The following is a 144,179-nucleotide window of genomic DNA, read 5'->3' as shown; positions in this document are numbered from 1 at the left end:
CAGTGTAACTATTCTCAATAGTTATATAAAAAGCATGCTAACAATCTTCAGGTGATCACAATCAAACAATCAAGCAATCAGTCCACTGACTCCAGTTTAACTCCATCTGGAACAACAATAAATTAAAATTAAAATAATGAAGGGAACAATAACACATCAGGCAAGCATGCCATTCATAACAAGAAAAAGAAACATTACAAAAAAATTAAAGATCAAAATCTTCTTTTAAACCCAAAGAAGGCATAGTCTGTAAATGAAGCATCCAGAACGCCTCTCTTTTTTTATCAGTCTCTCAACCACAGCAGGAATTCATTACTTTCTCAATGCCTTTACACTTAAGTTGTTCGATACTGTGATCATACTCAGTGAAGTGTCTAGCAATCAGAGAGGTAATGTCATGTCTGCGAGTGGCTGATTTGTGTTCACTCACTCTAATCCTCAAATGTGTCAATGTTTTTCCAAAGTATAACAATAGACACGGACATTGGAGTAGATTGATCACATTCTTTCTCAAGCATGTTATACAAGATTTAAATGATAAGTTCACCTCAGAATAAAAATTTCCTGATAATTTACTCATCCCCACGTCATCCAAGATGTTCATGTCTTTCTTTCTTCAGTTGAAGAAAGCTGCTTTGAAACTGCAACTTCAAACCGTTGTACCCCATTAAAGTCCGCTATTTGGAGAAAAATCCTGGAAAAAATCCTTTTCCTCAAAAACCTTCATTTCTTTTCGACTGAAGAAAGAAAGACATGAGCATCTTGGATGATGTGGGGGTGAGTAAAATAAAATTTAATTCTGAAGTGAACTAATCCTTTAATGTGGGTATGTTCTTTATGTGAAAGAACACATTACATTTTTTAATTGTAATATAGAAGAACACGATGTGCATTTCCAATATGGAAAACAACATTGTATGTGTGCTTTTTTGTCATCACACACGAAATCTGATCTGACCAGCATATTCGCCAGCATATTATGTAAGTCTTAATACAAAAAAAAAGTATGTGAAAACCCCTTTTTGGAACCTTTATTTTGAAGAGTGTAACTTTATGTGACAAACAAACCGATGAAAGAAAGTTGTATGGGTTTGGTGGTGGTGATTTTAATTTTAGGCTGAACTATCTCTTTAAATGTTAAATTTGTGATTTTTCTCATTTGATCTCCCTCACTCTCGCTCTGCGTTTTTTAAATGCCGTCCTTCTGATATCTCACTCTCCCAGCTTGACTTTCTCAACATTGTGTTCTATCACTCTCAGGCCCCCCACCCTTTCCTGATGCGGCCGCTCTGTCTATCTCTAAACTGAACTGAAGGTCAGCACAATCATCGGTCCATTAGGGACCATGCAGGGCCCTCCCTCCCTGCCAAGCCGGAGAGAGAAAAACGTGGAAAAAAAAGACTGTAAAGGCTCGGAGTAGGCCGTCCCCCAAAGACACGGCACCAGTTGCACTTTTCCCTCATGTAATGCGTGTGTGTGCACATGCACATTTGTGTTTGTTGCTTCGCAATTTTCTGTCTGTCTCCCAACGTAAGTGCCTCGCAGACTGCCGTAACCTTTTGAAATGGCACAGTCTGTCTGTCGCTGGCAAGCAGCCCCCCCGCCCGGTGCCAGCTTGCTCGCTTTTTACGCTTTTGTTTCGGTCAACACTCGCGTTCTATTTCACTGCGAGCTCAATTGGCTGCAACCTACTGGAGCTTTAGTTAAAGCATTTAAAAATCGTTGATTAAGTGCTTCAGCTGTTACTGTCAGCTAGGCAGAGGAAAGAAAATAGGTTAGCAATCTGGATTTCTTTCTCCCTTTGAAGGAGTTGAGTGGGGAATAGAAGAAGAAAAAGTTATTGTTCAAAGATTGCTCCTCATAGTTCAGGAGACTTCAAAGTGTTCTCACTTATGAATTATTTAAGTTACAATTTGGTCTAAAATCAATTATGAGAAAAAAAAAATAGAACAAAATAAGACTGTTGGTTCCGCAAAGAACCGTTCTGCGAGCAATTTTCTTAATGTGAAGAGAATGTGTATATATATATATATATATATATATATATATATATATATTAGGGGTGGAGCCGAACCCGAATACGGTATTCGGAAAGGCACAAATAACGTGTTTTTTACGAATACTTATTGCGAACAAATACTTTTTAAAATATTTGTAGTCGGGAACAAGAAAAACTTTATATCAAAAAGCTGCGTTTCCTCATGAGACCGCAGTGCAGAGTGAGTGAGTGAGTGAGTGAGTAAAAGAGGTGACTGACACCTCTCAAACCCGGTAGTTGATGCGCGTGCATGCCCGAGCCACGAAGCGCGTGCCGTTGCGTCCTCTTCATAGTTCATAAGCGCTGAGACATAGCGACTGGCGGTGCTGCTGATGTGGTGGCTGTAAATCCACTTGTTGATAAGAAAGGAGGAAAGAGCCACATATGGAAATATTTTGGATTAGGCTAATATCACGTTGTCATAAGGGGCCGTTCACATAGCGCGGTTTTTGCGCGTGCAGATTTCAAATGTAGGCGCGCTCGTTTTTCCAGGCGCGCCTATGGTTGCATAGCAACGACAGACGCAGGTTTAAAAAGCCCTTTTAAAATTAAATATGAATGCAGTTTTGGATCAAATAAAAGTACAGTCAAGTCAAATAAAACACGTTTTATCTCCTGTATAGTTTGGTAACAAAGATACCATTCATTAACATTACTTAATGCTTTATTAAACATCAACACATTGAGCGAACAATATATTTTTACAACATTAATTAATGTTTGTGAATGTTATTTATTACAAACATTCGATTGGTCATGTTTGTTCACTTCATTCATTGTGCATTAAATAATGTTAACAGAAATAATGTTAACTTTTGATTTTAAAAATGTATTTTTAAATTAACCCAAGGAGAATAATTGCGACAGTATAATTGTTTATTGTTAGGTCACTTTATCTTATGTTATCTAACAAATGGAATCTTATTGTAAAGTGTTTTTAATACTACAGTTTCCATCTTTTGTAATCTAAATTAAGCTTTGGTACCAAAATAGGTACAGAGAACCGTGGATTTTCACTGGTAGCCTATACCGAATACTGAAATTTTGGTATCGTGACAACACTAGTAGCTCTGTTAGCTCGGTAATTTAGACAATAGGCTGTTGACAGAGTAACGTTAACGTAGGTAATGGCTGTTATGTTTTTTTTCTTTTCAATGACGTTCCTTGTTACATGTTCATTGCTTGATTTATGGAAAAACATCAACCAATATTGCATATCCATAATTATTATAATGGATATAATTAAAGAATACTTACACTATAACGTAAATTAGAAGTGTAACGCAAAAAAAAATAGATTTTTACGCCTATTTTGAATTTTACTCGAATACAAATACAAATACAAATACTTTCCCCCCCTCAACAAATACAAATACAGATACAAATACCGGCTGCTTTGCACACCCCTAATATATATATATATATATATATATATATATATATATATATATATATATATATATATATATGTATACAGTATATATATATATATACTGGGGGAAATAAGGACAACTTGAAAAGAGAAGGACAACTCTTCTGATTATTCTTTTTACTCCTCTATCAGAAATCTTGCGAGGAGCACTGGTCGAGGCAAATTTATGGTGAAATTATTGTCTTTCCACTTCCATATTATGGCCCCAAAAGTGCTCACTGGACCATTCAGAAGCTTAGAATGGCGCCTATAACCAATGCCATCATTATGTTTTGCAACAATTAGGTTGCGAAGGTCTTGAGACAGCTCTTTGCTTTTACCCATCATGAGATGTGTCTTGTGTGACACCTTGGCAATGAGACCTTTTTGTAGGCCATCATTTGGGACTGAACCAGCTGTTATTAATTTCCACTGACAGGGGGCTGGATTGCTTTTTAATTACTGTAAGTTTTCAGCAGTTGTCTTGGCTTTCCATGCCTTTTTGCACCTCCCTTTCTTCATGTGTTCAATACTTTTTCCCTGTGTCATTTCACATTATTACACATAACTTAATTTCTGAACTTATTTTTGTTTGTTTCTTTGTATGTATGGATTACTTGGGTTGTTACCAACATCTGGTGAAAATTTCATGTCAATAGCACCTTTGGAAATATATTTACTGAGAAAAATGATGACGTGTTCAATACTTATTTCCCCCGCTGTATATATGTATGTATAAATATATATCAATAATCTAAATAATCTTTTTCCAATAAAGAACCTTCTATGCAGTGGTAAGTTTCCATGGATGTTAAGGTTCTTCATGGAGCCATCAATGCCAATAAATAACCTTTATTTTCAAAAGTGTATATCGATTAAATAATGCTGAGAGATTTGATGAGTTCATATTGAAATCTTGTTCTGACAGATAAATCTCAGCCTAGTTTGAGACATCATGGAGAGGAACTAGAAAACGTGAGTAGCTAAGTAAAAGTCTATTTAATCTCATTGCTGTCGAGGAGAAACTATTGAGATATTAAAGAGATCTCAATTGTGATTGTTCTTTCTTATAGGAAAGGCTGACATTACGTTCTCTAGTCAACATAAATCATACATAACAATGTATCTGAAGCACAACTGGTTGTGTTAAGGGATGTCATGGTGCAAGGACACTCTGATATGAATGTGATGCCAGCTTATTTTCTTATAAACAGAGCAGAAATAAAAGATTTGTCAGGAATAATTGTGAAAAATGTCTTATTGAAACATTCTATACATCTTATTTATTTGCTTAAAGTATTTGTGTCATTTTTGCTATTTCAGTAATACCACATGAACTGTTGTATTGAAGATCAGTGCTGCTGTGATTTGTCTCTATGAGGCTGCAGGCTTTTATACAACAGTTCAATAAGCAAGTTAAAATCGAGTAACTTGCATTTTAGAAACAGTGTGGGCAGTTATTTTTCCTCTGGCAAAGAAAATAGTTCCAAAAGAAGCCAAAGTAGAATCAACTATTGTGTTGTAGAGCATCGCATAGACTGTTAGCCTGTCTGGAACACATAAAACTAGAGTGATACAAACAGTGAAATGTGCCAGTGGAATCAAAATTCAGAATTGATGAATTGGCTCCCTTCTAGTCATGAATTTGAATTGCCCATAGCACACAGGAGGTAACTAATTGCGTTATATAGTTACTTTTTATGGAAAGTAACGATCATGTTACTTTAACGTTAGTTTTTCTCACCTGGACTGGACTTGTATGTTTTTTAATAACACATTTTTAACAATACGTTTTTTGGCAAATGTAAAAGCCCTTTCACACCAAAGGTGAAATGAATAAGCCTCAGGCTGAAGGAAATGCTAAATTCACGTCTGTACAGAGGGAACAGCTCAAATAAACCAAACACAAATGTGGTTTATTTAAAGTCATTTTGCTTTATTAGTATGGTTGAATTGAATCATCGAAGGTCAGCAGTGAAGATTGTTGGTTTATAAAGTGAGATTAAATTCATAAAGTATATTTGTGTTATTTAACATTCAATTATTGCAAATTTGCATAATAATCTGAGTTTGTATTTTCCTGTTTTTATATTTATTTTGAGGAATACTGAATCTGTATTCCTCCTTCTTCCTTCCTACTGGTTACTTGAAAAAGTAATCTCATGTTACTTATTATGTGTTACCCCCACTGTTTATGACAATGATGAATTTGTGCTTTTAATGAAAAAGGCTGAAGAATGAAGTTCTCGCACACATCACTGAGAAACAAACAAGAACGTGTCTGAAGCTCCACTGGTTGTGTTATTTCAGCGTTTCACACTCTCCACTAGCCTGTAGCTAAGTACCTGTCTTCTGTGCGATTGTGTGTAATCACTGCTGCTTTGTGAGGATACTTGTGGGCATTTTTCAACATGAAATACAATGAGAGATTATTTCTCTGTCCTGTCGTTCCCTCCCCCTCTGTATTTGTGTATTAGTATCTCATCTCTCTTCCCATCTGTCTCTGTCTCTCTATCTCTCACTGTCTGGCCTCGGTCCTGCTCCTCAATTGGCTTAGAGGTGTGTAATCATCCCCTGACGCTCCTGCTGTCACAGTCTCTGACTGATCCAGCCAGACTGATCCCGGGTTCGGTAAATACCCCCCGCTGAACATAAACCTTTTGTCTTCCTTAAATGCAGGCCGATTCTCTGCTCCATACGCCCACCAGGTCCCGCTCTCGAACGGGGAGTGGGCGTGAGAAGCCATGCCTTATGAAGAGTATCCACTCGAACTGGCTGTCTGCATCTCACTGAATCATTTACAGATCACACTAATTCAGTGCTTGATGAACACTAATTTCAGCACGGTCATGTGCGTATATGTGCGCACAGCCATTTGGCATTGAGCTAATCCAGGACTAGATATGTGCACCCACTCATTAAACACCCACTATATTCTGACGAAGCTAGACTTTTGACTGTCAGCGTAACGTCTGGTCCATGTTGTTTCTTATTTTTGACAACAACCACCCCCATTAGACAGGAAAAAGCTGTGTGACTGACATGTAAACTGCAGTTTGCATGTCAGTTTTTTTATGTGACGTTTAGGGGCGGGTAAATACGGTATAAAGGATAATGACTGTCTGACATTATATTATCCTTCTTAACCCTCTGGGGTCTGGGCTGTTTTTGGGGCCCTTGAGATGTTCTGACATGCCCTGACATTTGTGCTTTTTTCAGTTGCTTATAAACATATTAATGGCAAAGGTGTAAATTCACTCTATAAAGCACAAACAGGGCTACCATAATATGTGAGCCACGTGTATTTACGTTTTCATTTTTGAGAGAATAATGTTTATGCATGGTTATTGAAAAAACTAAAAACTAAAATTTCTGAAATAAGGCCACAAAACACATAGTAAATATGTGTCAATAAGACTTTTGACTAATGGATGTCCTCGCCTAGAGTTTTTTCTTCAAAATTATGTGAAAATCGTCTTGCTTTATCGTTCACATAAAACCATACATTGATTTAAATTGATGTAAAACAGGTTTTGCTTGGAAAGCCAATATGCGAGGGGGGCGTGAACGAGGAGTGGTTTACACCTTAGAATACAATGTCCCACCCACTCTGCATAATTAGCCATTCATTCAGGTGTGAAACTGACTGAGCCACAATGCAAGGACAAAAGATATATTTAGAAGAAGACTTATATTGACCATTTAAGATTTTGCTTACATCTATCTTGTAAATATGTTTTGCTATTATATGTTGTCTTTCATATTTCGCCTGACTGTAACGTTGTTTTCATGAAATATTAGGGCATATTGTTAATTTGCAGTTTAATACGTTGCTTATACAAATAGCCTACATTTTATTTCAACATATTTCCGTCGATTTTTACTCATCTCAGTATAGTAATACAGTTTGCTAAAACATCATCATTCATTCACACACGCGATTTAAATTTAAACTGTCTTTGCCAGCTGTGGTAAACAGCGTGCATCTCTGCCGTTTATTTATTCATAAACAGAAACCCACGTGAAGAAATTCACGTGAGAAGGAAAAAACTTAGTAGTATTCTTCAGTTCGCTCCTCGATATACCCGCACTTCTGAGGGACATTTTCCATTATTATTATTCCTCACAGCGCTGCAAGACGGTGTAAACAAATAATGATCTGAATAAACTTGTGTGTTTTCTCGAGCTGATATGTGGGCATCACAGGATTGCGCTTGGATTGCCTCAGCCATTTGCGTTTGAATAGCGTACGCTCTCCATGGGCGTGGTCACATTACATCTGAATCAGCTGTAATTAGCTCGACTGGAATCGCTCTCTTTTAATACAGATTTCACAAGATGAGAATATTTGTTTTTTATATAAATTACTTCATTTAAAAGAAGAGAATTCAAGCTTCATGCCTGTGTGTCTGTATGCCTGTTTGACTGAGTATTCGCTGAGTTACAGTTCATTTTCGGACGCGTTTCAGAATTGACTTCACTGACGGAGAGTAGGCAGAACTCGCATCGTGTTTATTTTTCTTTATTTGGCAAAAAGCACTTTGTTTTTATTATGAGCATACACAAAAAAATACACACTAAACAGGATCGATTTATGTATAACACAAGCATATAAGCTAACAATTATTTTATTTTTATTTTATTTTTTTTGCACTCATACGGAAAAAAACGAGCCTATCGCGCCGGCGCGATAGCCGACCTCAGGGGGTTAAGAGTGAATAAATAAATGGGCATGAAATTGATTTGAGTTGACAGTAAAAATATTACATGAAAAATGTATGAAACCTTGATTTGACCAAAGAAAGGTGTGATTGGTCAGTCAGAATCAAGCATTATGATAGGCTATATAACACTCTGTAGACTACAGCTCAAAAGTTTGTGGTTGGTAAGATGATAGAGTCATCACAGTCTCTTATGCTCACTCATATAAGTCATCAATCAGTATTTGATACTGCAGTATTTGAAGTTCAAAAGAACAGAATTTAATTGGAATGGAAATCTTGTAAGTACAATGTATTTTCAAGTTTGCATCCTTACTGAATAATAAGTAATTTCTTTTAAAAAATCTAGCCGACCCCAAATGTTAGTGTACTTCATATTTTGTGATGACTTTACATTGATAAGCATATGTTATTAAAACTATCTTGAATTCAGAACCACCTCTAAACTGATCTGGTCTTTAATTCTCTTGATCACCTCTTCTAATGGTCTGTTGTGTTCCACAGAATGAAGAGAGTCATACAAGCTTGAAATGACATGAGCGTATCCATTAGACAATCAATCAGTAAAGCTTATTGAAAAATAAGTATGCTTAATAATCTTAATGTGCTCAATAATCTTAAAAATACTTAGGCCTAAAATAATCCAAGAAATAATTTTTGCTGGTTAATGATAATTGCAAGATATTTTATTGTTTTGTCTTTGATGATACATATTTATGCTAAAATGTCCAAAACCTGGGGCATGTCCAAAGTTTCAAAAGGCACTGTATATACATATATAAATATATAAACATATATATATATATATATATATATATATAAACAACAACAACAAAATGGGAAGTCCAATGACAGTCTTACTTCTGGGAACTGAGATGACTTATTTTCCCTTACTATTAAAATCCTTTCCACTATGACTCCCGAACCTGTTAAGTCAGCCAATCTGATTGGAGCTTGCTGTTTAGTGAAATCTTTTTCCATTTTTGTTTGCAGTATGCATGAGAGATCGTGTGAATGGTTCATGGGCGTGTCGTCTGAGCTTGAGAGTACTTCTCAGAAGTCTGCACGATGTAAAACTGACAGAGGAACATAAAAGTGCACCGATGCTCTAATTCACAATTTCCACTTTAAAAGCTGAAAACACAAGTTCACCATTCCTAGCGAGACGAGAGATTACTTGAAAAGCAACTCTGCCATTTGACTGCACCAAATGACTGCACAAGCAAAAAAACTACAATCCATGAATAGACATTACAGAGCGAAAGTGCTGCTTTTCCCGAACGTTATCCTGACACTTCAAAGGAACCAATCAGAGGCCAATCCGTTCAATTTCACCGTGAGATTGCCTCGCTTCCCAGCTGTCATCACGACACACATGCGATGACAGGAATGGAGAGTCTGGATCGTCATGAAAGACATTTCCGGATTTCTAGGTAACGTTGAGATATTAGCATAAAAAGAAAAAGATCTCCAGATGAAATCCCACATATCTTATTAACATGAAAACAGCAGAGATGTTTTTGAACTCAGAAGAGCCTTCGGCTATCAATCATGTATCTGTGAAATCCATCAAATCTTCTGTAACTTTTACTAGGAGTTCTACTATGCAGAGTTTGTAGTATCTTTTGAATGGCTTGAGGGCCAAATCCTTGAGTTGATCTTGAGAATGAGAAACGTGCGAATCTTCATTCTAGGTCAATCGACAATGATATTCCTGGAGCACATTTGGGCTGCAGCCTCTCATGATGATACACACAGAATCGCACTCAAATACACACGCTAACACACACACACACAAATGATCACGCGCTCACACGTTGATGTACTACTTCATACTTGTTGCAATGCATTTAAATCTGACCTAGTCATTACCTCTGAGATAATGGTGCGAAGGGCAGCATACATGATGTAGAAAAATGGTTTGGTAATGATTAGGCCATCAAGTGGGGAAGCTTTTGTATGCATGCGCACGCCTGTACACACACTATCAAACACAGATACGTGTAGGCAAATAGGCACACTGCTCTCCTTCTCTGGCTTCTGGCTACTGTTGTGCCGTATGTTTTCTCTCTCTCTCTCTCTCTCTCTCTCTCTCTCTCTCTCTCTCTCTCTCTCTCTCTCTCTCTCTCTCTCTCTCTCTCTTCTTCTGCTTTCCCTTAACATGTTTCCTGTCTCCCTTTCAGTTCTTTTCTATCATTCTATCTCTCATCCAAACCACTCCCTCGCTCTCCCCCCACCCTCTTCTTGATCTGCTTCTCAAGGGCCCTGTTCTAATTCAGCCCTTTTCCTTCAACCTACTTTGCTGTGTTCTAATCCCTCTCTTCACTGGATACATGAGTAGGACACTTTAAGGCCTCTCGGCCCTCTACTCTCCTCCCACTGATCTCCTCACATATCCTCTCATCTCCCTTGATCTCCTCTCCTCTATGTTGATCTCTTCTTCTCTCCCTTGATTTCATCACTTCGTCCCCTCCTACAGTATGTTGATCTCATGTCCCCGTTGATCTCCTTTGTGTTGCTCTCCTCTCCATGTTGATCTCCTCTCCATGTTGATCTCTTCACTTGTTTTCCTTTATCATCTCTTTCTATTCATCACCTTTCATTTATCTTTATATCCTTTTATCTCCCTTAGGTCGTGTGTCCACCAAAGCGATTTTTCACGCAGCACCGCGTTTTTAAAACGCCATGAGTGTAACGAGGCACTGAGTGTTTTTTTTCACGCTGAAGCGCTGAGCGCTCTGCGTTTTTACAGGTCGCCAAGAGTTGAAGAATGTTCATCTTTGGGTAAAACGCAGCGCTCAACACTAGCCGCATTTCCATTACCCTTCAAATTGCGAAAACTGAAATTGCGAATATGTTCAGTGGAAACACGTCAATTTCGCAAAAAAATCCCATTTATCGTAAAAAAGTTTTTACGCTCGCATGAGGTGGTTTTTCAGGCAATTCGAAAAAGGAATATTTTCCAAAACAGCAATGGAAACAGTTTTTGTGCATTTACAGGTCACCTGACTTAGAAGGTGCAGTGTGTTTGGACAGAATACTAGACAGAGTTCTTTATTAAATTCATAAAAGACAAAATAATTACAGGAATACTGGATTCTAAACCTCATAGAGGTGCCACAATCAAGACCTCGAAGCAGATATGAGGGAGAAACAGCCGGAAACACCTCATATGTGCTGTAAGTAAGGGTCTTTCCTTGCCATTAATGCTTGAATAACAAGCCTACGTTTCCTTCCATTAATAATAATAATGTCTAGTGCGGTACGTGGCTGTGATATATATAAACCTACCAACGTCCGTTGCCATGATTTTTGGAATGATTTATGGCGAGAGGAAAAAATTATGCTGTAGTCGCATAACATCTGTTAATGGAAACGCCGTCATTTCGCAATAGTTTTTTATCGATATTAAAAAAAAATCGCAAAAGTTTTGCGCAAATCTGTAATGGAAACGCGCCTAGTGTCACTTTTTAACCAACAGTCCAATCACAACAGTCCAATCACAGTGGAGGAGGGGCGGGACTAATACCACACCGACCATCCGCCACATTCTGCTTGTACAACGTCAACAGATGACAACAACAAGCATAATGACGGAACAAAATAATTTAAAACAAGAGCCAGAGAAAATATGTTACATTGTATTGACATTTTAGAATCAGCACAGAAACAAAATATGTGTGAAATGAGATACTAGTAACACTTTCGCGGAAAAAAAAACTCAAGCGCCCATAGCTAGGCATTTTCAGCAGAGCGCCTAGCGTTTTCAGCTGGCTAAAAACGCTTTGGTGGACACACGGCCTTAAACTCTTCTTTGCTCCGTTGTTAATTTCCCAACAGAGCAATTCTCTTGGCAATTTATAACTGTTTTTCATTCATGTGTTTTTGTACAATCTGCTTTCGCTCTATTGAGGGTTAGGTTTAGGATAGGGTTGGGGTGGACCTTCATGCACTGTTTTTTGTCTAAAACATTTACTAATCAAAGTGAATGTTTTTATCCGAAATCTCTTAGATTATGCAGGCTGTGATTTCCTACCCCTTAATCTCTTTACATCATGTCTCATCTCTTCTCCCCAGATCTCTTCTTACAGTATATGTTGACTTTCTTTTATTCCCATCTATGTTGATCTCTTCATCTCTCCCATCATTTCCTTTGCAGTGTTGGGAAAGCTACTTTGAAAGTGCTCCTCGTTAACAATCTAATCATAATTTGAAGTAGTTAAACTACAGTTAAGATAGTTAGCTACACTACAAACTACCAACATTCCAACATTAAGTTACTTAAAGGGATAGTTCACCCAAAAATGAAAATTCTGTCATTAATTACTCACCCTCATGTCATTCCAAACCTGTAAGATTTTTGTTCATCTTCGGGAACACAAGTGAAGTACACATCTTTTTGATGAAATCTGAGAGCATTCTGTCCCTCCATTGACAGCTATGCAACGGACACTTTAATCAATGCTTCAAAAAGTTCATAAAGAGATCTTAAAACTAATCCAAATGAACTGAGCGTAGTCCAGATTTTATGAAAAGACTTGCTTTATATGACGAATAGATTTAATTTAGTCTTTTATTCACATATAAACATTGATCAGTGAACATAAACAGAAGCTCAACCGAACCTGCTTGAGACGTGGGAACAAACGTTATTGGGTTCTTGAGGAAGCTCAAACATGCTGCACAACACGAGAATGAACCTCATTGGTTTCCATTTTACACAACTGATGGGTGAGTTGTTGAATGTTTATATGTAAATAAAAGACTAAATTCAGTTTTTTAATCATATAAAACAATCGTGTCTCTTCAGAAAATTTTGACTAAACCGCTTTATTCATATGGATTAGTTTTACAATCTCTCTGAACTTTTTGAAGCGTTAAAGTAGTAGTTGCGTAGCTGTCAATGGGGGGACAGAAAGCTCTCAGATTTCATCAAAAAGATCTTCATTTGTGTTCCGAAGAGGAACAAAAGTCTTACGGGTTTGGAACGACATGAGGGTGAGTAATGACAGAGTTTTCATTTTTGGGTGAACTAACCCTTCAAGGCGATTGTATGGTTTATCGCCATTTAAAAAATATCAAATAATATAATTTAATCAAAGACATATTTTTTACTTTATTCAAAAACAATGAGATTTTTGAATGAATCTGAATTATGGTGACCGTATCAAAATTTAACAGGTAAATGTATACCAAATACAACGAAACTACCAGTCAAAAGTTTGGGGTCAGCAAGCAATAATGGATGCTGAAAATTTAGCTTTCCCATCACAAAAAATAAATTGCATTTTAAAATATATTAGAATAGAAAACAATTATTTTAAATAGTGATAATAATTCTAAATATTGCTGATTTTACTGTATTTTGATCAAATAAATGCAGTGAGCATTAAAATCTGTAAAAAAAAAAAGAAAACCGATCTCCGATCTGCTACCGATCCCAAACTTTTTAGCAGTGCTGTAAACTATTATGAAAATAGCTAAACTATTGTGAGAAAAATGAGGTTATTAAATAGTAACATTGCTGCTTTTAGTTAGTTACTTCTCAACACTGCTTCTTTGATCTCCTCTTCTCTACTATATGTTGATCTCCTATCTTCTCTTCTCGCTTCTTTTCGTCTCATTTACCTTGAACTTCTCTCTTTGTTGATCTCCTCTGCTTTCCAGTGCTGTGACACAGGGAACGAGAGTGTGGATTCCTCACAGAATTATGCAAACACATGCTGATCCTCCCTCAAACCTTTCAGTCTTTTCTTTCTTCTGTGCAAACACACCTCACTCTCCTGCTGCATTGACCGCCTGCAGTTTGACAAGACACACAAGCAGTTTTGTCAGTCGTTCTCATGCTTTTTAAAATGTGTGAGACATCCTTCTTTTCCCCTCTCATTTCTGTAAGCTCTCAGTTCCAAACAAGCACATCGCACAACAAAAACACTTACATGTAGGCTAGTGTATGCATTACACACACTCTTACAGAACAGAGGACACGTTTAAAAATGGATGTGAGAAAATCATGGCTTGTGTGCCACAAACAGGCTTGTGTGCCATTTAGAATTGAATGGAGAATGCTTTTTTTAAATTCCAGAACAATCTCTGAATTTGAATTGAGGTGGCAAACGAGATGCAGAATTGAAATTGAAATTTTAATGTATGGAAGTAGAATATATTCATGTGACAAAGTTTGATAAAGTGATTGTTCACCCAAAAATGAAAATCAGCCCATGATTTACTCACCCTTAAGTCATCCTAGGTGTATATGACATTCTTCTTTCAGACAAATACAATCAGAGTTACATTAAAACATTTCCTGGCTCTTCCAAGCTGTATGATGGCAGTGAATGGTTGTATATTTTTTGAAGTCCATCAAAGTGCATCCATCCATGATAAAGTGCTCCACACAGCTCTGGGGGTTAATAAAGGCCTTCTGAAGTGAAGCGATGCGTTTGTGTAAGAAAAATATCCATATTTAAAACTTTATCGACTAAAATAACTAGCTCCCGGCAGACGCCCTACGCAAGTCGACTTACGCCAAAAGAGTAACACTTGACGATGTATCGTAGTAGCGTAAACTTTGACGCCTCTCTCGGTTCAAACAAACAGGGCTGGGCAACAAACTCAAGCTTCTCCGACATTTCTCTTTAAAAATTGTCGTTTTAGACTTCTAATTCATGACTGGTGTTTTGTTTTGCTCTATCCTCTGCGATTCCGTGTTCGTCATTACATTGTGCGTCAAGGTCAAGGGTTACTCTTCTACCGTAAATCGATGCGTTAGGCTGTGTGCCGGAAGCTAGTTATTTTAGTTGATAAAGTTTTAAATATGGATATTTTTCTTACACCAATGCATCACTTCACTACAGAAGGCCTTAATTAACCCCCAGAACTGTGTGGAGCACTTTTATCATGGATGGATGCACTTTGATGGACTTCAATAATATAAAGCCATTCACTGCCATTATAAAGCTTAGAAGAGCCCAGATATTTTTTTTGTATAACTCCAATTGTATTTGTCTGAAAGAAGAATGTCTTATACACCTAGGATGACTTGAGGTTGAGTAAAATCATGGGCCAATTTTCATTTTTGGGTGAACTATCCCTTTAAGATTGACTTTTAATGTTCTTTGAAAAAGTTTTGAAAGAATAATTGGATGGATGAACGAATGAATAGATGGGCTTAATGAATGTTAAGTTAATGTTGAATGTTAGATGGACAGACAGACAGACAGACAGACAGACGGATGGACGAATAGATTTGAATTTATTGAAAGGATAGCCCCTTGAGATGTAACATAAGGAGATAGTAGATAGATAGATAGATAGATAGATAGATAGATAGATAGATAGATAGATAGATAGATAGATAGATAGATAGATAGATAGATAGATAGATAGATAGATAGATAGATAGATAGATAGATAGATAGATAGATAGATAGATAGATAGATAGATAGATCTACCTTTTCACACCTTTAGTAATGGGGGAAGCTGGAATTATCTGATTGGTCAGTTTGAACGTCTCACGTTTGGGTTAAAGTCACATGGTCAGGGAAAGGATAAAAGAAGATTGTAACTCTTGCTCGGTCTCTTTTTATGCTCTGGCTCTCTTCTTCTCTGGGTCCCTTTCTTGGGGCTCTCTTCCTTTACCTCCTCTTTTCCTTCTCTCTCTCTCTCTCTCTCTCTCTCTCTCTCTCTCTATCAATCTCTCAGGTAACATTTTACATGCTGGGTAAGATAAATGGTATATGTTATCATCATCTCATACATCTTTTTTGTAACTATTTTTAGTGTAACCATAACCATATTTTGTCATTAAACCTTTTCAATTACAACTAATGTGCTAAATAGTTTTGATTTGGTATTGACTTTGAAGTGCTACCTATTGCAATACAATAATGTCACTCTCTATAGCAACGCTCTCTCACATATTAAGCTATTGTAACTGCGCTTATTTCCGTCGTTGGTAAAGTGGCAGTGGGTGGAATAGACAAGAAATGTACAGTTTTCTACCATCTTGCTGACAACTTTTCAGCAGTCTTGCAGACTGAACCCCTGCAGGAAATCCACCCTTACAATAGATGCTCTCAGTGCAACTTTTGTCTGCTGTGAAGACTTTTTTCCCTGCTACCCAACAGTCTATGCGGCATTACATAGTTCATATTCAGAAAAGGATTGCAACAGCTGAACATCATTTGGGACAGAGACTTTTGGTTTAATTCTCATCTCAAACTTACATGCAACAAAAAATCTGCATTGCATGACTTTCGCATCTGTGTGTATGTGTGTGTGGGCCGGTAGACATTCTGTCCTCTTTAGTTTCTCCTTCACTGCTATGTGTTGGTCACCTGAGGCAGTTTATACACTCACACATCAGCCTTTCCCTGATGCCTTTGGATCTGAGACTACCAGACATGAGAGCAAATTGTGTGCATGAGTGTGCACACAAAGGAATACTGTTTTGATAAAAGTGTGAATGGAAAATTAGCAACTGTGTGTGTGTGTGTGTGTGTGTGTGTGTGTGTGTGTGTGTGTGTGTGTGTGTGTGTGTGTGTGTGTGTGTGTGTGTGTGTGTGTGTGTGTGTGTGTGTGTGTGTGTGTGTGTGTGTGTGTGTGTGTGTGTGTGTGTGTGTGTGTGTCCGTCCGTGTCCGCTCCAGCCAGTGGGCCGTACCTCTGCTCCGCTCGAGTGGCTGCTGAGAGTGACCGGGCGCTCCCTGGAGAGGTGAGGTGTTTAAAACAGGGGACTTGTGACTGGAGCCCTGCCCTGCCTGATCTCCAAATGGCACAACATCAGCGCCTCCAGTAGTTCCACTCAAGCTAAACACACACACAGAAAATAGAAGGAAAAAATTAAGGATGGACAGGGAGAAGAGGCGGGCTGGCGACAGTGCTGGGACTTGAATGCTGATACACAAGTTATTTTCTTCCTACAGAACTCAAGTAGCTGTGAATCAGAGCTGTGTGTTTGAATGGCGCGTGAGAGCCGCTGAGATTCCAGTGCAAAGTGAGCTGAAAATCTAGAGGTCAGAGTGTGGGATTGTGTGAGTTTGCATGCATCTGTGTGAGTTTGAATCTTGGATGTCTTTGGCTACGTCTTAGCCTGGATACATTTTAAAAAGGCGTTTTTGTTTCAGAATGCTTTCCATCCATGCTAGCATTTTCCACAAGATTCTCACCTACACTGAAACACTGCAAAACGCTAAATCATTACTGCACATCCGTACAATTTATGAAAGCTCACTAAGATGATAAAGAGAGACTAGATGTAATAAAGTATATTCTATTCAAAGTATATTAAAGCTATTCTTCTGGCAGGATCATTTTATTAAGAAAATATCCCTCCGCTTACTTGTGCCTCCTGATCGAACTCAATCGCCATTCCATGTGGTCTAAAACACAGTTGCACTCACTATTGTGAGTAAATTACCTGTCATCTTTGTAGGAATCCAATATGAAGATTGTACAATGTAACGTGTTTCTTCAGCAACACTGTGAAAAGCATATAGCAGGCGCATACCAGTATAAACATCGATATCTAGCGGTACAATTTGCGTCACATGACTAAACAAGCATCAACGTGTTCACAGTTCACTCTACAATGCGGAAACGGCACTTTCAATTTCGAATCTTCAAAAAGGTCAGTTTACGCAGGATAAAAACGCTGTCTCAGTGTGGACAGAAGGCCAAAACATGATGCGTGTTCAAATGTATCCAGTAGACAAAGCCTTAGACTGATTCTCCTAGAGATTCTCCTACAGTTTATTCAGTATAAAAACCATTATGCCTATGGATTGACCCCATTTAGATAGCTAAGTAAACGTGTGTGTGTGTGTGTTAGTCTCAGACAGAAATTAGCCTCTTTCTCGGTGTGAGTAGTTTTGATGCAAACATTGTTGGCAATTAGAGTCGTTTTGTCATGTAGAATGCTCACATGCATTAAGTGGTTCATGAGGTTATTTACTGTACCTGATGAACATTAAAAAATCTGACTACATGGCAGAAAACACACTTTGATGTAAAGTTCATTCATGCACGTAGGACTTCCTGTTGTCGAATGCGCATGCGTCGCGTCTGAACGCGTTGTTGTCTTTGGAGCTCTATCGATTTGATTTATAATTCTTGATTTTACTCTTTAAACTTACTTACAACAAAAATTTTCTACTTTTCCTCACTGAGAAGCACTACTGCTCAAACCTCATAGTTACAACGCGGACTGTTGAGCAGACGTGTCTCAAGCCTGTTAGTGATTCAACGCTGGATACTCTTATAGGTTACTCCCGGGGATCACGGCTGAACGCGTCTTCTCAACACTCACTTACAAACATTTTTCACCTATCGTGCGTCTACTCTACACCCGTACCACTTAAAAGACGGATTATATCTAAGACGCTTGTCAGAAATTAGTATTAATTGATAGCATCACTGGTAGTGTCGTTGCTAACTTACTGTCCATCTGTTAAAATGGCGAATATATCAGATGCAAGTAGTCTACCTTTTGGTGCAGGTGAGGACACATTTGAGCTGCACGCGGTACAGTCTGAGCTGGAAGCTGTTGAGAAACAGATCCACGACCTTTTAGTGAGACAGGCCGAGCTGAGAGACCGGCGTTTGGCTCTTGAAACATCACGCGCTGATGCTCACAAATCAGAGATTAATGTTACTAACCCGCTGACTCCGACCTCGTCTACTCCGTGCGTTACTCGGCATCGGTCCCGAGCGCCAAGGTCGCGATCAGCCATGGTCTCATTCACTCCGGCTCCAACACGCCACCACGAAGCCTGGATATTTCCGCAGCGGAAGACGCGAGTCAGGTCTAGACCAAGACCCTCTCCGACCCTCCCGGTTTTCGAGTTATCCACACAAAACCGCTTCTCCCCTCTTCGCGAAACAGAACGCGATGCTGTGATCATCGGTGATTCCATTGTTCGGCACGTCCATGCTACATCAGGTAAAAATAAGGTGCACAGTCACTGCTTTCCTGGTGCTCGTGTTTCTGAAATCGCTGCTCGCGTTCCCGAGATTCTGAACGATAACGAGCGCGTCGGAACTTTGGTATTGCACGCGGGAGTGAACGACATCAGGCTGCGCCAGACGGAAGTTCTGAAGAAAGACTTCAGGAATCTGATCGATACGGTACGCAGCACATCGCCTGATATAACGATCATTGTGTCAGGACCGCTTCCCACGTATCGTCTAGGACATGACAAGTTTAGTAGATTATTCGCGCTAAATGAATGGTTAACGTCATGGTGCAATGAGCAGAAACTGCTCTTTGTAAATAATTGGAATCTGTTTTGGGAGCGTCCTAGGCTATACCGTGCTGATGGCTTACACCCAAACAGATTCGGATCGGATCTTCTGTCAGATAACATCTCCAAAATGTTAAATACCTTTTGACTAGTAACCAAAAGTCCAAATCATAGTCTCTGCTGCACCAAATTAACTGATATAAATACTAGTGTAGAACATTGCATAGAAACTGTGTCTATTCCTCGTTTAGTGCGATCAAATAATAAATCTACTGCAGGATCTAGGAAAAATCTAATTGTTATTAAAACAGAAAATGTTGCTATTAGTAAACAAAAACAATTTCTAAAGCTAGGTCTTTTAAACATTAGATCACTCACACCTAAGGCAGTTATTGTAAATGAAATAGTCACAGATAATAGCATAGATGTACTTTGCCTTACTGAAACTTGGCTTAAACCAAATGATTATTTCGGTCTAAATGAGTCTACTCCATCAGGATACTCCTATAAGCACGAGCCCCGTCTGATTGGTCGTGGCGGCGGTATTGCAACTATCTATAGAGATATTCTCAATGTTACTCAGAAAACGGGTTATAAGTTTATTTCATTTGAAGTACTTGTACTAAATGTTACGCTCTTAGATGATAGAAAAACATCCCTATTATCTTTAGCCTTGGCTACCGTATATAGACCACCAGGGCCTTACGCTGATTTCCTAAAAGAATTTGCAAATTTTCTCTCAGATCTATTGGTCAATGTCGATAAAATATTAATTGTTGGAGATTTTAACATACACGTAGATAATCAAAATGATACGTTAGGGGCTGCGTTTATAGACTTATTAAACTCCTTTGGGGTTAAGCAAAACGTTACCGGACCAACTCATCGTTTTAATCATACACTCGATTTAATTATATCACATGGAACCGATCCAACCGATATAGATATCATTCCGCAAAGTGATGATGTAACTGACCATTACATGGTAACTTGCATATTACGTACCCCGGTAATATATCATGCTGCGCCGCGTTCTCGATTAGGCAGAACAATCCTTCCATCCACCATAGATAATTTTTCAAATTGCTTATCGGATCTGTCTCAGCTGCTGCCTGAACCTAAACAAACAGATGAACTAGACGAACTAAACAGCACTATGAGCACCGTTCTCTCTGGAAAATGGGATATTGTTGCACCTATGAGACTAAAAAAGGTCAGAGAGAAAATTAAAGCACCATGGTACAACAATACTACTCGTGTTCTAAAGAGAGAAACCCGTAATTTAGAGCGTAAATGGAAACAAACTAATTTAGAGGTTTTTAGAATCGCTTGGAAAGACAGTACGTCACGCTATAAAAAGGCCCTAAAAGCGGCCAGGGCTGAGCATCTCCGCAAACTAATAGAAAATAACCAAAACAATCCTAGGTTCTTATTTAACACCGTGGCTAGACTAACAAATAAACAAGCGTCACCTGAACAAAATATTCCGTTACAGTTTAGTAGTAATGATTTCATGAATTTTTTCACTGAGAAAATAGAAAACATCAGATCCACAATTGTAAACGTTCAATCTTCAATCGCGCCTTATAATTCAGCCTCGATTATCACCCCGCAAGAACAATTACAGTGCTTTACAACTATAGAACAAAAAGAGTTAAATAAATGTATCATTTCCTCTAAAACAACAACATGTTTATTAGATCCCATACCAACTAAACTATTGAAAGAAGTGTTACCTATAGTGGAAGAGCCTCTCCTCAATATTATTAACTCGTCTTTATCTTTAGGTCATGTTCCAAGAACATTTAAATTGGCAGTTATAAAACCTCTCATTAAGAAACTGTGCTCGTTAAAATCACAAATGATTTACTCTTAGCTTCTGACCAAGGCTGTATCTCAATACTAGTTTTACTTGATCTTAGTGCTGCGTTCGATACTATAGATCACACAATACTCTTAGATCGGCTACAAAACTATACCGGTGTTCAAGGACAAGCATTAAGCTGGTTCAGATCATACCTATCTGACCGCTACCATTTTGTCTATTTAAACGGAGAAAAATCGATCATAACTCCAGTAAACTATGGAGTGCCGCAAGGATCTGTGTTAGGCCCTCTATTATTCTCAATATATATGCTGCCACTTGGAAATATTATAAGGAAACATGGAATTAGTTTCCATTGTTATGCTGATGACACTCAACTATATATTTCATCACGGCCGGATGAAAACGCTAAATTATCCAAATTGACAGAGTGTGTTAAAGATATAAAAGATTGGATGACGCACAATTTTCTTTTATTAAATCCAGATAAGACAGAGGTAATACTTATCGGTTCAAAAAACCGCCCACAAAACCTCTTACAATACAACTTTAACATAGTAGGGTGTCCTGTTACTTTATCCTCTACAGTAAAAGACCTGGGTGTTATATTAGATTGTAACTTGTCTTTTGAAAATCATATTTCATATGTTACAAAAACAGCATTTTTTCACCTTAGAAATATTGCTAAATTACGTAACATGCTATCTGTTTCTGATGCAGAAAAGCTAGTTCATGCATTCATGACCTCGAGACTAGATTACTGTAATGCTTTATTAGCTGGTTGTCCTGCATCCTCAATAAACAAGCTACAGTTAGTCCAAAATACCGCCGCTAGAGTTCTTACTAGATCAAGAAAGTTTGACCATATAACACCAATTTTATCATCACTACATTGGTTACCTATAAAGTTCTGTATTAATTACAAGGTATTGCTACTGACTTATAAAGCCCTAAACGGCTTAGCTCCAGTTTATTTAACGGATCTTCTATCGCCCTATAATCCATCGCGCTCTTTAAGATCACTAAATTCGAGGCTTCTGGTCATACCTAGGATATCCAGATCCACCAAAGGAGGGAGAGCATTTTCACATTTAGCACCAAAACTCTGGAATAGCCTTCCTGATACTGTTCGTTGCTCAGATTCGCTCTCCCAGTTTAAAACTAGATTAAAGACGCATCTCTTCAGCCAGGCATTCATATAATATTTTAATCTTACAGTTAAATCCGGTCTCTACTTCATAAACGCCAGAGGAGAACTGGCCCCCGACTGAGCCTGGGTTCTCCCAAGGTTTTTTTTTCTCCATTAGGTCACCTAATGGAGTTTTTCGGTTCCTTGCCACTGTTGCCTTTGGCTTGCTCAGTTGGGGATGCTTAAATAGATTAATCGATTCACCAGTGCTATTGATCTGCATTACCAAACGTGGATGTTTTACACCAGAAACAAACACTGATGTACTATTTTATTTAATACTGTGAAGCTGCTTTGATACAATCTGTATTGTGAAAAGCGCTATATAAATAAAGTTGACCTGACCTGACCTGACGTAGTGTAATGGGGACAATTTGTGAGAAAAAGGTTAAATGAGCCTTCAGAATGGTGCTTTCAAATATAAGTATCTCTCCAATCTTTGTATTTGTATTAAGTAACCCTAAAAAACACAACCTAATCTATCTGCCTTTTTTGTTCGTTTGTTTTTCATGGAATTTTTAGGGTTTAGAATTTCATCATTTAACTTTAAATGGGTTTTAAGGTCAAAGAAATAGATTTTTTTTCTTCTTTTTCTGAGAAGTATGACCCAAAAATAGGTCAGTGACTTCTTTTGCTGAGTGAACAGATAGTTCAACATACACAGCAAAATAAATGTCGCTTCATCACAGGAAGTATGAATGGGTTCATAGTGATGCATTGTTTCGATTTTAAAGGCTTGTTGCTGTAAAATATGAGTGCTGTAAATGCAGGCTTGGTGTGAATAGGCCTTTAAACTGTGTGTAAGTGTACTGGCATGTTGGAGAACAGCAGTGGGCATCAGGCGTGGGAGAAACAGAGGTAGAGAGCAGGAGGGGGGAACTGGACAACAGCTTTTACAAAACAGAGACTCATTCACCCGCCGTCCCACCGCTGAGGCCGCAGGGGCACAGGAAGTCATGTTAGATTTGCATCCACATCAGTTTGGCTTCTCTCTCCATAAATGTCCGTCCATTCATTTGTGCGATATTGTGAGTGGACGCAGCAGATGTTACTGGAGCCTGGTTGGGGTAGAAAAAAAATAAGAGGGGTTTATTGGTTTGTTGGGGGGGCGCAGTGGACAGCTGGCCCTTGTCTGTCCACGACAATGAACGACAGACAGAGAGAGAGAAAGACAGAGACAGAAAAGAAACAAGGGTGGGGGAAAAGAAAAGAGAGAGAGATGGATTGTGCCAGGGTCTGCTCAGGGCTTAAACAAGGATTGACGGGATGGATGATGCTGCAACTGGTGGTAACAAGATCTCAGTTCCTTCACCACACATGACGTGCATCTACTCCCAAAGTTTTCCTCATTCCTTCATACTTCTTTCCCATAGGAAAGAAGCATCAAAAATGCACTCTTTGATATTTAATATTTTAATAATTGTTTTTCTCAGACAGCATTGAGATTAATGGAGAGCAAATATTTTCTCAGATTGTTTCTCCTAATAAAAAGGCTGCCATTTTTGTGTATCAAACTTTTTTGTCGTAGGTAGCCTATACCCCGGCATTCTTGAAGACTCAAATACTTATTTTAATCTGAAATGCGGTAAAAATACAGTAAAAAACAGAAATATTTAGAACTGTTATTATAAATTAAAATAACTGTTTTCTATTTTAAAAAGTAATTTATTCCTGTGATGCATAGCTGAATTTTCAGCATCATTACTCCAGTCTTCAGTGTCACAAGATTCTTCAGAAATCATTCTAATATGCTGCTTTGGTGCTCAAGAAACATTTCTTATTATTATCACTGTTGAAAAGTTGTCCTGCTTAATATTTTTTGAATAAATTTCAGGACTCTTGATAAACAAAGTTCAAAAGAGCAGCGTTTATTTGAAGTAGAAATATTTTGTAACATTATAAATGGCTCTAATGTGATTTTTGATCAAGTTAATGTGTCCTTGCTGAATAAAAGTATATTTATTTTTTCTCAAGTCTTGCTGTACCAAAATTTTCAAGTTTAAGTGCACTAGTTTGAGAAATTGTGGAATCTGTTATTGAATTTAGAATTTAGACTTAATTGGATGAAAATTGAAAGTGGTGTGTTGTTGTGGAGGAGTGTGTATCCTAAGTGAAATGAGTAAAGAGCACTGTTCTGTTCTGTTCTGCCTCATTATAATTCCGTTTGCTTTCTTTAGTAACTCAATATGTTAAGCCAATAAAAAAAATAATAATAATAATCAATTTGACTTACTGTAATCTTCTTAATACTGTGTGAGTGTGCGTGTCCAATACCAAAGCATATGAGCTCTATACTCTTATTATATGTCAACAGTTGTCTCATTTGTGCCTGTTTTTATTTCTTCTGAGGACATTTAAGAGAAACATCTGAGACAAAGTTTATACTTCAATATAACAGAGAACTCCATTAAGTATATTAATACTCTGAGCAACATTTTTCTCTTTTCCACTACATATATATAATGTATGTTTGCATCTGAGGAAAAATGCAACCTTATCCAACCTTAATAGTAACTGCAGAGGTTTTACCCCCATTTTATGTAGGACACTGATGCAGCAATAAGCCCATTAAATATTTACATCCTTCTTCCCTTTGTGTCGGCTTTGTTGTCTGGCTTTCTCTCGTTCCATTGTTTGAGCCGTTTTCCTTTCTTCCCCCTATGTTAGGGTGTATTATTTAAAAAAAAAAAAAAAAAAAAACCTGGGCAGGCTGCCCTACTGAGTGGAGCGTTTTATCTGTTAAACCGCGAGGCATATCACAATCTGAATGCTGGCTGAGGTCCTATCAGACTGAGCTGAGAGCAGACGAGATGAGATGGTGAGGATGTGAGCCTCTGGCCATCTTAAGAGAAACTTAAGCTTGCACACGCTCGCGCACACACACCTCCTGAGAATTAATCTGTGTTCAGCTGTCCTATCAGACTTGGCACGGAGACAGTAATAGTTGTTAAAGTTATCTCAGCACCTCTTCCCCTGGCTCCTATTTCATGTCAGCCTCTCAGATCTCTTCTTTTTCACATCAGAAGTTAGCTTTTAGTGGGCGTTTTACTGGTATTTTGTATCAGGAATTGTTTTAAGTGCCTACAGATGCTAATTATGCCAAAGTCACGGCCTAGCGGTTAGTGCACATCCTCCAAATTGCAAACAACGTGAGTCTGGCTGTTTTCGGAATGGAATACTAGTGTAATGGTTCTCAACTGGTGGGTCACGACCCAAAAATTGTATGAAAGTCTATATTGAGTGTTGTGGGACAGCAGGGAGAAAATGCTAAACGCAAATAATAAAGTGCAAATACCCATATAATCGTGCATCGTTAGGCTTATTAGCTTTTTAAAGCATCCCATATCTTTTGTTGTTAGCATCAAAGGCCCTACTTCCTCTTTAAACTGTTTGATATTTTGCTGCAAATGATTGGGTCTCCATTCGATGTGCAGTGCAAAATCTTGGTCTCAATTAAGGCAAAACCAATTGAGAACTGCTCTACTAGCATACCGCTCATTGCATACTGCAGTTTACATTAAATACTTTTTAAAATGGTATGTGAAGCAGTGCACTTAAAGGTAGGGTAGGTAGGATTTTTATAAAAAACTTTTTTTCAAATTTGTTTAAACTGTCTTTATATACCAATACATAATTAAAATGTAAGTGCTCTGAAAAAGAGAGTATAAAAATCGAGTGACCGTTGACCTTTTAATCTGCAATAAACACAGCTCATTATTTCCATTCGGGACGAAACAATTGATTGGTTTGGGCGACTGTCACTCACTCTCGCAGCCATGGCTACCACCCCTGTTGCTAGATCTGCCCATATGCGCGCGCACCCGTTTGATTTGAGAGGCGCGGAACCTACGAAGAGTAAAATTATGACAGAGAAAGAGCATTCAAAATTCAAAGCACCTGAATATTGATAGTGATAAAGTTATCACTATACTTTATAGTGATAAAGTTAGGTATTTTATTACATGTGATTCTGACATGATGTCACTGCATGCACTGCGCTGCTTCCTCTCCACTCATCTCAGGTAAATAAATGCGTCTTCCAGCTGAGCCTGAGCGTTTGGCGTCGCGCGTTCATGTGTTTTGGGGGCGTGGCTTTGGAAGGAGCTCAGAAGGGAGGGGGTGGAGTGAATGGAAATAATTAGCTGTGTTTACAACAGTCGTGAGAGGTCTACAGACACTCGATTTTTATACTCTCTTTTTCAGAGTACTTACATTTTAATTATGTATTGGTATATAAAGACAGTTTAAACAAATTTGGAATGTTTTTTTTTTTTTAGAAAAATCCTACCTACCCTGCCTTTAATGCAGCAGCATGCAGTAATATTCTACATTGACTTTATGTTGCATGTTTTATTCAGTAAGCATTCAGTTATTATCAGAAATATAATTAAAATGTTTTCATTGCATGTAAATACTAGTTTCTGTAAAGATGTCTTAAATCATGACAAATGAAATCTATCTATCCATCCATCCATCCATCCATATATTCCCCATACAATGGAAGTCAATGTTGTCAAACATTCCATTATCTTCATTTATGATGCACAGAAGAAAGAAAGTCATTCAGGTTTGGAACGACATGAGTGTGAGTAAATGATGACAGAATGAAAACATTTGTTGAACTATCCCTTTAATATTTTTACATTTTCATAAAAGCAATTAGCCTATCTTGTTGTTAAAAAAAAATAAAAACTTTATTTGTGTTGCATACAGCATGGAATACAGCAAATTCACATACTGCACACACAGTATACGTATCGCATATACTTTGAAAAAATACTACTAGTATGGATGTTTGCTAATTGCAACATAGCCTGCAAGTTATTTTGATCTTTGTGATTTTTGTAAATTCTTCCTCCTGTAATTCAGTATCACTTAAAAAATAATTCCAAACAAATTACAAAGCGTTCAACATAATAAAACATCTCTCTCTCACTCAGACAAACACGCACATACACATTTTCCAGGCTTTCGTCGCATGCGTCCTGTGATCGGTCATACGAGTTTTCACATGATCTTCCGAACAACAACAACTGTATTAAGAAAGAGGGCATGTGAGGGAAAATGAAAGCAGAGTGCATGCATAAAACCCTAATCACCCTGAAGTCATCTAGAAGCTATTAGATAACACATCTCTGTGTTTCTCATTTGGATTTGTTTTTAGTGCTGTGATGTTTCAGAGGGCTGCCAGGCCCAGATGTGCTCAGTCTAAATGAAAACACAGTTAAGCCTCAGTCACAGGTCTGCTACTGCAAGACTGCAACAATTAGCCCAGTGTTTCTTCCTCCGCAATGCCTGCAGACCAGCAGCCAGCACAGCAGTCTCTCTCTCTCTCTCTCTCTCTCTCTCTCTCTCTCTCTCTCTCTCTCTCTCTCTCTCTCTCTCTCCTCTTTTCCTCACCACTCTTTCTCAAACTCTGTGCCTTTGCCTCAGTACCCTGAAACTACCTTTTTACACATCCCTCTAAACACACTTTTGAACATGTGCTCTTCCTCCAGGCTATCGCTGTCACTTCGTTTAAAAAAAATAGTGTGGAAAGTAAAAACATGGTGAGGGGGAGTGATTTTCTTCTTATTTGACTGTTTTAACAGTCAATGGGGTGAATAAAATAGGGCCCCATGATTTCCTTAATGCGGAAAATGAAGACAGAATTGCAGAATCCAGTCATAAAAATCTACTATATAATGCGGAATGTTACAGAATTTGGCAAATTCCTGGTGTCTCTGTTTGAATAAGATAATGAAAGTAATAATAATAAAATTTAAACTTTGTTTTTTAAGGATTATCACACAATTTTTATTCCATGTTTTAATTTTTACATTTTTTTTGTATTTGATTACATTAATTTGTTAATGATTTATGCCTTTTATTTGATTACCAACAATATATTTTTTTTAATAAATCATAAATCCAGAAAAAAATAAACAGAAAACAGAATGTTTGAGAAAATGTTTTTTAAAGCATTTATTATTGTAGAAATGTTAATTAATTATTAAGTTGCTAAAGTTTTATGAATTCAATTGATTAGACATGCTTTTTGATGACCAAATTTAATTTAATTATTAAAATGCAATTCAGAAAAATGAACAAAAAAAAAATGAATCCAGAAAAATTCAAATGGCATTTGGTAAAGTAATAAAATAAAATAAAAATACAACTGATTTCAATAGGGCCCTGTAATAAATGATGACAGATTTTTCATTTTTTGGGTGCACTGTCTCTTTAAGGTTAGAACACCCATATTTATAATTGTGAGGGAATTATCATTCAGTGTTTTCTTAACTTCAGGGGTTTATTACAGCTGGCTCGGAGTAGCGGTATGATAAAGTTCCAGATCTAACACAGCGGCACTCCTTCACATACACACTGTTAACAAATTTACCTTCAGACTTTTTTCCCTGTGAAAAACAGAGCATGACTATTTGAAGGAAAGGAACAGAACTGGTTTAAGGCGATAAAGTGGGGTGGCTCTGATCTGATTGGTCCTCGTTTGCTCTCATATTGCATTGAGGAAAATACAATGTATGTCACATGAACACTGATTCTGTCCCATATGGAATAGATTAGATCATACACCTCCCTCTTTCCCCCTCTTCCCACAGAGACGGATGAAAACAGTTTGTTTTGTTGTGTGTTTGTGACATTTGAGCCTTTACTGGAGCCTGAGCCGAACTACATCTGATCTGCCATGTTCATTGTTAACATCTACAGTTTATCCTTACTTGTTTCATTAATGTGACTCCTTTAATTCCCTAATTTTGTTGTGACATTTGTGACCTTTTATTTGATTATTTTTGTATTAAGTTTGCACAGTTACAATTTTATTTGTTAATATTTCTTGTTTACTTTTGATAATCCTTTCAACTTAACAAGTTAATTTAGTGCTATTGTTTATATAAAAAGAAAAGAAATACAAAAATAATGCTATATTTTTATTTTTTATGTATTGTTTGCACATTTGTTATTTTATTATTAATATTACTGGCATACTCCATTTGCACCATTTTTAGGGATTTTAACTTAAAGGGTTAGTTCACCCAAAAATGAAAATTCTGTCAGTAATTACTCACCCTCATGTTGTTCCAACCCCGTAAGACCTTCGTTCATCTTCGGAACACAAATTAAGATATTTAGTTTATTATTTATTATATAATAGTGAGCCTACGTTCTGACGTACAACCCAGACGCGCTGCGCTGTTACACTACGTAATCTCACTCAGAGGCCCACACAGAAGAAAATTAATTATTGAATAAAGTCGTTATTTTAGGGGGTTTTTTGCGCACAAAAAGTATTATCATCGCTTGATAAAGGTTGAGCCACTGTAGTCACTTTTTTAACAATGCCTTTACTTTTCTGGGCCGGCAGATCTAAATTCCCTAGCAGCCTATGGAGGACTGATCCAGCTCTCAGATATCATCAAAAATATCTTAATTTGTGTTCCGAAGATGAACGAAGGTCTTACGGGGTTGGAACAACATGAGGGTGAGTAATTACTGACAGAATTTTCATTTTTGGGTGAACTAACCCTTTAACATGTTAATTACGTGCAAATAATTGAAAAAAAATATATATACAAAAATTAATGCACTTAATTTTATTGTGTTTGTTAATATTGCTTGCTACTGTTATTTTTAGGGCTTTCAACATAACATAATAGTGTGATCAATATTATCCGTCTTAATTACAGTACTTGTTTAATTAATGCAAGGCCAGCCCAGTGCCAGTGCTAGGCTTATGTTCAGTGGAATGGAAATAAAACAACTGATTTACTGACTTTTTGCTACTTTTTATAACCGTAAAGTCAGTGCTTTCACCTGCCCAGTGTGAAAGCATCTCCAGTCTTTTATACAGCCGAGGCCCAGTTCCCTAAAAACATGTGGGACGCTGCCAGTTCAAACAAATCTGGAGTGAAGCTGAATCTTTTCAGTGAATACTTTGCCAGCACTCTCCCCTCACCTCTGTAGTCGGGACCGGGTTTAGGTCAGGTTTAGTGTGGTAATTACTACAGAGCTGCGTCCAGCCCCCCGGGGACCAGATTTGGGAGTGTTTGAGCAGTCGTGTTTTCTTTTGTGTGGCGGAGTCCTGCTATCACATTACTGCACACATGCTGATGCAGCAGTGCCACATAACCCCCCACCCCAACCTACCATCCCCCTCTTTCCCTCAGGACCCCGATTTTCAGACAGCCACAAAACGCCCGCTACACCTCGTTACAGTTCGGTTCCAGAGCGGACTGTTTGTTCTAACTCAAAGAACAAACGCTTTTTGTTTTCTCTTCCTTTCTATCGGCATAATTAGCATTAGGATTTCCTTTTTTACATATCGTAATGGACCAGATTTGCCACAGATCAAACGGTCTGACTGCAACTCTCTCACGCTTGTGATGAATTTTTGATCAGTAGGCATAACCTGCGTGAGGCCCTTAAATCGGCCGAGGCACATGAGATATGAAGTCGGAGGCATTGGAAAAGTCTAAAAAAGAACTGTTGAAAACAGGAAATATTTCTGTGGGCTTCTTTTATTTTCCTCCCTGTAGAAATACGCTCATTGACGCTTTAGGAAATTGCTCCTCTGAGGTACGAGAAAATGTATTATGTGAGTATTTCAAGGGGGAGCCTGTAAAGTCAACTGCCGCTGCCGTTGTACATGATGATTTTTGTAATAATCCTGCTTTTATTAGTGGGAGTAGCGAGGGGCGGGTGCTCTGTAGTCATAAATGCACAATTCATGTTCACACAAAAGCTGAACTGTACTCGCTGATACCGTACTGTCTGTTTCTGACTGCCAGACACACATGCTGCTGGAAAAGTGGCTGTGGTTGTGTAATGTACACAGTACAAGGCATATGAGAGGGCGCGTGTGTGTGTTTTCAGTCAGCAGAACGGTATATGTGAATATATGAGTGGGGGGTCTTTCATGACCTGCTGGTGTTTGAATAACTTATTCACAGTTGATCTGGAGTTTCTGTTCGGATTTTTCAACAAATAATAAAAATAAAATAAAAACATAATGTGGTTTAGCCAAGTAGGTCATGTTCATGGACCAAGATCCGGCATGGATCAACCAATCAGCTTTTAGGGTGAGGTTGGTACTTGGACAATCTGTTATTTTCTTCTAATTTTAATGGTAGTTAATGGTAATTTTCTTTCCTTTTATGCAATTGATATTTTAATGAATAAATGTATTGGTTTGTTTTATGTTTTATATAATTTGAATATATTGATATAATACGTTTAATATAATGATTTTATTTTAGTGCCTTAATTCATTGTACTTGATCATAATAAAATAATGAGATATTATAAATTTATTTATAATATTATATTATAAATAAATTATATTCTTATTTATTTCTTTTCTTGGGTAAACCAATCAGATTTTAGGCTGCACATTTAACAACAGTTGTGTCAATTTATTATTATAGGCATAGTTATTGGTTATTTATTTTATTTTATTTTATTTTGTACTAATAATATTTTATTTAATATTTGTAATATGTTATTTTTTAATATTACATGTTTGCTCTTTTTTGGAGCCATCGGTTTAACATATTAATTTATTGTGATTGATCACAAGATAAAAATAATTATATTATTATACATTTTTATGGATTTTAGATTTTAGCATTAAGGTTAGAAGGTTAAGTTCTTGAGCAACATTTGTATCATCCTATTGTTTCAACAATAGGTTTTCATGGGCTAATGTGAATAAATCTAGGCTTAAATTCAAAGAGACAAGATAGTCTATGCATGACCTGATGTTTTATTCTTATTCAAAACGAGGTCATATGAGCATTATGGCGCTAAACACTCTCATGTAATGTATGTTCAGTTTCATTCATACTCGAAGCCGGAGGGAAAATCCAAGAAATCCCTTATATGGAAAAGCCATCTCTGGGTATTTTTATAACAATAAAGTTAATGAATAATGCAATTCTAATTGACAGTCTTAATTACAGTACAGAGGCTATTAAAAAAATATTATTTTTTTTTACATAAAATCCATAATGCACATATGTTTGCAGTACATAAACCTAATCATAAAATTGTCATAATGACAATATAGAGAAAAAAAGCAAGAGAAGAACAAATAAAAACCTGTCCATTAGACAAAGAAAATAAAATTGGTATTACACTTGACATTTCTGTCCCCCTCACTTCTGAAATCATGGCTATGCCTCTGACAATAAATAATAACTTCTTAGCATTGGTTTGCTAGGAATGTTGTTCCAGAAGAACCGAAAAAAAAAATGTTGAGCCAGGATCATGTCTGGCTAAATCACATCATTCAAGCACTCAAAATGCTCAAAGAGCAGCCAGGTTCTAATCCATCTAGTTAACCAGTGAGGTTTATTGCAAATAGCCTGGCTGATTTTGAAGATGGAGGACCATTCCGCCATATGAATATCAATATTGCTTTTAATTCCAACAGGTCAGCAGAGATTCCTTTGACCTGCCGAGGTGGATATTTAAAGACCACACAAATCTGAAGCTAAAACACACACGGGGGAGGATTAATAAAATGAAAATGAATCTTTAAGAAGAACACCACATGATGAAATTAAAATAAATGTTTGCCTCCTTTCTCAGATGAAATGAAAGGCCCGCTGCAAAACCATCACATCTCTGAGTGACGTTTGGAGGCCAGAAATGACACTCAGGCCAATGGGTGTTTAGCAGACATAGATGAATTCTGGCTGAACTTTCCAGAAATGAATAATTTGCCCTTTAGGACTATGTGCATGCCAATGGATTCCAGTGGACCCTGAATGTACAGCAGAACAGTGTGGTATTAATATGAAAGTGCAGTGATGGGCATTGACATTCCTGGACAGGACTATGCCAACAACAAAAAAAAAAAGCTCTTTCAAGAAGTGGCATGTCTGTTTTTGAACAACTGGTGCCATATGAACGCCTGGCATCTGCTGGCATCCTTTAAGCACATTTGCTTGCATATTGTGTTTGCTCTGAGCACATGATATCAGTTGCCTTAAAAGCCACAAGTGTGTCTGGGGCAACAGATATGAGGCGGGTAATTGATTAAATCACATTAAAGCAGATGCATTATGGGAATGGACATTAGATTAGCTGATTCTGAACACTGGGTGGGGTGGCAGTTTATTATGGTGCTTGTTGCAAGGTGATCACAGCTGTCACAGGGCAATTGTGCAAAGACAGCATCTGTAAGATCTCAGACTGGAAATATATACAGTAAGACTGAAGACTAGACTGAAATATATAATCCTCAAATGTACTTTAAAGAAATTCTAGGATATATAAAGCCCATTTCTAAATGTGCACCTGTTTCTGCAGATCAAGAGTGTTTGTTTTATCATCTCTAAAAATGTTCTGGAAAATGTCAGTTGCTTGGGCTTTTGCACCTACACAATATATGCATTTCTCAGATCTAACTTTAGAGATGAGAGTAATTGGTTCATATCAGCCTGGTTACTAAGCAATGTGCAATGAAGCCAGACCTCTGTACATTTCACAGTGGGGACCAGAGGCATAATGTCAGCTTCAGAATAATTTGGATGTCTGACCAGGCCAGCGTTTGATCAGCTTAAGTAAAAAAAAAAAAAAGTTTAAGAAAAAACTGTTTAAGATCAGTTTACCCAAAAATGAAAACTCTGTCATCCCCCTTATGTTATTTTCAAAACCTGTGTGACTTCTGAGTTGAGCACAAATGCTGAAATGTTCAATAATATACTAGTCGCTCATTTCAATGGAATTATAATGAATGGTGCCTGGACATTTCAAGCTTAAAAAAAAAAAAAAAAAGAAAGTATCCTAGAATCAGTCCAAATGACTTGTGCACTATATTCCAAGTCTGAAGATATAAAATAGCTTTGTATTATCAACAAACTGCTATTGTTAATCTATCCCTCCAATGAGCTTTCGGATCATTGAATTAGTGAGTCAATTTTGATTCATGAATGAATCATTCAGACCAGTTTGATTCACTGAAAAGTTCTGACTCCAAAGAATAATTTGTTCGGTTTCACTTTATTTTGATGATCCCTTTAACACATTCTGTTGACTATAAGTAACATTGTACCTATGTCTAATACCTTTTATTAGAGTGTTAGTAGAGTATTAGATTGGTAGGTTATAGGGTTAGAATATGTTGACGTACTTTCAAAGTTACTTACAGTATAGTCAGTGGAATGTCTGTTGAAGGAGCATCACAATAAAATGTTTGCAGATATTAAGCAGACAGTCTACTAATACTCTAATGAGAGTTATTTGACATGTATAGCAAATTGACTTATAATCAACAGAATGCTCAAAAGAGGCCATCAAAATAAAGTGTTATAATTTGAGCTGAACTAGAGATCCGAAACATGTTGATTTATGAATGAATCATTCAGACCAGTTTTGTGAACTGGATAAATTGATTTATTTAAAAGATCTGACTCTAAAGAGCAATTCGTTCTCTCTGCTAAGGAAAACTAAGAAAGATTTTTTAGTGAAATGTCAAATTAATTTCAGTCTGTTGTATGGTTTCACAAGTCACATGGACTGCTTTTTCAGAACTCGACAGCCCCAGTCCTCATTTATGTGCATTTATGTTGAAACAACTGACTGGGATATTGTTTAGAAAAATGTCCTTTTATGTTCCAGGGTAAAGAGTAAATGATGAGTGAATTAGCATTTTCATTTCCTTTAACATTACCACCCAGGTTCACAGGTGAAATTTCGTCTGGCTTGACATCAATGGTCCCCCTCTATCACGGGGAGAGTTCTGGAATTAGAACATTTTCTCTTTGAACTACCATTGAAGTTCTAATAGAACTTGTGGGCTTAGCTGAATTTTAATGGATTGTGCTATCATCAGAGTGCTCTGTGATGTGAAGCAACTGTTCGTGTGTGTGTGTGTGTGTGTGTGTGTGTGTCTGCTCATTAAAGTGAGCAGACAGCCAGAGACAGGCTGGCTAGGGAGGAACAGAGAGCCGGTATAGTCCCCTGAGTCTACCCTACATGCCTCCCTCAGCACTTTTCACTGTGCTGCACAATGGAGCAGCCAAAGGGGATTCAACCCTGTTAGTCTCGAACACAGTCCAAATGTGCTCGCAACTTTTCTAGTTGTGTCCCACAAGACATTTGCATAGCACAACGTGGTACCATGACTTCAGCTGAGCACTGGCCTTGGTTGGAGTCAAAAACACGAATTCTCAGTTGCGAATCTGTGATACGTCTCATCATCTTCTGTGATGAGCGAATAATCCATCCCAGGCGACTCCATCCGAGCTGCTCCGAAGAATGAGAAATGGCACATGGTGCGGATTTATGTTTTTATCTGTGAATGACTGACTGCACCCTCGCACAATATTTAACTGCGTCTCTGCATATTCAAATCTAATTAAACATTATCAGATGGAATTAACATGCTGTCATCAATTTGTAATTGTGCAAATGAATTCTAAACACAATCTTCTCCTTTGAGCCTCATAATTCTAGGCTTACTTCTCAGAATCATCCCGGAGCGGCCACCCAGCTGAGTGTTTGTACGTTTATTTAAAAATTCTGCTGCGAAAATGGCTTTAAAGTTAAATGTGCCTTTAAAAAAATGGATGTGCCACTCACGAGAAATCGTGTAGCATGGGCATGTAATTTCCTGCTGGAGCCACAGAGAAGCGTGTAACTCATCTCCTTCCGACGTCTTTTAATGCCTTTCTCAGATGTTAATGAGTTTCGGTACTTTATGCCAATATTGAAAAATACCACCCACATCTCAAATACATCAGGCCCCTTCCTGCGTACCCGCATGAAAAAATCACTATACACTTCAACCGGTTATGTAACGCCGAGTGACAGCTCGTCATTTTAGGAGACCTGGGTTCCTGTCAGACAGCCAATGTAGCGATAAAAACTCGCAGACGATCGGGGAGATGTATCTGTACACAGCCTCAAACTTCACAATTCCATTTCACTGCTCATAACTTCTCATATGGTTCATCGACGACGCTATAACTGTTAATTGTATAGTCGAAACTTACTGTAGATGGAACATTTCTCTTGTGTTTTATTAATTGCGAGCGCTGATGGAGTGTGAGTCTGGTGTTTTGGTGCATGAATGAGTGATGAACTAATCCAAAATGACACTTCAAAATGCTGCTGCAAAAACAGAGAGTAAATTGGGCACCTGTGAAACGCTACAGAGCCATTCATCAAGATGTCTCGCAGGGTTAATGAGAGAGGGCAGGAAGGAACAAAATAAATAAATAAACCGTTTATTTATCTCCTTGTTACATCTCTTCAAAGATTCGCCTCGTGTGGCAGATGACCTATTCACAGGTGCTGTATGTCAAGATGACAGGAGAGAGTTTCGGTCTGTTAGATCGGCTGCACAAAACCATCACAAAGTCGGATGGGGTTCAATATTTCCCTAAAGACTTAAATAACCCTAAAACCTATGGGTGCCGTGTGTGACCTGACTAATTTTGTGGACTGACATGAATTGTAGTGTTTATTGACAGAATGCTGTTTTATTGCAGTTTGTACACAGAAAAACAAAAGCCAGTTGGATATGTCAACGGAAATGTAAAGTCAGCACTATGATCTCCAAAGAACGTGTATTTGGTCAAAGAAATGCATACATAAAATGAAGTGCTGATCGTACATTTTTGTTAACAAAATGCTCCTGGCTTTTCTTGCTTTTTATGAAATAAATTGATATTATAACTGCATTTTGTTTTGAAATTATGCGTTTTGCACACTGTCGTTACAAAGTTTGGGATCATTTATTAATACTTTTATTCGTCAAGGATACATTAAATTGATCAAAAGGGACATTTATATTGTTAAACAAAACATTTCTATTTCAAATGAATGCTGTTCTTTTGAACTTTCTATTCATCAAAGAATTCTTAAAAAATGGTTTTCACAAAATAATTAAGCAGCACAAATGTTTTTAGCATTGATTATAATCAGAAAATCAGCATATTAGAATGATTTCTGAAGTATCATGTGACTGGAGTAATGATGCTGAAAATTCAGCTTTGCATCACAGGAATCAATTATTTTTTGAAAATAAATTCAAATACAAAACAGTTATTTAAAATTGGAATAATATGATCAGATAAATGCAGCCTTGGTGAGTAAAAGATACTTTTTTCTGAAACAAAACCCAATGTTTTTAATGGTAATGCATGTTTTGGGGGGTTTCTTTTTATTTAGATTGGACCGTTCAAGAAGGGACAAGAAAATATTGAAGAGTAGAGAGGGTAATGGGATCAGGACAGAACCATGAGATGGGATGCTGTTACAGTACATCATTTTGCTCAAGAATATGGCCCTCAAAAGTCCCAAATACACAGTCTATATTGCTGTCTGATCGACTCAAAGTTGATGTGTGCTTTTGGATGTTAAAATCCTTGTCCAGGAAACCTGTGTGAAAATAGTCACTATTTCTGATGCGTGTGCCAAAAAATGAGTCGTTTCACCTTTAAGAGCTAAGATTGAGTAGTTCGCCCTTACTTGATCCAAGGACCTCATTAAAGGGTTTCATTGCTCTGACATGATTAGATGCTGTTGGCCGGCGTCTCGCAACTGTAGATGCTTTGCAATCCATCATGTTATTTTTCTGCACTTCTAACATCACAGTGCACAAATACCAATTCACAGGGAAAGATAAAGAGAGGAGGAGAAGCAAAGAAAACCACATATCGGATGTTTTAACATGGCATCATGGGACATTGGTCCTTAGTTTCAGCTTTCACTGAAAAGGGCATCTGTTTCTTTTCAGGTGTTTATAAGGTGTTAACTCAAATGAGAACAAGCTGTTGTTGTGAAAGAGAATCCATCTTCTCACTTCTGTTGTCAAAGTTTGAGGTTATTTGAACTCTCTGTACTGTGAGCGCTACAACGCCTTTAGCAAAGATGCTATCATGCTTAATTTTAAATTACCCTTCTGGTTGGCCGTATCTTTAGATGGGATGTGGAGGGAACAGATTTCACTTTCTTGGAAAGCCCTCACAGCGCTCTCCGTTCCGAGATTATGGACGACATGGTGCCAGTGCAACTTTGTGCATGAATCTTCAAAAAGTTGGGCAGGGCTCCATATGTGATCTGAAAGATCTGAGCTAGTTTTTGGTGCAGGATGAAAAGTTGCCAGAACATCTCAGGCGGTTCTTTCATATCTGAACTTATTCAAGCATTCAATGAATTCATCACCGCTTTGGCAGCAAGTGCAGTGCCAGACAGAAGGAATTACCACAGCTGTCCAAAGTATCCGTATCCTGTGAAACCTCCCAGCTTTCAGATGATGCACTAGTGATAGCAAAATTCTCTTTGCAACACGCTCTTTCTTGCATGCGAAATTAGTGGCTTGGTGATTTCAGCATTGGCCAAAGAGTTGTGTGAATAAGCAAGGCTTAATTAGGCCTGTACATGCTGTGCCAGATACTCGCTGTTTACCTAAACCCGATGACTAAAACAAGTTCTCATCAGCATTCATTCCGTTTGAAAGTGTGTCTCTGCATCAGTATGATGCCAAAAATCTGCAGCAACCATTCAACATATTAAAGCCACGATAGGATTTAGCTTCCTTATATCCTGCAGTGGTATGCAGTTCTTGATCTTGTTTTCTTCCCAATTTCCATCTAATTCTGCAGCGCTGAGCATCCCCCCACCCCCCACCCTTAAAACCATATATTCAAGCTTTCTTGCGCTATTTTCTTGTTTTCATTTAATTGCTCTAGATTAGCTTATAGCAACGCTTGCAATAGCTCTGCTATCATCTTCCTGCTGTGCTCTAGTGCAAGTCAATTCCAGGCCTGTCATCCAGAACTGAGCGTGTTGGCTCTCTCCATGAACTGTAGCTGAACCTGGCAGCGTTTCTCTTTCGGCTGCAGGTAAATAGAGTTAGACTACAGACACGGCTAGCCTATCCACATCACTCCTGGGAGTCAGGCTGCAATGGAAATGCTCTAGTCGCTCTAGATTTATTTAGCTGTTGGGACAAAGTTAAGACTTGAAGTTAAATCTACGCTTTTAAGATCATGTGCGCCCATGATAAATGATGCATTTGATGAAATGCATGCATTTATGATGAATGCAGCCATATGGGATTTTGGTAGATGCCAATAGATGATAATTAATTGATTTTAGTGTTATGGTCGGAAAAAAAAACAATATGAGGTTCATACTATAAATTGAAATAGATAATATATAATCCTTTATATCGTCAAGAATCTGGAGTGTAATTTAAGTTTTTAGAGGGCAATTTTGCCGCTTCTTATCTTTCTAGTATGCTGACATTTTATAATCCATCTAGATCTTTGAGATCCGAAAATCAAAATCTACTTTGTGTCATCAGAACAAAATACAAACATAAGGGTGACCCAAACTTCGGAATGATCTCCCTCTTTCTGTAAGGTTAGTAAAGTCACTACCGAAATTTAAGGCCATGTTAAAAGCACATTTTTTAAAGACTTCCTGGGCATCTTCATGATTGGTGTTTGATCATTACCTTGTCTATGTTTTGTGCATTTGGGTTTTTTCTTTCTTTCTTTCTCTGTACTTCTCTTATTTTTTGGGATTTTTTTAGTGATTGTTAAGGACTTTGGGCAACAGTTGTTGCTTTAAATGTGCTATATAAAATAAAATGAAATGTACCAGTTAATAATAGAATAATAATTTTAAGTGGGATGACATTATTTGAAAACATATTTTTACTAAATTATATTGATCAGCTGATGCATTAAACCCTTGATTAGATACATTGAATAATGTTCATTACAAAATTTAATTTAAGTTTAAATTTTGATACAGTTACCCCCAACATGATAGCAAGATACAATTGGTGTAGTTTGGGCCAAACGGTTTCTAACAACGGTGAGGAACGGGTCCAGTTATGTGTCCGCTTGAACCTGGTTTTGGCACGGCACGTTTATAAACCATTCTCGGCCCAGAATGCGCGTAGTGACGTCACAACTCTGTCACTTGTCTGTTGCCTGGCTACCAGTTTCTCTGTAGTTGGGAGCTCTGTAATCGAATGCTTATCAGTATATCAGATCTGTGCTTTTGTGTCTTAAAGTGACAGTAGCCTAATAAACCTGATGCTGTATGTTTTAATAACATTTAATGTTAATCAAGCAAAAAAATAAAAAGAGAGAATCGTTTACTGCTCTTCACTGAATAACTTTAGTAACTTTAATAAGAATCAATGTAATATGTAATTTATTTAATTCATGCGGTGAAGACCACACAGTTTTATTTTTATTTGATTTCTGTATGAGCGGCTAAGTGCTTATGTTTGGCAGAATCGTTCAGTTTATGATACAAGCGTGAAAATTGGCATGAGCAGTCTCCATGGGTCACTTGAAAAGAAAATTGTCCGAGCCACTTGAAATTTCAAGATGGCACCTTAGTGGAGCAGTTAAGTGATATAGTGGTTTATTTGGTGATACAAGCATGAAAATTGGCATGAGCAGTCTCTGTGGGTCACTTGACAATAAGCCACCTACAGCTACTTGAAATTTAAAGATGGCGGCCATTTTTCAACTGCTCTACTAAGGTGTCGGCCATCTTGAAAAATGGCCGCCATCTTGAAATTTCAAGTGGCTCGGACAATTTTCTTGTCAAGTGACCCATGGAGACTGCTCATGCCAATTTTAACGCTTGTATCATAAACTGAACGATTATATCACTTAGCCGCTCCACTAATAGGCTAAATTTTTTATTTTATTTGTATCTTTTTTTCTATTGTATTTATCCCATTGTTTGTCATTTTATTTACTGACTGTTTCAACTCACTGTTGGTTGACAGTGAAACTGCTCTGAAAGAACATAATGATGATCATAATCTTTTTTTCTCTTTCTCTCTCTAAAGCAGAGAAAGAACTTTAATGTAGTGAACATCACTTTAGCTTATTTGTGATTAGAGACATTTAGTGCATTACTATTGCCCAAATGTCAACAATATACAGTATTGTGCATCGCAAGGTTCTTCACTGATTCACAGTTCTGAGTACTGTCTTCTCGTATGTACATTTCTCTACATTCACCTAAAGAATGAGTAAATCTAACCTTGTTAGTGAAGTTGTGTGGTCATATACTGTATTTTCACTATCATGACTGTGCATGCTTTCAGCACTGTGGTTTGGGCTTAAATTAGAACATATGAACAGTAGTAAGATATATATATAGCTGTAGCTTTGGGGATGGGACCTCTGCACCCCATCCTAATGAGTGTACACCTTACCTCTTTGTCCTGGCCTAGTTTCCACATTTGTCTGCTTCCTGTGCTATATTCCAAGCTGTGCTTGTTCCACATGACTAATACAACCTTGCTGAAGCAGGAACTGTGAATAGATACAAAGTCGGCTCTCGCTCAAAAAGTGATTCTGCATTTCAGTGGAGTGCTGAAAGGGTTTTTTTTTTTTTTTTTTTTTTTTACTCAAAAGGCAGCATCTCCTCAAGATTCAGCGTGTATCTATAAGACTCACCCTTGTCCATATCTTGATCTGAATTGAGAATAACCCCTGATAATCCTTCCATCAAGGGCAGAACCTTCACAAAAATAAAGCCAGGTATAGGGTTTGCATGTAAATCCTTTGCAGTGATGCAAGCGACAGGGTTGTTTCACTATGTATTGATTAATGCTATTTATTTAATGATATTCCATAAGAAGCATATAACATTGCAGCACTAAGAAGGCAAAGGGTAATTGCAATTAAACATCTGCACTTTGCATTCAGTTTATCTACAATATCTAAGAAATGGCATTAATTGTGGTCAGAGGAACAACTTTATGGTCATAGCAGCAGTGTTTATTACTGGTACGCCGTGTCTTATCAACATAAATATTCCCAGCAGATAATCTATTGAAACATCTCACGATGCAGAAATACTAATCAAAACCTTTTTCTCATATCAAATTAACCTTTATAGGTTCTCCAAATACCGTGGCAATTGTACATTTCACCATGTGACTTGGCATTGATGGAGATTGTTTTTGTTATAATATGAAGGGTTTTCTGTGTGGTCTCCTGGGTCCCGCTGTGGACCGGTGTCCATTATCCATTAGATTCGCCTCCCAGAGTAAATCCTCATCCAAACAGATTCTAAATGATATCTATGCCTCCTCCGTTCCCAGCACCTGCACTCAAGGCTTTTATTCGTGAATCTGAGGGGCCTCTGGGGCAGGACGCTTTTATTTAAGTAGACTCAGAACTCAGAAATATAATGAAGATTTCCATTATGATTACACTAGAGGAAGCACTGCCCATAATTGAGTGTCTCAACTGCAGTTATACACATTTAGTTTGTGAGGTATAAAAGGCTTCGTCTACTCAAATGAAGCCAGTCCAAATGTTCTAGAAAGACCCCTCCTCATTCAGGTCTGCTGCAGTCCCTTGACTCTCATGCAGGGTCCACTAGTACAGTTTAAGATGAAGTATAATTGGTTATGTGCTTTTCTAAAGAAATATAGAAAAGAGACACACAAGGTTGAGAGACATTTGAAAACGCTTTTCTTTCAGTGCGATGTCTAGATTCACATAATTTAGGTTAATCTTTTGGAGATATTTACTTTGGCTTTGGCAAAGGCAAGATGCTTATCTCTAAGTATAGTGTATATTACGTGGGAGGTTTATTAAAGTGTTAAAATGCAGGCCATAATCCATTGAATCTACTAAAATGAGAATATACTGGATTATCCTAGGGCTGTTGTTTTGCTTCCTGTTGCTGCATCTCTAATGTTTTAAACATAACCCCAGACATGCATATCTATCTATCTATCTATCTATCTATCTATCTATCTATCTATCTATCTATCTATCTATCTATCTATCTATCTATCTATCTATCTATCTATCTATCTATCTATCTATCTATCTATCTATCTATCTATCTATCTATCTATCTATCTGTCTGTCTGTCTGTCTGTCTGTCTGTCTGTCTGTCTGTCTGTCTGTATGCCTGTCTATCTATCTATCTATCCGTCCGTCCGGCCGTCCATATTTTAATTCATAACTGTATTTACATCAAACTATATATTGAACCATATCATTTAAACTGATATAAAAAAGAATAGCAAATTTAATATTATTATTATAGAATATTATCAGATGTGAAGCACAAATTATGTGATTCACACACACACACACACACACACACACACACACACACACACACACACACACACACATATATATATATGAAGTGCCATCTGAAATTTCCTTCTAGAATGATCATTTTTATCAAGCTCGTATATTTAAGTTCAATAATTTCACTTAAATGGCAATGCAAATTACATATTAATTGTCATTTAAGTGAAATTACTTAACTTAAATATATAAGTTTTATAAAAATGATCATTCTAGAAGAAAATTTCAGATGGCACTTAGAGGCTTTTGCATCTAAACTCTTCATATATATATATATATATTACAATAATTTACTTATTTTAAATGTAAATTATTCCAAAACTTTAAACATTGTATTGTAAGATTTCATGTTTTATCATGTTAAATCGAATATTTTCACTGTAATGGTAAGGTAACTTAAGACTGTAGCATTTTGAAAAAAAAAAAAACATTTTTTTTTTTTCTGTTAGAATTTATAGCAGTTTTACTGTGCATCTCTATTTCTGGTTAAAAGGAGTTTGTATTACAGTGCTCATGTTAAAATATAAATAAGTACTTATGTATAGGCCTACTTAATTCGTATTTTTTACATTTACTATATAACAGCTTGTATGAAAGGTAACTGTAAAGTGCTAGAAAAAGTCATTAAAATAATGTAGTAGGCTACAGCACAGAAGCCCACTAGAGAATGACAAATACTTCACTTCGCCTGATTATGATGATATTCCGGGCCCGTTCCCGTACAGGACAGGGCGATTGGGGCGGAGACCTGTTTGTACTGCTTTTGTGAGCCACCGGTCCGCCTCATCGCTTTCCCGATACCCATCAGGAGGCAGTATATCCTCCAGTGCAGTGTGTGTGAGTGTGTGTGTGTGTGTGCGTGTGTGGCGTACTGGAGCTGCGCTTCCCATCCGCTACCTTTGTCTCTCTCACAGAGCTTCACTTTAGCAGGGCGCGGGGTTTAAGTTGCTGAGACGGAGGGGAACCGCTTTGAAGAAGTGGATCTGGACGGGTTTAATACACCCTCCCTCTCTAGAACTACTACAAAGGGAGTGAACGGAGAGAGTTGCGCTGCGTAAACCGACACCGACCATCGCGCCGCTCGCTCGCTCCCCTAGACGTCAAGAAAGCAAGCATGCGGGAAAACACAAGGAGCTGAATCTTTCTTGTGGAAATGTGGATTTTGTTGGGCTCGTTTTGAAATGCTGGTTCTCTGAGACCAAGCGTTGTGTGCGTTTTCATGCGTTTTTGGACGCGCTGACAGTCCGTGAGCGTTACGCACTGACTCGCCAGAGGTAAGTTTGACGCCTCCAATACAAATACAACTGGATTATTGCAGTGTTCTATTATTGCAGCGTTCCGTTGTGTTATAAATTGACGTCACAACGTCACGTAATTAGTGCTTTTTGTAAATGTCGTTTATTGTTAAAAGCGATGGGGGTGGAAAGGATATTTGATACCGTCATTAAGTCAGCCAGTCGTTCAGTCGGCGGAGCTCCAACTGTTGCCATATTGTTTAGATAAGTTTTAAACCCTAACTAAAGATGATTGTAATACATGTAGATGTCAGTTTGTGTCACTTTGGCGAAAACGCAGTGCGGTTTTGTTTGGACACGCATTTCAACGTAAAAACAACTAAGATACTAACATCTTTATGTGCCAGATTTAAGTGAGTGAACAAACGCTGATTGTTTATTGCATATGTGATGGGATTGTATATATTTAAAGCCCAACATCAGCACTTTTTTCTTAATGCAATTACAACGTTCCTGCCACGTTCACAGCACAATAAAACGCTTCTCTCTGAGGTTGACCATTATTTAGTGACAGGTTTAAGCGATGATGGTATTTTCTGGAAATTATATATAGCCTTAAAGTGATGTTGGATATTGACCACCACCAGCTGTGACACATCTTACAGAGTGCGTTTTCCTTCATTTCAAATACTGGTCGTCTGTAATGAAATAAGTGCGCGCTGCATACTGGAGATTACAGTAATTACATCATGAAGTGGACACTGGTGTTTTCATATGGCTGGGTGCTCATTCAGGCAAAGAAATGGTCAAAGTAAGACCATTCTAAAAATAAAAAATACTGTCATTATTTACTCACCTTTATGTCGCTCCAAGAACTTATGACTTTCTTTCCACTGTGGAACACAAAGGAGACATTTTGGAGAAACCCTGGTTTTCCATGCATTGGCAAATTTGGCAATAAAACGTGACTGAAGATGTCAAGTCTAAAATAAGATGTAAAATCGCCATAAAAGTTGTGCACATCCCAAGTCTTCCGAAGATTTACAGTAGCAGTCGTGTGAGTCGACGCAGAAATGTAAGTCATTATTCAGTGATCTTCCCCTCTATTGAGCTGTTAACAGCAAGTTGATCACTTGAACTCCAGAATCAGATCCGTCTGATTTGTAAACAAATCATTTAGATCAACTTTGTAAATGGAATTAAACTTTTTTTTTTTTTACAAGATCTGATTACAATAAATTATTTATTCATGAATCTGACATAGGTAGTTCCCTTGTGTACACTTATGAATTCATCAAGAAGTGTGAGGATGAATGTGAGGACTTCATTTTTTGCCTGTTTGTCACATAAACCTATTGGTATTGTCTGAGTCTTTGAAATGATGACTCTTATGATACTTTGTGGTGACCCTTATTTGTCATTTATTTCTACTGCATGGAAAAGATCAATCAGTCATGGGGGTTTGGATTGATGGTGAGTTAATGATTACAGAATATTCTTTTTGTTTTTGGGTGAACAATACCTTTTTTCAGGGAGAAGTGTGTGTTTGTGTGTGCGCACATTTTGTGAGGGGTCCTCTTATGAGGTTCAAATGATCATGTCTTGAAGGTATGGTTCACCCAAAAATGTACTCATGTTGCTCCAAACCAAACCTGTATGACATTTTAACAAAGATATTTTAAAGAATGTTGGTAACCAAACCGTTTTGACCAAAAAGTCATACAGGTTTGAAATGTCATGAGGGTGAGTAAATGATAGAATTTTTATTTTTGGGTGGACCCCCCAAAAGATTTAAATGACAAAAGGTGTATACAGGTTGAGAGCAATGGATGTCAATAGGATTTTATAGATTGTGGTTTTGTATATGTGAAATAGTGAGGTCAGTGTGTATCATCACATCCAAGAACAATTGATTGTTTATTATAATGGTTCACACAGTTCTTGTAAGCAGAGGATACTGGAAGCCTCGAACAAAGCTCTTTATTATTGTGACGTAGGGCTGTCATACGCTCTCGTCATTGTCTGTTAATGGACAGTGGAAGGAGAGGAGAGCAGTAACTGTATAAATGTGCTCCATTCATGTTTGTTTCCAGCCTGTCCTGGACAGTGTTCCGGCATTAAATGCAACTGGCAGGGAATAGCTTGCTGGGGGCCCATACACTGTCACCCCTTCAGCCCAGATGTTCCTCAAATCCATTGAGAGTCAAATTGGGCTCCTGGAGGGAAGATCTTCTCATTGTTGTGCCACAATAGACTCGCATCCTTCCTTAGTCAATAGTACCTAAAACTGAATCACACACACACACACACACACACATTGACATGAGGGATTCACAAGGACAGGAAAAGCTATTAGTATTCTGATCATCCAGTTTGGAATCTGGAATGTTGAATTCCAACTCCTAAAATTCAGACTTTGATCTCCGACTCTTTAAAGAGAGGTCAGTTAATGTAAAAATGTTCTTCATGGAGTAACATCTAAATTAACCGGTTTGATCCAGTTCAAAGAAATGATTTATAATGACTGAATAATAGCGGTTTCTCCAATGTAAGAATTTGAAAGGCTCAGATCAGGTAGAAATATCTACTAGTCTTTTTTTTAGCTACATGTTCACGTTTACAGTGCTATCCTTGAGCTTAAAAAGCTGTTTGACTAGATCCAAACCACAATTTGACATTTTATGCAACTGTAAAGATGCATTCATGGTAAAATGCCAGGAATAAACCATCCATATTAATTGGATCATCACAAATGCGGTCACAACTCTCAGTTGAAGTGCATCAAAAACGCATTATAATGTCAACAACATGCAGATTGCACAGAGCCATCACAAGTACCTGTATGGAATTCAAAAGCCTCTTTTCTAAGTCGTCCTGAGTGCTTGCTATCTGCCCCTGCAGGAACTCACATCACATGAATGAATTATTGGATTACATCCCTGACATCTTGAAACAAATGTTCTGGCCTTGGGTCTTGTTAAAATAGTGCGGTTTTGCGGACACTGTTGTTCAATTAGCGTATGCAGCGCACCATCATAACCAACGTGACTGTGTCCCTAAACCACCTCTACGCCGAATGAATAGAAATCAATTGGCAAGCACGAAACCTCGCCTTGCGTGACACCTTCCGTCCTCTGGCTTATTGTGAAGTGTGTTCCGTATATAAGCCCGTACAAGGGTCATTTGTCCCCCTCTCTCTCTTCTGGGAGTTCATGTGTGGTGGTGGTTCGTATTGACGGCGACCCCTTCGACTAGAACCCTCATTATTCTCTATCAGTGTGCGCTTCTATATGCCATTTCCTCTCTGCCTCTAGTTAGTCTCTCTGTTTTCTGGCCTTCACCTGTATTTGTAATGAGTGCAATGGTACTGTGGGAGTCTCAGGAGTGATGTGTAAAAGTGGAGAGAGGTCATGCATTCAAGGCGAGTCCGTGATCCTGAGTGGACGCAGGCGGATGGTGAGACGGGAGAGTGAAAACAGCAGGGGCTGGGGATGGACATGTGTGATGTTTAGATAAGAGGATGGGGAAGAGTGTTTTAAGAGCAGCACTGCAAATATAGAAGAAATTGCGTGTGTTTGGATGGAAGGGCCGCTTGTGTGCATTTGTGTTAAGGGTAGTGCATTTGTCCACCATCCCCCAGTGTGTTTACACATTTTGGAACGATGTTTGTGTGTGTGTGTGTGTGTGTGTGTGTGTGTGTGTGTGTGTGTGTGTGTGTGTGTGTGTGTGTGTGTGTGTGTGTGTGTGTGTGCGCAGCTGTGGGCCAGAGGTGGAGAAACACATCCGCACAGAGCTGTGAGAGTGATTGACTGTTTTAGAAAAGTCAAGTTTCGATAGACAAACATTTGAACATTTGTCATCATTTACTCTCTTGTGTCATTCTATACCGCTGTAACTTTCTTTCTTCTGCAAGCCAGTGTTATTTTAGTATTATACCTCACCGGCCCGTGAATTCCGTTTTCGGTAGGGTTCCTTCACCATGTTTTTCCTTCTTCCACCCATGGGCTTGTTTTCCTGGTGCTGAGATGGATCCATCAGGCCAGTTGTGCATGTCTTTTATGAGCTGCATATGGAGGCCGCGCAGAGGGGAAAGGTGGAGAGCGTAGGCCCTCTCGTTTGCTAGCAAATGACCGGTATCGACCATCTGCTATTTTAGTGTCCTTCCCCACAGGCTCTTCTAGTGATTTTTTCAAGCTGTGCATTTGTTGTATATGCATGAGAGTGACTGTATGCGTTTGTGTTTGCAGGGCTTTTCTTCCAATCCATCCTAAAATTAGGGTCGTATTTTTGTTTTTCGCCATTCAAATCCTGGCAGCCACAGGTAGGAGCTGAACTGCATTAAAACAACCCGGTCAATGGTTTCCTTGAGTGTGAGCCAGTTCCAAATGTCCTTTTGGAAATTGTGTTTATAGAAATGTAATTTAGAGGCGCAATCACATGTCTGTGCTTTTGCTTTGAGCAAGTGCAGCTTTTCTCCTCCCTCGCTGCTCTTTTCTGTCTCTCGCTCTCTTCTACTCGTGCGTTCATAACAGATGTTTGCCCTAATGCATCTCGGGCTCAGGTTGTTTACTGAGCTTACATCTGGTTTGGGTGCTTCATATCCCCCTTTGCCTGGAATTAATGGGTGTTTTTTTCTCCCCAAAAGCCAAATGTGTTTGCTTAAGTGTATTTTTGCACACAATGGAGTTGGAACGGTGAAATCTCTGGTCTCAGAGAGTATTTGGTACTCAGTTCAGTTCAGGTTGTAATGTGAAAATTGCAGTGTTTTAAACACATCTGAACAAATAAGCAGTTGGAGCCTGTTCAGCCTTTACAGTTCATATTATTAGTGGTGCTAGAATTCAGACAACCCTTAAGCCTAGGCATTAAATTGAAGTACATAACGCGTCCCACACCATTTGTGTTTAGGGCTGCATGATTAATGATAATAAATCAGAAATTGCGGTATGACTTAGTGCGATTAACAAATTGCGAAGACTGATTTAATTGCATAAATAAATGCAGTGCGTGTTTCAGAGTGAAGCTTATTACCCGCCGGTGTTTGCAGCGTCTCAGAGCGGATCAGTTCACAGTAAATACTGCTGGACAAGTAGCTCTGTGTTTGCTCAGAGGCTAGTTATTTTAGTTTATAAAGCTTTAAATATGGATATTTTTCTTACAAAAACCCATTGCTTTGCTTCAGAAGGCCTTTATTAACCCCCTGAAGTCTACTTGGAGATTACTTTTATGATGGATGGATGGATGCACTTCTGTGGACTTCAAAATCAGGAGCGCCATTCACTACCATTATAAAGCTTGGAAGAGCAACGATATTTTGTAATATAACTCTGATTGTGTTCGTCTGAAAGAAGATAGTCATATACACCTAGGATGGTTTGAGGGTGAGTAAATCATGGGATAATTTTCATTTTTGGGTGAATCATTCCTTTAAGGGCTCCCAGAGGTTTTCTTTCAAAAAATAAGTTTTATGGTTTAACGTTTATAGTGAAATATTACTATGGTAATATTTATTTTGTTTTTATTTAGTAATAATGATATTGGTAATAATAATGCTAACATTAGTATTAGTCTTATTTTATAGCCCTATTGATATATAAATTGTAATTATTATAAAACATTTTAAATAAATGATAAAATTATAGACGTATTGTGCAGCCCTACAAACAAGCACAACAAAACTGGATTTTTTTATCGCATTTAAATCGCAATCACAATTTTTATCAGAAAAATCACAGTTTGATTTTTTTTCTCTGAATTGTGCAGCCCTAACAGACATGAATGATGTGTCTTGTTGAGATGTGCAGTACTTTGTAAAGGTACAAAAATTAGAATCATCATTTACTCAACCTTGTGTTATTCTGTTACATATCAGTGCTTTTTGTCCATAAAGTGAGTGGGATCCATTGTTGTTTCCAATGTTGTTTCGTTTAAGAAGTTAGATTCTACATTGTTTTTTTTTTGTTGGAAACCACTTAGCAACACCCTAGCAATCTTTGCAATTGCATAGCAATGCCCTTTCAATCATGCACAACAGTGCAGACGTGTTGCAGTGTAACAACATGTTCCGATGTTCTTCAGAAAATGTAGCAATCTAACTCATTTTGGTTTTGTTTTGCCCTTTAACATAATTCTTTCCCGTGTGACTTGAAGATTGAACTGTTAGCAGCAGGAAACACCAGAGGAACAAATAGTCAAGCACACCAGCATTCACACACAATAAAAGTGGCTGTGTGTTGCCATTGGGGCAGAAACAGCTCCACAGCTGGGCTCGGCCCCCTTCCCTTAACCCTCCCCCCTTCCCTCTGGAAATACGTCCACAAAAATCTCCCCGCACAGGCCCGGACCACCCCAACACCTCTGCCTCCTGGTGTAAGGCGGCGGGTTCCTCTGCCCGTTTCTACAGCTTGATCCCCAAAGCAGATCTCCCCCCAGATGTGCAAGACCCACAGGATGGAGTAACAATAGCGAGGCTGTTGGACCATTAGACCCTGGTGAGGCAGTGTGTGCGAGCGCTTAGCCCTTCACCCTCCCCCATCTTCTGCAGGACGACCTTTAACCCTGGTTCGCTACATGCTGCACACCTCCTGCTGCGCCTCTCACACGCAGTCACACTAGCTCTGTCACTCAGAGAGAGAGACTAATGCAGATAGAGACAGCGTGCTGATATAAAATAGCAAGAAAGAGAGAGATCAAATGCAAATGCTACTGGGGGAGGATAGATATGCATCTGCAATATTCATATTTGAGCTGCACACCCTCAGAAACCACTGTGATCATCATATTCAATGTTGTCTGTGCAATAGAGTATTCTTAAAGCAATAGTTCAGCCAGAAATGAACAAAAATCTGTCATTATTTATTCACCCTCATGTTGTTGCAAACCTGTATGACTTTATTTCTTCCATGGAACGGGATACTTTTATGGTGCTTTTTGTCATTTTGAAGTTTGACAGCCCCAGTCCTTATTCACTATATGGAAAACAGTGGCCTGGATATTCCTCATAAAGTCATGTGTTTTGTTTGGAATGTAATGAGGATGAGTAAATAAATAATGACAAAAAGGACTCTATTCCTTTATTCTTGTAATGTTCATTCTGTCTTTGTTTAGATGCTATTTTTTTTTATTATTATTATATTTAAATTGTATTTTATTTTTGTACTTTAAATGGAAACTGAGAAAGAGAGAGAATTTCTTTCCAGAAGAGACGAAAGAGAGAGGAAGATAGAGGAGCAAAGCATGGGAGCGCCCATAAACTCAGGACCTGAGAAACAGAGATAACGGCAAACCAGCAGACAGCAAATACAGCATCAATCTCCTCAGTCACTCCTTCTCTTTCTGCTCCTCTCTCCATCTCTTTTCCCTCCAGTGAGTCTTTTTTCCCTTGGATCCTCATGCCGAGTGCTCCTGTGTGTTTGTAATAGACCCTTTCCACGTGCTGCCTGCTCCTTCTCTCTCTCTCTCTCTCTCTCTCTCTCTCTCTCTCTCTCTCTCTCTCTCTCTCTCTCTCTCTCTCTCTCTCTCTCTCACCTCTCCAGCACACATGGAACAGTTTATCTAGGAGCTTATTTTTTGCGCCTATTAAGCAAAGTTCCTTCTCAGACACACACAAAAAAGGCAGCCATAGAGAGAAAAACTTTTTGTATTATGATTGTATAGCAGCAATGCGACTAAGGCGGAGAAAGAGAGAGAGAGAGAAAGAGAGTGTGAGAGAGAGAGAAAACACCCCCTGGTAAGCCATGGCTCTACCACGCATGAGAAAATCAATAAAGCATCTCTTAAAAAGAGGTTGACGGATAATGGAGAAAGACGGGTGGGAGAAACAGACCAGGTCCCCTGGATACCTTTCTGCCCTTTCTCTTTTCTCTTCATCCCACAAATACACCATCCACGCTGTGAAAGAGCAACACAATTGTATCGCTGCCATCATTTTTTCACAAATGCGTGTTTGTGGCGTAGGCTGTCTTGTCAATTGCAATGGGACCAATATAGTTGTCGTGTCACATCACTACAAGCAGTGTCAAGAACATTTGTATTTTCTGGAGATAGCTATCTGATAGCATTCCTATTCTTCTCAATGGCAGTTGCTCAGCTGGTATGTAACCAAAGTGGTAAACTTGGCATAAACATGCAGGATGTCTATATGATGCTATCAATCAGATTTTGTTAGAATTGAACACAGGGTGGTGCTCTAATGTGCAAATGTACATTTATTTGTATATGTTTCTGGACCTTATGGACCAGAATGTAGATCTTTCATCAGAATTCGTGCGTGTCTACATCTAGATTCAGTTTCACACTCCTTCTTTGCCATTTGACTGATTTTGCCACTTGAAATTTGGTATAGGCTACGTCGACTACAAGCAGACCTGGTAAAATATGTATCAAAAGAATTTTGATTTGTTAAATCATTTCTATGAACCAGTAAGTTTTTGGGGCATGACTATTTGACCAGGGCTGCATTTCCAAGATGCAGCGCAAACCTAATCTTAAGACTGTATCTGATTTTGTCTCTGTATCTTGCATTCTTTAAGGTAGGGTAGGCAATTTTCGGAGCGGCTAGCAATAGCAAGCTAGCTTTGAAAGCATGAGATCCCCCCTCCCTTCAGAGCGTCTCCAAAGCCACGCCTCCTACAAAACACATGAACGCACACAGCAGAGCTTGCAAAGCGTCATGAGACGAGAGACGGCGTTAAACTACCGCATGTCTCAAAGCACATAACATCACAATAACGATGAACATAAACGTGCACTGACCTGTATCACCTGACTGCTGCAGATTCATTTAAGCGTTGATAGTGTTGCCATTGAAACGCATAAAATTGAGTCACAAACCAAGTATATAACGTCACAGGTTTCCATCTATTTCAGATTGCATTTGGACCAAATGCATTGATTGGACATTTTATGGTCCCATGCCTTCCACAGACAGTATATACTGTACAGTATACATATAAATACATGTAGCGATTGCTATCAGGATGTGAAGAGACTTTCACCCAGCATAACAAAAAATGTTTCTGGAACAAATCCCCTCCCTTGCCTTTAAGTATGCATGCTAATTTTCTCTATCTTTACATTAAGATACTTTTTCCGTCATCTAACATTATTGTTACATGTTGTCGAAATTTACTTGTGGCATTTAAAAGGATTTATTTTAGTTTTTAGTGCTTTATTTTTAATTTCACCAACCCTTGCTTGCTATATAGTCTACTTTGTTGATTATAAAAGGTGCGGTGTAGTTTTGTTGGATTGCACTGCTTGCTTGCAGTATGGACTGCATTGTTGATTATAATGCAATGTAGTTTAAACCACTCATTATGATTTGACTAATGTGATCAAGTTCTGTTGCATCGCATCGTGCCACAAGCTGAAAGAGAGCGCTACGGCAACACAGCGTGTCCCCTCTCTCTCTCTCTCTCTCTCTCTCTCTCTCTCTCTCTCTCTCTCTCTCTCTCTCTCTCTCTCTCTCTCTCTCTCTCGCTCTCTGCCCATCCAGCCTTCTGATGCTGTTATTGAATGTGTGTTGATTAAATTCACACAATCCACACACCCCCTCCTCTCCCTCAGGGAGCTTTTATTTAATTAATAACGCAGGCTTACCATTAAAACACTTGCTGTGTGTGTAGGTGTGTGTCTGACAGAGCGAGTCTCATGGCTGTTGTGCTTGTGATCGCCGTGTGACGCTGTGTGTGCACTTGTATTGTTGTGGTGGTGGGGTTCCCCACCCGGCATTAACAAAGCAGTATTGTGTGTGTGGTTATTGTCGTGGGTTAAGCTGTGCTTAGGGCTGTCATGGGTAATCTGAAGCTCTTCACTCCATTAGTATGTACCTGGAGAGATGCAGGTATGACTTACATATTAGTGCTGGATTGCATATCACAGATATGATGTGCATTGACTGAATGCATCATGTGTCCTGGAGTATTGATGGAATGGAAGTGCCGGTGTTTTTGTAGGGATGCTGCTATTTTTAGGAATGCACAATAAATTGGTTAACCTATTGATGTTGATAGATAGATATGTCTGTCTATATATTTGTCTGTCTGTCTGTCTGTCTAGAGAGTGAGAGATACACTGCCTTTCACAACATTGGGGTCAATTTTTGTTTTTGAAGGTATCCTTTGCTCAACAAGGCTGCATTTATTTGATTACAAATATAGTAAAAACAGTAATATTGTGAAATATTATTTCAATTAAAAAAATATTTTTCTATTTTAATATATTTTAAAATTAAATGTATTCCTGTGATGGCAAAAGCTGAATTTTCAGCATCATTACTCCAGTCTTCAGTGTCACATGATCCTTCAGAAATCATTCTAATATGCTGATTTAGGGCTCAAGAAACATTTATTATTCGTATCAATGTTGAAAACAGTTGTGCTGCTTAATATTTTTGTGGAAACCATGAAACATTTTTTTCAGGATTGTTTGATTAATGGAAAGTACAAAAGAGCAGCATTTGTTTCAAATAGAAATATTTTGATTTTAATGCATCCTTTCTCAATGGAAGCAGTAATTTATTTCAAAATGTTCTATTACATTGCATCCTTAAGAGTTATGTCCTGTGTCATGCTGTCTAAAGGAGTTCATTTTGTGAGTCCAGAATGATAATTGTAATAATATACATAAACATTTATAATACATATCAGTATCTCATTTGTATTGCTTCACCTGTTGCAAAGCTCACAGATTTTGTTTGGAGAATGACTTATTTGGATTTTTATCCAAATAAGTCATTCTTCGAGTGTGTGTGTGTGTGTGTGTGTGTCTGGCTTCACTTTTTACAAGTGTAATCAAGGATGCTGCACAGGTGGCCTGCATCCTCTCAGGAGGAGACCTGAAGTGCTCTCCTCTTCTCTGCTGGTTTTTCACTTTCTTTTGTTTTTCACTTCATGCCACTGACCCCAGGCCAGCCCGGTGGCGTACTTCTCCCCATCTTTCCCTTCTCTCTCATCTCGCTTTGTGTGTCTTCGTGCCTCTCCGAAATGTTATTTTCATTGCTCCCCTTAACGGAAAATATATTCTCATTTGTAAGTGCCGATTCGCCTGTAACCAAATCACTTTGCACCCTGAACGTATCAATTTAAAGATGCGTGCGAAGCGCGATGTGAGCTAGCTGCACTGAAAGATTTCACAGTCGTTGATTGCCTCTGGGTCCGTTGCGTATTTTAATAGCAGCTTTTAAACTTAGCAACATTTACCAGCAGTTTATTAGCTAGCCGTTGACCGAAAGTGGTTCTAAATGAATTTAGACCGAGGCCAGAGAGGGTTTGAGAGCGTCTGCATGAGTTCCGCTGAGTAGAACAGAAAAGGGGCCTTCGCTTCCTCTTTCTTAGCTCTTTACCTATTACAGATCCATTACCAGAAAGAAGTCAGGACTAGCAACCCTATAGAGCAGAGAGATAGAATTTCAAATCTTGTCTTCTAAGAGTCTCCTGAAAACAAAAAGAGTGAGAGAGTGATACACAGCCTTTAGTAGTAGGTTAGATTGATTTGTTGGTCATTCTGATGGCTTTGAGTAGCTTGACTTCATATGAACTTGCTGGAAATCTGATGAACTATTGGTTGTCATGATACCAAAATTGCAGTTATCAATACCAGGGGAAGAACACTTGAGTCTGAACCAGTGGTGGCATCGATGTGTGGCTTGTGTTCTCGTGGACTTCACAGACATCCTTCAGCAAAGGCCCCAAAAGTGCAAGTCAACAGCAAGGGCACTATAGTGAATAGTGCAATTAGCAAGCATTTTTAGAGCTATAATGTAAAAGCTATAATTGTAAGTCCATTTAGAAATTAATTGATAATCAAATAAAATAATTGAAAAAAAAAAAAAGCTGGCAAAACATCTGCTATAATATGATTAAATATTTGTGTTTGATTTGTAGCTTGATTTTAAATGTGTGTGTGTGTGTGTGTGTGTGTGTGTGTGTGTGTGTGTGTGTGTGTGTGTGTGTGTGTGTGTGTGTGTGTATATATATATATATTTCTTTAAGTACATTTTGTAATATATATTTTGGTATTTCAAGGTTTGAACAAAATACATCTTCAGTTTGAAAAGTATATTTCCTTAAGCAACGTTATTAATAATAAATATTAAATGAACTGCTCGTTAATGCAAATATCTAATCAACCAATCACATGGCAACAATTCAATGCATTTATGCATGTAGACATGGTCAAGACGATCTGCTGAAGTTCAAACTGAACATCAGAATGGGAAAGAAAGATGATTTGAGAGACTTTGGCAAGGTTTGTGGGTTGATGCCAGATGGACTGCTCTAAGGATTTCAGAAACTGCTGATCTATTGGGATTTTTTCAGCACAACCATCTCTTGGGTTTACAGAGAATGGTCCTAAATCGAGAGAATATCCAGTGAGCGGCAGTTCTGTGGGCGAAAATGCCTTGTTAATGCCAGAGGAGGCATGTCCTGTCAGAGGAGACTGGTTCGAGCTGATAGAAAGGCAACAGTAACTCAAATAACCACTTGTTACAACCGAGGTTTGCAGAAGAGCATCTCTGAATGCACAACACATCGAACCTTGAATTAGAAGAGCAGCAGAAGATACACCAGTGACACTCCTGTCAGCTAAGAACAGCAAACTGACTTTATAATTTGCACAGGCTCACCAAAATTGGACAATAGAAGAAATGTTGCCTGGTCTGATGAATCTCAATTATATATTTATTTATAACATACAGTGCAATGCATAAGTTAATACACCCATGCTAAAGTTGACTAAAAAGAGGAATAAAAAATCATATTTTGGAAATTGAACTTAATGCCTTAATTTAAAAAATTAGGAAAAATCCAACCTTTTAGGACACCAATTTTCTTTGTGAATGAATAATGTATCGTAAATAAATAAATGTTCTTCCTTAAAATACATGGTGCATAAGTGAGTACACCCCTATGTTAAATTCCCATAGAGGCAGGCAGATTTTTATTTTTAAGTATTTTTTTTTTATAAATTTTTAGGATACTATGCATCCTGCTAAAGTTCCCTTGGCCTTTGGAATTAAAATAGCCCCACATCATCACATAGCCTTCACCATACCTAGAGATTGGCACCATGTATTTTAAGGAAGAACATTTATTTATTTACGATACATTATTCATTCACAAAGAAAATTGGTGTCCTAAAAGGTTGGATTTTTCCTAATTTTTTAAATTAAGGCATTAAGTTCAATTTCCAAAATATGATTTTTTATTCCTCTTTTTAGTCAACTTTAGCATGGGTGTATTAACTTATGCATTGCACTGTATATACATATATACATATTTAATGAGTTCTCCCAGTGAATACATGCAAGTGACTGTTTGAAGTCGTTATGTGGTACAACAGATACAGTAGAAAGACTAGTGTCTTTTGTTTTATTTTTGTGTCGACGTGGTACAGAAGTTACGTTACTTTTGACATTCCTAATCACAGCGGTAAAATGTGCAGTTGGCAGTAAGTCAGCAGTGTATGAGTTACTCTCTCTCTCTCTCTCTCTGTCTCTCTCTCTCTGTTTCTGTTAGCTTTTGACAGATGTGCCTCTAATCCATCCAAGCTCCCAACCACCACCATGGCCCTGTGTAACCTCTATTTTTCTGACTCTCTTGGTCTTTCTTTCTTTCTCTTCTCTATGCAGTGTTCTCTGACAGATCTGCTCTGCTGAGATATATCAGGGGCAACATGTCCTACTAAACAAACTTCTACACACACATACACAGGGGAACACAGGCACACACACATGCTTACATGTGCATATTGTCCCATTAAAATGATCCTTGTCTGTGCACACTCTGTGCCTGTTTGTATTAGTAGGGGTGTTATTAATAAATATGACCTCATCTGTGTCCACAGAGAACTTCCTCTCCCTTCCCAGCTCTCCCTCTATGGACTTCATGTGCTTTTCCCTTCTTTCTTCGCACTGTCCTCAACCCCCTTTCTATCTGTCTCTTAGTCTCTTTAAATGCAATACGTCTTTCTGCATCTCCACTATGTCTTGCCCTCTGTCTCTCACCTTTTCTCTGTTCTTGTTCTGTTTCCTCTGCGTTTTTTTTTTTTTTTTTTTTTTTTTTTTTTTTAAGTGTCATCCATCTGCCCACCCTCTGTCTCTATTTACTCTAGTAGTCTGTTTCTGCCCTTCATGTCTGCTCCTTGTCACTCTCTGGCTCTCACATGCTCAGCTGTACTCTCATATTCTGTGTGTGTGTATGAGAACACAGAGAGACCACTTCTATTTACCAGGGTGAAGCCAACAAAAGTATGTTTCACCCTAAAATCAAAAGAGAAAATACATATTTAAACTTTTATAAGGTAATTTTGATGACAGTTAAGCACCCTTCCTCACTATGTTTTCATTATTTTAATCCATCTATATATTAGATTTGAAATATAATAAATATGTAATATTTAATAAATATGTAATATATTTTAGCAATAGAAATGAGGTATATGTTCTATATTCTAATTATTTCAAACTGTATGAGTGTTGTACTATTTGGTTAAATGCATTATTTACTGCAATGCATTGATTTAAATGTGTATATATATATATATATATATATATATATATATATATATATATATATATATATATTATAATAAAACATTTTTAGCAATGCAGTAATGATGTTGAATTTAAGATTGGCTTCGACCTGATAAAAATATTTTTATCATCTTTCTGCGCATTTTGTGTGCAAGTAGTATCACATAGCAAAACAATGAAAAAATTTATTTAATTTGAATTATTAGTTAATTATTTGTTCCTTTTGATTTTGCCGTGAAATTTTGACATGGACATGTTTTTGACACGTTTGATGAGATTCACTCACCATCACTGTCAGCCTGAAATCCTTTAATGCACATGAATGATTCACTCTGGTTGTTGTTCTGTTTTTTGAGAATTCCAGCTGCAAATCTGCATGAATGTTTCGGTTCAAGATGTATCATAATTAACCTTAAGATAGCGTGTAGCTCAATTATTTTTTTACGATAAACAACTGCCAGCTGGTTTCCTTTAATTTAACAATCACAGAATGCATTAGCTAATTTACAGTGACAGACTGCCATCAAACTATTTACCTGATGTTTAAACAGAAACATTGATTCATTTTAGAGCACCGGCCATATGTGTGAATTATTGCAATTAGAACCAGCATGAGAGGCTTATCCCAAAGGCTTGATGTCATCACGTCGTAATTAGGGACAATGATGTTTCTTTTATGATGTGATGTTTTATACAGGGTGAAAAGATATATTAGGATGCATCAGAGACTGCAGTAATCATCTGGATACCATAGTATTTCTTCATTAAAGCGTGTAGCAGCTCCACTATTTCCTTTGGGATGGAGTCTGAGGTAAACATATGAGCTCACCTCAACCTTACCTCACCTCTGTGTGTCTATGTGCGCAAAGGTGAGCCATCAAATTTTTAACGGTCAATAAAGCATGTCAGTATGCACTTATTTGAAATGGATATGTGCATTTTTCTATTATTCATATCTCATGAATAAAACTCTCCTAAAATATTCCGTTTTCTCCGGTCTCATCGAACACAGCTGAGATATCGGTAACCTTTGGAAAACTGACCCACAAGCTCTCCTTTCTCACCCTGCGTGGACGTCTGTAGACCGCCGTAGGGCTGCTGTTGAAAACGGAAACGTCATTAAGAAAATATTATGTATTCAACTGTCAAAAACAGATAAATGAGAGAGCAGATTGTTTTATAGCGGAGCTGAACTAATGCGGAAAGCAAGACAAACTGATTTTTAAACAATTGAAAGTAAACCAAATTACTTAATGTTGTTTTTCATGCACCATACAAAGTCACCATCTGTCGCTTTCGCGCAATCTCTTTGCAGTATACAGCAAATTATAATTTCGGCCATTGTGAGAAAGGTCCTTGAGAATAAGGTGGTAATTCTGGGTCATAAAGTTTACGCATATGAAATGTCATCTAACAAGACAACTAGTTTTGTATTGTAATAATGCAAGATTTTCTTTATCCTTAGCGCCCTCACAGCAGGACAATATAAACAGGAACACTTAATTATGTACCCATAAGAGAAAGAAAGTTTGTTTGGTGGGGGCAGGTTTGAATCCAGTGCTTCAGATCGGCTGTTTATATCAGTGGGCGTCTCCTAACATGGGATTTGTTTGGTTTGTACTTTTTTTATGAGAAAATTTTCAGATAAATCTGACAAAGCCCTGGGGTTTGTTGTGAAAAGGCTTGAAATGAAGCCAGAGCATTACTTTGTGATCCTCCCACTTATATAAACACAACACAACACTCACACACTGAGCAAAGGCACCCAAAATCTCTCTACCTACTCTCATTTAGCATACAGATCCTCTCACATACTTTATAATGAATATAAGCATGACTTATAAAAACTCTCATCAGTGTGTATAAAATACACACCCAATATGGCAAAAATACATTTTCGGATATATTTGTAATATATTTCAAAATATATGTCAAACAATACATTGCTAACATATTTGTAAAAAATTATATTTACATTTTACACAATGATATTTTAAATGTCCTCGTATCTTTTTAAATACACACATTTATATATATTGCTCACCAGCCACTGTGGCTAGTGGTTTCCCAAAGTTAGCCACTCAGGATTTTCACTAGCCACAATTTTGAAATTGATACCATGGGAAAGACCTGCCAGATATATTTAATATTAATCCATAATTTGGCAGCTGGTATATTAGGCTGCTGCCACTTTAAACCCTGACACATGGATCCATTATACTGTTACACATGTGTTTTCTTTCTCGACTGTGTCTACGTAAATACTCGCTAAAACTGGAATTTTGACATTATTTTGTGTGTATTGTTTAAGCTGTTAAATCGCAATAAGCAGCAAAAAAAAGAACTCAATTTAGTACTGAGAGGCGGCTTTATAATCTGCGGGAATGAGTAAAATAATGTACAATACACTCAATCCCACGGCAAATTTCAGGCCCATTAACACCAACAATATTCATCCGGAGCAAATGAAACGAATAAGTGAGGGGAGGTGGGTTTGTGTGTCAACTCACTGTCAGAGAGATGAGAGAGCGAGAAAGCGTGGCTGGTCTCATGTACAGTATCTATTCTGCGGAAAATGAGAATTGGAAGTGTTTCAGATATTTCAGTATTAATTTGTATCGGAAAATTGATATTTTTGACAACACTACATTGCACTTAGTTTACTATTTCACAAGTGAAAAATGTAAAAAAGATTACAAAATTCACCGGGTTGGTGGATGTTAATGTCAAGCCCTGTAATATATACACATATATGTAGGCTATATCATTTTTAGCACTTGAACTATATTTTGGCCACAAAACAAAAAAATGTTTTGCCAAATGGGAAACACACGTGCAGTTCAAAGCTCAAATAAAACACATTTGCACCAAACACTATGTGCTACAGTGAACTTTTTAAACACATCACGATTTCTGGACAGAAAAGTTGCACAAGTTCTTTCAAGGTCACGGACCTCTTAAAAGGTGCCGTATGAGTGAAACTATTTTAGCACAGAAGATTCTCTAGACTGACTCTCAACCGTCTCCGAAAGGCCGTCCTCCCACACACTGTCTAGTCATAGAGTGTGTGTGTGTGTGTGTGTGTGTGTGTGTGTGTGTGTGTGTGTGTGTGTGTGTGTGTGTGTGTGTGTGTGTGTGTGTGTGTGTGTGTGTGTGTGTGTGTGTGTGTGTGTGTGTGTGTGTGTGTGTGTGTGTGTGTGTGTGTGTGTGAGCGTCTCCATGCTAGCCTTGTTGGCGGGTTGCTAATTTCTTGCCAGGCCCAGCAGCAGGTGGAGGGTATTACATGGTTCTTTCCCCACACATTGGCATAGTTAAAGAAATAACAAAAGCAACCCACGGCATTTTCTCAGACAAGCTTTTATCGGCTCAAACACACCACAGCCAAAGCCCACTCTAATGAACGCGGCTCTAGCTATGTGACTGTGCTAAATAGTCATATTTGTCACAACCACAATCATTGCTTCTTTCCTTCTTTTTATTCTCTTCTTTCTTTCTATTTTTAGTGGATGGAGGGTGAAGGTCAGCGTGACAACAGCTAATTTAAAGCAAGGGTCGGCCATCATGACCCTATGAATAATTGGCTTCTAGGGGTCGAAGGTCAATGCAAAAGTGCAGTCACTCAACAAAGAGGGCACACACACGGGCCGACACTTCTGCTTCACTGACCCACACTGCCCCTTTTATGTGTGGACAGACTTTTATGGCCTTACGAATGACCTTGCAAATGGCCACTGGTAGAATTAAAGGACACTTTGATCAATACTAGTGCTTACAAGCATGCTGATTTCCACATATGCTTTTACATACTAAGCTCGTTTCACTTCATTTCACATACCATCAAGTATGCACTACTGTTGCATTTCCAAATTCATTACTAAATTTTTTTTTTAGCATTGCATCATTCTCAGTTTTGACTGTAGAGTGTCTCAGTTGTCATTTCATAATTAGAAATGGTGCTTGAGCTTTGTAGTTGATATGCAATGCACACTTTGCTGAGCATTTGTGGGATCTCCTTTTCTATTCTGCAAAGGATTTTGGGTAATTTTATCAAACCATGCACAAATCAAAAATTATACCATTCAGGCAAACTATTTTCAACATGCTAGGGTTTGGAATATGCTAATTAGGATGGGTAATATGCAAATTGAGATACAGAGCAAGACTTTTTACACTTTGAAAAGTTCCAATGAAGTCGAAGCCAAAACCACAGCTGAACGAATGACGTCCGATATGAAACTCACGCAGTAAGCGCTAAGCCAATCCTCTCATAACTATCACTGCTAGCACCAGCGTCTTCACCATACTCAAGCCAGAGCAGGCCTCAGATAAGCATCAGAGAGCATATGACTCAGCAGTGTCTCCCAAACGCTCTGCACGGCTGTGATTAGCGTTAGCGATGTCAGCTAATGAATCATCCGTATTATGCCGCTGTCACGCTTGATTTCAGAGTTTAATAAAGGGATGTTTTAATTTAGCTCTGACTTCTCTGTGCTCTTCTCCATAGGTGAAAAGGTGGTCAGATTGGTTTGAATTTATTCATGGCCGATGCTTTTACAACAGTACTGTTTCCGAAACTCATTACAGTTTCCCTTGGTCGATTTGCTATTAAACGAGAGGTTTTAAACAGCATGCATGGGCTACACATGTCTAATTCATGAGGCCGTTGAAAGGGTTTCTGAGTGAGACAGAAAGTTTGCTGAAACTTGTTACTACAAGTTATCTGGATTTGACCAACAGAGTATTTTTCAAGGGAAAAACTGGTTCATAAATAAACAGTGTTTTTTGGATTCTGTAAATTAAAGGGGTCATATAATGCCATTTTTGTACAAGCTAATATGATTCTTTAGGGTCTAAATTAAAAGTTTGTAATATACTTTAATTAAAAATTCTCATTAGTATTGTAAGAAAACACTAATTTTACCTGGTCAAAAACAGCTCTGTTTTCAGCACGCCGTTTCAGTGCATGTGTCTTTAAATGATAATGAGCTTTGCTCACCCCGCCCCTCTGTTCTGTGGGTACACCGTATTAGACATTCTCTGACCGTATCTAACACAATAACCACGTGTTATTCGTTATAAACGTGGGATTATGAATTATATTGAGAACGTCGTACATAGAAAACATGCCGTAATGTACCCTGAGTGTAAACCTTAGACGCATTCATCGTGAAGCCTGCAGCAAGGTTTGCAAATTTCGCAAAGATTAATATAAATACTAATATAAAGGTTAATAAAACATTACACTCACATTTTCTGGAGGTTCAGCAGGAACACGTTGGTACCGATCCGTTTTTTCTCGTTTGTGAAGCTGTCTGGTGTGAAATGATTCGCGCAAACATGAAAGCACAGACGATCGTGGGGAATCCCCGTGAGGGAATCCCCGCGTCAATCCTTTGGGCATATCGCTTCAAAAACAAAACTCAGCCACTGCTTTTTCAACGGCTCGGATTTAGGAACATCCAAATGACTGCTGTGTTCCTTATTACATCTAAGAACAGAACACCACAATCGCTTAGACGCCATTCTACTCCAGCATATCAACAATGGCGGACTACTATGACGACGGCTGTCACAGCTTGCTCAGGGCGGGTCTTGTGTTGAAACACGGCTGTCAATCACAATAGCGGGAGGGGCGTACGATCTTATGACGTCACAATATCGAACGGCTTGATTTCAGAGATGGTCAAACATATAAGGAGATTAAAACAAAACCACTGGATGGATTTTTATCATGATAGGATGGTTGTGTACAGGCACTGCCAACAGACATTTCAGTGCAATCAACTTGTAAAAGTGCATGTACCATTATATGACCCCTTTAAGATTTAATAGATTACTGAGCAGCTTAAAATTCAGTTCAACTTTTAGTGCAATAGTTTGGGTTTTTACTGTTTATGATAAATACTTTGATTGTCACATTTTAGATTATGTTCACAACCTGAGCGATGTATGTTGCGCCAAATATGATTATCAGTCATATTGTGCATTGATCATGATCACACAATTTATGTTTCATGCTTCAGAATTTATTTCAAGGCAACATAGTGAGCAACGATGGTCCCTGGTTTTCATGGTGCATTATGGGACTTTTTAGGGAGCAACTTTTCTGTGCACAGTGATTTTGCGATTATGACAGTCCTTAAAATGGCCTATTCCCTGACTATTGAACTAGCGGGCTGATTAAGATGTACCCTAAGATTAGAATAAATACTGTAAGTAAAGTTTAGTTTCTAGTTGATAATATTACCTTTTTATCACGCTAGCATTAAGATACAGTATGTAAATATTTGTGTGTTTTGAGAAGCTAAATACTCAGATGATCAACTTTTAGTGCAATAGTTAATTAAATTCAGTAAGGTTAGTTTTTAGTAGTTATAATTAACTTTGAAAAGCTAGCATTTAGATAGCTACGGTATGCCAAAGATTATCCGTGTTCTGAGATGCTTAACACAGGAGTTCAACTTTATTATGTGCAGGTGTTTTTCAGATCCTACATTCTCCACCAGAAAAACATCCAGGCCCACCACTGGATCGGTTTGGAGTTTGTGTGTGTGTGTGTGTTGTAGCTCTTTCCACACAGGTGAAGAAGCAATGGGAAATGAGATTTTCTGATGGCCTGTTTATTTTGGAAAATCAACACTGAGCACAGTAGCAAAACGTGCCGCCAGACATTTTGTACACAAGTGTGTTTTTATGTGTGCCTCTGTGTATTTTCCATTAGTTTAGTTACATTTCCTTGCCTTAAGTAGTGTGCATTCGTTTCCAATGCATCCTAGATTTTGCCAAACAGATCATAAAGCCATGGGGAATTTTTTTTTTTTTTTTGGAATTGTTCGGAAGGTTCAACTCCAAGCAGAGGGACTCTCTGTTAGGGGTTAAACGTTTTAACAGCAGAAACACACACACACAATAGTTCTCCCAGATGGGTTGTGCTTCTTATTATGGCCCAAATTGAGTTTGCAGGTCATCTGATTAAAGTAATCTGATATGAGATATTCGCAGAACTTAATTTTATGTGCGTGGGTGTGCAACTTTAACATAATCAAAGGGACAGCGTCCCTTTTTTCTTAGTGATTCAATGTGACTGTGCTTTATTATAGCATGTGTAACAATATCTTCTAATCGATCACAGGGTGAAAGGATGAACTCTTCAGAAACCTAATCTGTTTAAACGCCCCCTCCTGTCTTATTCGTTACTCTCTCTTCTTTTTTTGTGCTATATTCTCGATACACAATGGATTCTTTCATCTATTATATGCATGTGTGTGACAGCTGACAGTCTGTTATATGAGGGAGTATTTCAGACACCCTGCCTTCATCTCTCCGTCCCCTTTCATGTGGATGCGTTTCTATCTCAGAGAGAATGAGAGAGAGAGAGAGAGATCACTCTCTAGAGAAGGACATTAACCTGATTGAAAGCGCCCACCCCTCACCCCCCGAGCTAGCGTGACCTTCAGTCACTTGTCTGTGTGTGTATCTTACACTCCCACAGGAACTTGAGTAAAAAAAGGTCCTCTGGTACTTTTAGAGTTAGAAGCAGAAGAAAGACTCAAGATAAGGAAGACCCAGAGAGAAGATGGCTGTACTGTATGTTTTGAGGCCAGTAGTTTCACAGACGGGCGCTTCATACAGCTTTGTTGATTATAAAGGGAGTGGTTTGGATTTTGATGCGTCTAGTCTTTTATGCATTTGGCAGATGCTTTTATCCAAAGTGTCTGGCACTGCATTTAAGGTTTATATTTTTCATCATCTCATGCATCGAACCCAGGATTTTGCTGTTGCTAGCATCATGCTCTACTGTTTGAGCTACAGGAATGCTAGCTTAATCACTCGCATCCAGTGTAGAGATGTGTTTATGATGCAGTGTCAACTTAGTGCATTAATATACCAACAGTCTTCACAAAATCGTCTTTTGTGTTCCGCAAAAGAAAGTCATACAGGTTTAGAACAACATGAGAGTAGGTAAATTATGCTAGAAATGTAGCGTGTTTAATATCACTAAATGTGAAATGTGTTTAATATCAATAAACAATACCCAATATTTGTGTGTGCTGTGCATGTTTGTACTTATTATAGTAGTACACGCTAAAAAATGCTGGGATTTTAAACATTTTTAAACCAACGGTTGGGTTTGTCCATATTTGACCCAAACTTGGGTTGAATCAACCCAGCATTTTTTAGAGTGTAGCGTCTCGTTAGCTTAGCAAACTGCTTACATCATAATCCATTGAAATCAATAGTCTCCTGTGCATTTCACAAGTCTGTTGAGCTGCTGCCTTTGAAGAGCGTTCCAAATCAGTCACTTTTGAGGATTCTTGGAGGCACTATTGTGTAGCTCACTAGGTCACCAGAGCAGCTCACTAGGAATACAATTTAAGCAATCTTCCATCCATGTTCTTGAAATCAAATCAGCTTAACTTGTTTTGTTCTTTTTAGTTTTATGTTTTTAAAATGCCCACACACTGTAATATGCAATGGGCATTGTTAAGAGTGCTGTAGCAACAGTTGAACTTGACCTGTCAAGCTTTTTATGAATTAATTGGTTATAATGAACTGCATTATGTAGTTTTCTGAAATAAGAATCAAGAAAAAAAAAGAAGAATTTATTCTGTCTAGAAATGTAGTTTTAGATACTTCTTGAGTAAAAAAAAGGATCTGAGCTAAACAGGGAGGGAGATGAAATGAGATGAAAATTACAGGTATTTGAGAAACTAGTCAAAGAGAAAAAGTGATTTATTCCACAGATAGCTTTCTCTCCCCTGACCGCAACACGGCGGTGAAACAAATAGGTCCTAGGGCAAGGAACAAAACAGAGAGATAGAGATGGTGAACGAGAGATGGAGGGATGATTTGGGTTAGATTGGGGTAGTGGGGCATGCGGGAGAAATCAGAGACAAATTATTGTTGTGTGAGGCAATTGTTGCGATAGAATAAGCAGCATTCAGTTAAATTGAAGACCTCAGACTTTTGCAAATTGCCTGAGATAACAGTGTGGCGAAAACAAGGCAAGTCGTTTGTATTCCCGCCGTCGCCGAATCTGCACACAAAAGAGGGACTCTCACTCAATCAAGAGAAAGAGTAAAAATAACCCACAGCGATCCCTTCTTTCAATCCCTCTATTTCTGCTTATCTCGCTTTATCTCTGAAGCTCTTATTTGCGTATAGGAAGCGAATGGATTGAATCTGGCCATTGGTTGATGATCATAAATAGCTTTACGCCGCCTAAATCCCCCTCTCGCATGCTGGGAAGGAGGAGGCCGGGGGAAGGAAGATGATAAAAGCAGGGTGCGGGGAGGAGAGAAGAAAGGAAACAGGAAGATAAAGAGGGAAGTCTGAGGTGAAGTGTGCTGGGAGGGATTTGAAAAGAAGCAAAACGACATATCATGACAGTAAAATGTGCATTTCGAACACACAAACACTAAAGATATCCGGAGATGAGTGCAGGGACCGATGGATTCGTGTTTCGGAATAGACACCGCAGTGCCTTCTCAGCAAAATAAAAGAAAAACAACACCAGCGATACGAAAAGCCAAATTTGTCCCAACATGACATGCGAGTGCATCGCAGATACTTGAGAATCAGCATAAATACAACCCAGTGTTCCTACAGATGTGCGCTGGATGTTGATTAAACTTGATCTGTCCTCCTTCCGTCACTGAGATCCTTCCTGTTTACATCCCACCAGATTTCATCATTGATCTCTCATCTTATCGTCTGCTAAAATGCTCTTCCTCTTCTGCTCTCTCTCTCTCTCTCTCTCTCTCTCTCTCTCTCTCTCTCTCTCTCTCTCTCTCTCTCTCTCTCTCTCTCTCTCTCCGTATTGAACTGTGGGATGTGAGTCGTGTGGAATGAAGGTGTCAGTTTCGTATCGTACAGCATCGCTAGACAATTGCAGAGCAGCACCGCGTGACTCCCCATTAACTCCGTTAACAGGAAGCACCGGAGAGGTGCAGAGGTGCATCGTGGCCTTTTTTGCACCCCTTCTCTCTCTACTTTCACTTATTTCAGCGGGAAGACATAGATGTCAATGAGAGAGGACACAAATAGCCTCTCCACCTCTGCCCACCTCTGGCCCCAGTACCTCCGGCTGTCAGGAACTGCAGGGCGGAGGGAGAACGATGAGGAAAAAAAGGACGGCCTACAGGACAATTAACCCCCGAGGGAGCACAGTGGGCGTCCTGCACTTCCAGCCTATTAACATACAAAAGTACTCAACCTGAGTAAGACACAGCTATACAGATGGCCTAAGGGGGGTTTTACACACACACACACACACACACAGAGAGAGAGAGAGAGAGAGAGAGAGAGAGAGAGAGAGAGAGAGATGTACAGTCTATCTATCTGTCTGTCTATCTATCTGTCCATCTGTCTGTCTGCTTGCTTATGTACCTATACCATAAAAAAATTAAAATAATAAACATTTGTAGTAAAGTAAATTTGTATTTGGTATCTCTCAACATGCTCACTATTTGCTTTGTGTCATGTTTTGGTGGTTGTGTTGCAATGAATGTAGTGGCTTAGGACGTATTTCAATATGTATAATATTATACCCCTGCACAATAACAGGAACTAATGCAACCGTGTCCCTGTAAGATATTGTACAAAAAATACTGAATTTTGCTGCCAGGCTCCTAACCAGCTCTCCAAACATGCTACAGTTCTCTGCTGAAATGATTATGCGCTCCAGCAGTCATTGCTGAAATCATAAAAGTAGAACATAACCGTAATCGTTATTGCATAATGTTAAAGCCAATCCTGTCGCATCGCTATTTCCTTCGCTGATCGCTGGTGTCTTTAACAGAAACACAGCAGCCTATATGTCTCTCTTCTAAAGGCCCCTGTGGGACCGTATGCACACAATGTGGTTACCGTTGCATTGTCTGCTAAATGCTGTTGTTCTGTTCATCTGCTACCGTGCGCTAACTCAGCATTGATGTGAGGTCGGGAATCAACCTATGGATGTGCCACACGTGTGAAAGCAGCTGGGTAATGAGGTTGTCGCAGTTGTCGTTAATGAAGCTGATTGAATTGGCAACACATGCAGCAATAATGACAGGTCACAGAGGGTATCCCAGCATCCCCTGCTCCTGAGGGCATGGGGCATAGCGGGGAGGCATGGAAACACGTGAGAGTCTCTCTCACACACATGACCAACCAAACACACACTCACTCATCAGTTTTTGCTTAAAACTCATCATTAGAGTAACTGACAGACCAAGGTCAGAGAGAGATGGATTATATTCAGAGAGAAAGGTTTATAGAGAGACGATGAAAGAGAGAGGGGGGGGGAAGAGATGTGGTTTTACCAACCATAGGCTCATTGGAAAAACTTGCCTGTGGCGACTTTTCTGCAAAATGACATTACATTGCATCTTGCACCGCACATTTCGCAAGACTTTCAAAGTGAAATGTCCAGTGAGTGGCACTAAAAGGTATATGCTTTATCTATTGAAAATAACGCACCACCTACGTCTGGTTTGGTAGGAAAGTAGTGTTTCTGCAACTATAGGCACTTTTGTCACTGCAGACTTTTGGATAGACACTCTCTTAAACACTTTTACACTTTAATTATTTAATTAAATTTTTCTACTAACAATGTCCTAGAAGTATACACATGCATAAAAAGTATGCCATTTCCACCGTTTATTAGCATTATGTGCTGGAAATAGTGGTTATGGAAATAATATTTCACTTTATTATTATAACTGTGATCTTACTGTCATAACATGTGTGAAACAAATTACTTAAATAATTTTCACACAGTAAATATTTAAATATATATATATTTTTTTTTTTCACTCTTTATTTAAACTTTTATGATGTATTTTTCTAGCCTGGTTAAAACCAGACCATTCTCAGTAGTAACTGAGATATGGTCTGGCAAAGCTCCTTTAATAACTCATTTCCAAAGGGGCGTCACCAACGGATGTCGCTCAAATGCCTCTGGGCGCAATTGGATAGACCTAAAACTCCTAAAACAAATCAGAGATCGTCATGTGTAAAGCCATATGCTGCGTCCCAATTCGCCTATGTTACACTCTATTTTTTTACAGTCTATGGTTACACTACGCCATATGTACTCTTTTTGTGAAGAAAATGTATTTACTTTTGAATGTGTAGCAAAAAAGTAGGCAACTTTGGGACATACTACTTCGTCATCTTTATCGGACGGATCTGTCGCGTGCATCCCGTCATGTAAACTGCCCTGTCAATCATCTTGTCACAGTTAAAATCCTCTATTAAATCTAATTTAATTTCCTACCGTTTCGGAGAGAAATGTAGTAGCACGTTCATCTGCCAGTGGGTCTTTCATGGAGACTGTCCTCATGTGTTTGCAATTTGAATATAATAAAGCATTTAAAAGTTGGTGCGCTTCACCAACGGACGTCGGAGTGGACGTCGCTCAAATGCCTCTGGATAGGCTAGACCTAAAACCAATCAGGGCGATCGTCATGTGTAAAGCCCGCCTCAACGTTTCTGATTGGTGCCTTGATTTCTCGGCATGGGGAAATGGACTTGAATGAGCTCTTTGCCAGACTTATTGCAGAGCAAATCTAAATTTGCCGGAAGTTGTCTGGGTTTTCCCAGGCTAGTATTTTTCATAATTTAAGATTGAAAGCCTGGGTCTGGGACAAGGGTTAAACAGTATAGTTTTAGACATATAGTTTTATAGCTTTCTGAGATTGCTTTATGACATTTGATATAACAAAAGAAAAAAAAAACTTTCATGAAAATGAACCAATGGGACATAAAAGTTAAAGTAACACCCATAAATGAAAACAAGAGGTTAGAACTACATAATAATAGACACAAAGTGAGAAAAAAGAGGGAACAGATGATCCCAAAGTGCATCTTAACACTTGATCGTGGAGCTATTGCTCTATGGGCCGAGGGCCACTGGGAGGGGGGATCCCGGTGACAGGAAGGTTTTCCTGTGGAATAGGAAGTGGGACGCGCCTGCAGCTGATCAAACTCCATTTGATTATTAAGACCTTCATCTATTCTCATTCACTGATGAAACATCACACTGCCTGTTGATGTCATAGAACAGACACACACACACACACTCAATCATTCAACACACACACAAGCTGTCAGCCTCCCACTCTTTTCACACACTCCCACTTCTAACATCATCAGTCACACTTACAGCACACATGCAGTCAGACCACAACAACATTCACACTTTCTTCTACAAAAAAAACATACATAATACATGCATGCCAGCTGCAGGCGCTATCACAAAGGCATAAACAAAGAGCAAACAGCATTAAACCTTCAGCTCAACACTTTCATCAGCACAAGACTGCAGGCTTCAGAGTCACTCTGAAGTCCTGAGACTCTTTCTGAAACTCTGAGGGTTGAGTTCACTAAACCATCACGCCACTTTTGTCTGCAGTATTTCAGTGCAAAATGCCTAATTTATTTCACAAACGCAATACGGTTTAACCAGGTGGAATGCAGCTGCTGTGCCGTGTTATTCAAATTAAATCATTGTCATTCTTTTCAGTGCAAAACACACCTCCTTTCTATGTAAATCAGGCTTATTATAGATTGTGCACAAATCTCTTCGCTTGGCGCAATTAACATTGTGCTATTATCACCTGCGGAAAGCAGGCGGTAAATGGGAGTTCATTTAATAGAGGTGTTTGTTTCAGGGTTGTGTGCCATTCAGAATTGAATGGAGAATGCATTTAAATTTGAATTCGAATGTAAGGAAGTAAAATTTAAATAAATTAATGTGTTCATAACTAAAAAGCAAAGTTTGTCAAGACCAACTTTATATATTGCCTTGATAAAGACTTGTTTGAAATAAAAAAAAAAGCCTTAAAGGTTTATAGACTTAGATAAGATCCGATTGATTGATTGATTGATTGATTGATTGATTGATTGATTGATTGATTGATTGATTGATTGATTGATTGATTGATTGATTGATTGATTGATTGATTTTTTTTTTTTTTTTTATTGATGGATGGATTGATGGGTGGATGGATGGATGTTTTTAATTTAGTATTTTTTTTGTGTTTTTTGCATGGAAATTGTTTCAAATTAAATCCTACCCCATTTTCTTTCAATGCAGTAATATGCCTTTTAAAGTAAATTGATTTCATAAAATGATTTTAAATGTGGAAGTCGACATCTTAAGACTAAAATATTAACTTAGGTGCGTTGTTGTTTTGTCTGCTTCTTGTATATGACCAACTATTGAGTAGGATAAATATAAACTACTACTACTTACTGACACTTACTGCTGGTTCACCTGATATTTCCACTTCATGGTTGCCTGTCGTTTTGGAAAATAATCCAATGGAAAATATATAGAGTAAACAGCTCTCAGTGGCATTGAGATGTACGTGTCTGCGGTGGTTCACGCCAGACTGAATGCGTCAAGCATAAACAAGACTTAAGGGCCAGTACAGAGACCTTGAGAGGGCTGGTGGCTCCTCTAACCACCTACTGCCCTGCATCTGTGGCTATAAAAGAACCCTGCCTGTTACTCTAGGGGATGAAAGCATGCCGTCCTGTTTTGATTAGTGCCATCTGATCTTATACTGAAATAAATAGATCATATGCTGAAGGCAAATTTCTTTTATTCTGATCATTCTGTTTATGCAGTGTACATTTCAAGAGAGTTTGGGTTTGACGTAGGTTCTTTTTTGAGGATTTGTTGAGCAGCTGGTGTTGAGTGGTCAGTTTCTGCAATCGTTGACATGGTGTAGAGATAGTGGCAGGATGTTGGGAAATTACCGGCCACTGACATGCGAAGGGCTTTTGTTTAAGTTTCATTAAAGGAGGGATGATTGGGGAACGAGAGATGGAAGGAAGGAGGAAAGCTCTTGAGTGAGACACTGGAAAGATGTGTTTATGTTGAGGGGTGGAGTTGTTTCCTCTTGTGCATCCGTATGGTCACAGTCCACCATCATGCTGTTGCCTTGACATCTGCTGTCTGTCGGGGGTCAGTAGGTCATAGTTCATAGGGTCTTATTTTAGTTTAGATGATGAACATGGGGATTGGCTATTGGTTCTAGAGAAGAGCTTATTATTGACAGGAAGACAAGAGCAGATTGGAAGGAGATGGGAAACGTTCTAGACCCACAAAGCTGGTCATCACTCAACCTTTGACCTTTTTCCGGACGTGCATGAAAAAACGGCGGACATTTGTTTTCTTTAGGGAGGAGTGCGTTTCAAAACACGCTCTTTGAATATACGTCCATTTTCACACAGATCACGTCCTTTGGCAGAAGGACAATGTTTTTTTTATATAATATTGAATTATTCATTTATTCTTTTGGAATTTGTGTAACTGTAAACTGTAATTGTTTTGAAATTCCTTGTTCTTGCCATATAAAGTTTAATAATATGCTGTAAATATGTAAAATAATCTTTACAGAATGAATTAATATTAAAACATACCTAACAAATATCTTTACATTTTATATATTATATAACAACACATTTTAAAAATGAATAGTCATTTTAAAAACATATAGAGTTTATAAATCTTATATGATTTTTTTTTTTTTTTTTTTATATATGCAGGGAGAGAGCAACATAGCATATTTAGTTTGGAACTGCCGTTCAAGAAAAAGTGCAGAGAGAGCACAATCACCTGTTTTTAAAAGTCCAGTAGACAGCACCTGTCACAACAGTCATTCCAGATATAACACAGATATAAGCAATGGCGCATCGATCCAATAAAAAAATGGCGTGCAAGTGGAGATGTGAGTCATCGAACTGCTATATTGCAACCCCTCTATAACGGACAACTCATTTGGAATGAATCGCCACCATCTCTGACTTCTCTTATCTGACTCTCTCTCTCTTTCATGCTAATGAAAAAAGAAAAACAGAAATCAATGGCCGTGAGATTGCTACCGCACAGGTCCACATCTCGATCCAATGATGGCAAGAGGCCACCCCTCCACACTTTCTTATCGTTGCGAACATTTAAATTCACACAACCTTTTCAGACTGAATAATAAAACACAGTGCAGGCCGAGAGAGAGAGAGCTTTACATTGTTATCTTCACCGCTAAACAGTATTTGACATTTGACGCACATTTAAAAGTCAATGGGTTTGCTCTCAAATCAGCAAATATTATCAAGGCCCTAATTTCCCTTTTTAATGGAGAGAAACAGGTGTGAGTTGATGATTAGAGCAAACGTGTGAAAACGGCTATTGCTGAACAGACTGGACCACTCAGGCCTTTTTTTTCCCACTCTTTCCCTTGAAACCTTGCTTCGGGCATCATCATAATGCATTCAGGAGAACGCTGACTCCAATTATAATTACAAGCGCACGTCTCGTTTGTCCGTGACTGTCAAAAACAGGCCTTCTTAAATGTGCGACATGTTCTATTGGACACGATTGTGAGTTGTGTTGATGCAGTCTTGCTCTGACAAGCATCCTCAATTTGGCTGGTGCTCTGCCAAGATGCATTTATCGTTGTACCTTCTGAAAGAGTGTAAAATATGTCATTAAAATTGTCCTGACTGTGTTTCCTCACTCCATAAACAGTTCCAGCTCTTTTGGGATAGTGACAAGAAGGCTCTAGGGATGTTGGCGTTCGTCTTGTAATCACTTTTGTTTATGTTTTTTTGTTTTCTTTATCTCCCCTGACAGGAGCCGTTGTGCGCATCTGGAGCCTCCACATCTCGTCATCCAATCAGAACCCTCGCTTCAGAATCTGAATCTGCATTCCGTGGAGCAGAATAAAAGGAGTGGGAGCAGAGAAATGGGGTGTGCGAAAGTTCTTCTCGTGATGTTCGTGATCGGGTTTGAAAAGGGGATTTGCGTCAACTGGAACCCCATCCCACGCAAGACAGTTAAATATAATGGTGAGTATCTAATGACCAAACAAAACTGTGAGCGATTCCTCCCAGCGGTGACTGCGCAGCAAATGAGCCCACTGTCCTGTTCCCGTTTTTTTTTTCTCACAGTATTTTTATGGCACTTTCTTTATTTGTACGTCTCTTTCTTCTTTTCTTCAGTCAACCCCTCCCTTCATTCTCTATGCAGATTTGAGATAAGAGGCGTGATTTCTGCTTTGAATTTACTGAGATATCACATTACTGCGTGGTTTTATAGGCTTTTATTGTAAAGAGCTTACATCCCTATTCATTTGCACTCACTTCATTTGTGCCTGTTCTCCCTTACAGTTTTCTATTTCACTGCTCTCTACTTCTCTTTTTCTCTTACGCTTCCTCTGGAGGGAATTCAGTGAGAATGAGTTGTGCCTGGTGAGAGTGCTGTTTAGAAAAAAAAAATTATTCTTTATCAGTATTTTTGCCTATTCCTGGAAAAACTTCTAAGCATCCTTAAGACATCTAAGCATCCATAAAAATGCATTTACCTGAGAAGCAAAATTGCATATTTTTTTAAGATTTGTTTTCAGATAAAATCATTTGCATTATGTGTATTTTTCTTATCTCATTGGCAAAATATTTTTCTTGAATTTTTTTAAGCATACATCTGACAACATTTAATGAGGTCTATGCTTAAAGTAGGAGAAAAACAATTTGCCAGTGAGGTTATAAAAATAATTTTGCCTGTCAGACTGAAAACACTCTGGAAGCTTATTTCCACAATTTTGTTTCTCAAGTAAGTTATGTCCTGTTTTAGTCATTTGTAGATGGTTTTACAGCAATATGGAATAAAAACCTGTCTAAGAGATTGATTATTGTGTTGTATTTGCAATGAAATCAGGTTAACGGCACAGACACACCCTCAAAATTAGCACTGATTTCAATTTGTACGCTTTTTGCATGCCAGTCCTGAATAAAAGGTTGTGGAGGATGCAACAGACTAGGGTAATGTGGCATACTATGCTGAGACTGTAAAACTTCACTTCATTACTGCAGTACAGACACCTGAATCGGCTCTTTAAAATGCAGAAAGTGCACTAGTCTACACCGCGTGTCTGGATGGATGCCCTGTCATAATGCTCTTCTCCATCATTTGATGAATTACTTCTATAAAGATCAATAGAAAATGTACTCAAAAAAATAAAACATAACAATTTAGCACAATATCACAGTCAGTTGTGCCAGGTAGCTCTGCATTTTGTAAATGAACAAGTTGATTTTTTTATGGTCTATATTTATTTGATTAAATGGTATTATTATTATTTTTTACAATTGAACTCTTTACCCGCCATTGACAGAATTTTCCGGCTTACCGTGTTTTCACTGTTATATGGTAGGGGGCGCTATTATGCATCTTCTGAAAGAGTACAGAATATCCTGATCAAAACACAGGCAAAAAAAAAGCAGAAAAAGGCGATAGCATATGTAAGCAGGTGCGTATGTAAAATAATGCGATCATCAACATAAAATAGCATATAAATCGAAACTGCCTTATTGTTACCAAATGAAATGTCGACCCAGGAAGAGTTATAGGACTGTGAAGCTTTGGGGGTGTTGATGGACTCAATCTACTCCATCTGTGTTTTGTTCATTGTTCATGAATACGATCCGGATGTAGTTTTTGTCAAAAATGCAATTTTCTCCGCTTTTTGCTCAAAATGTTGCCTTTTTTATGAAACCCATATTCAAGTGTTGATAAAAAAAGAATGCATGAAGCTAGAATAAAAATGTTTTGTAAACTTTTGTTTAACAGCAGAGGGTCTTTCTGTTGATATATTGCATGTTCAGATATTCATACAACAAAATATTCTGGTGGCCATGAAAGTTTTATGAAAATGATCAAAAATGCTGGTGCTGGCTGGCAAAAACGATGTCTGGGAATGGGCTAAAAAACTGTTTTTTATTTAAACGTATTCAAAATGTTATTTATTCCTGTGATGTCAAGGATTAATCAGGATTCTTTACAGAATAGAAAGTTCAAAAGTACAGCATTTACTTTAAATGAAAATCTTTTGTAACATTACAAATGTTTTACTGTCACTTTTGAGAACTTTAAAAAAAAAAAAATAATACCGTAGTATACTTAGAGGGAGGCGTGTAACATGAATGATTTGGCTTAAATTAAATACTCTTGGCACCACAATATTATAGCTTAGCAACTTTCAACTAGATTGCTGAAATTCTGCGTGCAAAAGGGGCACAGCCTTTAGTCAATTTGCCCCTCAATCTTTTCCTGTTTTAATCTAAAACAGCTACAATAAACATTAAGCAGTACTCATGATTTTATGTACACCCATAAATTGATAGCATCTCCTTTTAAGCCCTCAGTAGAGATCGTAGCAGCTGGGAACACAGCCTTAAATGGACAGGAAATGGATTTAGTTGAGCTACAGCAAGTGAGAGGGACGTCAAAGAAAGTCCAGAAAGAACAGAAAAGTACACAGTGTGTCTACAGTGTGTGTTTAACTACTGTTTCAGGTCATGTGTGACTTCGTTTGGGCCCTAAACCACATAAACAGTAGGCCTGCACAGCACACATGCGCTTTTCGGGGAGGATGAAAGCCAGAAAAACAGGCATAGCATCGGAGTGCACTTTAATGTTTGTGTGTGTGAGCACGCAGAGTGCTTAGACTGGCAGTCTGAGGGATTTAGAGCTGCAGTAGTGTGTGTTTGTGTGTGTGTGTGTGTGTGTGTGTGTGTGTGTGTGTGTGTGTGTGTGTGTGTGTGTGTGTGTGTGTGTGTGTGTGTGTGTGTGTGTGTGTGTGTGTGTGTGTGTGTGTGTGTGTGTGTGGTTGGAGGTGGAGAGCTGGATCGCTGCAGAGATAATATTTACCCAGTACTTTCCACACCCACACCCCCTAAAGACCCCTCCTCCACAATTATCCGCATCTTAAAGACAGAGAGGAGTCACAATCATTGCAAACACTTGTCTTTAGGCTGCAACTAAACGTCTTTTCATTCTCATTTTCCCCCTTTGTTCATTATCAAAGCGCTGTACGTGTCTCTGTGTGAATGTGTGATGAGGTTTCATCAACTACACATAATCAAGCATCTGTGAGACTCGTGGTGTTTTCAGCATCTGCCGTCTCACTATATGAGGATGTGGACACATGAACTTTGTCCAGAGCTGCTCTGATGCTGCGTTCACACCATGTCCAAATTACCGCAGTCTCATAAGGCCCTATTTTAAGTGCATGATCTAAAGCACACGGCACAAGTGCACTTAGGGCGTGTCCGAATCCACTTTTGTTTAACGACAGGAGAAATGGTAGGCGGCGGCGCACCCAGCGCATGGTCTAAAGGGGTTGTCCCTATTCTCTAAATGAGTAATGAGTGTGTTTTGGGTGTAACGTGCAATAAACCAATCAGAGTCTCATCTTCCATTCCCTTTAAAAGCCAGATGTGCTTGCACCATGGCGGATTGCTATTTACATGGCGGAATTTGCAAGCAGAAAAACTGAACGCTTCTCCATAGAGCAAACGGATCTGCTCGTGCGCGAGGTTAAAGCGCTCAAGCAGACCATCTATGGGACAAGCTGGATTCCACCATATCTTTATGTACACAATAACAATCTTTTACATTGTAATCCTTTTATTTTTCATATTTGGCATGTTTGTGTGCTGCTGCGCGTCCTTGTGTGTGTAATAAACAGAGTGTATGTGCGTTGTGGACCCGCCTATAGGTGCATATTACTAATGTGCCCTTTAAATAACTAAACTATTCTGCGCCATTGACTTTAGACCAGGTGTTTGTTGTTCAATGGCGAAGTCTATTTCAGTTGCCTCAAAATAGCAACGTGCCAACAATGCGCCTGAACACACCTCGTTTTCAGACCAGCACGCCCATTGGCGAACAGATGGGCGCATATGCATTTGCTATTTAAACAACATGGCACAGGACGTGAAAATGACAACTGCGTCGGGCTGAAAGTAGCAAAAGACACTTGCGTCGTGTCTGGCGCTACATTGCGCCAGGTGTATGATAGGGCCCAAAATGACAACACGAGACATTCTATTCGAGCTCTTCACATCCCCGGACTGGGAATAATGCATTTCTGTGGCATCACTATGGTACATACATTTTACAGTAATTTAAACCTGGTGTGAACGCACCTTGAGAGTTCACTTCACCAGAAGTCTTCACAACAAACTGTCAAAATCAATGTTCTATTTAACTTAAAGAAATTGTGAAAGAAGTATGTTATTATTGTGCAGCAGAATGTACTTCTCAAAGTAATAACAATTTTTCCTCCATGTTTCCATTTTAACAGTAAACATCTGTTGTGCAGCACTTTGTTTGCCAAAAAATAAAATGAATTGTTAAATTTTCATTCAGTTACATTAAAAAAAAAAAAATCAGAAATTTTAAATCCAGAAAAATAAAAAAAGACAACACAGAATTTCTGAAAAAGATTAAACATTTAATAGGGACCAATTATTGTAACAAATAAATAAATCATAATTTTTTTTATGAATTCTATAGATTTTACATATGCATTTTGAATGAAATTTGAAAATTAAATAAATAAAAAAGATTTCAATGGGCCCTAATTTTTTTTTCTGTTCAAATTTAATACATTTTGTATAAGTTTCATTATTTAAAATAACTAGATTAAATGGGATCCATACATTTATATTTTGGGGCTTTTTGCCTTTATTTAGATAGTAGGAGGACAGACAGGAAATCACAGGAGAGGAGAGAGTGGAATTGGACTGGGAAAGGACCTCAAGCCGGGACTCGAACTCGGGTCGCCCGGAGTGCAAACGCAACATACAGCGGAGCACTTGCCCACTATGGCTCCAATGGAATCCAGAAAAATGTAAACTGAAAAAAAGGAATTCGGGAACAAACAAAAAACACAATATGAGAAAAAATAAAACTGATTTCATAGGGCCTTGCTTATTTTGTCTTCATGCTGAAAAACAGCTCTGAGAGTTCAAAGGGGAGTCAGATGCCCCGCCCACTTCCACGCCCCACCCATAACTTTCCACAGCAGATCTCCACAACTGCCGTCCTGGAACAACAGAGACCAAGAGCAGGTCAAACAGAAAATTAAAGACGAATTTCAGTGGAGGCCAAAGGAAACTCCCGCTGACTTATAGAGGAATAGTAGGAACGTCCAACGTGCTGAGGATGGCAAAGCTACCGAGAGAGAGAGAAAGGGACTGCCTGCCTAGCACATCTCTCTACCCTCCAATTACCATAATGACGGCCTCGGCTGAAACGGACAGGACCACTGCGAGTGTATGTGTGCGTGTTTCCGTCTATCTGTACTGAACTCCTCCCCACACACAGATATACACAGTCTTTGATTTATCCTCTCTAACAGACGCCCTCTCCTGCACTTCTACTTCTCACTGTCTGTAAAAGTGTTTCTTTTTTCATTCAATAAATCTGTCTTCCATACCCTTTGTAGAACTGTTCGCGCCAGAGTCTGTTTGTTAAAGGGGACAGAAAAAAAAGAAAGTCTTTCTATTTTTTTGTGCGCTTGCCACTTTCATGAAAAGGTCAAACTTGGTACAAGCTGTGAGCTCAATTCTCGACTGCAATCCCCCCCCCCCGGTCTGTCAAACGACGGCCTATATTTCAACAACCTTTCACACATCTCTCCCTTTTACCGTCATCCACTCTCTTCCACTCACTCTTTCATTTTCTTTCAGTCTTGCATTTTTTTTCCCCCATTTCTACCTTGCTCTTTTACTCTCATACTGTAATTTTTCAGCGCCCACACCTTTTTTGCTCTCTCTGCCATTCCTGCATGTTGGGCCCTGAGGACAGTTTCATTGCTCTGATGTTGCTTTTTCATAACTCAGGAGACTTAAAGTCACCATGAAATCAGAACTGACCTTATTGACGTTCCTAATGCATGTTCCTGGACTTATTGAACATGTTTTGGAAGTTTTGGCAAAAAAATCTTGCTCTGTCTATAAAATGACAATTATCAATTATTTAAGATATTTAAGTCCTACTATATAAGTCCTGTGCTACTTTTTGTTGTTGTTTGCTTATGTCATTTATTGCAGACTTTGGTAACTTGTGATATTGTTGAGATCTCTTATGAAACTTTCCTGGTGTTTTGGAACATTGTAACTGGTTTCTGGCTGATCAAAGATAGTCATTAGTTAGTCCAAGATGGCCATTAGCTGGTGCAAGTGTTCCTTTAGCATTATTTATACACTATGATAGTATTGATTCAGTAGTGAATTAGCTTTTATTTTTGTTTCATTTCATTCATTTTGTTTGTTTTAGTAATTTTGTTATGTGCTTTTGTCATTTTTATTTTTAATATTTTTATATTTATATTTAGCTCGGTTTTAATCAACTTAAAAGTTTTACATAAAATTTTATTTCAGTTTTATTTTAACAACACTGTCAAACTGTTCAAATATATTTAAACAGCTACAAGTTGATCTTTCCGACTTAAAGTAAGGTTAAGCTGGTTTTTGAAACATGGTAGCTGGCTAACCAGCTAGTGCCATTATGACCAGCTGTTGACTAACAACTTTCCAAAACCCAGCAACTAGCATGAGATTTTACAGAGAATACTAAGTTTTTTTCTCAGAAGAAAAACATAATTGACTCAAAAGTGCTGTAAGTAATTTCAGCTAGCTATTTTGCTAACTCCCACCATTTTGCGAAATTCAACCACAAGTCCTCCTTTCAAATCCCATCTAAAACATGTCAGCAAACCAGATGTCAGCAATCATGAACATGCAAAATGGTTCACATGTAGAGAGCGTTTCTGATAGGCTAGTCTTCAGGCGTGGGCCGCTCCCCTGTCTCTTTTTTTGCTGTTTACACTCTAGCGCTGTCACCGAGACACATATTCCAGTGACATCTGTCAGGAAGTTGGGATGTCTGTCACCATGATATCAAAAATGGACAATGTTTTTTTTTTTGGAATACAGCAGTATTATAAATGATTTATCTGTGCACATCATATTTTTTTATTCATGTGCCCTTATAATCTTTAATCAAAAAAAACTTCCCCTCCCTCTTGCAGTGACATCTCTACATTGACGATGTACTTTATAAACATTATTTTTCATATATTTTGATCACTCAATCAGGTCTCTTCCTTATTTTTTGCCTATGCCTGGGTGGTAATTATTTAAATGAGGGATATTGTGACGAGTACGAATACAAGCGAGGTGTTTCAGGGAGTTCAGAGTGACTTTGTAACTTTGCAGACTTTTTAACGCTCAAACAGCATCATTACACAGTAAAGAAAGTTGAAAATGTAAAAAAAAATCATAATAAATCTCTGTATGCTAAGCATTTTATTGCTAACCAGGAAAACCAGCTATTCTAAAGATGTTAGATATCCTTTCCTATGGATATAGAAATAGGCATATATGTATATACTGTTTGTGTTGTTTTCTCCACAACTCTTTCTGTCAACGTTCCCTCGCTCGCTCTCTGCTCTTTAGTGGAGTTTTTCAGGCTATTGTTGTGGTAATCCGTTCTGACCATTTCCTGTTGCTGAGTTGCGTTCTCCCTTTCTTCCCTTCCCAAAGCAACGACTGCCCAACCACTCCTTCATCTAATCTACTGCAATTACAGCACTTCCCCTCGTCCCCCCAAATGCCCACTCTCTCACGCTCTTAAGCGCACCGTTTGTGTTTGCGTGTCAGCGTAAACACGCCACCTGTGTCTTTCTTAATGTGTTTCTGTTCCCTCTCTTCTTTTTAATTGTACTGTTATGTGTGCGCATCAGACGGTGGCTCCTCTCGTCTTTGTCCTAGAGAACGTGGGTGTGTTTTTATAGCCTGTATATGAGTGTACGCGCTTTTCTCTTCCTAATTAGTGTGTGTGTGTCCATTTTCTGTGTTTCCAAGTCATTTTTTGTATCCATGTCAAAGCTTCAAAGGCCTTAAAATAGGTCTTTAATAGCAGAGTGTGTGTTTGGAGTGCTGTGGTTATGAGCTATAAGCAGGGCAGGACTGTATTTATAGCAAAGCTGCTTTGTAAGGAGCCGTGGAGGAACATCAGAAGAAAACTGCAGCCTTCAACTTGACTCGTTTCAGTTCTGCGGCTCGGTTCCCTCAACCAGAGCTCACTGCTCTCTCATTCGGCCCAGCTCACAACTTATGAAGGACAAAGACAAACACACACACACACACACACACACACACCCAGAGTTCACCTCTGTTCCCTTTATGTTGCTCACATCTGGATTCCATTCAAAGTGACATCTATTTTTAGATTGTTCCTTTTTTAGTCTGTTCACTTGTAGATAGAGAGACTCACTCTTTTCTCATTAGATATGCTGCTGTTGGCTTTGGTCAAATTGTTCTTTGTGTATTCCATGTTTTACATCAGCTTGGTCAGTTTGATTGGTTTGACTTTTTTAATTAAACACTGCTAACCATACAAAACCAAGTTTAGCATCAGCAATCAGCCCCTACTGGTGGATGCTGTAACTGCACCATGTGCCGTCTTTCTCCTTTGACTGTCATTCAAAAGTATACATCCACTTGTAATATATAGATATTACACACACACACACACACAAATCAAAGCAAAATATGTAATGCAAATATTCTAATACATTATAGTACATGTTTTTTCCAGTGCCCAATTTGTTTTTGGTGGGATCCTATTCATATTTTCTATGGTATGCACAATATTTATTACATGAAGTCTTGTGTAAATTGGTATACATTTTTCAAAAAAACTAATTTACTGACATTGTTAATTGTAAAATATCATACATTTACATTATAATGTTGTGATGCCTTTTCCATGGGATGCACAATATTTATTGTATGCTTATTATGAATATAATATAAGACTTAAGTTTTGTATAAATTTGCAAATTGTTTTATTCATTTTTAAATATCTATTTAGCTTTAATTTTTTTATTTTAGTATTAGTTTTAGTAATTTTAGTACTTTGCCTTATGTAATATTTAAATAAGGCATACAAAATGGTTGATTTTATTTTTCGTTTTATTTTTCATTAACTTAACACAATATTTTGGTAGTAGAGATTTTTATCATTTTCAGACATAACATGTGATTAATTATCAGCGTATCATATTGTCCTGAATTTGAACATTGGCACACCTCTAATTTTCCCTCTCAGCTGTCGTTCACATCACAAGTGAATGGTTTGCCACTATGTATTTTTTTGTGATACCATCAGCCAGAACACCTCCTTGTCGAAATCAGACAATGAACCCCCTCAGTGGACAGTTTGCTCAACGTTGCCACTTTCTGGTTGGGATCTGTAAGTGCGTCCTCTCCCACTGTGTATAATTGCCATCTTCTCTGAATGATAATTAGAAATGACACTCTCTGCTCGACTCAGCACAAAGCTCAAAAAACTTGTTCTGTGACTGGCTAAGAGGCATTTGAGTAATTATGCAGGTATTTAGAAGTGTGAGCGTGTGTGTGTGTGTGTGTGTGTGTGTGTGTGTGTGTGTGTGTGTGTGTGTGTGTGTGTGTGTGTGTGTGTGTGCGCACTCTGTCACATCTCCCAGGCTGTTTGCATCCTAGCAGATGTTCTCCGTCCTCCCTGGGGGAAGTCTGTTTCTCCTCTTCTCTTGGATCATCCAGCCCTCTTATATGTTAACAAGCTGCCGCGCTCTCCAACTAATAACCACACACTCTCCTGACTTCCATCCTGGCAGTATCTTCATCACCACTTATGGTGTCTTTTCTCCCCTCCTAGAGCACTTGCTCATCATAACCCTCTCTCCACTCTGCACCCATCTGCCATGGTAACGGTAAATCTGATGAGGCACAATGATCTTGTGTGTTCAAGGGTGCATGGAATACTGGTGTCCCCTCGTGGCTTCTTCACTGGCTTAAGCCTAGGCGGAAGATATCACCTTCTGTTTTAATTCTGCGACAAATAGCCACAGATCAAAGCTAACATGCAGCTTATGCCAGTTAGTAATGACTAGTAGTGTCAGGAAGTTGATCTATCTATCTATCTGTATGTCTGTCTGTCATATATTTAGTTAGAATATAAGCATGTAAGATATGCTGCTTCATAAATAGACATACATAAATCCCATAGCAGATCTAGGCAGGTGGAGCTGGGTGGAGGATGTCAGAGGACTAGCTTACTGCAAACAATGAACCAAAATATTTCAATGTTGAGCATGCAATCTCATCGGCTGCAGGATCAGCAGAAACCAATCAGCTTGTGCCATGTGGTAATGATGCGATTGCTTAAATCAAATAAATCATTTATTGATAATTTATTTTATTCATTGTTAATTCGTTTTTTCATCTTTATGCCAATTTATACAACTTGAAATGTTAAGACCACCATCAAACCTGCGCTAACCAGCATAAACCAGCATGGATCATACTAGAAATAAATTTTAGCCCAAATGAATCTGTTTAACACATTACCAGTTTAAGCAAAGGTTATGAGTGTCCATGGAAATTCATGCTTGCCTAAGTTGGCATTTTCAGCTGGGCTGGGATGTTGGTGAAAATGATAAATTTGAGAGATTTTTTTTAAGCCCAAGAATGGATCAGTGACATTTGGATCACATCTAATACATCCTCTCTTTTCAGACGTGCACGACAGTATGGCGAGGTTTCGCGCTGTTGGGGTGTGGAACTACACCATGTTGACCCTGGCAGAACATGAGAGGGTTTTGTACGTGGGCGCCAGAGAGCACATCTTCGCCCTGGATCCCAATGACATCAGCAGACAACTTCGACCACAGGTATGTTCTGCAAAAAAAAGGCTTTTTTCAATTTCTTTCATTCAAAAAACTCCAAATGCACCCAATAAATACTAATCCACAAGTCATCAAGCAAAAAGGGCATTAGCATTTTATCATTCAAAAATATCAGCATTTAAAAATGACTCACTCTTTCAATGCCACTGCCATTTGTAGTAAATTGCCAGTTGCGGCTGTCAATAGTGAGTGCACATTTTAAATGCAGAGTGCTATTTGCTTGTAAAAGTCATGTCTCTTTCTCTCTTAGATTGAATGGTCGGCCCCTGTGGAAAAGAAAAGAGAGTGTGCAGCGAAGGGGAAGAATAACCAGGTACTGGCTAATGTTGCATCCTTTATGTTTTAACAGCTTTACTTTGTCTGGCCCCACTGAAATACATTTACTCTCCCTCTCTCTCGCTTATTTTCTCTTTGTGTCTCTTTCTCTCTTTCTTCGCTGTCTTTTCAGACTGAGTGCTTCAACTACATTCGTTTCCTGCAGAGCTACAACCACACACACCTGTACACATGCGGGACATACGCCTTCCAGCCCAAATGCACCTATATTGTAAGTGTGCGCTTTTATCTTTGCCTGAGAAATCTGTCCGACCCACATGATCCAGTGGTGCGGTCTGCAATATGATGGAGAAACTGTGTGTGTGTGTGTGTGTCTCAGCGAGTGACTTCTAGTGTGTCAAAGTGAAATATATCAAATGTAAATGAGGTTGTGTTCTCACGCTGTGCGGACGATGTGATAAGACAGGATGGCGTGGATTGTCTATTGTTGTGTGTGTATGAATTTATTTATTTATTATTAATTTATAACTGATATACTACTATTTACAATTTTTAACAGCATTTAAAAACATACTCTACTAGGTTCTTGGTAACACTTTATAGCAGCCTTTATATATAATGCATTATAGGTATTTTTAATGTATTAATTATACCTTATAATGCATTGTATGATTCCATGAATAATTGTAACCACATTTATAATACATTACAATATTATAATCTATTAATTGTAATATAATCTACACCTTTAGAAAGTATAATGTAATTTCACAAATCTGCAAATATTATTATGCATTTTAACTTTGGTTACATTTATTTATGAAAAGATAGCATGCATTATAATGTGCAAAATGAATACCTTTATAATGCATTACACATAAAGGCTTTAAATAAACCAAGTTTTTATGAAGTCTCTTAGGCTCACCAAGGCTGCATTTATTTGATCAAAATACAGAAAAAAACAGAAAAACTTTAAAATATTATTATAATTTAAAATAACTGTTTTCTATTTTAATATATAATTGAATGAATTTCTTTTTAAATATTAATTATTCATTTTAAATATTATTAATATTATTATATATTTTGAAATGTAATTTGTTCCTGTGATGCAAAGCTGAATTTTCAGCATCATTACTCCAGTCTTAAGTGTCACATGATCCTTCAGAAATCATTCTAATATGCTGATTTGGTGCTCAATTATTAATAATGGTTCTTATTATTAGCAATATTGAAAACCGTTTTTGCTGCTTAATATATTTGTAGAAAATGATTACAAGACGACATGATGTGGCTTGTGTATTGTCATTGTGTGTGTGTGTGTGTGTGTGTGTGTGTGTGTGTGTGTGTGTGTGTGTGTGTGTGTGTGTTTGTGTGTGTGTGTGTGTGTGTGTGTGTGTGTGGGCAGGAGGACGATGCAAGAGGGCTCAGCTGCTGCTTAAACTTCAGTTGGCAAACAGCCGGTGGCTCAGTGTGTGTGTCTGGTCATGTGTGTGTGTTTGCTTGATCCATATGTAACTGTTTCTGTCTTTCTCTAATAGAATGCAGATCATTTCACTCTGGATAGCGCTGCCCCGGAGGACGGTAAGGGAAAGTGCCCCTACGACCCCGCCAAGGGTCACACAGGCCTCATTGTGGGTGAGTCATCTGTATGCACACGTTTCTGACATGTAAAAACCTGCATTATTATTCTTGTGCCTTGTGCGTGGGTGTCTGTTTGTGCTCGGCGCCGCCCGTGGATGCGTTTATGCCTCCTCTCTTCCCACACTTGGGAGAGAACGGAGTCCCTCTTTAATATCTCATAACTGTGAGGCTGTAGACAGGAGTGTGTGCATATGTGCCTTTTCCCGCTCTAAGCGTTCTTCTCCTTTCCCTTTCCTAGACAAAGAGTTGTACTCCGCCACCCTCAATAACTTCCTGGGCACAGAGCCCGTAATCCTGAGGAACCTGGGACAACAACATTACAGCATGAAGAGTGAATACCTACCGGCTTGGCTCAACGGTAAATCTGAAAACAAGCATAACATATATTTCATTCTCCTGCTGAAACTATATTATGTTATACTGGTGCACATGGTTGACCAGCTTTACCAGCACCAGGACAGAGAGTAAACCAGGCTGCTCCTTCGGACATGGATTACTGAGTTCTGGATTCAGTTGTTGGCACTTGGCAACTTGACACGATCCTGTAATTCTTTTATTACACATATAGATACTAAACGTAGTGTGTAGAGATATTAAACGTAGTTATGTAGATTTAACGCTTCTTGGCTTTTATGAGTTGTAAATGTCCGGTTGCATTTAGGTATTTATAATTATATAAAAAAAATATAAAAAAGAAATATATTTTTATATATAAAGCAAATACGATTTTTAATTGAATTAATTACATGACATGGCGATTAATTCATCGAATTAATCGCACATCAGATTTGGCAAATATGTCACTATTGTGTAAAATGAGGAAAGCATCAAATAGACATAAAAAAAATTGATTCAACATTGGATTTATTACATATAAACTTTTAGGCTTCAACAGCCATGAGGGTGACTAAATGATGACAGAATTTTTTTTTTTAATTAATATGGATAATATTTGTAATGAAATTATACTGTAAATAAGAAACTAAAACTGCCAGTGGTTGGCGGTAAATATATATAATTTAATAATTAACATTTTTTACCGAATTTATTAGCGAATAATAAACCATGTTGCTTCTTTGGACATGGATTACTGAGTTATCTGGATTCAATTGTAGCCGACTTGACACAATCCTGTATTGTTTCATTCTCCAAAGCTCATCTCTGAGTCGTTGTCATAGCAACAGGTCCGTAAGCTCAAACCTTTTTTGTTTAAAGTAAACAGGATTAGATTTCGGATGTTGAAGTCTGTCCCAGCCTCTGCACCATTCTTGTGAACGCACCCAGGGGATGTAACAATTTAGTATTATTATAATTATTTTAATAATAGCCTAATTTAAAAGAACATAATCATTTTGTAGATGAAAATAGGCACAGATGTTTTACTCACTGTGATGAACTTCTTTAGGTGTGAGGGGATAATTTACCTCACATTTGCTGTACAGTTTGTCTGGTCTGTGCATTAACTGCAATGCAGACATTGTACACTGGCCTTTGGCTCTTTGTGTTTTCTACAGCTCAGGAGATGCTGTCTGTCATTCCATTAGAGAAGAGTACCTGGCCCTCCTACGTAATAAGAAAACATCTTTGATTTTTGTTGTTTCCCGGTCACATAAAAACGCAGGCTTTTACAGAGAGCTTTTATGACATTATGCGGTGGCATTACAGGGCCTGTCAAATGAAATGTTAAGTTCATCTGAATACATTAACATCTGACACATGAAACCTGTAGAAATGCAAGGGAAAGGGAAATGAAAATGGAAATATAATGTAACAGTTAAATATTTACACGTTTAATTCATCCCCAGCTTTCAGCCAGCTCTTTCTCCTTATAGTTGCCTTGGCAGTGTTTCGTTGCTCATTTAAGGTCCAGACATTTCTGGTAGACTTACTTCTTGTTTGGCTTGTGAATTTTTTTTTTCTCAAGAAAGATGTTTATAATATAATATAACATAATATAATATAATAAATAAATTCGGAAAGAAATGAATGCTTCTATCCGGCATGAGCAGAAGTGACGGTAAAGACTTTTACATTGTTACAAATGATTTCTATTTCAAATAAATGCTGTTTTTTTATCTTTAAATTCGTCAAAAAATCCTGAAAAAATATCAAAGTTTCCCTAAAAATATTAAGCAGCAACTGTTTTCAACATTTATAATAATAAGAAATGTTTCTTGAGCATATTAGCATATTATAATGATTTTTGAAGGATCTTGTGACACTGAAGACTGGAGTAATGATGCTGAAAATTCAGCTTTGCATCACAGGAATAAATTAGAATGCAGTTATTTTAAATACTGTTTGTTTTTTGTTTTTTTACTATATTTTTGTATAAATTAAATTCAACCTTGATGAGAAAAGAGAAAAAAAACATTAGTCTTTCTTAAATAAGTGCATGTACTCATGTGTTCTATAAGATTCAGATTCATATCAAATTGTAATAGTTTACATAATATTCCTATTTGATCCTATATTCCTATATGATCTCAAAAACTCATTCCACTCATGCTAATCAAATCCAACCATGTGCTTGATAAACTGAATCAGCCAGAAAAGATCTGGTCTTACAGCATTTGATGTATTATCTCAGTATTAAGCGATGTTCAGGGAACAGGGCCCTGATCTTTCCTGCAGGGTTAATCCGAAATCAGCTCAATAAACAATGTCCCAAGGTGGATATTTAAGATCTTTTATCTGTTTCATCAAGTAACCGCCAGCCCCTTATCTATAAAGTGCTGTGTCTCCAACACGTTCTTCCATATCTTTCCCTTTTGTCTGGTACAGAGCCAAACTTTGTGGGTTCGGTGCTGGTCCGGGAGAGCCGCAACAGTAAAGATGGAGACGACGATAAGATCTACTTCTTCTTCAGCGAGAGAGCGTTGGAGCTGGACTGCGACAGTGATCTGACCGTGGCACGGGTGGCGCGCGTGTGTAAGGTGAGAATGTAAACTCAGAACTCACATACACCAGAAGTATTCGACCAGAAGGTTGCTGAATGAGCAAGGCACTCAACATCGGGTTGCTCTAGGGCAGGGTTTTTCAAACGGGGGTTCGTGAGGGAACTGCGAGTCGATGAAAAGCTGATTATTACTTAATTTAATCAGATTAAAATAAACAAATGGAGCTGCACAATTAATCAAAATAAAACAGAAATAGCAGTATATCTTATATAATTGCGATTATGGAGTCAAAGGCTACGACTTAATTAAAGAAGTCTGTTGCGTTGCGTGTTTCATCGTGAAGAGTGGCACTGAGGTGTAATACAGTGTTTTCAGAGCAGCTCGGTTCACAGTAAATATTCTGCTTCTCATTAACTCTCTGCAAGCGTTTAATGTGCATTTGTGAACCAGCGTTATTTTAGAATCCTTGAGCTATATTATAGTTTTTATTAATAGTTTTAATTTGTTTTCATTCATATATTTTTTATTTAATTTTAGTCTTAATTTTAATTTAGTTTTTTAGTTGTTGTGTGTGTGTGTGTGTGTGTGTGTGTGTGTGTGTGTGTGTGTGTGTGTGTGTGTGTGTGTGTGTGTGTGTGTGTGTGTGTGTGTGTGTGTGTGTGTGTGTGTGTGTGTGTGTGTGTGTGTGTGTGTTTGTTATTTTTATCAGTTATATATATATATATATATATGTCTATATAGTGAAATTTTATTTCAGTTTTAGTTAGTTTTGTACATCAAGCTAAAATAAAAATGGGAAGATGTATTTCCTTGGCAGATAAAAAAAAATTATATAGATAATCTATTTCAGTTTTTTATCTCTTTTTTATGGTTTTACCTTTTTAGTTGAGAATGTAATGTGCACTAGGTTCACTATTTCCATTCACATTTGCATAATTTTTTAGCAATTATGTGTACAGTAGTTTACAGCATTTAACCAATATTCTGTTGGTATATATATATAATAATAAGTAAGTATATTATTTCAATTGCTTTTATTATATATATATATATATATATATATATATATATATATATATATATATATATATTGTTTGAAGATTGCCTGCGCCCTCAGTATATATACATACAGTATAGTACAGTACATACTGTATAGCCAATACAGTATATATATATATATATATATATATATATATATATATATATATATATATATACTGTATTGGCTATACAGTATGTACTGTACTATACTGTATGTATATATACTGAGGGCGCAGGCAATCTTCAAACAATATATATATATATATATATATATATATATAATAAAAGCAATTGAAATAATATACTTACTTATTTTTTAAACGTCTAAGGGGTTCTGCTGAAAAAAAAGTTTAGGAACCCCTCCCTGCTGAAAAATCCAGCATAAACCAGCAAGAATTCCATGTTGGTCCAGGCTGGTTTATGCTAGTTAAAGCTGGTTTATGTTGGTCTAGCTGTTGGACTAGCATAGTCATGGTGTTCTCAAGCATTCTGGTGAGCAGCAACGCTGTATTTTTCAGCAGGGCTGCTCTAGGGCAATTGTACCTGTATAAAGAAAATAGCTTTGAACAAAAACGTCTGTTAAATGGCTACTTGCTTTCTCTTTTCAGGGAGACCTGGGTGGCACACGGACCCTGCAGAAGAAGTGGACCACCTTCCAGAAGGCCCGGCTGATGTGTTCTTTCCCCGAGCGCCACATCACCTTTAATAACCTGCGGGCTGTCTTCACCCTGCCTGGGGCGGACTGGAGGAGCACTAGTTTCTATGGCATCTTCCATGCGCAGTGGTGAGCGAACCCTCCTGCCACGCTAGTCCGTGTCATTCTCATAAATATTTCTCTCTCTTCCACTTCCTGGCGTAGTTGTGAAAGTCACTCTGTCCTCTGCTTATATGAAAGTGTCACCGTGCCAAACACCCAGCCGTGATCCTCAAGTGTAGAAAATGCTGCACTGTCATTATGATGACAGTAAGACTATTACTGTAATAAACCAGCCAATGTAGCGCAGTCATTTAGTACAGACTGACTGACTACTTTCTCTCTCTCTCTCTCTCTCTCTCTCTCTCTCTCTCTCTCTCTCTCTCTCTCTCTCTCTCTCTCTCTCTCTCTCTCTCTCTCTCTCTCTCTCTCTCTCTTTCTCTCTCTCTCTCTCTCTCTCTTTATCCTTTGTTCTCTCTCAGGGGGGATGTGGATGTGTCTGCTGTGTGTCAGTACCAGATCGGAGAGGTGAAAAATGTGTTCGACGGGCCGTATAAAGAGTACAGGGAGTCGTCTCAGCGATGGGTCCGATACACCAGCACTGTGCCCAGTCCTCGACCTGGAGCGGTGAGCTGAGCAGCCGTTGAGATGAGAGGCCGAGAGGCCGTGACTAAGCACTCGGATAAAAATAGCACACCGCTTTTGTACATACAGTGATATTTCATCCCAAAATAAGAACTTAATAATATTCCTGTTGGATTATAACATTTTATAAACATCTTAACAAAGATTTTGAGTCAGATTATGTCAGAAAAAGTTTGCAGAAAACATTGTTTGGAAAACTTTTATGTCATTTCAAGTAATGTAAATATTTTGGGATGAAGAAGTGCAAAAGTATACAGTGATGTTGACTGTGGGCCATTCAGAAGTAAATTGAAAAATACCATTTACAGGACCGTTCAAACGCTTAAAGAAATTAATACTTTTATTCAATGAGGACACATTAAATTGATCAAAAGTTATGTTGTTATTAAAAAGAAATCTATTTCAAATATTCTTTTGAACTTTATTCATCAAAGATCCTGAAAAATTTTTTTTATCACGGTTCCCACAAAAATGTTTTGAAAATTGATAGTAATAAGAAATGTTACTTGAGCAGGAAATCAAAATGTTAGAATGATTTCTGAAGGACCATGTGACACTGAAGACAATGATGCTGAAAATTCAGCTTGTATATTAAATATTACTGTTTTTACTGTATTCTTGATCAAATAAATGCACCCATGGTGACCATAATAGACAACTTTCAAAAACATGAAAAAATCTTACCGACCACAAACCTTTTAATTGTAGTGTACATTAAAATAAAATTACATACCTGAATTTAAATTAAGGTTGCAAAAAGGTAGCAGATTTAAAATGAAATGAAACAATGAGACAATTATATTGCTGTAATTTTTGTATTTTGAATTTATATATCTCATCACATTTATTAATTAACTTTTGTGAACCAGGGTAGAAGAATACTTCATTTCCCATAATTCTTTAAATTTACAGCTCATTCTTTTTCCTGTTATTCCAATTCAAGTTCCTGTGGGGGGTGTGGCTAGTTTGATTCAAAGTCCAGAGCTGTGTCCGAAATCGCATACTCTCTTGAGTAGGTACTTATTTTGAATAAGTAATATAATAAGTAATTACTTTGCAAGGAATTACTTCTATATTGTATGACTGTGTAGTATGAATGTAATCTGGACGTAGTACATTCACCATGCTGTCATTATCATGTGACCCACCAGAGTCAGTTGCGCCACTTCACTGCCGTTCACAACTCCTCTCCCGTGGCCTTATGGGATAGTAAAATGTCCAGTGTTTGCACACTTCAGAATTCTGAATGATGTAGTAGGTCAATTGATGAATTCGGACATACTTCTTTTGTCACATACTGTTTTTCGCCCTACTGTAGCGGGGAAGTACGCGATTTCGTATGTAACCCAACTCATGAACTGACAGGGAGCCAGTTTGAAGTTTTGTAAATGTCAAAGCGCTAAACAAACTGAGAATGCTATACTGATTGTATTTTAAATGTGTATGATGTTGTTTAAAAAATACACATTTTATGACATGTGCTATAAAGCCTAATCAAGTAAAAAGACTTTTGTTTCTTTCTACAGTGCATCACAAACTTTGACAGGGAAAACGGCTACAACAGTTCTCTTCAGCTGCCTGATGCTACGCTAAACTTTGCTAAGAAGCATCCGCTAATGGAGCTCAGGGCAGAAGCTCGCCCCCTGCTGCTTACTAAAGGGATCAACTTCACCCGAATAGCTGTGGACAGAGTGAGCTCACTGGACCAGAGATCCTACAACATGCTCTTCATAGGCACAGGTGTGTTATAGAGGGTCAGACACATACATGGATCATTGCATGGAATGTTACACAGCTAATAAAAGCAGTGTTTCTTTGTCAAGAGGGTTTTTTGACAGTCTCTTGCATTGTCCTTCTTGTTCCTTTGTCCTTTTGTGTGTAAATATAAATAGAGCAGCCAAAGAAACCATTTTATTAGCCATAACGTTGTATCTAAGTGGAAATGTCACCTCTGCCAATTAATTCCTGTCATGCAGGAAGGTCAGTCCTTGAAACATAAATTGAAAAGATGTATTTGGCCTTGGCACTCTCATATAAACACACTCACAAGGCTCAAGGCTCAACCATCATTGCTATCCAATGAGTTCAGTATTTCACCAATCCCTCACAAAAGACGAATACATCTAGACAAACCTAGTTAGTTGACGTTAAATATTTTTAGAAAGGTGACATCCTGTGATGATATTTCCAACAATTTTGCCATTTTCTTTTATTCAGTTTAAGCATAGAAGCATTATATTAAGCATCATATTAATTGAAAGACTACATAAATCTTATTATAAAATATATTTTTATACTAAAATGTTTAAAATAAAATGCATTTGTCCAAAAAAATATTAGTAAAATTACTTGTGAAGGCAAAAAGGGGTTTATGACATAGAGACTACATGAGTATTATTTTAACATATTTTTTTTAATACAATATATATTCCTAAATGTAATTTATACTTAAAAAAAAAAGTATTTGTCATACCACAGGACTGTTTAAAATGACTAGTGCACAAAGAAGATTTTTATGGCATAATATTCATAAAAAAAATGACATGAATATTATTATAAACAAGTAATAAAAACTCAGTGAGTGTTTTAGCGCAATTTTCTGACGTCATGGGATCACAACACTAAGAGATAGTCAATCTTTTTAAGGTTTTTTTTTTTGTTTTTTTTTTTTTTGTGTGCGTTCCCGAGATTAGACCTTCCTTAACATAATGCCGAAAACCCGAAGTCTCTAGGTGGTCTGGTTGAGGAGGAGATAGAAGTGCAAGATTGGTGCGCACAGACAGAACAGAAATCAGGAGTTAACAATCGCAATTTGTCCGTTGGAAAATTGCGCTAAAAATAGTTTTATAATAAAATACACATTTTTATATATATTTAAAAAAAAAAAATTGTCATACCACAGGACTTTTTAAAATTACTGGTTTATGACATATTATTTGAAAAACAAGTTTTAAATATATTTTCATATTTTTAAAAATGTATTTGTCATACCACAGGACATGATTTTAATTGTGAAACTACTTGAATATTATTATAAAATATATTTTACAATATAATAAAAGTGTGTGTGTGTGTGTGTGTGTGTGTGTGTGTGTGTGTGTGTGTGTGTGTGTGTGTGTGTGTGTGTGTGTGTGTGTGTGTGTGTGTGTGTGTGTGTGTGTGTGTGTGTGTGTGTGTGTGTGTGTGTGTGTGTGTGTGTGTGTGTGTGTGTGTGTGTGTGTGTGTGTGTGTGTGTGTGTGTGTGTGTGTGTCTGTGTGTGTGGCAGAGAGAATCTTGGATTGAGGATTAAGAGTGAACAAAGATACTCTGACATGAGCAAAAGTGCCAGGGTGGATTTGTAAAGCACACCCTGTAGCTCTTCAACTCTCCTCCGTTATCCCTTTTCCGCACGTTCCCTTTTTCTACCAGACTGAGTGAGAGGTCAGTGGCACATTATCTGTGACAAGCACTGTGTGAGAGGACGGTGATAAAGTACACACTCAGAGTTATGATAGGTCACGGCACCAGCTGGGGTGTATTCAATTTTCCTCCCGGTAATCTGCGTAACCTTGTTCCTAAAATCCAATGACGGAAAAATATGCCACGTGTTGATGATACATTAATGGACTATTTGTCTCTCCTTTCTCTCCTTTCCCCCACTCTATCCCCATCACATTATTTCTCCCCCTCTGAATATAATCTATCCCCACCATCTTTCCTCCCGGCCTCTTTATTTGTCGTTCAGCGGATGGATGGCTCCAGCGTGTCGTGATTTTGGGTTCAGAGGCCCATGTGATAGAAGAGATCCAGCTGTTTGATCGGCAGCAACCGGTGGACAGCCTCACCATCTCGCACGGCAAAGTAATTTCTGATCTGTTTTCTTGCTGAGACAATCTCTTTGATGTCAGCTTTCCAGCCTGACTAGCATTAATGGGTTTTGTTCAAACAGAGTAGAAAAGCAGAATGCACCGATCACTGTAAATAATTTATTTGCTATTGTTTTCCTTCATTTAATTCCAAATCCTCCCATTCTTTCTCTACAGAAGTATTTGTACATTGGCTCACGCTCTGAGGTTCTTCAGCTGCCCTTGGCAAACTGCAGCCGGTACCATTCACAGCCAGACTGCCTGCTGTCCAGAGACCCGTACTGTGCCTGGGACAGCGAGGGACGCGCTTGTGTCCGCATCGACCTCCACCGCGGGTAAATTCATCAATCTTTTGGTTCTACTGCTTGCATCCTTGCACCATCCTCCATCTGCTCCTTTTCTGTCTTTTGCGCTCTCCTCTTTATTTTCTCTCCGATTCTACTCTTGCTCTCCTCCGCCGCTCGCTCCTCATCATTTTGCAAAGGCTTTCCCTTTCCACCCCCTCTGTTCTCCTCCACGGGTCCCTTTTTATACTTTTAAGCTGCATCCCCATAGCAGTGTGTCTAACAGCCTTCTGACACATCGTCAATATTTGTTCTCCCCCCCACAGCTCCACATCCACACTCTCGCAGGACCTCATGCTGGAGAGGTTCAACCGAGGAAAAGCCAAGTTTGATAAGCCTTTCTCCATCCCCAGCCCTGGTACGTCAGATTTACGCTGCCCCCTACAGGCCCCCCAGCAGTGAGCGGTTTCCATTAGGGGACACGAACGCTTTTAAAGGAAAAGTTCACCCAAAAATGAAAACTCACCCTCATGTCGTTCCAAACCCGTGAGACGTTCGTTCATCTTCAGCACACAAATGAAGATCTTTTTGATGAAATCAGAGAGCTTTCTGTCCCTCCACTTTGATGCTTCAAAAAGTGAATTGAGCGGTTTAGTCCAAAATTTTCTGAAGACACAATCACTTTATATGATGAACAGATTGAATATAGGTATTTATTCACATATAACTCACACATCAGTTGTGGTAAACAGAAGCTCAAGCATGTTCGCTTGACATGCGAGAACCATTCAGGTCGATTCTTGTGTGTTACGCAGCACGTTTGAGCTTCCGCAAGAACCCATGAGGTTTGTTCTCGCGCCTCAAGCAGGTTCGGTTGAGCTTTTGTTTATGTTCGCTGATCAATGTTTAAATGTGAATAAAAGCCTAAATTCAATCTTTTCATCATTTTCAGAAAATTTTAAAACTAAACCGCTCAATTCATATGGATTAATTTTACAATCTCTTTATGAACTTTTGCAACATCAAAGTTTCAGTTCCGTAACTGTCAATGGAGGGACCAAGGGCTCTCAGATTTCATCAAAAAGCTCTTCATTGGTGTTCTGAAGATGAATAGAAGTCTTACAGGTTTGGAATGAAGAGTGTGAGTAAATGATGAGAGAATTTGCATTTTTGGGTGAACTAACCCTTTAAAGCAGTGTATATCTGGTCAATGAAATTAAATTAGAAAATTACTTTGAATAAAATTAATTAAATATAACAAGAGAGAAATAATAATGTAAAATACTAACAATGTACTAACCATGTTTTCCGAAGAAGAAAGATCTAGACAGAATATGATTTGTTTCAAATAATCCATTCACATTCAATAATGTCAGGGAATTTACCTACATGAGAACAGACTAGAACAAAAAGCTATGTAAAAAATTAACACTGTTTTAACTAATGTTATTTCAATTATTTATTATTTTAAAAGTGAAATAAATCATTATTTTCCCAGATCATTCTAGGTTGAGAAATGTGACTGTGGTCGTTGGGTCGGATCTGGTATTGCCCTGCAATCTGGTTTCCAACTTGGCCCAGCCCTTCTGGGAGCTCAACGAACGTGAGCTGGCCCTTGTGGAAGGTGAGGCCATTGGGCCGCGATTCGACCGAGCCCTCCGCTCCCTCGTTATCCCCCAAGCCGGTTCCCTTCAAGTGGGCCGCTACATCTGCTACTCGGAGGAGCAAGGCGTGAAGTTCCAGATGGAGAGATACCAGGTCGCAGTGGTAGCCAGCGCGCCCGTCTTCATGGAGGCCCGCGCTCCTGACGGCAGCATGGGTTTATTCTGGGTGCTGGTGATCACATTGGGTGCCGCTTGTCTGTTGCTGCTAATCGCGTCTTTGTACCTTCGCAGAAGACTGAAGTTGGCACTGGGAAAAGGGGCGGAAATGAAGCCGCTGGAGAGCACTTTAGTGTACCCCATTACTTTACCCAAAGAGCCTCCCAGCCGGCCATCGTTCGTGCCGAGCAAGATGGCGAACGACGAGGATCGCTTCTGGGAAACGGGAGCAAATTACTACTACTCGGACGGCTCCCTTAAAATTGTCCCCGGGCATGCGATGTGCTCCACCGGCAGCACGGCATCTCCCAGTGCTATTCCCGGTCAGCCCATTCACTCGCCGAGCAGGTTGAGCCTCACCAACATCCGAAACTCAGGCACCAATGGATACATCCGCCTGAATCTGAGCACGGCCGGAGAGGAGAGAGCGAGCACGGGATCGGGAATGGGCATGGGAAGCGGACTCGGACTGGGCAGCCGAGAGAACGACTACACCAGTCCATTCAAAGAGGAGCTCCGGAGAACTCTGCAGCAGAGGAGCGTGCTTCCCGATGCCAATCCCGAGGAGTCTTCTGTGTAGACCTCACAGGAACCACAGAAAACCTCACCTACCTCCCTCCTGCTTGGGGAACTCTCTTCATCTTACTCGCAACCTATTTCTTCTCTGTCAGTCTCCCGTGCCATAAGGCCACCGACATTCCCTTTGATTATTCTGATTCTCATACGTACTAACACCCAACCGAGACTGAACACATCTCGCAAAGCTTTTTGTAAATGTCTATATTTAATGGACCAGACCGACAGGGCCTCGTGTTGATCTTGGCTAACAGGCGAACACAGGTACATCTCTGAGAGGAACCCAACCAGCCAAATGTAGCCGTCAGTCTGATCTGCGTTAGGCAGATGTCTGGCAACCTAATCATTTGGCAAGATGGAGGATACAGAGCTTATTTTTGACGTCCAGAGGTTGCTTGCCCCCATGTTTTTTGCACCCTTTTTATGGGTAGAACACATGAGAGAGGAGGCGAAAAGGACATGCATAAACTTAAATCGCAAGATGACAATCACGCTCTTCTCTCAAGAGGAAAGCAGAGGAGAAATTGTTTAGGGAAAAAAAACTGAGTGAGCTGTAAAACCGAAGCAGGACTTGAATCATGAACAAATGCTTTGCCTTTCTTTCTCTACAGCTCAAGAACTTTTTTTAAATTTGGTCTTTTTCTGAGAATGTGTACTGAGACTTGCAGCACTAATATATTGTTAGGGTTTTTTCCATGTCTGTTTATTGCAACTGTTAAAGAAGGTTTTCTTCTTTTCTTTCTTTCTTTTTTTTTTACGATTAATAGTTTCATCTGAAATGTGAAAGGATTACCAGTGGTAGTAGCATGAGGAAAGTGTGAACAGAATGTGTACTAAGACTGTGTTGGATGTGACAACAAGTGCATTATTGTATATATTTGGCTTGAACTGCCAAATTAAGTACAACCCCAGTGTTTGCCTACATGATGATGGAATGAAACTTTACTTCTGGAATGGTATAGAAGACTCCGCCCATGTTCTAAAGCCAGATTGTTCTACATGAAAGGGATCCTTGATAAAGTCCAGGATGAGTAGTAGAGGCTACGGCTGATCAAAACACAGGTAAGACTACAGCAAATCATACTTTATCCAACATTTTATTTGGGCTGCTTACTTTTTCAAAAACTGAAAGAAGATTTGAGACCTATTCATTACCATTCAAAAGTTTGGAGTCTAATACTATTTCATGTTTTTGCTCACCAAGGCTGCATTTATTTGATCAAAAAATACAGTGGAAATTGTCATTTTATGAAATATTAATACAATTTAAAATAGCTTTTATTAGAACGCTCAATAAATATTTCTTATTATTATCAAATTTTGAAAACAGTTGTGCTGCTTAATATTTTTGTAGAAGAATATTCATAAAAATAAAACTTACCCCAAACTTTTGAACTGTAGTGTATATAAGATTCGTGGAAGGTTTATATATGAGACAGGCGAAAAGAATATGACAATAAAAATATATCCTGTGTGTAATAATCATTTATAATAATTTATATAAATGTTTTAAATGACTGGTGAATGTTTATTTCGTTTTTTCATGTATTAGAGAATTCTAGAAAAGACCACACAAATTAGGTTAAAGACCGTATTTTACTAACTGACTATATCTTTCTTATCTCTTTCAGTGTGGGCTTTGCAACTCTTAAACAGAGACTAAATACAAAAACAGGGTGAAAACTGAAAGCAGAGGACATTTCATTCCATTGACTTTGATTGTGAAGACAAATGAAGGAGATTTTGATTATTCGTGACCCTGTGGGTGGAGAGGCACTATGATGCTCATCACTGGTCCATACTTTGTTGCATGATGTTCTGCAAAATATATTATATAAGTTTCAACAAAAACTTTTCGTACCTGTGCCTCTTCACCTTGGGTGAAGCCAAAGCAGACTGCAGACATGTTTTTCTTTTTATTAATTCTCTGCTTTATGTTCTGGAATTGGTCCATTGCACAGAACTCAAGTATTGTCTGAAATCTTAAGTAAGTTACTACTACTCTTGTTTTGGTGGAATGCTATTCTTTGTGGCATGAGAGCTTTACGATTTTGCAAGTGGCTTTCCATTCTGTCATTTGCTCTTTTCTAGTCTACACTTGTTAGAAAAGATCTTTGTACTAAAAAGTACGCTGAGAAATGTCAGATTAACAAAGGAGCGAATACTTTCTGCCAGGCCTTCTCAGGGCTCTCTTGAAATTGTGAAACTTCACTAATTGCTTTGATAAACCTGTCTAATGACTTAAAGTCTGACTTTAGTCTGACATAATTTCACTGAGCGACCAGAAGTGTTGCATATGCTTGTTTGCATCATGCATGGCTTTTTTGTACTGACCAGTATTCCCTGCTTGATAAAAAAAAGAAGAAAAAAAAAGAAAAAAGGAGGTCATCTCAGTTGATTCAGTTCATCTCCCATGGCTTTAAATCTGCTGTTTCTTTGTGAGTTTTTGTATTACAAAATTTCTCTTTTCTTGCATTTCAAGATATCTTAAAAAATGTTGCTGTTATTTTTTTTTTTTTTTTAGGTAATTATGTTAAGTAACTTATTTTGCTTGTACAAAAAGTTGATATTTATTACCATTGTACATATGCCCTTATTTTTTATATATGTATATATCTTCAGAAAATAAAAGTAGAGATCAGTTCACAGTGAGTAGGTCGTGTATGCTTATATGAGTAACTGTGTTTAATTGACTTAAAAGAGGACCTATTATGCTTTTTTACATTTTCAATGTTATTTTGCTGTTTGAGTATGAAAAATGTCTAGAAAGTTACAAAGCACAAAGTCACTCCAAAGGGAGTTATTCTATTATATACAGTATAGCACTGTTTCTGAACTCCCTGAAATGCCTCATTTGTAGTTTTGAGTTTTCTTCCGGGAACGTACACGTATACACAATATTCTTCATTTAAAATATTCCTACTAAAGGCATATGTCAAATAAATGAGCGAGGCCTTTTTGAGTTGCGTTAGAAGTGTGTTGAAACTCGTAGTTTTGGTAAGAGGCGTGACATTTCCGAAGCACGCTGGAAGCAGCTGACCAATCGCAACACACTGGTTCAGCCGACCAATCAGAGCACATTGCGCTTTTCGAAAGGCGGGGCTTCATAGAGACCGGAACTAAACAGAGCGTTACTAACAGAGTCTGCCACAATAATGTAAAATATGTGAAAAATATGTGAAAAAAGTTTTTTTTTAACATTCAAGCTAGAAAACCTATAGACCCCGAAAACAAAATCAAAACTAAAAGGGCATAATAGGTTCTCTTTAAAATGCCATTGAAATGTCATGTGCAACATTTGTTGGTAATGCAAAATGGCTATGGTGGTTTTCATATTGCTTCTGCTAAACATATGTCCAGACAGTCACAGTGACACTTACCTTAATGCTTAGACAACCGCTAGTGCAGTCTCTCCTGCTTAGTATCTATGCTTTTCTCTTTCTTACTGTGCATCTAAACACACTCTCACGTGTACAGCAGGGCAGCCACAGCTGTGTGTGACATCAGCAGTGCATCATCACTGTCGACACAGCTGGGCCTCTACCTCTGGAACAATCTCTATACCATTATAGGACACCAGTCACAGCTGACTATAAAATGAGGAGAGGAAGAGAGTTACCCTGAGATCACTGCATATTATTTAACCACCACTGACTTCACGATTATCATATGAACATGGATTGAAAATGGATTGAGAATGGTGAAGGAAAAACAAGCAGTTATATAACCCTGTTCAATCTGTTTATATGTGAACAATGAACCCGTGTTAATGTAAAATTCGGTAAATAAATGTTTATTTACTTAGCTTTTTTCCACAGTTTTTCTCTAAACTTTTCCACAGGCCCTACACCACCTCGGAGTTCACCAGACCCCACTTTAAAAACCCCTGCTATAACCAATTCCAATTGTTTGTGGGCAAATTCAGCCACAAATGTATAAAGCTAAGACAAAAACTGCATTGGGTGACCGTGTAAAATCCTCTAACAACCTCTGCAGGAATGGTCTGGCCCTGTTACCTTCAGTCATTGATAGATTTCCAAGGTGTGTCTGCCGAAAGTTCAGTCAAGCACTTCTGGCTCTGGCTGACTGATCTCAAGCCAAGGCTGTTTGCCCAGATCTCTGCAGATGTCCATCACTCTGTAATAGGAAAAATAGAAATATTACATTAATATATGTATAATTTTATCTGGAATATCCGGTTGACACTATATATTTTTTTCTTTCCACCACTATACAGTACTGTTAGATTTTCATTCAAAAGTTTTTAAAAATAAATACATTAATACTTTTATTGAGCAAGGACACGTTAAATGCCTTTTGATGTTCAGAAAAGACCATTTTAATGTTACAAATGATTTGGATTTCAAATAAATGCTGTTCTTTTGAATTTTCTATTCATCAAAGAATTATGAAAAAAATAAAAAATTAATAAGCAGCACAGCATTGATAATAATCAGAAATGTTTCTTGGGCACCAAATCAGCAAATTAAAATTATTTCTGAGGGACAACTGCCCACGACAACAATGTAAAATGTATATGCCTACATAATGACATTACAGCATCTTATTGATAACAATAATGATGATGATCTGCATTAGAGTTTGAGACCACTCCAGCCAGACCAACCTGTCATGTTTCAGATTCACCTGAACTACTTTTATTCTCAGTGGCTGCTGCAGATACAGCATCCAGCCACCTCCAAAACTTCTACCGTTTTCAAGGACTGTCACGGCTAGCAAAGGCTTTCACGGATGAAATGCATGGCATTTTAAAAATAAACAGCGCTGCTACTGTCTCTAGGTTAACATTAATTGCATTAGCCTGCATAAACAATGCAATGTCTCTTCAGGTATTTCTTTCTTTCATGCATCCAGTCAAAGGATCAATCACAGCGTGGAAACATTTGAAACATTTTAATGTGCATATGAAAAATAAATTACCTAAATTTGAAATCACTTGGAATGATTACAAAAACGCTCACATTTGTTTTTATACCCCAAGGCCTCCTGGATGTCAAGACTTTAATGAAAATAACAAGAATGAAAATGCTGTCCCTCGTGTTTTCAAATCCCAAGACAAAATGAGGGCAAAATGCCAACACAGTCTCATGGCAAATTGTAACTATTTTATGTTTTGGCAAATTCTAAACATGAATTTGTATGATGTGCTTACAACGCCCTGCGGTTAGGTTTAGTGGTGGGGTTAGAGGCGGCCTTCATGCTTCCTTGTTTTCTTAAAACTGTCATTTTTTGTGCAAATCACAAAAAATACTTTACAATGCATGCTACCACAGAAAAAGTCAGAGGGCCCTATTTTAACGATCTGAAACGCAAGTATCAAGCGCAAAACGCAAGTAACTTTGTGGGCGGGTCTTGGGCGCTGTTGCTATTATACCGGCTGGATAAATAACTCTTGCGCCCGACGCAAATCTAAAATGGGTTGGTCTGAAGTAGCTTCATTATTCACGGGTGTGGTTTGGGCGTAACGTGAAATAAACCAATCAGAGCGTCATCTCACATTCCCTTTAAGAGCAGAAGCGCTTTTTCCATAGCGGATTGCTATTGTAACGGCGGATTTGCCAGGCGCGCGCCAGGAGCGGTTCACAGCCAAGGAGAGCAACACTCTCGTCAGGGACGTTGGGGATGGAGAAACCCACCCAAATTAACTTCGGTTAAAAAGGCGTATGATAATTTGGGTAAATGTGTAAGCTAGATGTATGCTTTTATAATAAATTGTCTATCTATCTATCTATCTATCTATCTATCTATCTATCTATCTATCTATCTATCTATCTATCTATCTATCTATCAATCATAATAATGTATGATTTGCAAAAATGAAAACTGCTGCTTCTGTGTAGATGAGAGAATCAAAGTGTATGTGCGTTGTGCACACGCTACATTGATTATTGTTAAGCATGCGCCCTTAAAATAGCATCTAAATAACATGCGCAACGCGCCACTGACTTTAAACTATTTTTTCCTGGTCAGTGGCGCAATTGTTTTCTAAACCTGCAAAATAGCATGAAGGAACGTTTGCGCCGGAACTCGCCTCCTCTTTGCGCTGAACCGCCCCCGGGAGCGCAAGTGTATTTCCTAACGACGTGCGTCTGTGGAGGGAAAAGTCCGCTGTGCGATGGTGCAAAATAGGAATGATACATGCGTTGGTGTACAAAGTCAATTGCGCTGGGTGCAAGATAGGGCCCCAAGAGTTTAAAGTCAACATGAAACGGAAGTTGTGATAGTATTTTCTTCCCTATATTGTGACATATGTGAAACAGCTTCTTGAACAAGAGAAAAAATGTTTCGATGTTTTGAAAAAAGAAAATATTTTGTCCATGGGGAATTGATTGGATTGTGGGATGGCTGTGGTTTGCTATTGGTCGATCTCATTTGAGTGACAGGTTGCCCCGCCCTCATGTCACGTCAGTAAGAAGAGATGTCAGAGAAGAGATATCACAAGAGGAAGGGGAAGTTATTTTGATTAAAGATTACAAAGGCAAAAAAATTACACTGCTCTATTCCATAAAAAGGAATAGAAGAAATTGTCAGTTTTTATTTCATGGTGACTTTAATGGTTGTTTATTTGATGTGTTTTCCAAAGGTGTCACTGTTTTGAATGTTAGGGCAATGACTCACGGATGAGTCCTTTGTTTTTGACCAGTTGCAGCTCCGTCTATTTTAGCACATCTCCTGCCATCATGTGGCAGGAAGAAAAAACAATGTTGTTGTGTAGGTATGGCAACACATCCAGCAGTTTTTGATATGCATTGTGCACCTTCCATAATTTCTCATCTGGCAGTAGAAGCCCTACCATAACTATGTCACTCATTGCTGAAAATTTCCTTAGTTGAAAGTACATTAACATTCATGCATTTGACAGATGCTTTTGTCCCAAGCTACTTGCAGTGCATTCAAGCTATACATGTTAATCAGTATGAAATTGTGACCTTGATATTGTTAACTTAGCTGGAGTCTCTTTGTGATTTTTAAACATCCGAGCCTGCCTGCCTACCTGCGAAAAGTACTGTACACTAGTCAATTACCTTATTAAAATTTGTCAAAGCAAGGATATAGCAGTCGTAGGCAGCAAACGTGCGTTCAAAGAAGACAGCAGACAGATTCTTCAGACATCCACGCTTAGCTCAATCTCTCACAAAGAGGCACCTCCAGTCAAACAGAGCGAGATATTTCAAGATCACACGATTTATTTCCTTCGAGATGGAGGCTGTTTGCAATGCCTGACTGAATATCTTAAGGAATAAATTATGACTGATCAGTTTCGTTTAAAGAAGCTTTTGATCTTTCACTCTGCAGCCTATAAACTGTGTCATTCTCTTTCACATAAACAGATACAAAATGCAAATTTAATGTTTGGTAGGTTTCTAGACCAACATGGAAAACTATAATTACAAACTGTCTAAATAACAGAAGGGGGATGTAATGTGATTATCAGCTAAGCTTTAAAACCCTAACAAGACGAAATATAGCTGTGTGTGTGACAGTGTGCGTGTGTGTGTGTGTGTGTTAAAGTTAGAGGCAAACTGCTAATAAGAAATCAAAGTGGTGTTTCTGCAGCTCAGCTTAATGCTACCACAGGCATCAAAGAATTAAAGTGAAAAAAAAAAAAAAACAGTTCAAGTTCTCAACAATATCTGACAGAATTGGGGTGCGCTGCAAGAACGCGTCAAAGAGACAGTGACTCAGCCATAACTGTCACTGGATCCAAATTAGTGGATATCAGTTGTGCTTATGGTGAAAGTCAATGCTAAACCAATTCGTGTGTCAAGCTCTCCTGCTCCGCCCACTTTCACATATCTATCTCTTAGCAATCATGTCAATTAGATGTTCTACTTTTTTTTTTAAATGATAAGCTGTCATTATTTGGACAACTTGGTTGACATATTTTCTATGTTAGAGTGCAACAAATACCAACAGACAATTAAATAAAGCTGTCAAATATCATTTTATTTATTCAAAAATACTTTTTTCAAATTAATTTGTGAACTGTGAAATGGCATTCACAAACTGACCCTATGTTTAAAATGCAATTTATTTAAGTGAAATTATTTACATGTCCATTTATTTGTCTATTTGAAAACCATATATTTATTTATTTAAAATGCAATTGAATTAAATAATTAAATGTATATATATTTGTTAAAACGTAATTTACTCATATTTTCTTTTTTAATGCAATTTAATGAAATATTATTTTGAATATCTAATTATTTATCTACTTAAAAAGTAATTTATTATATATTCTTTTTTAAATGCAATTTAATTAAATAAAAATATTGAAATATTGAAATGTAAATAAATATACATTTCAATATTTTTATTTAATTAAATAAAAAAATATTGAAATGTATATTTATTTGTCCATGTTAAGGGCCCCAAAAGTGCCTGAATAGTCGTAAGAAAAATAAATAAATATTAATAAAATATTAAAAATAATAATACTAATAAATAAATATAGCTTAATATATATTATTTGAAAAGTAATTTACTTATATTTTAATTTTTAATGCAATTTAATGAAATATTATGTTGATTATCTGATTATTTGTCTATTTTAAAAGGAATTTTATGACAATTCAATTTTCATTTCTGAATGAATAACTATAAATAAATGAAATTTATCATATTTATTTTTCTAGAACTGGAAGAATAGTGCCACTTAAAATTTCATTTATTTATAGTTATTCATTCAAAAATTAAAATCAGAAAGTTTTACCTCTATGATGAACCTGTACCCTGACAAGTTTACATATTTACTGACATATTTGGAGGCACTTCTAATGCATTTCACATGGTATCTAAAAAACCATGGTATTGCCCAAAGTATATGACCAAAAACATGGTATTACCACAGTACCACATCCAAAAAGTATAAATGAATATGGTAACAAAATAGTGCTCTTGATTTTGTCTATGAACGTTTCATCTCTGCTCTACTACTTGTATGTCTCGATTGACCTTTGCGTGTATTTGTTTACGGCACTTATTTTTAGCCTCAAATTAGCTTTGGTTAGATAATGAATGATGTTGGGGAATGCTGCTGTTTAAGTCAAAAAAGGTCAAACGAATAAGAAACGAAAGTTTTGTTCATTATTAATGCTATTATCATACAAAAACCCATCAGTATGAAATGTCAGTTTATGAGGAAGCACTGAACTGACAACTGGAGAGTACCATAGCCTGAAGCAGCCTCATCTGTGTCTGTGAAACACCTGGGCTCCCCTGGCACGGACGTCTGGATCCTGTTGGTGGTTTTCAGCTCTCCATTCAATACAATCAGACCAGAGCATCTCCTCGCCAAGCCACTCGAGACAAACAGCGGATCAGGCTTTCGGATAAACAAAACAAAGTCTTTCTGACGCACGAACGTCTTCCTGTCAAACCTCATATCTGTGAGACTTCTGTCAGACCTCAGGGTTCTCTACTCCCTGATCACTAAATACTGCACATCTGGATAGACCCTCGGGCAACTGCTTAAATATGCAGATCACATCACTCAAAGTGGCATCATCGCTATCAATGATATATCCATCTACAAACGTCTGGCCTTATCATCTACCGTTCAAAAGTTGGTCAGTAATTTTTTTTTTATGTTTTGAAATTAGTCTCTTATGCTTACTGCATACATAAAACAGCAATGTTGTGATATATTACAATGTAAATTTATTCCTGTCATGCAAATCTGAATTTTCAGCAGCCGAGCCATTAGGCTACTCCAGTCTTCAGTGTCGCAAGATCCTTCAGAAATCATTCTGAGAAATATTTATTATTATTATTATCCATGCTGAAAACATTTGTGCACTGCTTAATATTTTTGTGGAAACTGATACATTTTTGCAGGATTCACTGATGAATAGAAAGTTTAAAAGAGCAGAATTTATCATCATAAATGTCTTTACTGGCTTTACTTTTGATCAGTTTAATCCATGCTTAATAAAAGTAGCCTATTAAATAAAATAAAAAAATAAAAAATTCTTACTGACCCCAAAATATTTGAACGGTGGTGTACCTTCTTGATCATACGCCTTTTTTTTTTTTCAAATAATGTTGCTAGCAATAAATGTAATACTTTCAGAATATCCGGCTACTTTTGAGTGTCGAGCTATAGAAAACAGCATGCTTTTTGCCTACATAGTGATGTAGGCCTATGGCATCTACAAGCAGGGGCTTAAAGAGATAGTTCATCCAAAAATTAAAATTCTGTCATTATTTTCTTGCCCTTAAGTTGTTCCAAACCTGTGTGAATTTCTATCTTCTCCTGAACACAAAGGAAGATATTTCGAAGAATGTCAGTAACCAAACAGTTGTGGGGCACAATTCTTCATTCTTTAACATTCTGCAAAATATATATATTTTTTGTGTTCAACAGAAGAAAGAAATTCATACAGGTTTTAAATAACTTAAGGGTGAGTAAACTATGACATAATGTTAATATTTGGGTGAACCATACCTTTAAGATCACCAGCCAAACCAATGTGCAATGTGCCAGCAGAAACCCAACAGAGATGAGCCAGTTCCTCTTGCATTTGAGGAGGTTGAAAAGTGTTTTACAGTTGGAATTAAACGATATTTTGTAGTTAACTGCACTATGACTCTAATTGTATGTATTGTACAATTTTAGGAAATGTTTATTTATTTTTTTATTTTAGTTTATATATATATAATTAATAGGTAATCTTCATTGCCATTTAAGTGAAATTATTGAATTTAAATATACGAGCTTGATCAAAATGATCATTCTATAAGAAAATTTCAGATGGCATTTAGAGGCTTTTGCATCTGAACTCTTCATATAAAGTAAGTCAATTTTAAACCATCTCCATTAGAACTACACCGTTTTTTTCAGTCTACGAACTACACATAACGTGACAATTTGGAACAGGCACGTTGGGTACGCCTGAATGTGATTGGCCGTTTTGAAGCACATGACGCATTTTCTTAAATCTGATTGGCTGATTCATATGAACAGGACGTTGTTGCCAGATGGACAAGGACAACCAGATGCGTTAGAACTAGCACTCTCTCATGTCCAGAAAATACACATACACATTTAAAATTCAGTAATATTTATACACAGATGTATCGTTGATTAGTGGCTGTAAAAAGACGTTTATTTTAAGGTCCATTCAGGTGCTTTCAGGTTCCTTCACAGCGGAAGAATATTTGCGTCGTTTTAACGTGCGGTAAGGAGCGAAGTTTGAACATTTCAGTAACTTACAATAGAAACAAATATTTGTTTGTACATATTAGATGCAACATTTCTATATCTAAACTAGTTGTAGTTTTGTTGGTAGCTACACAGTAGGATAAAACAATGCAAATATGTAATGTTTCTTATAGTGGCTGATGTTTTGAGATGTTAATAACAGACGTGCATAAAGTAAATCTCTCCTGTCCAGGGCCAGTTCCATAAACTTAGCTGCTAAATGTACAATAAAATTCAATAAACAATAAAAGTGTGAGAGTGTGAAGTATTGTATATTAATATCTGTTGTAAGAACTAGTCTGACCAACTAACGTTAGCAATTAGCGGGGGCTAATCAGTCTTACTTTTCAGAACAATCTACCTTTTATGTAACAGACTTAAGTTATGACTAGTCTTGAAGATTGGAAGATCTTGTGATCTTACTATCTTAAGTTTCAGTATGACAGTCTCTTATCTTCAGTTCATTTATTTACTCAGATCTCATTTCTTATGTACTGGACTCAAGCATGGAGGATACTGAAGCCATGGACAGCAGACCACCACTGGCAGCCCTGTCTCCCTCTCGGCAGAACACTGAAGCTGCCGGAGATGTGGATTTCTCCAAACTCACTCCTTCACAGTTTGGCATATCAACAGACAGCTTCTTATCGTCATCCCAGATTAAAGGTTAGCAAAAATAAACTTGATTTAAATGGGTTAGTTCACCCAAAAATGAAAATTCTGTCATTAATTACTCACCCTCATGTCGTTCCAAACCTGTAAGACTTTAGTTCATCTTCTGAACACAAGTGAAGATCTTTTTAATGAAATCTGAGAGCTCTCTGTTCCTCCATTGACAGATATGCAACTACCACTTTGATGCTTCGAAAAGTTCATAGGGCTCGCTTCAAGAGATTGATAGTTCATAAAACGAACACATATGAATTGAGCGGTTTGTCCAAATTTTATTAAGAGACTCAATCACTTTATATGGTGAACAGATTGAATTTAGGCTTTTATTAAAGATCTTTTATAAAAAAAAAGATGGACGAAAGTCTTACCGGTTTGGAACGACATGAGGGAGAGTAATTAATGACAGAATTTTCATTTTTGGGTGAACTATCCCTGTCTTATGTATATGCCTTGTGAACTATTGTTCAGTTAATGCCTTTTATTGTTACATTTTCATTATTTATCATAATTTTCTGTACAATGTTATTTTATTTTGCACAATTTTACCCTATGCAGTTCTGTCTTGTCAGTGAAACACACTAAATTAATTTGAAATGTAACTGAAAGCACACTTTTCATGCGGAGTTATCTCCTCAGATAAGTCCAGAGTGGCTCAACTGAAGGCTAGGAGGAGGTCCACGATTGGGGTCCGGGGATCTCCAGAAACGAACTCTCTTATCTGCTTCAGAGCCAGACAAGCTGCAAAAACACCTCCTCGAACACCACAGGTAGATGCATGGTCTAATACAGCTGTCTTTGCTTTGGGGAACCAGATTTTACATTGACCTAACACAGTACCAAAGTGTTTATCAAACAAAAGGTGGGCATGAGTTGCTGTGATCGTCTTTTCTTCCCTATTGTGACGTATATCCAAGTAAAATGGCTTCTCAAACAAAACACAAAAAAAATGTAGGGACTTGATTTTGCCCATCATGAATTGATTGGATGGTTGTGATTTCCTGTTGCTGTGATCTCATATGTGAGTAACAGGTTGTCCTGCCCTTGTGCCAGTAAACACATCATCAGAGAAAAGATGTCATTGCTAGAGGGAGGGGAAGTTATTTTGATTAAAAATTATGAGAAAAAAATGTGCATAGATAAGTCATTTATAATAAATACTGCAATATTACATAAAAACAAGCATTGTCAATTCTGATTTCAGTGAATTTTGTGAATGCAAAAGTGATTTTCCACCCTAACACATTGAATAAACACTGAGCAAGAACTGTACAAGTAAGCCAAATTATTAGTGACATAAATGTGTGACAGAATACCATATAGTTTGATTAGACACACAGCCCTTTACATCAACAACAAAAGATATGGGCCCATTTAATTTGCAATCCAAAATGCATAATTATAGGATTATTTGATTAAGCATCACTTTATCCCTCAATGCCTACAAACCTGTCAGGACAGACTTGCGATCCATTTATGGGACACGACCCACCAGTTAAGATCCTCTGGTGTAATACAACATGAATGTGTTTCAAAGAGTGAGCCACATTGTTTAACGTCATTATGATGATGATGAAGGTTGTTTGCATTTTTCTTTATCTGCTGTAACTTTGTGCCCTCTCCTCGTGAAGCTTTTGCAGGGGAGTCCGTTTCTTTTACGCTGTGACTCTCTGAAGAAGAAGATGGCTGCTTTCCAGTGTCTGATGGAGGAGGAGGACGAAGAGGATGAACAGAAGAAAAATGCGAAAAGTACTTTGGCTAAATATTCTAGGAACGGTCAGTCTCTCCTCAAACTGTTAATTGCTGCCAACATAAAAACAGAATGTCTTTCAGATGCTGGCTTGTAGGACCAGATGCAATTGTGAAGTTATTAAGAGAATGTCATACTGTCATTGCTTGCCATTTCCAGCCAATAGAACTTATTCAGAAAAAGCAGGCACCATAATAAATTTGACGCAATTTGATTTCCTCCATTGATCCCAGTTAGAGCGCAGCAAGATGATGTGCAGAATGAATCAACTGAAGCTTATGAGCCTTAAAATAAATGTGTTTACATTTCAGAGGGCTTTCAGTGTTCATAAAAAGATTCAATAAGCATATCCAGTCTTCCAGTTTGAATAATTTGTAATCATTTCAGGTTTTAACACTATGAATATGTAAGTTTTATTCAAACGCGTTAACAAGGAATATAGGACTGTGCAATATAGTTAAAAAAAATTATCATGATATAATGTTTCATATCGTTCGTATCGATATTATTGACATTTTTTATAACCATAAATTTTTTTAAGACAAGAAGAAAAATTTGAATTTAAACCTGTATTTTTTTATTATTATTATTTATCCACATTATTAAGGCAAAACAACAAATTAGGCTATATTTTAGCAGTCAAAACAAAAATAAATGTGAAAAAAATATATCTTAATGTAAATATTAAGATAAAAAGTAAGTGTTAAATAAACTCTTGAACTTTGATAAAATGTTGCAAAATGTGTGCAATGTAAAAGTGTAAATGTGGAAAAATCAAGGCAAACTTTGAGGTAGATCAACATGTAACGTAATAAGGGGTGTAGGCCCTAACGGTTCACAAAATTCACGTTTCGGTTAGATACTACACAGTGGCGTCACAGTTCGATACAGCAAAAAAAAAAAGAAATGCCAGAGACATTTCCTTGATTTAAATTTTATTTTATTTTTATTTATTAAAATAAATTATTTTTAAATAAGTGTGGGTTTTCCTACATCTTGAAAGCAGCGCTAAGAGATCCAGTAAAGAAAGCATTTGAATTCGCCACTGACGTAAACACATCGCTGCGAGATCTAGTGAGACGCATTCAAATGTCTCCGTTAGTAACGGATCAAACAGCGCTGACGTGTAAACCAGGAGAAACATTGTGCCATGAATGAACTAGTCTTAGGCTTTAATTCCACAGATCAGCAACATTCACCATGGATTTTGATCAAGATCGGCTCGCGCTGCACTGACATTGATGGTCCAAACGGATAAACGGTCCATGAAGCAAATATGAGAAGCGCAGTTTCGTTCCGCTTTCTTTACGTTTGCCATTTTATGTTGGGCAACGTTGTGGTAGTCGCGCGAGGTATGCGCGCGCATTTTAATGAAAATATCGAGCACTATATCGAACTTTTTTTTTATATCGTTAACGACAATGGTGTACCATTGATAAATACGGATACCATTTTATCGCCCAACCCTAAAGGAATATCAGTACAGTTCTTTCAATACTATTTCATTCTTAAAATTCATAATGTCATCTTGGAAGTTTGAATGCTATTTAACGTTATAATAACGCTAAAACCCCTCTGAAATATGATATTAAAGTTTATATTAAAGTTTATAAGCAGCTGTTTTTCTTTTGATTTATATGTCAGCGATATGATTCTGTCTTACATGCTGCGCTTTAACTGGAATCAGTAATAGGATTAAAATCATTAGAAGCAGTTCTTAGTCCTACAGAGTTTTCTTTCTTTGTGTGGCTTTCATACATTTTTGGTCAGCTACTATTGAGATTAGCAATTGCTGATTCACTGCAATTTTAAAATGAGCATAGATTAATTATGTTCTTATGTAGCATGACCTGTTTTTGCTAAATGTCATCTTGGGCCATTATCTCGATGAGGACATCTCTTTCTGCTTCTGTCTGTCCTGTAGGAAGGGAGAACACGCTGACTAAGCAAAGTCAATTCTCTTCGATGACGCCGCCTCCCTCTAAGAAACGCTGCTGGGCCCCACCAGTGGAGTGTGAGGACAAGATTACTGAGACGCCACTCCCCTACCCCACTTTCACAATACAACAGGAGCAAGGGGTAAACATATCAGCATTTAACGGCACCATGTTTGATATTCGATATACAGTTTATCATCTGTTAAATTGCCATTAGCAGATAAAGTGGCACAGGTAAAGTGCTTACAATGCAACCAATGGACGATACACTAACTCGAACAGACTTAGACTATTATTAGTCTGGTGGTGTTCCTGTAGTCAGCGTTGTGCTCTTCTGTTTTTCTATGATTATAGGTGAAATGCTCTGAGTCTCAAAACCAGAGGTCTCTATCAGGTGTGGATTCAGATGCAAAGAATGAGCTTTTGTCTTTACCCATGCTGTCAAAACCAGATGTTAAGCCAGCAGGTAAGGGAACTTCACCATGGCAGCGTTTATTTGATCAAAAATACAGGAAAACATTAATATTGTGAAAAATAATTACAATTTAAAATAACGGTTTTCTATTTTAATATATTTTAAAAGTAATGCATTCCTGTGATGCAAAGCTGAATTTTCAGCATCATTACTCAAGTTTTCAGTGTCACATGATCCTTTAGAAATAATTTTAATATGCTGATTTGGGACTCAAGAAACATTTCTTAATGGTCCTAATGGTTACTGTTTTTTGGAAACTACGATCATTTTTTCCCCCCAAGATTCTTTGATAAATAGTTACATTTATTTGACATTGTATTATATATACATTAGAGAGATGCGCATGTCAGCTCTAGTCACCCAAATCCGCTGTAAAAAATAAATAAATAAATGCTCCACTCGCACCTATGATATTCTTTGATTTAGATATCCGCACCTGATTGTCACATTACAATTATTCAAATTCTCAGTGTTAATCTGGTGATATGGTAACATATTACACTAAAGTAGGCTACTTTTATATGAACATTTATTTAAAACAAAAGTTCTTCTTTGGCGGAATTACATTTTTTTTAATAGCCTAAACCAGGGGTCGGCAACCTATATGGCACACGGAGGGGTAATTGCTGGCATGTGAGTGAAAAAGCGAAAGTTACAACGCTCAAAGTTCAAAGCAAGGTATGGAATGATATTCCGGACATTATTCAAAAGGAATTGCAAATTGTATTTGCAATTGCGTTTTCAAATTGTGGACGCATAAAATGTGACATAATCCAAACGCAAATGCAAATCGCGCATTACCGTTTGCATTTTCGTTTAAGCGAACGCACAGTGACTGCCAAATTTAAAATGGAAATGCAAAGTCCGTTTGCAACTGTGTTTCCCATATCTAACGAGTCTTGACCCTGTCATATTTAAATAGCAATTTCAATTACCAAGTCTGCTTTTTCACTTTCTCAGCGTCGCGTATGTAGCCAGCCAAAACTCAAATGAAATCGCAATTCCCTTAGTATTTCCATTTCCGATGCCTTACACGGAAACCTGTCAATCAGCGTCAAGGGTGGGATTATGCTATGGGGCGTGTTCGTGTTGGGACGTGACGTCACTCACAGTCGACGGTTAAGAGGTGATGCCCTGAACAGACAGACGCCGATTTATTTTAAAAGAACACTCCGACTTTTTGGGACTTTAGCTTATTCACAGTATCCCCCAGAGTTAGATAAGTCCATACATACCCTTTTCATTTCTGTGCGTTCTGTAAGTGTTATTTGACGCACCCACCGCTAGCCTAGCTTAGCACAAAGACTGGATGTAAATGGATAATGGTAGCATACTAATCCCAATAAGTGACAAAATAATGCAAACATTTTCCTATTTACATGTTGTGATCTGTATAGTCACAGCGTGTACAAATAACAAGGCTATATGAGACAGAGACCATTTTTAATCGTATAAATACTGGGAACTATATTCTCACTAGGCGTAGGAACACAGCTAAATCAACAACAGGGCGTCTCGTGTGCTGCGCTAATCACTCCGCCCAAGTAGCCACTCCGCCCAAGTAGCTGTGCTCCTACGCCTAGTGAGAATATAGTTCCCAGTATTTATACGATTAAAAATGGTCTCTGTCTCATATAGCCTTGTTATTTGTACACGCTGTGACTATACAGATCACAACATGTAAATAAGAAAATGTTTGCATTATTTTGTCACTTATTGGGATTAGTATGCTACCATTATCCATTTACATCCAGTCTTTGTGCTAAGCTAGGCTAGCGGTGGGTGCGTCAAATAACACTTACAGAACGCACAGAAATGAAAAAGGTATGTATGGACTTATCTAACTCTGGGGGATACTGTGAATAAGCTAAAGTCCCAAAAAGTCGGAGTTTTCCTTTAAACAATGGAGGTAGTTGGTGAAATTGTGGAGGACCTTATGATGCTCGCGCAGCAAGTTGATGACAGTACATCCTCTACAGATGTAGGTAATGTAACAAAAGTCACAAAATTCCATGACACTGAGATAAAGATTTGGTTTTGGTTTAGTTTAAAATGAATATTTCTTAAACCATCATGTTGTCTTTGGGTTCTGTTTGGATCTCATTTGATATTTCCCCTCATTCAAAAAAAAACATATCTCCCTTATCTCAGTGTCATGGAATTTTGTGACTTTTGTTACATTATTTGTCTAAACACACAAAAAAACCTGGGTTTGATTTAATTGGTCTGAAAGTAGCCTATGTATAATTTTGTTTTTGTCCATTTCACAGTTGAGATTAATTTAAAATGATTAAATCCCACATAAATCTAAACAAATAGAATACACCATAAATGTAAAGTGGAACAAACATTCTCTCTCTCTCTCTCTCTCTCTCACACACACACACACACACACACACACACACACACACACCAGCCGCGGCGCTACATTTTAGGTCCGGGCCCATCCATTTCTACTATGGTTTTGTACGTTTCTTCATTCGGATCTATTTGCGATCCATTCAATTCTAAACAACGCAGTTTACATGCTTTGTCCTTGTTACATTATTCATTAAGTGATAATAATAATTAGTGATAATAATAATTAGTGATAATAATTATCAGTGAACTTGATAAATGTTGCAGATATGTTTTACTGCATGCAAACAAATGCCTTTCAACTTATGCGTGCAAAATTCAGAATAAAATGAATGTGCAGCAATTTGTACAAATAGAGAGTCTGTACATGTTGTAGCCATTAAATAAGCTCATTTAGTTTCATATTTGTTAAAATATTATAATGTTATTTTTTCATCTATGTTGATTATGAAAAGTGAACCGCACGAGTAAGATAGGATGCGCAATATATCGAGAGATGTGGGTCAGACATGATTTTGACCACTTTTTGTTTTGTAGAAAGCCTTTTTAAGTGAATTTCGTTTTGTATAAATTGTATCTTAATTTTAATATTTTTTTTATCAACCAATAATTTTTTATTGCCTGGATTTAATAAATTAAAAAGGAAATATAGCAGACAATAAAATCATTGAGGCGCCCGCGCGGTCATTGCATTGCTCGTGAACAGGAGCGCATCTCATCCTACCTTAACGAAACTCAACGTATGCCTCACAGACATGAAATATATCTTAAGAAAGCCCAAAATGTATTTTTAACAATTTAAAACGAAAAGAAAAAGGCTACTCTCTGATTATGTAATCCATGATTTCTCTCTATAGGCGCGTTCACTATATGGAGATGACGATCGTCAACTTCATCTTTACAGCTGTTGTTGCTGTTAATAAACTAAAAAAATAATAGGCCTATAATTTTATTAAACATTAAATTAAATTAAACTGTAATTGTCTTAAAAAAGCAGCAAAAAAAATCCTTTTTTTTTTTTTAAACCTATGCTAACTACGCATTAAATTCAGGTATAGTTAGTCGCTGTCCTCGGTGCCGCAGAAAAGCACTGAAACGGAGATGAAGGGGAACCCGTTTTTTGTTTTTGGCTTATTTTAACTGGCCCATCCAGTTTTCTGGAGGCCCACCTACAATCAAAATCCTGCGCCGCTAGTGACACACACACACACACACACACACACACAGGTTTAACTGCAACAGACAGCATTTTTATTGAATTTCGCAAATTGAGAACACTTATTTGAAGGGGTGAGACCTAGCACCGACACTCAACTCTTGTGCTATGTCCAGTAAAGGACGTCCAGGTTCTTTAGTTGTCCTGTCCTTCACAAAAAGCCTATTATTAGCTACTTCACTGAGGTTGGCGAAGACAACATTACTGATGTTGATGTTGGTCAAGGCCACGAAAACATTTAACTTATCCAAAATGAAATGGCTTCTGAGTAAGAGAACATCTGTAGAGGATGTACTGTCATCAACTTGCTGCCCGAGCATCATAAGGTCCTCCACAATTTCACCAACTACCTCCATTGTTTAAAATAAATCGGCGTCTGTCTGTTCAGGGCATCACCTCTTAACTGTCGACTGTGAGTGACGTCACGTCCCAACACGAACACGCCCCATAGCATAATCCCACCCTTGACGCTGATTGACAGGTTTCCGTGTAAGGCATCGGAAATGGAAAAACTAAGGGAATTGCGATTTCATTTGAGTTTTGGCTGGCTACATACGCGACGCTGAGAAAGTGAAAAAGCAGACGTGGTAATTGAAATTGCTATTTAAATATGACAGGGTCAAGACTCGTAAGATATGGGAAACACAGTTGCAAACGGACTTTGCATTTCCATTTTAAATTTGGCAGTCACTGTGCGTTCGCTTAAACGAAAATGCAAACGGTAATGCGCGATTTGCATTTGCGTTTGGATTATGTCACATTTTATGCGTCCACAATTTGAAAACGCAATTGCAAATACAATTTGCAATTCCTTTTGAAAAATGTCCGGAAAATCATTCCATAGCAAGGGAAGATATTTGCTTTTAAAGAAATAGTTTTTTTAAGGACTACAACAAATGGCTGGTAGGGACTACACAACATTCCTCCCGGGTTAGTGACATCACTAACCCTAAAATGTATATAAACCCGCCCCCGGGAACACGCAGTCTATGTTGAGAAGAGGAAGAGTTGTTGTAGTACAGTACATAACACAAATGCAATAGCATGTCACTCTGTAGGCATCTTACAACAGATCCCACACGAGCGACTTTATAGATTATCATGAAAGAATATGCTAATTGAAGATAGTAAACTTCACATCAGCAACATAAATTCATCAAATAACCATTCAGAAATGTCCTGTTGCATTCTACATGTTGTCTCTCCATCATTGTCCGACAAGTGTCCATAAAAGGAAGAACAGTTTCTGACATTTTAGTGTGTCTTTGTGAGATAATCGGAGTTGCTAACACACACACACACACACACAAGCTCTTGAAGCTCCGCCCTCTTTGCCGGGAGCAGCAGCTCATTTGCATTTAAAGGGACACACACGAAACAACGCGTTTTTACTGACCCTCAAAAAGGGACAATTTTAACATGCTGTAAAAATGATCTGTGGGGTATTTTGAGCTAAAACTGCACACTCTATAGAGACTTATTTTACATATTCTAAAAGGGGCATTATTAAGTTGCCAGCCACCGCCAGCGTTTTTGATCATTTCCACCAAATTGTCATGGCCCCCAGAATATTTTGCTGTATGAATATATGAACATGCAATATATCAAAAGAAAGAACAGACGCTCTGCTTTTAAACGAACCAAAAAAAAAAAAAAAAAAAAACCTTTTATTTTAGCTTCATGCATTCTGTTTCTATCAACACTTGAATGTGGGTAAGTTTGCATGAATTTGAACAAATTAAAACACATTTTATGGAAAACACTCATATCAGAATAATTTCTCTTAAGCTTGTGTATATTTAATATAATATATTTAGTTAAAGCTGTCAAGTTAAGAAATGTCTCATGTAGGTGCCTTTGTGTTTTATATAATGACCACTAGGAGGTTCTTTAGGCCAGTGGTTCCCAACCTTTTTTCCTGGAGACCCCTATTTTAACATTCAAAATCCTCAACGACCTGTAGCAACTGCAGAAGGATTTTGATATACAACATATCTAATAACATGTATTAGATGTTCAGATAAAGTATTGACCAAAATGTTTTATTAAATGATAAACCTAATCCTTTCCAGCCTTGAAACCATTTTTAAGAAACAGGTTGAGTCAAAATTATTTTATACGCTCAATTAAAAATTCTAGATGCCTTATCCGAATTGCGTACATTTTTAAAATGCACATTAGCTTATTTTCCATTAAAGGAACACTCCACCGTTTTTTCATATTAAACTATGTTATTCCCTTAACTAAGACGAGCTGATACATACCTCTCTCGTCTCAGTGCGTGCACTCAATCGCTCTGGCGTGCGGCGACACTTTGATAGCACTTAGCCCAGTTCATTCATTAGGATCCAAACAGAGATGAAGCTAGAAGCGACCAAACACCTCCACATTTTCCCTATTTAAATACAGTTACACAAGTAGTTACACGACCAAGTATGGTGACACAAAATAAAACGTGGTGCTTTTCTAAGCGAGTAAAAAAGGATAACTATAATGTATGGCGGAATAGCACTTGGGAGCACTTCGACTCGGCGCAGTAATATCATCACTCCTGAAAAATCCTCTCCCTCTCACTTCTGTCATTAGAACCAACGTGACTTTTTACTGCGCCGAGTCGAAGTGCTCCCAAGTGCTATTCCGCCATACATTATAGTTGAAATCTTTTTTTATACATCATGAAATCTTTTTTTTTTCTTTATAGATGATAACATGGGCTCCTCTATGCGCAAGAAGAAGCGCGTTCATTTTGGGGCACCGCTCTCTCCAGAGTTCTTTGACAAAACCCTCCCTCCCAGTACCCCACTGCAAAAAGGAGGCACCCCAATGTGTCCTCCATCATCTACGGGACTTAAACGCTCTCTGCTGAAGACCCCTCAACGATCTGATGCCCCTCTTCCCCAACCTGACTTCAACAGTCCCCAGTTCAATGGAGCCTCTCCTGTCCTTGTTATTGACAGACGCAGTGCTGGACTGTTGTACAGTGATGAAGTATTTGAAGAGATCGAAAAGGTTTGACACTTGCCAGCTTCTCCAAACTAACTTATCTGATTGTAGATTAATTATGTCAGTGGCTTGTGAGTTTATTCTGTCATTGCACACAGATTCCTTCCTCTGTAAAATTATGTATTTATGGTGAGTTTTTTTGCCTTTCTCCAATCCATCTTCTCAGATAAGTTTTCCCAGTATGGAGGAAGAGTCCCCCTCACACAAGCATTCAGAGAACTGCAAAGGTGAGCTATGAAACGATTTTGAACAGAAGGAAAGTTTCTCTTCAGCCTGTATTCTAATCATGTATGTAAAACTGTAGATGTACTCTCTGCTGAGGATGCACAGCAGCCTCAGGCTGAAGACTCTGAAGTTATGAACGCTGCTTTTCAAGAGGAAGATGATAAACCATCAAATTCACAGACAGAGGAAATACTGCCATGTCCCACTAGTGATCAGCCACTGGCTCTCTCTGTCACCAGTGAGTTAAACTTTCTTCCACTTTTTTTAGCATGCTCTCTTTCTCGCCCTTAATAAATTCATACCAGTTTTTATTTCTCTTTGCTAAAAAAAAAAAGGAAGCAAAATAGGATAAAGATTATGAGAGCTCAGTGCAGAAATATAAGTCAACTGTTCTTCTAATACATTTACAACACATCTGTTTTTATGTTTGTCTATTTTTCTCCCGTTTTTGTGTTAACTTTAATATTCAATCATTATAAATTTCTTACAGATTCTGCAAGGTGAATGTAAACTTGAAAAGCAGAAATGCATTGTTTAAATACTTCTTAACTTTAGCTGTTAGACTCTTATGTACCAATTAAATGTATTTCAGAAAAGTGCATCAATATGTTTTTAGTTAGTTTATAACGTTTGACACTCATGTTTCTTGTCAGCAGTGGAGGTTGACCAGGAGTCAGAGTCTTCTGCCATCTCTGAAAAGACATGTTCATCTAACTCCAGCACTAAACCAAGTCGCCCTCACAGTAGAAAAAGAAAGGTGAGGACTCGTATCTACAAATCACTTCTTTCAAACTGTCCATTTTGATGGATCAGTTCAAAGAACAGATTAAGCTCTTTATCACTCAGAAGAGTTTGTAATAGACACTTTGTGACCAAACGTACTTTATAATATCTATATATTTGTATATTGGTAGAATTTTTCTTCCTTGTCTGAACTTTATTTTGATTTCGAGGTTTTTTTTTCTTTGAACCGGGCATTATTTAATTATTCAGTCAGAGAAACCATAATTGGAAACAGCCACTGTTGCCATTTCAATGTTGCATTTTTCTAAAAATAAAAATTCTTCCCAAATGGTATTATCAGCGCAATATTTGATCTTTTTGACTTTTATATTCTTTTTCATTTTAAACTCATCATAAAACTTTATTTCTAAGTTAGAAAATCCCAGATTTTCAATGTGCCTTTAGGCTTTATATTGAAGAACATCAGAAGACTGAAAAATAATTTCACTCATCCAGCTCTGTTCTGTTCCTTTATTTCAGCAACCAGGGGAGATTGAGACTGAGAAAAGGAGAAGCTCGCGTACTGCAGCAGCTTCTGCTTCAGGAAAGATGAAGGTATGAAGCTTAAAAAGTGGATTTATAAGCTGACATGTGATGAGTCTTGGTGAACGGGGGCTTTTTAAGCTCTGATTATTAACACTGGCATCAAACTGACATTGAGCCTGAAATAATAACACTAATGTGACTTGGACTTAGCATTTGGTATATAAATAGCATGATGTGTGATTTCATACGTCTAGAGCCTTTGAGCACATTTGTGTGAACTCTGTCCATGTTCATCATTACAGCTTGTTTTTGTTGTTTTTCAGAAGACGTCAGGAGTAAATAAACGATTTGGCAATAAGGTGGATCGTTCTCTGTACGGGAAAAGAGACTATGCTTCAAAAAACCCTCTGCTCAGCCCCATATTTGAGACAATGTCTATCAGTCTCAGCAACACACCAACACAAACCCAGTCAGGAAAACTAACAGGTACTCTTGTCCAAGTGTTTCATTTATGATTCAGCCAATTTTTTCATCCATGCTTTGTCTGAATGGACTGATTAATCTAAATTAGATTCATCTTCTGCAGATTAAGACTGATGAGTACATTGCACAAAAATATGTTCTGTTATCTATTCACCTTCATGTGTATTTTTTTTTTCCCTGTGGAAAAATTTTGGGGTCAATAAGATTTTTTTTTATTATTTTATTCAGCAAGGATGCGTTAAATTGCGATTCTTTCTTTTGGGAGACAATAACTTTATTTATCGTGCACTTTCAACTTTACAACTTTGTAGAACGTTTACATTCGCAAACAGCTCTATTATACACTACATGAAAGGGAATATTAAAAAAAACATAATAGGGGCATTTTAAATTTTGTTGGATGAACTATCCATTTAAGCCCTCTCAAACAGATATTCTGAATTAACTTTACAATCCAGAGTAAGAGAACGCAGCTTTGTTAACACAGAACTATGTTATGTTGGCATTTTGAACAACTAATGTTAAAGGTTTTACTCTCTTGCCACACAGATGGAGAGCAAGACTGCATTCAGACACCCAACCTTCCCCATAGCATGACAGTTTGGCCCATGGTAATTCTGGGTACTCGCTGCACACAGACCAATGAGAACGAGCAAACGTTGAGCTCCTCTGTGACAGACACAACTGACAACCAACCAGATTTGAACGTGGCTTATTTTGAGCCCTCAGTCGGCACTCGGAGTCCCACAAAAAGAGTGAACTCAGGGTCAAAGACTTCCAAGGCCAAACGCGATTCAGGGAGGCCTGAGCGCAAACGTCGTAGCTCAGGCGCAGCCAAGAGAAAGGAGCTCGGCAATACAGCTATTAACTCCAATACTGAATCAGATTATGAAACTGGGAAACAAGATGCTGAGAGCCAAAAGCCAAATGAATCTGCAGGTTTGAGCCCAGTGTACCGAGACAGTTCTGATAGGCCAGTGTGTCATGAAGCTGAGGGCTCTGAGAATGAGGAAATTGAGGCTTTGAACATCTTTGTGGTACCAAATGAAGACTCCAAAACCACTGAGAGGTTAGAGCAAAAAACACCACGTAATAAAAGACGTGGACATGTCCAAACAGTGCTGAAAAGTCCTTGTGTAAAGGTCGATGTCGATGAGAGTGGTCAATCAGAGCGAATTACTGTTGGCATGTCAGAGAGCAACACTGGACCTAAAGAGCCTAGTTTGGCCCCCTGGCAGCAGGATGACTTCAACATCGACGACATCTTGAAACCTGTGGCGAAGAGTCGAGGTTCAGTGCGACGCAGCCTGAGGAACCGGAGGAGCGTGGACCTGCAGGCTGTGGGCCTGGCCTGGGTGGACCACACGTCCCCGGAGCCGAGTAAAGCGGGTCGGAGAAGGACGCGTGGAAGACTCAGCGGAGTGACGGAACCACTCTTCTTTCAGGCCTCTGAGGAACCAACACCAAACTTGGGAGAATAACTGACATCAATCGTTTGTGTCAGTAGCGGTTTACTGTCGAATAAACTTTTAATGAAAATTTTACTCTTTTCTCTTATATGTATTGTTTTAAATGAATTTTTTTTAAAAGTTTATGGATGAAAATTGCCTCTTATTAAGAAAATTGTATAATTGTTAGATTACTTCTGCTCATTAAATCTTCATTTAGATGAAGGATCCTGTTTGAATGGGATTTTCCTGCGATCATTTTGTTTTACATAAATGGCTATCCCAGGAAAACGTTTTTTGTTTTCTTTTACTGTATATTTGTCTGCTTAGTACAAAACAATATTTGCATCTGAACCTTCTTTTCCATTGGCACTTTGTCATTAGCATCACTTTTGAAACAAGTTATGGGGCCTGCTTTAAATTTTACATGCATGAATGTTATGAAAACATGTCTGGATCATATTTCAACCCAAAATCCAGAGAATTTGTGTGTGTGTTTTGTGACATTAACAGGTAAGCACATTTCTCATTACCATAATGCATTTCGTTTTTCTAATGACTAATATACAGTAGTTATACAGTAATTAATACAAGAACTGTTTTTAAAAACAATTTAAAAAAGCTTTTGCAGTATAGTTCAAATGCATAACTTTGTGTGTGTATATTGTAGTTTATATTTAATTTACAGAGCTATATATTTTAAAAAAAAAAGGCTTTGTGTTTATTTTGCATTAACAAAATGTTCAGAAATTTGAATGGTTCTAAAATATTTCTCGTTTCAGGTTTTTTTGGGGTGTGCAATATGGTCTAGAGTCCAGACATGTTCTTGACATTTGATTTAATGTATGAAGCACATACTCTAAAATTGCAGTCAGTCATTTCTAAAAACAATTTGGAAAAAGAGTAACACAATCTTTTGAAGCGTAACATGTCTGATTCCCTCAGTGGGGTTTAAACTGACACTCTTCACAGTTTGTACTACACCTGTAATTGAGTTCGTGCTGCAAAAAGAGCCAACTTTGTTTAAAGCTAATGGACAATTTAGAGGGGAACTTATGAACGAATAGAGCACAATAGGGCTTCATTAGAATTATTTATTTACAACAGTTATATTTACGGTTTCAGTTTACCACAAAACCCAGTACAACGTGGAAATAATTACGTTAGCTATTGATTCATAGCCTTGATTCAGCTGTGTTTGTTTACTAAGACTCACATTATGTTTTATGTGAATCAATCCTCAGCAGTGCTGCTGTAGTCGAAATAGCACTGCAACAGCCTTTAAATATTTATGTTCTGTAGTCAGTCTCCAGTTTCAGAGATCCAGAGGCATTATTTGAACATGGACTTACACCTTTGCTGAACGTGATCAATAGCTTACCATACATCGTTCTTCCAATGCAGCGTAAGATTTTTTTTTGTTTGTTTGTTTTTTTACTTACAATGGCAATTCATGTTGTTGGGTCTGGCCAGGCAATTTTCTTGTAGTAATAGAACACTGCCATCTAGTGGAGGCGATAAGTAAGGCTATCACAGGCCATTCACACGACACAGGATAAAAACGTTCTTTCTTTTTTTGAGAATGCATGTTTTGATCACAGAATATTACTTTTCCCGAATTTTAGAATAACTACAATCACTTTACATGAGTTTACAATGTCCAAACCATGAGGTTTTTTTATTTATTTATTATTTCCTCGTAACCTGCCTTGCGACTAGGCTGCAACAAATCAGTTAATTGATAGTGATTAGACATTTCTGGTTTCACAGACTGGGCTTAGATTAATCCAGGATCAGGCCTTAGTTTAATTAGGACATTCGGGTTATTGTATTTATTATGTGCTCTTTTTGACCTTCAAAAAGTGTGTTGACCTGTGTGTGCTAGTGTTGGGGTTAAGATGATTGCGCTAAGTGTTGTTTTTTTTTTTTTTTTTTTTTTCTGTGGCGTGTGAAGGAGGGAAACCCCTCTCCCCCATCCTGCAGGCAGCTTAGCACCAGAACAATAGGGTCCTTTGACCAAATTGAGGCCCTTTAAGACATGTGGCCTCTTGTCACCGTGGCAACCCCCCGAGACAACGTACTAGCCGACAGCTGGAGAGAGAGAGACTAGAGAGAGTTCATCTCATTGAGCTTCAGAACTCTCCACTTTGTTCTGCCCCATTATTTTCTCGCCTCCGCCCGCGCTAAGCGTTGAGCGCCTGTCTTCCTTTATTTGTTAATAATGCATACATTTCAGATCCCTTATCGCCCATCATCTATTCCATCCAGAGTGATGCTTTAACTAGATCCTTAACAGAAAGACTCATGCAAAATTGATTACGAGTGTCTCATACCACGATTAGATTAAAGTGGTCTGAGGTTAAACGTTTGAGCTGGTGGGCTGAGTGTTTACGTTTTCCAAGTGTCATCTGCTGCGTCGCTGAATTATTCACAACGTGTAAAGTCGGTTTCTAGTCTGTTCCTTCCATTGCACACAACCGTCACTTTCGATCTATGCTTTCCATTCAGCGTTCATGTTACTCAGTGTTGTCACAAGGGGCGCTATAGAGGGATTAGCGTATGTTTTACAATGTTCTCTTTCAGTTCTACTCACAGTCTATGGTTCTGCATCTATCGTGGTTGAGCAGCTTTAACACTTTAAAAACATTATCAAATTAGTAGCACACTATAACATTATAGTAACTACTATTAACTAACAAGAAACTCTCTGATTAACGAATTAGTTGGCCGAAGTTGAATGCGTATTTCACACATCCTAGAGGACTACAAAGAACTACTTTACACAAGTTCATAATTAACATGGATAATGTATAATAAATTATAGAGTGGTCATGGTAACCCACTAATGACACAAGTGTAATCAAATCCTTCAGAAGGAATTTGCCTACAACAAAAACCTCAAAAGCTTACAATGACTTCAGTCATATTACAGAGTTATAATGCTTTTAACTTTAGAATACTGTTCCAAATAATTAGTAGTTCCTTCTGAAGGATGTAGTAACACTTGAGTCATTACTATCAATACTTTACAAAAACCTAAAAAGTTTACAATGACATGGGTCATTACTAGGAAGTTATTGTGTTTTTTACTTTAGAATACTGATTTAAATAATTAGTAGCCTAATTCCTTCTGAATACTTGAGTCATCACAAGTAGGTTACCGTGATGACCTTCACTCTATAACTAACTATACATTATGCATTATTCATGTTAATTATGAACCTGTATGTAGTTCTTAGTAGTTCAGGAGGTATGAAAAAGATAGTATTGATTAGCAGTGAACTACCACATTTGACTAAGCACTATTACTTACTAATTCATTAATTAGTAAGTTTTTAATTAATTAGTGAGTTTTTTATTTTTTACTTACTACTATTGTTACTACTATTGAGTGTTAATATCGCGTTACTTATTTGTTCCTGTGTAGTTAATGATGGAACAGTTTTCTAAAGTGTTTCCAGCAACAGTTGTTAAGCAAGTTAAAGTTATTAAACTTTTCAGTATTTTATTTTTGACAGCCTCAGTCGACATTGGATATTAAATTATGCATGTTATACCTGTTTTTACATTTAGATTAACTTTGCCATCTTCCAGTGCTCACAAGTTAAATAATAATGTACTAACTCTGTTAAATGTGATATTTAAAATATCCCACATTAATGTTATATCTCACTTTCATTTATTTGATGCCTAGTATTAAAAACTATTGATTTGATATCATTTATGCCTGTTAATTTTATTTTGAGTTCATTCTATTTAAATATATTTTGCACAAATTTTGTGTAAAACATATATATATATAGATTATCGCCACAGTAAAACAAGAATACATGCTTATTAAATATGTACCACTTGCGATGCATTAGCAAAATAGTAATGTTTGCGTACTTGTATAGAGTATTTCTTGCCTTATTTCACATTTTCCTGATGCATTTTTTAACCTTTGCACTGTTTTCAGGTCCACTCTTCTCTGTGCGTCAAAGGTTATTTTTTACAGCATGTTTTTACCAGCGGTGATAATTGAAGCCAATCACAATTATATCTGTTGAGCGCGTGAACGCAATAGCCTGCTAGTCAGTTGCCATGTTTACACCTGGTATGCACTTTGCTCAATCAGGTCACAAGTAAACGAGGGAAACACATTCACGTTTACAAGTTTAGTTTTTCATTCTGCTAAGTACACTGCAAAGTTTCTGTATTGGCAACCGGATTTAAATGCATGATTTATAATTGGAAATTGCGATGATTGACCAATGGACCATACAAAACAGGACACATTTTTTAAAGTAGCTACTTAATTCAAGTTTTTTTCTCTGGTACCGAAACTCCTCAGCGGGGTCAAATGTCTTCCTTGAAGCCACAGTGGTGCTGCATTACAACAAGAGACAAACATCTGAGCGACTCTCTAGGTGATCGCGCACCCCTACTTTGGAAAGGAACCTATACAAAGTTAGTGTTTGCAGCCCAGATCACAGATCATTAGTTTCCCAGCAGCCCAAAGGATCCAAACAGCAGGGCTGCCAGTCTTTGCTGTTTATCTCTTTGAAATGTGCTCTCTTTACGTCAAGTCATATTCCTTGGCCTGTGAGCGAGTAGGCCTACATGAGACGTGAGGAGGATGTGCTCGCCGCATCTCCATTGGGACGGACTTCAGTGGAGCGATGTGGAACCCATGCCTGCTTGCTCCATTATTAATGAACTGTTGAGTCCTCAGCACACTCTGTCTGCTGCTGAAAGATGACAATGTAAGAACTGTGCGGGCTCTGCTCTACAGCTGCAAACGATGCCTCCGTATGAGTAGTTCTGTTTGCTGGTACAGTACCAGTGCCTGTTGCTTCATGGTTTTTGGGAGGGAATTTGACATGGTAGAAAGCGGACAAGAAATTGTTGGGGAGAGACCTGGAAATGTTGTTGTGGATGATTTTGCATTGCGGGTTTGCATTGCAAGCATTCCATGAGCAGATTCCGTTCTTATAAAGTAATGAGTAAATTTTTAATTAGATTTGTTTTCAAATAAATAACGAGTTACTCTTTTATTTTATTTTTTATTCAATACAAAGGTAAGTAAATAATGACAGAATTATTCTAAGTTCCTCACAATTTAAAGGGTTAATTCTCCAAAAAATAAAAATTTTGTCATTCATTATTCACCCTCATGTCCTTCCAGAACCGTAAGACTTTCGTTCATCTTCGGAACACAAATGAAGATCTTTTTGATTAAATCTTCTGTCGCTCCATTGACAGCTACCCAACTACTACTTTCACGCTTCAAAAAGTTCATAGAGATCGTAAAACTAATCCATATGAATTGAGTGGTTCTATCACTTTATATGATGAACAGATTAAATTTAGGCTTTTATTCACATATAAACATTCATCAACTCACACATCAGTTATGATAAACGGAAGCTCAAGCATGTGCGAGAACCAATCAGGTTCATTCTCGTGTTAAAGCGTAACTCTTGCCAAAATGCAACCTAGGGTCTTTTTGTTAATCTACTCGAGGCAAACTTTTGTTTAAAAGCATAATTAGAATGGAAACGCCACTTTTAAGTTTGACCGTATTTTCGTTTTCGGTCAAATTAGGGGCACGACTATGATAGCATCAAAATTGCTATTTTTTAAACACTAAGAAGGCTTGACACAACATGAAACTGTGCTCGAAGTATCACCAGGGGCTCTACACATGAACTCGAGCATTGACAACATTGTTCATGTACACAGAGTTTACTACAAAGAAAGATTTTGAACAACTCACTGTAGCTGTTGTTGTTTCCGTCCGCCGGCATTTTGTCAGTCAAAAATAGTCGATCTCCGAATGCGAATGAACTGACTCTGAATTTTTGTATTGTTTCTTATATGAGAATCCTTTTTCAAATCCAAGGTCAATATTGATTTTCATTAACGACAAAACAACAAATTATATGATGTTTTATTAACAAAGTTCGGGAGGAGCACGTTCAAATAATCAAGCAATCAATCAATCAATCAACTCATCAAACAATTACCATGTCTACCCTATCAGCATGAGAGGGAGCATATATATATTCACTCTGTCAACTCACCTAACTTCCTTGACAGTTTCAGCATCCCTCCACCACCCCGACTCCTCACTCTTGGCTTGTTCTTTCACAGCCAGGAATACGGGGGGAGTACTCTGGGTTCGGGCCGAATACCGAGCCCGGAGCCCTCTCCTCGGACAGCACGCCAAATACGCATTTATTCTATCTGACTTATTTGTGAGTGTGAACTCGTGAACCGTGAATTTATATGGAACTAAGCTTTAGGAGCTTTCCATCTTTACTCTCCTCCCTGTTATGTTGCATTAAGCTTCTGTTTATGTTCACTGATCAATGTTTAAATGTGAATAAAGCATAAATTAAATCTGTTCATCATATAAAGCAAATTACTCTCTTCAGAAAATTTGGACTAAACCACTCAATTCATATGGATATTTTTATGATCTCTTTATGAACTGTTTGAAGTGGCAAAGTGGTAGTTGCGTAGCTGTCAATGGAGAGGCAGAAATGGATGAAAGTGTTACGTGTTTGGAACGACATGAGGTTGAGTAATTAATGACAGAATTTTCATTTTTGAGTGAACTAACCCTTTAAGTTCTACTGACAGCATGGCATAATGTTGATTACCCCAAAAATAGAGTTCCACTTGTCCATCCTTTAAAAATAAACCTGGGTTACATGGAGTACTTCTGCCAATTAGTAAATATATATTTACAAAGAAACTTTATAGGGCCACTATAGGGTTGTCAAACATACCGATACTACTGATACCAGTTGGTATACAAAAACAAGTTGACGGTATAGCATTTCTGCAGTACCGGTTAGCAGCTGATAGATGCTGCTTTCTGTGCGATAAAGGTTTCTATTTACAGCATGTTTTTACAAGCATTGATAATTGTAGCCAATCACAATCATATTTGTTGAGCACTTGAACACAATAGCCTATCAGAGGTGCTTGTCAGTGACCATTTACACCTGATATGCATTTTGTTCGATCAGATCACAAGTAGACGAGGGAAACACATTCCCGTTTACAAGTTTAGTTTTCTAAACTTTTTGGTACACTGCAAAGTTTCTGTATTGACAACTGTATTTATATGTGTGATTGAATCGGAAATTGCAATGATTGACTGTGATAACCAACGGACGTGACAAAATGGGACAAAATATACATTACACACATTATAATAGAATAATTAATGCAAGTGCTTTTATAATGATAAGCTTCACATTCCTGTTTTTAAATCTTCCAAAAATGTCTCCATTTATTTCTGTTGTAAGTTCCTCCCTGTAACCTTGATTTTTGCTACTTTCTTTTACTGTTTTTTTGGGGGGGGACGAGTCAGAATTATTTTTGTGGAAATCAACACAAATGCTGTTAATTTAGATTAACTTAGATTAGATTCCTTTTCAAGAAACCTTATGTTTCATTGATTTAGGATAGATTATATTCCAGAAGCCTGGTTGTAATGAGGTCATTTAAAAGTATTTGTGTGTTTTTTTTTTTTTGTGTGTGTGTTGGTTTTGAAAGAACTTTAAAAGTGTATCTGATTACAGTAGAATTAGTTGAGCACACACTGAGTAAATTAACAGGGTTAAGCAGTGATGTCATGAGTTGTTGACCAGCTTGCGATGGGCAGAGGCAGACTGATGTATTAGATTAGTGATCGTCAGAGGTCAGGGGTCACGCTGTCCCGGGCCAGAGGGTCTGTGCTGTGAGGAGATCTGAAGATTAACTATCAAAACAAAAGCCGCCCACGGACTGCATGCCAATTATGACAATGAAAATATTCCATTGTGACAAGAACGACGGCATTATTAGAGGGAGATATAGTTGTGTAAATTAAATATCTGTGTACAAATGAAAAAATGCAATGTTAAATGACAATTTATCAAGACAGTTCAGAGAGCAGGAAAGCTGTCTCTGTGTGTCCTGGAAACCGGACATAATCCAATAATAGTAATTCATTTTCCATGTACTGTCGAAGCTGATTTTATTTCATTTGAGACATTGCCCTTGTATTTTACAGCTTTTTTGTTTACTCACAGAGCATGAATGATAAATAACTACAATCAGCCAGCCGTAGTAATGCATTTCAGCTATTTCTGTCAGGATCTAATCATATTTGGATTTGTACTATTGAATTAAAGACACTTTTCACTGACTCTTAACTTCAATTTCATAGCGATTAGTCTCATTAGACTGACAGGCTCTTATATCAGAGTGCCAGAGCTGATATAATGAGCAGTATAAAGCAGTATTGGGGGTAACATGAATCTGACTGCTACACTTAAACTACATAAAATGCAGAATGATCTAAACAAATCAAGTTAAGTTTGCCCTAAAGGACAAACCCTTTCAAAATAGATCCAAAACACAAATCATAAAATCAGAGTTTTAAATAAATAAAAGTCACAGACATGATTTTAGTTTGTGGATGGTTTCCAGGGTGTTGCTATGCCGTTGGGTGTTCTTGATGGTGGCTTGTTGAATGCTTGCTGGCCCAAGTCATAAAATCGCACCGCAAAGACTTGATGACCTTCGATGCAAATATATAGGACTTTTTCCCCTCCATTTTATTGTCCACCAGACAGAAAAAAAAGTCTGAAATAGTATATTTATTGATTAATGTTGACTAACAATTGGAACTTTATTGTAAAGTACAATTTTATAAAATATATTTAAACATTATAGTATTTGTATATGGGCTTATAATTATATATATATATATATATATATATATATATATATATATATATATATATATATATATATATATATATATATATATATATATATATAATATATAAGCCTATTTATATTTTCAATTCGGGTGGCATTTGATTAAAAAAATAAGAGGGGGATAAAAAATAAAGTGTGAAATTTTCTTTTTTTGGGAATTTGTAATGTCTGCGCTGATGAATCATTCACAAACATCTGTTAACAAAATAAATATTCTGTTTTTAATTTTGACTTTCAACAAAATATTATGAAAGGTTAATTGAATAATCTTGACATGCATGACTAAATCAATAATGACATGAACTCATTTCATATTCAAGGTGAAGTGCATAAAGTTTTGACTTGTGTTTTGAGGATATTGTCTGGCATTACGTGACTGTAGAAGTCAGAATCACCATCAATTTTCAATGTAAAACTAAAGACAGATGAACGCTGATGAGCTCTTAAGGGAAACGTATAGTAAGAGCTCCAGCTCTGGAGGCCTAAGGGGTGTGCGCTGGGGTGAGAGTAGGAGAGAGAGTCCTCCACTCACTGCCAAAACAGGAGAGAGGGAGGAGGAAGAGTGAGAATGAGAGAGGCATACATTGTCTGCTAGGCTCAAAAGAAGAAATACCCGACAGCCCCTGCAGGAATTCAGGAAGGTCTTAGGTTGCATTGTTGTCTGCATTGTATCCTGCCCTGTAAATATACACGACACTCCAGCTATGGACTGTGTCACATGGCCACGTGAGGAGCATGGGGTTTATGTCTCTGTCTCCATCCACCTCTTGAAATTATAATGCAAACTAACAAACTGAGTTTTTCTTTTTCAGACGGTGGGCTTCCAGAGGACCAAATGCTCCATGACTTTGTTTCCTTGCTCTGACTGCTCTTTGTAATTTGAGATATTGGCCCTTTGCGAATATAGGCTACTCCACAAATACTGGAGAAAAAAAGACTTGCTTTTATGATAAACTTATTTTATGATTTCGCCTATGATTTCTGGGTTGAATTGAGAATGCTTTTGAAATTTGAAATTTGAATTGGGATATTGTCTTGGCCCCTTAGTACCAATAGAGAATTGTTTTAAAGCCACAGCCTACCTGAGTATTGTTTCTGACCATGTCCATCCCTTTATGACCACAGTGAACCCATCTTCTGATGGCTACTTCAAGCAGGATGCGATGTCACAAAGCTCAAATTATCTTAAACTGAACATGACAATGAGTTCATTTTGAGTTTCAAATGGCCTCCACGGTCACCACATCTCAATCCAATAAAGCACCTTTGGCATGTGATGGAACGGGAGATTCACATCATGGATGTGCAGCCAAGAAATCTGCAGAAATTTGATGAACAAATAAAGCTCAATAATCATCAAAAGCCTGATGTATCATATTTGATTTTTCACTTTAAGGTGTCCTTGTTAGAATGTAATTACTGAGTAATATTAATTGGCTTCATTTAGGCCTAAAATGCCTTTTTCTTAAAAAAGCATAAACTATCAAACAGATGACAGAAGGTCTGTAAGAAGATTGTGTACACAGGTTTTTTAGAATGTGATGACATATGTAAAAACTATATAAGCTGTGAACACAATTTCATGTTGAATTTAAAACACGTAGCATACTATTTGCTTTTAAAAGGATAGTTCCCCTCAAAATGACAATTTTGTCATCATTTACTCACACTCAAGTTGGTCCTAGCTTGTATGAGTTTCTTTCTTCTGTTGAACACAATGTTGCCAGATAGTTGATATAGCCATTGACTTACATAGTATTTTTTTTTCCTATTATGGAAGCCAATGGTTACCCTCAGCTGATTGATTACATACATTCTTTCAAATATCTTCTTTTATGTTCGAAATATGAAAGAAAGTTTGGAACAACTTGAGGGTGAGTAAATGATTTTTGGGTGAGCTATCTGTTTAAAATCACTGTATATTTCACATTCAGATTTTCAGTAGTTTCTTCACAAGCAGACACAAACGCCGGTCCTACAGACTGGCAGAACCCCTACTTGAATGAGGAGTGCACTTCTGTGCACTTGAGGGATCGAGAAGGAAAAACAGAACTAAAGTATAGTGTCAGAGAGATCTTGCTGAAGTTGCTCTCTGCTTAGAGGCTTTCGGATGAAAAACGTCTATAGTGGATTGGATGAGGTAGAGGTGTTTCAATTGAGTTGAAAGTGAGGTGGAGGAGGATCGGGTCTCTCAAACAGACCAGACTTCAGTTTCAAGAGCACTATAGTTTTAAATGGACAGATTGGAGGTAAATGTCCACATTTAATCTTCATAATGTAACATATTTTTTACTGAAATGTAAAATTGAATAAAAAAACATAGGGCGCAACTATTAGATATTTTCATAATCTTACATTCTTTTTTTTGTCTTCAATTTTTTGTCCCAGTCATACAGGCCATATTTATGTTAGCTTCTGCCTTTTGGGAGCCAAGATGGTGTCTGAGACATGGATGCAAGTTCAACTTCAGCATCTCAACATTTCCAAATGGTAAATAATTTGATCTATTATTATTGCAGTCATTCTATTATTTAATTCATGATACAATTATGTTTAACTAATTGGAAGATTTGGAAGCTATTTGGCTGTTAGTTAAAATTATTGTCAGTGATGTCAGCCAAAATATAAAGGCATAAAAGATTACAAAAACAAACAAAGAATCAAACACATTGATTAATCATGCACAATGTGACCCCCATAAAGGAAGAAAATATGGTCAGTTTTGAATTCCTTTTGACTTTAAAGTGCGAGAACCAACAGATAGATTAGTTAAAGTGGGTGGGGAGCCTGGTCTCTCAGTTATGCCTGGAAATTTCCGTTGTAGGCCTCAATCTGCTCCAGGATGGGAGGGGTTTGCGTGTGTTATGGAGAAATAAAGAGCAGTGGTTTGGGACTGGAGTTGGATTTTGAGAGTTGGCCATGAGCCAGCCTCAGCAGGAAGCCTGGTTCACACGGACAAAAGCAGTAATGACTAGTTCCAAGGATGTCTGTGGTGGACATGACTGTCATCATCCACCCCAACCCCCTTCAAAAGTGTCTCTTTTTCTTCAAAGCCAATATCTGGCCCACTGTAAACGTGACTTAAGTTGTGACTTGAGAGAAAACACTTGAAATACCCAGAATTGTTGGTTGCGATGGCTTCAAGAAGTACACTAAATGTCATTAGATTAAATCATCAAAGCAAGTGATTTTTATTTTGAAAAAGGCAAAAGGATATTTCTTAAGCAAAAAAAGAGGTTTGCAGAGTTTTAAATTATACAACAATAGCTACTGTCTATCAAATGTTGGTGGAACATGTTCAGATAGTTAATGTGATGAACTACCTGTTACTAAGCTTGAGGTAAAATGACTTCATACACCCATTAGACCAAATGGTTAAAAGTAATTGAAAAAAAGGCTCAGAACGGTGAAGTTGATACTGAGGTTCTAGTTCAAGTTCACAGGTGCCACTTATTGTGGTGTTTTGTTAGCCTACTTATGGTGTTGCATTAAATTGAAATGTTGTTTAAGTGTCTAAATACTTTTTGCACTCTTAACTCTTTATTGGTATTGATGGTTCCATGAAGAACCTTTAGCATCCATGGAACCTTTCCATTGCACAAAATGTTCTTTATGGAAAAATCTTTATATTATTAACATGTTCTTCACACCAAAAAAACAATTAGTTATTTTAATAACTTTTCACTGAAGTGTTCTTTGGGGATGCAAAAAAATGGTTCATGGCATTTTTAGGATCACTGTGTTATTTATTCTTAAAAAGTCTCAGTGTTGTTGTCCACATAATGAAAGTCAATGGAATTTAAATGTTATTTGGACCCCAACATTCTTCAAAGTATGTTATTTTGTGTTTCGTATACGAAAGAAAGTAATTAAGGTTTGGAATAACATGTGGGTGAGTAAATTATGGCAGAATTCTCATTTTTTGGGTGAACTGTCCATTTAAGCAATTTGCACAGTTAGCAAAAATGCTTTAGAATAGAATAGAATAGAATAGAATAGAATAGAATAGAATAGAATAGAATAGAATAGAATAGAATAGAATAGAATAGAATAGAATAGAATAGAATGTTTCTGGTGGAATTTATTTCCACAACTCACATATGCTCTGCATCTCATCTTAAATTACAGGGATATTCCCCCCAGGTTAAGAGAGTCTTGCTCAAGGGCACAATGATGATAGTACAAAGATTGCCCTTACAACCTACATTCACCAGTCCTGATCTTTGTCCACAACGCCATGCACATTAGAGAAACCAATGTTTGATAGAAGAGTATGGGCCTTTTAAAAGCTCAAGTAAACACTGGCATAGGTCAGAGGAAGCTTTTCTAACCTGAATTATGCTTGCAGTTGGTCTGTGAATGGTTTGGAGCCTAACAATCAGATGACCCCAAAATGAAGATCTTCTTCTCTAAAAGTATATAGGAGTTGCATTCGCTCACATGTAAGGTCAGCTCTTTTATTTCACTACAAATTGTATGCTTGCATGTTCTTCTTTACCAATTAAACATGCTTTGATCCTTGTTAACACTCTGTACTTACCAAAGAGGGAATGACCCAACAGTTAAACTGAATGTTTTAATTAAACTGTGATGATTTTTATTTGATAAAGTCTGTGCTTCAGGGCAGCTCGCCCACATAGTGTAATGAAAGTCTATCAGATGCCATTGCTACCTCCTCATAGTACGGTTTTTTTTATTTTTATAAGTGTGTTTCTATAGTGACAGTGCTGGTAGCACTCAAAAACAGGAGAATCCCCTCATGCATTAAGAAGGTTGACATGATGCTGTTTTCACACTTTCACCAGCATAAATTCAAATATTAGGAGGACTTCACAAAAGAGAAGATTCGTTTCATTTGACATTCATCATGCAAAAGGAATATCAGAATTTTTACTTTAAAGGTGCAAGGCATCTCTTTAATATGATCAATTGGAGAAATATTAGTTTGGTATTTTAATACTTCATATTATTAAGACAAATTTAAACATGTAGCCCAGAAAGAAACCAACGTGTAATAAAAGTTAACAAATACTGAGGTAAAGTGTCAGCAATCAGCAATAATAGTGCTTTGGGTGAGTTATACTCGAGTCATGCTGGCACAAATGAATCATAAATTAAACAATTTAGATGTATTTTATTTCCTACCGCAAGTGTTTTGGATGAAAAAGCAGACATTGTGTGTACAGCATCAGTGGTTTTAGTATGTGTGATTAGTTTATAACATCAGTGGCATCATATTATTCAAAACATTGAATACATTTATGAAGTCTCTTCATAACTGCAGTTCATTGAAATAACTGGTTCTATTTGAGAAGTATGTTGAAGACTTATCACACTCTCAACTTCCTTCACCTTCTTCCTCATGTATAGCAGGTAATAAAATGAAAGTATCTATTTACTCCCATACATATGAGAACTGTTGAGGGGAAAAGCAGGAAAAGCTGACTTTACTTTGTGTCAATTAAATGCCAAACAATACTGAATTTAATTCTTTCGAAAGACTGCAGCTTTAAAAAATGGCCAGAAATGGTTTAAATGTGACCCCTTTTTTAACCAAGCTTAGTCCAACAGGTGAGCCATTACTTAACAAAAAAAGATTGATTTGTACACACACACAAAAAAAGACCAAATCCATGTTTGAAAATTCTGAATTCATTTCCCTTATAGTAGTTCCTGTTTTTAAAACAACACCTGCCAGCTAGCTCGGTATCTGACAGCTGTCGAAAAGACAAGAACGACAACAACATTCTGCTTTATAAGGATATAAAGTATAGGCCTATACATTTAAAATGGGCTGTCTGGAGTCCTTGACACCAGTGAGTCACTATTGGGTGCTGTTTAGGAAATAATCCATGCAAAAATACATATTGTGTGAATATGTGCATTGATTTATAATATATTTGATCCATATATATATTAGCTCATAGGCTTACTTTTTGGCTTTCAAGTATACTTTGATTTACCATATATTGGTTTCTGCAGTTAGCCACATAAAAGGCCATATTCACTCAATGTAGTTACAGGTGATCTATCAAAGAATGTCAACAATTATCTAATTTTACTTACACATTAAGAAAATTGAAAGAAGCAGAGATATCAGTTTTATATTTAAAGAAGTGGCTTTGATGATCCATATTGTGTGATATTAAATACAGAGATATGGCGTATAAGAAAGACCCTACAAGTATGGCGTATAAGAAAGACCCTACATGTATTCCATAATTGCAATTATTCTGAAACAATTATGATAGTCTTAACTCTTACACTCTAAAAAATGCTGGGTTATTTAATCTACCCAACCGCTGGGTTATGAAATTCTTTACCCATTATGGGTTATTTATATGGAAGTTGGGTATTTTTTTTAAATGCTGGGTTATTTAATCTACCCAACCGCTGGGTTATGAAATTCTTTACCCATTATGGGTTATTTATATGGAAGTTGGGTATTTTTTTAAAATGCTGGGTTATTTAATCTACCCAACCGCTGGGTTATGAAATTCTTTACCCATTATGGGTTATTTATATGGAAGTTGGGTTATTTTGTGCAACTCATGTGTTGAGTCAAAATCCATCAATCCAACATTATATCGTTTGACCCAGCACGTGGGTTGTTTGTGCTTCGAACGTCATCATATCGTCACCAGAGTCCACACACCGAGCGCTCGTCACAGCAGAGAACCTTTGACTGATCATCCAGCGAGGCAAACAAATAATAAAAGGTATGTGTACACTACATGTCTAATTCACATTGTCTGTGTTGCGGTACCTATTAAATTACTATCTGTATATTGTCGATGTCGAGGCTAGTTGGTTGGTTTGGCTAACAACGTAGCTAACGTTAGCCATTTAGCCGTTATCAGCACGGATAGCCTGCTTATTTGGTCTGAATTACATTTTTGTAAGGTGTTATACATTAAGCAAAAGTTTATTTTTATTCATGCGGAGATGTGGGACTTGAAAGTAAATCATTACAGGATTAGTGTAAAAAGAATATAGTCTTTTGTGGTGAGAAACCGGGACAATTTTGAAAACTGAAAGGAGGACTCTGTGCGCGCCTGCGCCCCCTCACATCTGAGGATTTGGTGCGACGTGACGCGGTGTCTCCTGTTTCATCAATTTGTCCTGTTATTTTGCAGGTACTATTGTTACAACAACTTGATAATATGCACTGTAATATAAATGTATATGTTCATACCGCAGATATTTCGGGTAACGTTAATGACGTTCGGGGTTGTGAATATGTTGAATATAGGTCTATGCAGATTGTCCGCCATTTTGTGAATGCTGTAACACACGAGGTTATTGTGAAATGCGTTTAACCCTCTGGGCTTCTTCATAATTGGGTCACACTTAGCTTCCTCCCGCCCGAAAACGGGCGAAGCCTTAAAATTGTACTTAACTTTGTCCTAGGATAACCAATCAAATATTGTTTTGTTCTATAATGTTTTCTGATTATTATATAGAATTTTTAGAATTTTTTATGATACTTTGCATTAATTATGTAATTTTTATGAGCTATTTTTTCCATTAGAATTAATATATATATTTTTATTTTATTTATTTTATTTTATTTTTCAATAAATGCAACATTTCACATCAAATTAGAGTGCAGGCCTAAAAAAAAAAAATATTCCTAGTGAGAAGAGCGCCACCTAGTGGCTTCAAAATGTATTAATTTGTGTCATGTCCTATAACCGCCCATAGGCGGCCTATAGCTTTTTTATTTATTTATTTGATTTATTCCCATTCGGAAAGAAAACAATTTATTACTAATCAACCACTGAATGGAACAACAGAAATTATATATCATTAGCTTAGAATCTCAGCTTTTTAATGCATCTAATTAAATGTATTAATTCCTAACGAGTGCTGAGTAATCCCTCTAAAACCAAGTGTACCGCCAGCAGGCGCCACCTAGCTGCGAAAATATTTATTACCATATTTTTCAAAAATCTTGCCTTGATAAACACAAAGTTGATGTCATTTGAAAGCTTAGAGTCTGAACTTTACAGTGAATGTATCCACTTTGAAAAACTCTTAAGTATTGCTGAGTTATTTGCTGATACATAGAATTTCTCTTTTTTTCATAATCTATAAAATAATGTACTGCAATGTGTCAAAAACATCATACAGCTCATGAAACATTCTCAGATAATTGAAAATGGCACTTCATTTTTTACAGCATATTATTACAATTAAAATGAGCCCAAAATTAACATAATCTATTGCTTTTATGACAAGATATTCTTCATGGAGAAAAAATTGCCCATGAGGGGGTGTGAGAGACTGTACAAAAAGGCTATCTCTTTTCAAAATGCTGTAATTTTTTATTCCTTTATCCAAAAATTATTATTTTTTATCCAGATGCAGTTAACATGTAGGGGGACTTCACTAAAAAAGAATTTTCCTCCTACCTTATTTCCTTCCTGAGTTATTCCATGACAAATATGAAAGATATGCAAAATCATAATAAAAATTATATATATATATTGTCTTTTATCCACCGTTTCTTGGCGGGACAATGTCCAAATGTAATGTAATTTATATTTTCAAAAAATTTAAAAAGAGTTCTTTCAAACGATACCTACCTTTTGACTCTCCTTGCTATAGTTTTGGAGTTATTATGATTATATCATTTTTATATAGTTTGGGGCAAAATTTGCTGTTTCAGTCTTACCAGTTCATTTCTCTCTGTGTGTGTGTGTGTGTGTGTTTGTGTGTGTGGGTGTGTGTGTGTGGGGGGGA

The 144,179-nt window shown here is 37.6% G+C and overlaps 2 protein-coding genes across 12 annotated transcripts; both read left to right on the top strand.

Moving 5' to 3' along the window:
- The first annotated feature begins 44,364 nt into the window (after positions 1-44,364).
- sema4c (sema domain, immunoglobulin domain (Ig), transmembrane domain (TM) and short cytoplasmic domain, (semaphorin) 4C) lies at positions 44,365-103,259 on the top strand. Its single transcript, XM_081365898.1, has 16 exons — positions 44,365-44,813; positions 75,938-76,152; positions 86,716-86,870; positions 87,136-87,198; positions 87,334-87,432; positions 88,703-88,799; positions 89,044-89,163; positions 91,590-91,741; positions 93,355-93,530; positions 93,923-94,067; positions 95,612-95,825; positions 97,811-97,926; positions 98,109-98,266; positions 98,542-98,633; positions 99,714-101,673; positions 102,243-103,259. The coding sequence occupies exons 2-15, from the start codon at positions 76,050-76,052 to the stop codon at positions 100,613-100,615; spliced, it is 2,592 nt and encodes an 863-aa protein (XP_081222024.1). The 5' UTR covers positions 44,365-44,813; positions 75,938-76,049; the 3' UTR covers positions 100,616-101,673; positions 102,243-103,259.
- An 8,332-nt stretch (positions 103,260-111,591) lies between these two features.
- Positions 111,592-127,433, top strand: cdca2 (cell division cycle associated 2). Of its 11 annotated transcripts, none has more exons than XM_081366634.1 (13): positions 111,592-111,815; positions 112,316-112,504; positions 113,147-113,277; positions 114,139-114,283; positions 116,182-116,336; positions 116,549-116,660; positions 122,945-123,252; positions 123,413-123,473; positions 123,551-123,709; positions 124,128-124,228; positions 124,735-124,809; positions 125,064-125,226; positions 125,773-127,433. In XM_081366634.1, the coding sequence occupies exons 2-13, from the start codon at positions 112,345-112,347 to the stop codon at positions 126,702-126,704; spliced, it is 2,502 nt and encodes an 833-aa protein (XP_081222760.1). In that variant the 5' UTR covers positions 111,592-111,815; positions 112,316-112,344; the 3' UTR covers positions 126,705-127,433. The 11 variants fall into 11 exon arrangements, with proteins under 11 accessions (XP_081222760.1, XP_081222759.1, XP_081222758.1 ...); XM_081366633.1 differs by having other exon boundaries at positions 111,594-111,815; positions 112,344-112,504; positions 124,125-124,228; positions 125,773-127,372; XM_081366632.1 differs by having other exon boundaries at positions 111,594-111,815; positions 124,125-124,228; positions 125,773-127,372.
- Positions 127,434-144,179: the final 16,746 nt, after the last annotated feature.

The sequence above is a fragment of the Scardinius erythrophthalmus genome (genome assembly GCF_964197995.2).
Source record: "Scardinius erythrophthalmus genome assembly, chromosome: 5".
Classification (NCBI taxonomy): Eukaryota; Metazoa; Chordata; class Actinopteri; order Cypriniformes; family Leuciscidae; genus Scardinius; species Scardinius erythrophthalmus.
Note: the sequence above shows the minus strand (reverse complement) of the source record. Positions and strands in the feature narration are given on the sequence as shown.

Excerpts from the sequence above, each read along its gene's own strand:
- sema4c (XM_081365898.1), top strand. The coding sequence starts at position 76,050 with ATGGGGTGTGCGAAAGTTCTTCTCGTGATGTTCGTGATCGGGTTTGAA. Across the intron at positions 93,531-93,922 it reads GGCATCTTCCATGCGCAGTG|GGGGGATGTGGATGTGTCTG; the intron begins GTGAGCGAACCC and ends GTTCTCTCTCAG. Across the intron at positions 98,634-99,713 it reads TTTCTCCATCCCCAGCCCTG|ATCATTCTAGGTTGAGAAAT; the intron begins GTACGTCAGATT and ends TTATTTTCCCAG.
- cdca2 (XM_081366630.1), top strand. The coding sequence starts at position 112,345 with ATGGAGGATACTGAAGCCATGGACAGCAGACCACCACTGGCAGCCCTG. Across the intron at positions 113,278-114,138 it reads CACCTCCTCGAACACCACAG|CTTTTGCAGGGGAGTCCGTT; the intron begins GTAGATGCATGG and ends CTCCTCGTGAAG. Across the intron at positions 114,284-116,181 it reads GGCTAAATATTCTAGGAACG|GAAGGGAGAACACGCTGACT; the intron begins GTCAGTCTCTCC and ends TCTGTCCTGTAG.